Here is a 144,179-nt window from a genome sequence, read left to right as displayed (position 1 = left end):
TCCAGTCTGATGCCCTAACCTGTCCTCTGTCCAGTCTGATGCCCTAACCTTTACTCTATCCAGTCTGATGCCCTACCCTGCCCTCTGTCCAGTCTGATGCCCTACCCTGCCCTCTGTCCAGTCTGATGCCCTACCTTGTCCTCTGTCTGGTCTGATGCCCTACCCTGTCCTCTGTCTGGTCTGATGCCCAACCCTGCCCTCTGTCCAGTCTGATGCCCTACCCTGTCCTCTGTCTGGTCTGATGCCCTAACCTGTACTCTGTCCAGTCTGATGCCCTACCCTGCCCTCTGTCCAGTCTGATGCCCTACCCTGCCCTCTGTCCAGTCTGATGCCCTACCTTGTCCTCTGTCTGGTCTGATGCCCTACCCTGTCCTCTGTCTGGTCTGATGCCCTACCCTGCACTCTGTCCAGTCTGATGCCCTACCCTGCCCTCTGTCCAGTCTGATGCCCTAACCTGTCCTCTGTCTGGTCTGATGCCCTACCCTGTCCTCTGTCCAGTCTGATGCCCTACCCTGTCCTCTGTCTGGTCTGATGCCCTACCCTGCACTCTGTCCAGTCTGATGCCCTACGCTGCCCTCTGTCCAGTCTGATGCCCTAACCTGTCCTCTGTCTGGTCTGATGCCCTACCCTGCACTCTGTCCAGTCTGATGCCCTACCGTGTCCTCTGTCTGGTCTGATGCCCTACCCTGCACTCTGTCCAGTCTGATGCCCTACCCTGCCCTCTGTCTGGTCTGATGCCCTACCCTGCACTCTGTCCAGTCTGATGTCCTACCGTGTCCTCTGTCTGGTCTGATGCCCTACCCTGTCCTCTGTCTGGTCTGATGCCCTACCCTGCCCTCTGTCCAGTCTGATGCCCTAACCTGTCCTCTGTCTGGTCTGATGCCCTACCCTGCACTCTGTCCAGTCTGATGCCCTACCCTGTCCTCTATCTGGTCTGATGCCCTACCCTGCCTTCTGTCCAGTCTGATGCCCTAACCTGTTCTCTGTCTGGTCTGATGCCCTACCCTACTCTCTCTCCAGTCTGATGCCCTACCCTGTCCTCTGTCTGGTCTGATGCCCTACCCTGCCCTCTGTCCGGTCTGATGCCCTACCCTGCCCTCTATCCAGTCTGATGCCCTACCCTGTCCTCTGTCTGGGCTGATGCCCTACCCTGCCCTCTGTCCAGTCTGATGCCCTACCCTGCCCTCTGTCCAGTGTGATGCCCTACCCTGCCCTCTGTCCAGTCTGATGCTCTACCTTGTCCTCTGTCCAGTCTGATGCCCTACCCTGTCCTCTGTCCAGTCTGATGCCCTAACCTGTCCTCTGTCTGGTCTGATGCCCTACCCTGCCCTCTGTCCAGTCTGATGCCCTACCCTTTCCTCTGTCCAGTCTGATGCCCTAACCTGTCCTCTGTCTGGTCTGATGCCCTACCCTGCCCTCTGTCCAGTCTGATGCCCTACCCTGTCCTCTGTCCAGTCTGATGCCCTAACCTGTCCTCTGTCCGGTCTGATGCCCTCACCTGCCCTCTGTCCAGTCTGATGCCCTACCCTGCCCTCTGTCCAGTCTGATGCCCTACCCTGCCCTCTGTCTGGTCTGATGCCCGACCCTGCCCTCTGTCCAGTCTGATGCCCTACCCTCCCCTCTGTCCAGTCTGATGCCCTACCCTGTCCTCTGTCTGGTCTGATGCCCTACCTTGTCCTCTGTCCAGTCTGATGCCCTACCCTGCCCTCTGTCCAGTCTGATGCCCTACCCTCCCCTCTGTCCAGTCTGATGCCCTACCCTGTCCTCTGTCTGGTCTGATGCCCTACCCTGCCCTCTGTCCAGTGTGATGCCCTACCCTGTCCTCTGTCTTGTCTGATGCCCTACCCTGCACTCTGTCCAGTCTGATGCCCTACCCTGTCCTCAGTCTGGTCTGATGCCCTACCCTGCACTCTGTCCAGTCTGATGCCCTACCCTGCCCTCTGTCTGGTCTGATGCCCTACCCTGCGCTCTGTCCAGTCTGATGCCCTACCCTGCCCTCTGTCTGGTCTGATGCCCTACCCTGCCCTCTGTCCAGTCTGATTCCCTATGCTGCACTCTGTCCAATTCACTGCCCTATCCTGCGGTATGTCCAGTTCACTACCCTGTCCTGCCCTCTGTCCAGGATGATGCCCAATTCCTGCCCTCTGTCCAGTTCACTGCCATATTCTGCCCCCTGTCCAGTTCAGTGCTGTATCCTGTCCTCTGTCCGGTCTAATGCCCTATCCTGCTCTCTGTCCAGTAAGATGCCCGATCCTGCCCTCTGTCCATTTTGATAACCTACCCTACCCTCTGAACAATTCACTGCCCTATTCTGCCCTCTGTCCAGTTCGCTGCCCTATCCTGCTTCTGTCCATTTTGATAACCTACCCTACCCTCTGAACAGTTCACTGCCCTATTCTGCCCTCTGTCCAGTTCGCTGCCCTATCCAGCACTATGTCCAGTTCACTGACCTATATTGCCATTGTGCCAGTCTGGTACTGCTGGGACTGCTGGGTAAGTAAAAACTATATATTTGGGTGGTGGCTGTACCCGAGACACTACCCACCCACCCTCCTCCTCTAACCAAAAAAAAGGACTCTGGTGTGTTGATAAGGTAAGCTTTTTATTTAAAAGGTTCTGTCCGTCGGATTGCTAAGCTAACAAGTTTTGACTTTTTTTTTGGTTTTTCAGTAGATTTGTTGGGAATTTAGAATAGTGGGAATGGAGGTTAAGGCAGTTGTATGTTCCTCCTGCAGAATGTGGCAGGTAAGGGTCGCCAAGAGTGTCCCTGCTGACTGCATCTGCGGGAAGTGCACCCAACTCCAGCTCCTCGCAGACCGCGTTAGGGAACTGGAGCTGGAGCTGGATGAACTTCGGATCATTCGGGAGGCGGAGGGGGTTATTGAGAGGAGTTTTGGGGAGGTAGTCACACCTCAGGTAAAAGAAGTAGGTAGATGGGTTACCGTCAGGGGAAGGAGAGGGAACCAGCAGGCAGTGCAGGGATCCCCTGTGGCCGTTTCCCTCAACAACAGGTATACCGTTTTGGATACTGTTGCAGGGGACGACTTACCAGGGGTAAGCAATGGGGTACAGGTATCTGGCACAGAGTCTGTCCCTGTCGCTCAGAAGGGAAGGGGGAAGAGGAGCAGAACATTAGTCATTGGGGACTCCATAGTTAGGGGAACAGATAGGAGGTTCTGTGGGAACGAGAGAGACTCACGCTTGGCGTGTTGCCTCCCAGGTGCCAGGGTTCGTGATGTCTCGGATCGTGTTTTTGGGATCCTTAAGGGAGAGGGGGAGCAGCCCCAAGTCGTGGTCCACATAGGCACCAACGACATAGGTAGGAAGACAGATGGGGATTTAAGGCAGAAATTCAGGGAGCTAGGGTGGAAGCTCAGAGCGAGAACAAACAGAGTTGTTATCTCTGGGTTGTTGCCCGTGCCATGTGATAGCGAAGAAAGGAATAGGGAGAGAGAGGAGTTGAACACGTGGCTGCAGGGATGGTGTAGGAGGGAGGGTTTTGGTTTCCTGGATAATTGGGGCTCTTTCTGGGGTAGGTGGGACCTCTACAAACAGGATGGTCTTCACCTGAACCAGAGGGGTACCAATATCCTGGGGGGGAGATTTGCTAGTGCTCTTCGGGGGGGTTTAAACTAATTCAGCAGGGGAATGGGAAGCTAAATTGTAGTTCCAGTGTACAGGATGTTGAGAGTAGTGAGGTCAGGGATAAGGTTACAAGGACGCAAGAGAGCACTGGCAAGCAAGAACTTGGTTTAAAGTGTGTCTACTTCAACGCCAGGAGCATCCGGAATAAGGTGGGTGAGCTTGCAGCATGGGTTGGTACCTGGGATCTCGATGTAGTGGCCATTTCGAAGACATGGGTAGAGCAGGGGCAGGAATGGATGTTGCAGGTTCCGGGATTTAGATGTTTCAGTAAGAACAGAGAAGATGGTAAAAGAGGGGGGGGTGTGGCATTGTTAATCAAGGAGAATATTACAGCGGCAGAAAGGACGTCTGAGGACTCGTCTACTGAGGTAGTATGGGCCGAGGTTAGAAACAGGAGAGGAGAGGTCACCCTGTTGGGAGTCTTCTATAAACCTCCGAATAGTTCCAGAGATGTAGAGGAAAGGATAGCGAAGATGATTCTCGACAGGGGCGAGAGTAACAGGGTAATTGTTATGGGGGACTTTAACTTTCCAAATATTGACTGGAAATACTATAGTTCGAGTACTTTAGATGGGTCAGTTTTTGTCCAGTGTGTGCAGGAGGGTTTTCTGACACAGTATGTAGACAGGCCAACCAGGGGCGATGCCACATTGGATTTGATACTGGGTAATAAACCCGGCCAGGTGTTAGATTTAGATGTCGGTGAGCACTTTGGTGATAGTGATCACAATTCGGTTAGGTTTACCTTAGCGATGGGCAGGGACAGGTATATACCGCAGGGCAAGAATTATAGCTGGGGGAAAGGAAATTATGATGCGATTAGGCAAGATTTAGGATGCGTAGGAAGGGGAAGGAAACTGCAGGTGATGGGCACAATCGAAATGTGGAGCTTATTCAAGGAGCAGCTACTGCGTGTCCTTGATAAGTATGTACCTGTCAGGCAGGGAGGAAGTTGTCGAGCGAGGGAGCCGTGGTTTACTAAAGAAGTTGAAGCGCTTGTCAAGAGGAAGAAGAAGGCTTATGTTAGGATGAGACGTGAAGGCTCAGTTCGGGCGCTTGAGAGTTACAAGCTAGCCAGGAAGGATCTAAAGGGAGAGCTAAGAAGGACAAGGAGAGAACACGAGAAGTCATTGGCGGATAGGATCAAGGAAAACCCTAAGGCTTTCTATAGGTATATCAGGAATAAAAGAATGACTAGAGTTAGATTAGGGCCAATCAAGGATAGTAGTGGGAAGTTGTGTGTGGAATCAGAGGAGATAGGGGAAGTGTTAAATGAATATTTTTCGTCAGTATTTACAGTAGAGAAAGAAAATGTTTTCGAGGAGAATACTGAGATCCAGACTACTAGGCGAGATGGGATTGAGGTTCACAAGGAGGAGGTGTTAGCAATTTTGGAAAGTGTGAAAATAGATAAGTCCCCTGGGCCAGATGGGATTTATCCTAGGATTCTCTGGGAAGCCAGGGAGGAGATTGCAGAGCCTTTGTCCTTGATCTTTATGTCGTCATTGTCGACAGGAATAGTGCCGGAAGACTGGAGGATAGCAAATATTGTCCCCTTGTTCAAGAAGGGGAGTAGAGACAGCCCTGGCAATTATAGACCTGTGAGCCTTACTTTGGTTGTGGGTAAAATGTTGGAAAAGGTTATAAGAGATAGGATTTATAATCATCTTAAAAAGAATATGTTCATTAGCGATAGTCAGCACGGTTTTGTGAAGGGTAGGTCGTGCCTCACAAACCTTATTGAGTTTTTTGAGAAGGTGACCAAACAGGTGGATGAGGGTAAAGCCGTGGATGTGGTGTATATGGATTTCAGTAAGGCGCTTGATAAGGCTCCCCACGGTAGGCTATTGCAGAAAATACGGAAGTGTGGGGTTGAGGGTGATTTAGTGCTTTGGATCAGAAATTGGCTAGCTGAAAGAAGACAGAGGGTGGTGGTTGATGGCAAATGTTCATCCTGGAGTTTAGTTACTAGTGGTGTACCGCAAGGATCTGTTTTGGGGCCACTGCTGTTTGTCATTTTTATAAATGACCTGGATGAGGGTGTAGAAGGATGGGTTAGTAAATTTGCTGATGACACGAAGGTCGGTGGAGTTGTGGATAGTGCCGAAGGATGTTGTAGGTTACAGAGGGACATAGATAGGCTGCAGAGCTGGGCTGAGAGATGGCAAATAGAGTTTAATGCGGAAAAGTGTGAGGTGATTCACTTTGGAAGGAGTAACAGGAATGCAGAGTACTGGGCTAATGGGAAGATTCTTGGTAGTGTAGATGAACAGAGAGATCTTGGTGTCCAGGTACATAAATCCCTGAAAGTTGCTACCCAGTTAATAGGGCTGTTAAGAAGGCATATGGTGTGTTAGCTTTTATTAGTAGGGGGATCGAGTTTCGGAGCCACGAGGTCATGCTGCAGCTGTACAAAACTCTGGTGAGACCGCACCTGGAGTATTGCGTGCAGTTCTGGTCACCGCATTATCGGAAGGATGTGGAAGCTTTGGAAAGGGTGCAGAGGAGATTTACTAGGATGTTGCCTGGTATGGAGGGAAGGTCTTACGAAGAAAGGCTGAGGGACTTGAGGTTGTTTTCGTTGGAGAGAAGGAGGAGGAGAGGTGACTTAATAGAGACATATAAGATAATCAGAGGGCTCGATAGGGTGGATAGTGAGAGTCTTTTTCCTCGGATGTTGATGGCAAACACGAGGGGACATAGCTTTAGGTTGAGGGGTGATAGATATAGGACAGATGTCAGAGGTGGTTTCTTTACTCAGAGAGTAGTAGGGGCGTGGAACGCCCTGCCTGCAACAATAGTAGACTTGCCAACTTTAAGGGCATTTAAGTGGTCATTGGATAGACGTATGGATGAAAATGGAATAGTGTAGGTCAGATGGTTTCACAGGTCGGCACAACAGCAAGGGCCGAAGGGCCTGTACTGCGCTGTAATGTTCTAATGATGGTGCCCTATCCTGTGCTCTGTCCATTTCAAAACCCGATCCTTCTCTCTGTCAAGTTCAATGCCCTATACTGCACTTGTGCTAGTCTGGTGCCCTTTTCTGCCCTCTGTCCATTTCGATAACCAGCCTACCCTCTGTCCAGTTCACTGCCCTATTCTTCACTCAGTCCAGTTCAATGTCCGATCCTGTCCTCTGTTCAGTCTGATGCCCTACCCTGTCCTCTGTCTGGTCTGATGCCCTACCCTGCCCTCTGTCCAGTCTGATGCCCTACCCTCCCCTCTGTCCAGTCTGATGCCCTACCCTGTCCTCTGTCTGGTCTGATGCCCTACCCTGCCCTCTGTCCAGTGTGATGCCCTACCCTGTCCTCTGTCTTGTCTGATGCCCTACCCTGCACTCTGTCCAGTCTGATGCCCTAACCTGTCCTCTGTCTGGTCTGATGCCCTACCCTGCACTCTGTCCAGTCTGATGCCCTACCCTGTCCTCTATCTGGTCTGATGCCCTACCCTGCCTTCTGTCCAGTCTGATGCCCTAACCTGTTCTCTGTCTGGTCTGATGCCCTACCCTACTCTCTGTCCAGTCTGATGCCCTACCCTGTCCTCTGTCTGGTCTGATGCCCTACCCTGCCCTCTGTCCGGTCTGATGCCCTACCCTGCCCTCTATCCAGTCTGATGCCCTACCCTGTCCTCTGTCTGGGCTGATGCCCTACCCTGCCCTCTGTCCAGTCTGATGCCCTACCCTGCCCTCTGTCCAGTGTGATGCCCTACCCTGCCCTCTGTCCAGTCTGATGCTCTACCCTGTCCTCTGTCCAGTCTGATGCCCTACCCTGTCCTCTGTCCAGTCTGATGCCCTAACCTGTCCTCTGTCTGGTCTGATGCCCTACCCTGCCCTCTGTCCAGTCTGATGCCCTACCCTTTCCTCTGTCCAGTCTGATGCCCTAACCTGTCCTCTGTCTGGTCTGATGCCCTACCCTGCCCTCTGTCCAGTCTGATGCCCTACCCTGTCCTCTGTCCAGTCTGATGCCCTAACCTGTCCTCTGTCCGGTCTGATGCCCTCACCTGCCCTCTGTCCAGTCTGATGCCCTACCCTGCCCTCTGTCCAGTCTGATGCCCTACCCTGCCCTCTGTCTGGTCTGATGCCCTACCCTGCCCTCTGTCCAGTCTGATGCCCTACCCTCCCCTCTGTCCAGTCTGATGCCCTACCCTGTCCTCTGTCTGGTCTGATGCCCTACCTTGTCCTCTGTCCAGTCTGATGCCCTACCCTGCCCTCTGTCCAGTCTGATGCCCTACCCTCCCCTCTGTCCAGTCTGATGCCCTACCCTGTCCTCTGTCTGGTCTGATGCCCTACCCTGCCCTCTGTCCAGTGTGATGCCCTACCCTGTCCTCTGTCTTGTCTGATGCCCTACCCTGCACTCTGTCCAGTCTGATGCCCTACCCTGTCCTCAGTCTGGTCTGATGCCCTACCCTGCACTCTGTCCAGTCTGATGCCCTACCCTGCCCTCTGTCTGGTCTGATGCCCTACCCTGCGCTCTGTCCAGTCTGATGCCCTACCCTGCCCTCTGTCTGGTCTGATGCCCTACCCTGCCCTCTGTCCAGTCTGATTCCCTATGCTGCACTCTGTCCAATTCACTGCCCTATCCTGCGGTATGTCCAGTTCACTACCCTGTCCTGCCCTCTGTCCAGGATGATGCCCAATTCCTGCCCTCTGTCCAGTTCACTGCCATATTCTGCCCCCTGTCCAGTTCAGTGCTGTATCCTGTCCTCTGTCCGGTCTAATGCCCTATCCTGCTCTCTGTCCAGTAAGATGCCCGATCCTGCCCTCTGTCCATTTTGATAACCTACCCTACCCTCTGAACAATTCACAGCCCTGTTCTGCCCTCTGTCCAGTTCAATGCCCTATCCTGCTCTCTGTCCATTTTGATAACCTACCCTACCCTCTGAACAGTTCACTGCCCTATTCTGCCCTCTGTCCAGTTCGCTGCCCTATCCAGCACTATGTCCAGTTCACTGACCTATATTGCCATTGTGCCAGTCTGGTACTGCTGGGACTGCTGGGTAAGTAAAAACTATATATTTGGGTGGTGGCTGTACCCGAGACACTACCCACCCACCCTCCTCCTCTAACCAAAAAAAAGGACTCTGGTGTGTTGATAAGGTAAGCTTTTTATTTAAAAGGTTCTGTCCGTCGGATTGCTAAGCTAACAAGTTTTGACTTTTTTTTTGGTTTTTCAGTAGATTTGTTGGGAATTTAGAATAGTGGGAATGGAGGTTAAGGCAGTTGTATGTTCCTCCTGCAGAATGTGGCAGGTAAGGGTCGCCAAGAGTGTCCCTGCTGACTGCATCTGCGGGAAGTGCACCCAACTCCAGCTCCTCGAGAACCGCGCTAGGGAACTGGAGCTGGAGCTGGATGAACTTCGGATCATTCGGGAGGCGGAGGGGGTTATTGAGAGGAGTTTTGGGGAGGTAGTCACACCTCAGGTAAAAGAAGTAGGTAGATGGGTTACCGTCAGGGGAAGGAGAGGGAACCAGCAGGCAGTGCAGGGATCCCCTGTGGCCGTTTCCCTCAACAACAGGTATACCGTTTTGGATACTGTTGCGGGGGACGACTTACCAGGGGTAAGCAATGGGGTACAGGTATCTGGCACAGAGTCTGTCCCTGTCGCTCAGAAGGGAAGGGGGAAGAGGAGCAGAGCATTAGTCATTGGGGACTCCATAGTTAGGGGAACAGATAGGAGGTTCTGTGGGAACGAGAGAGACTCACGCTTGGCGTGTTGCCTCCCAGGTGCCAGGGTTCGTGATGTCTCGGATCGTGTTTTTGGGATCCTTAAGGGAGAGGGGGAGCAGCCCCAAGTCGTGGTCCACATAGGCACCAACGACATAGGTAGGAAGACAGATGGGGATTTAAGGCAGAAATTCAGGGAGCTAGGGTGGAAGCTCAGAGCGAGAACAAACAGAGTTGTTATCTCTGGGTTGTTGCCCGTGCCACGTGATAGCGAAGCGAGGAATAGGGAGAGAGAGGAGTTGAACACGTGGCTGCAGGGATGGTGTAGGAGGGAGGGTTTTGGTTTCCTGGATAATTGGGGCTCTTTCTGGGGTAGGTGGGACCTCTACAAACAGGATGGTCTTCACCTGAACCAGAGGGGTACCAATATCCTGGGGGGGAGATTTGCTAGTGCTCTTCGGGGGGGTTTAAACTAATTCAGCAGGGGAATGGGAAGCTAAATTGTAGTTCCAGTGTACAGGATGTTGAGAGTAGTGAGGTCAGGGATAAGGTTACAAGGACGCAAGAGAGCACTGGCAAGCAAGAACTTGGTTTAAAGTGTGTCTACTTCAACGCCAGGAGCATCCGGAATAAGGTGGGTGAGCTTGCAGCATGGGTTGGTACCTGGGATCTCGATGTAGTGGCCATTTCGAAGACATGGGTAGAGCAGGGGCAGGAATGGATGTTGCAGGTTCCGGGATTTAGATGTTTCAGTAAGAACAGAGAAGATGGTAAAAGAGGGGGGGGTGTGGCATTGTTAATCAAGGAGAATATTACAGCGGCAGAAAGGACGTCTGAGGACTCGTCTACTGAGGTAGTATGGGCCGAGGTTAGAAACAGGAGAGGAGAGGTCACCCTGTTGGGAGTCTTCTATAAACCTCCGAATAGTTCCAGAGATGTAGAGGAAAGGATAGCGAAGATGATTCTCGACAGGGGCGAGAGTAACAGGGTAATTGTTATGGGGGACTTTAACTTTCCAAATATTGACTGGAAATACTATAGTTCGAGTACTTTAGATGGGTCAGTTTTTGTCCAGTGTGTGCAGGAGGGTTTTCTGACACAGTATGTAGACAGGCCAACCAGGGGCGATGCCACATTGGATTTGATACTGGGTAATAAACCCGGCCAGGTGTTAGATTTAGATGTCGGTGAGCACTTTGGTGATAGTGATCACAATTCGGTTAGGTTTACCTTAGCGATGGGCAGGGACAGGTATATACCGCAGGGCAAGAATTATAGCTGGGGGAAAGGAAATTATGATGCGATTAGGCAAGATTTAGGATGCGTAGGAAGGGGAAGGAAACTGCAGGGGATGGGCACAATCGAAATGTGGAGCTTATTCAAGGAGCAGCTACTGCGTGTCCTTGATAAGTATGTACCTGTCAGGCAGGGAGGAAGTTGTCGAGCGAGGGAGCCGTGGTTTACTAAAGAAGTTGAAGCGCTTGTCAAGAGGAAGAAGAAGGCTTATGTTAGGATGAGACGTGAAGGCTCAGTTCGGGCGCTTGAGAGTTACAAGCTAGCCAGGAAGGATCTAAAGGGAGAGCTAAGAAGGACAAGGAGAGAACACGAGAAGTCATTGGCGGATAGGATCAAGGAAAACCCTAAGGCTTTCTATAGGTATATCAGGAATAAAAGAATGACTAGAGTTAGATTAGGGCCAATCAAGGATAGTAGTGGGAAGTTGTGTGTGGAATCAGAGGAGATAGGGGAAGTGTTAAATGAATATTTTTCGTCAGTATTTACAGTAGAGAAAGAAAATGTTTTCGAGGAGAATACTGAGATCCAGACTACTAGGCTAGATGGGATTGAGGTTCACAAGGAGGAGGTGTTAGCAATTTTGGAAAGTGTGAAAATAGATAAGTCCCCTGGGCCAGATGGGATTTATCCTAGGATTCTCTGGGAAGCCAGGGAGGAGATTGCAGAGCCTTTGTCCTTGATCTTTATGTCGTCATTGTCGACAGGAATAGTGCCGGAAGACTGGAGGATAGCAAATATTGTCCCCTTGTTCAAGAAGGGGAGTAGAGACAGCCCTGGCAATTATAGACCTGTGAGCCTTACTTTGGTTGTGGGTAAAATGTTGGAAAAGGTTATAAGAGATAGGATTTATAATCATCTTAAAAAGAATATGTTCATTAGCGATAGTCAGCACGGTTTTGTGAAGGGTAGGTCGTGCCTCACAAACCTTATTGAGTTTTTTGAGAAGGTGACCAAACAGGTGGATGAGGGTAAAGCCGTGGATGTGGTGTATATGGATTTCAGTAAGGCGCTTGATAAGGCTCCCCACGGTAGGCTATTGCAGAAAATACGGAAGTGTGGGGTTGAGGGTGATTTAGTGCTTTGGATCAGAAATTGGCTAGCTGAAAGAAGACAGAGGGTGGTGGTTGATGGCAAATGTTCATCCTGGAGTTTAGTTACTAGTGGTGTACCGCAAGGATCTGTTTTGGGGCCACTGCTGTTTGTCATTTTTATAAATGACCTGGATGAGGGTGTAGAAGGGTGGGTTAGTAAATTTGCTGATGACACGAAGGTCGGTGGAGTTGTGGATAGTGCCGAAGGATGTTGTAGGTTACAGAGGGACATAGATAGGCTGCAGAGCTGGGCTGAGAGATGGCAAATAGAGTTTAATGCGGAAAAGTGTGAGGTGATTCACTTTGGAAGGAGTAACAGGAATGCAGAGTACTGGGCTAATGGGAAGATTCTTGGTAGTGTAGATGAACAGAGAGATCTTGGTGTCCAGGTACATAAATCCCTGAAAGTTGCTACCCAGTTAATAGGGCTGTTAAGAAGGCATATGGTGTGTTAGCTTTTATTAGTAGGGGGATCGAGTTTCGGAGCCACGAGGTCATGCTGCAGCTGTACAAAACTCTGGTGAGACCGCACCTGGAGTATTGCGTGCAGTTCTGGTCACCGCATTATAGGAAGGATGTGGAAGCTTTGGAAAGGGTGCAGAGGAGATTTACTAGGATGTTGCCTGGTATGGAGGGAAGGTCTTACGAAGAAAGGCTGAGGGACTTGAGGTTGTTTTCGTTGGAGAGAAGGAGGAGGAGAGGTGACTTAATAGAGACATATAAGATAATCAGAGGGCTCGATAGGGTGGATAGTGAGAGTCTTTTTCCTCGGATGTTGATGGCAAACACGAGGGGACATAGCTTTAAGTTGAGGGGTGATAGATATAGGACAGATGTCAGAGGTGGTTTCTTTACTCAGAGAGTAGTAGGGGCGTGGAACGCCCTGCCTGCAACAATAGTAGACTCGCCAACTTTAAGGGCATTTAAGTGGTCATTGGATAGACGTATGGATGAAAATGGAATAGTGTAGGTCAGATGGTTTCACAGGTCGGCACAACAGCAAGGGCCGAAGGGCCTGTACTGCGCTGTAATGTTCTAATGATGGTGCCCTATCCTGTGCTCTGTCCATTTCAAAACCCGATCCTTCTCTCTGTCAAGTTCAATGCCCTATACTGCACTTGTGCTAGTCTGGTGCCCTTTTCTGCCCTCTGTCCATTTCGATAACCAGCCTACCCTCTGTCCAGTTCACTGCCCTATTCTTCACTCAGTCCAGTTCAATGTCCGATCCTGTCCTCTGTTCAGTCTGATGCTGTTTCCTGCCATCTGTCCAGTTCACTGCCCTATCATGTCCTCTGTCCAGTTCACTGCCCTATCTTGTCCTCTGTCCAGTTCAGTGCCCTATCGTGGCCTCTGTCCAGTAGGATGTCCTGCCCTGCCCTCTGTCCAGTTCACAGCCCTATTCTGTCCTTTGTCCAGCCCAATGCCATATCTTGTCCTCTTTTCGGTTCAATGCCCTATGCTGTCCTCGTCCCAGTCTGATGCTCTACCCGGTCGTCCTTCCAGTCAAATGCGCTTTCCTGCCCTCTGTCCAGATCACTGCCAGATCATCCCCCTGTCCACTTCAATGCTCAAACCAGTCCTCTGTCCAGTCTAATGCCCTATCCAGCCTTCAGTCCAGTCCAAAGCCCTATCCTGCCATCAGTCCAGTCTGATGCCCTATTCTGCCCTCTGTCCAGTTCAGTGCCCTATCTTGCGCTATGTCCAGTTCACTGCCCTATTCTGCCCTTTGGCCAGTTGACTGCCCTATCCTGCCCTCTGTCCAGGACGATGACCAAATCCTGCCGTCTGTCCAATCTGATGCCCTACCCTGCCCTCTGTCCAGTTCACTGCCCTATTCTGCCCTCTGTCCAGTCGACTGCCCTATCCTTCCCTCAGACCAGGACGATGCCCAAATCCTGCCGTCTGTCCAATCTGATGCCCTACCCTGCCCGCTGTCCAGTCTAATGCCCTATCTTGCCCTCTGTCCAGTCCGATGCCCTATGCTGCCCTCTGACCAGATCACTGCCAGATAGGCCTGCTGTCCACTTCAATGCCCGAGACTGTCCTTTGACCATTTCAGTGCCCTACCCTGCCCTCTGTCCTGTTCAATGCTCTATCTTGTCCTCTGTCCAGTTCAGTGCCCTATTCGGCCCTCTGTCCAGTTGACTGCCCTATCCTGCCCTCTGTCCAATTCAATGCCCTATCCTGTCCTCGTGCCAGTCTGATGCTCTATCCGGTTGTCTGTCCAGTCTGATGTCCTCTCCTGTCCAGTTCAATGCCCTATCCCGTAACCGGTCCAGTCTGATGCTCGACTTTGCCTCTGACCAGTCTAATGCCCTATCCTGCCACCTGTCCAGTCTGATACCCTATCCTGCCCTCTGTCTAGTTGTACGCCCTATCCAGACCTCGATCGTGGCTGATGTCCTATCCTGCCCTCTGTCCAGTTCAATGCCATATTCTGCCGCCTGTCCAGTTCTGTGTTCTATCCTGTCCTCTGTCCAGTCTAATGCCCTTTCCTGCCCTCTGGCCAGTCCGGTGCCCTATGCTGCCCTCTGTCCAGATCACTGCCTGATCAGCACTCTGTCCACTTCGATGCCTCAGACTGTCCTCCATCCATTTCAGTGTCCTATTCTGCCCTCTGTCATGTTCAATGTGCCAGTGTGCCCTTGTGCCAGTCTGGTGCCCTATCCTGCACTCTGTCCAATTCGGAAACCTACCCAGCCGTCTTTGCAGTTCAATGTCCTATTTTTCCCTCTGTCCTGTCTGATGCCCTATCCTGCCCTCTGTCCAGATCAATGCCATATCAGCCTTGGTTCCACTTTGATGCACTAACCTGTCCTCTCTCCACTTCAATGCGCTCTCCTGCCCACTGTCCAGTCTGATACCCTACCCTGCCCTTTATCCAGTTCACTGCCCTATTTTGCTGCCTGTCCAGTACAATGCTCAATCCTGTCCTCTGTCCAGTCCGATGCCCTATCCTGTCCTCTGTCTAGTCTCATGCCCTACCCTGCCCTCTGTCCAGATCACTGCTCTATCCTGCCCTCTGTCCAGTTGACTGCCCTATCGTGTCCTCTGTCCAGTCTGATGCCCTATCCTGCCCTCTGTCCGATTCAATGCCCTATCCTGTCCTCGTGCCAGTCTGATGCGCTATCTGTTTGTCTGTCCAGTCTGATGTCCATCCCTGCCCTCTGTCCAGTCTGAAGCTCAATCCTGTCCTCTGTCCAGTCGAATGCCCTATCCTACCCTCTGTCCAGTCTGATGCCCTATCCAGCCTTCTACCCAGTCTAAAGCGCTATTCTGTCCTCTGTCCAGTCTGATGCCCTTTCCTGCCCTCTATCCAGTTCAATGCCCTATCATGTCCTCTCTCCAGTTCAGTGCCGTATCCTGCCCTCTGTCCAGTATGATGCCCAATACTTCCCTCTGCCCAGTCTGATGCCCTATCATGTCCTCTCTCCAGTTTAGTGCCGTATCCTGCCCTCTGTCCAGTATGATGCCCAATACTTCCCTCTGCCCAGTCTGATGCCCTATCATGTCCTCTCTCCAGTTCAGTGCCGTATCCTGCCCTCTGCCCAGTCTGATGCCCTATCCTGCCCTCTGTCCGATTCACTGCCCTATCCTGTCCTCCTGCCAGTCTGATGCTCTATCTGGTTGTCTGTCCAGTCTGATGTCCACTCCTGCCATCTGTCCAGTTCAATGCCCCATCCTGCCCTCGGTCCGGTCTGATGCACGAATTAGCCTCTGTCCTGTCTGATATCCTATCTTGTCCTCTCTCCAATTCAATGCGTTATCCTGCCCACTGTCCAGTCTGATGCCCTACCCTGCCCTCTATCCAGTTCACTGCCCTATTCTGCTGCCTGTCCAGTACAATGCTCAATCCTGTCCTCTGTCCAGTCCGATGCCCTATTCTGCCCTCTGTCCAGTTGACTGCCCTATCATGGCCTCTGTCCAGTCCGATGCCCTGTTCTGCCCTCTGTTGTGTCTGATGCCCTACCCTGCCATCTTTCCAGTTCACTGCCCTATTCTGCTGCCTGTCCAGTACAATGCTCAATCCTGCCCTCTGTCCAGATCAATGCCATATAAGCCTTCGTTCCACTTTGATGCACTAACCTGTCCTCTCTCCACTTCAATGCGCTCTCCTGCCCACTGTCCAGTCTGATACCCTACCCTGCCCTTTATCCTGTTCACTACCCTATTTTACTGCCTGTCCAGTACAATGCTCAATCCTGTCCGGTGTCCAGTCTAATGCCCTACCCTGCCCTCTGTCCAGTTCACTGCCCTATCCTGCCCTCTGTCCAGTCCGATGCCCTATGTCCAGCTCAGTGCTCTATCCTGGCCTCTGTCCAGTGTAATGCCCTATCCTGCCCTCTGTCCAGTCCGATGCCCTATGCGGCCCTCTGACCAGATCACTGCCAGATAGGCTCTCTGTCCACTTCAGTGCCCGGGACTGTTCTCTGTCCATTTCAGTGCCCTATCCTGCCCTCTCGCAAGTTCAATGCCCTACACTGCCCTTGTGCCAGTCTGGTGCCCTATCCACCTCTGTCCATTTTGATAACCTACCCTACCCTCTGTCCCATTCAATGCCCGATCCTGCCCTCTGTCCAGTCTGATGCCCTATCATGTCCTCTGTCCAGTTCAGTGCCATATCCTGCCCTCTCTCCCATTGCCTGTCCTATTCTGCCCTTGCTCCAGTTCACTGCCCTATTCTGCTGCCTGTCCAGTACAATGCTCAATCCTGCCTTCTGTCAAGTTCAATGCCCTATACTGCCCTGCTGCCAGTCTGGTGCTTTATTCTGCCCTCTGTCCATTTTGATAACCTATCCTTCCCTGCTGCCAGTCTGATGCTCTATCTGCCCTCTGTCCAATTCAATGCCCGATCTTTTCCTCTGTCCAGTTCAGTGCCCTATTCTGCCCTCTGTCTAGTTGACTGCCCTTTCGTGCCCTCGGTCCAGTATGATGCCCCACCCTGCCATCTTTCCAGTTCACTGCCCGACTCTGCCCTCTGTCCAGATCAATGCCAGATCAGCCTTCGTTCCACTTCAATGCACTCTCCTGCCCTCTGTCCAGTCTGATACCCTACTCTGCCCATTATCCAGTTCACTACCCTATTTTGCTGCCTGTCCAATATAGTGCGCAATCCTGTCCGGTGTCCAGTCTCATGCCCTACCCTGCCCTCTGTCCAGTCTGATGCCCTACCCTGCCCTCTGTCTGGTCTGATGCCCTACCCTGCCCTCTGTCCAGTCTGATGCCCTACCCTGCCCTCTGTCCGGTCTGATGCCCTACCCTGCCCTCTGTCTGGTCTGATGCCCTACCCTGCCCTCTGTCCAGTCTGATGCCCTACCCTGCCCTCTGTCCAGTATGATGCCCTACCCTGCCCTCTGTCCAGTTCACTGCCCTATTCCGCCCTCTGTCCAGTTCAATGCTCTATCCTGTCCACTATCCAGTCGAATGCCCTATCCTGCCCTCTGTCCGGTCTGATGCCCTCTGCTGCCCTCTGTCCAGATCACTGCCAGATCAGCCTTCTGTCCACAACAATGCCCAAAACTGTCCGCTGTCCATTTCAGTGCCCTATCCTACCCTCTGTCAAGTTCAGTGCCCGATCCTGCCCTCATCCCAGTCTGATGCCCTATCCTGCCATCAATCCATTATGATAAGCTACTTTGCCCTCTGTCCAGTTCAATGCCCTCCCCTGCCCTCTGTCTGGTCTGATGCCCTACCCTGCCCTCTGTCTGGTCTGATGCCCTACCCTGCCCTCTGTTCTGTGTGATGCCCTACCCTGCCCTCTGTCCAGTCTGATGCCCTACCCTGTCCTCTGTCTGGTCTGATGCCCTACACTGTCCTCTGTCCAGTCTGATGCCCTACCCTATCCTCATTCTGGTCTGATGCCCTACCCTGTCCTCTGTCTGGTCTGATGCCCTACCCTGCCCTCTGTCTGGTCTGATGCCCTACCCTGTCCTTTGACTGGTCTGATGCCCTACCCTGTCCTCTGTCCAGTCTGATGCCCTAACCTGTCCTCAGTCTGGACTGATGCCCTACCCTGCCCTCTGTTCTGTCTGATGCCCTACCCTGTCCTCTGTCCAGTCTGATGCCCTAACCTGTCCTCTGTCTGGTCTGATGCCCTACCCTGCCCTCTGTCCGGTCTGATGCCCTACCCTGTCCTCTGTCCAGTCTGATGCCCTACCCTGCCCTCTGTCCAGTCTGATGCCCTACCTTGTCCTCTGTCTGGTCTGATGCCCTACCCTGTCCTCTGTCTGGTCTGATGCCCTACCCTGCCCTCTGTCCAGTCTGATGCCCTAACCTGTCCTCTGTCCAGTCTGATGCCCTACCCTGTCCTCTGTCCAGTCTGATGCCCTACCCTGTCCTCTGTCTGGTCTGATGCCCGACCCTGCCCTCTGTCCAGTGTGATGCCCTACCCTGCCCTCTGTCCAGTCTGATGCCCTAACCTGTCCTCTGTCCAGTCTGATGCCCTACCCTGTCCTCTGTCTGGTCTGATGCCCTACCCTGTCCTCTGTCCAGTCTGATGCCCTACCTTGTCCTCTGTCTGGTCTGATGCCCTACCCTGTCCTCTGTCTGGTCTGATGCCCTACCCTGTCCTCTGTCCAGTCTGATGCCCTAACCTGTCCTCTGTCTGGTCTGATGCCCTACCCTGCCCTCTGTTCTGTCTGATGCCCTACCCTGCCCTCTGTCCAATCTGATGCCCTACCCTGTCCTCTGTCCAGTCTGATGCCCTAACCTGTCCTCTGTCCAGTCTGATGCCCTACCCTGTCCTCTGTCCAGTCTGATGCCCTACCCTGTCCTCTGTCCAGTCTGATGCCCTAACCTGTACTCTGTCCAGTCTGATGCCCTACCCTGCCCTCTGTCCAGTCTGATGCCCTACCCTGTCCTCTGTCCAGTCTGATGCCCTAACCTGTCCTCTGTCTGGTCTGATGCCCTACCCTGCCCTCTGTCCAGTCTGATGCCATACCCTGTCCTCTGTCCAGTCTGATGCCCTAACCTGTCCTCTGTCTGGTCTGATGCCCTACCCTGCCCTCTGTTCTGTCTGATGCCCTACCCTGCCCTCTGTCCAGTCTGATGCCCTCCCCTGTCCTCTGCCCAGTCTGATGCCCTAACCTGTCCTCTGTCTGGTCTGATGCCCTACCCTGCTCTCTGTTCTGTCTGGTCTGATGCCCTACCCTGTCCTCTGTCCAGTCTGATGCCCTAACCTGTCCTCTGTCCAGTCTGATGCCCTAACCTGTACTCTGTCCAGTCTGATGCCCTACCCTGCCCTCTGTCTGGTCTGATGCCCTACCCTGCCCTCTGTCCAGTCTGATGCCCTACCCTGCCCTCTGTCCAGTCTGATGCCCTACCCTGCCCTCTGTCCGGTCTGATGCCCTACCCTGCCCTCTGTCTGGTCTGATGCCCTACCCTGCCCTCTGTCCGGTCTGATGCCCTACCCTGCCCTCTGTCCAGTATGATGCCCTACCCTGCCCTCTGTCCAGTTCACTGCCCTATTCCGCCCTCTGTCCAGTTCAATGCTCTATCCTGTCCACTATCCAGTCGAATGCCCTATCCTGCCCTCTGTCCGGTCTGATGCCCTCTGCTGCCCTCTGTCCAGATCACTGCCAGATCAGCCTTCTGTCCACAACAATGCCCAAAACTGTCCGCTGTCCATTTCAGTGCCCTATCCTACCCTCTGTCAAGTTCAGTGCCCGATCCTGCCCTCATCCCAGTCTGATGCCCTATCCTGCCATCAATCCATTATGATAAGCTACTTTGCCCTCTGTCCAGTTCAATGCCCTCCCCTGCCCTCTGTCTGGTCTGATGCCCTACCCTGCCCTCTGTCTGGTCTGATGCCCTACCCTGCCCTCTGTTCTGTGTGATGCCCTAGCCTGCCCTCTGTCCAGTCTGATGCCCTACCCTGTCCTCTGTCTGGTCTGATGCCCTACACTGTCCTCTGTCCAGTCTGATGCCCTACCCTATCCTCATTCTGGTCTGATGCCCTACCCTGTCCTCTGTCTGGTCTGATGCCCTACCCTGCCCTCTGTCTGGTCTGATGCCCTACCCTGTCCTTTGACTGGTCTGATGCCCTACCCTGTCCTCTGTCCAGTCTGATGCCCTAACCTGTCCTCGGTCTGGACTGATGCCCTACCCTGCCCTCTGTTCTGTCTGATGCCCTACCCTGTCCTCTGTCCAGTCTGATGCCCTAACCTGTCCTCTGTCTGGTCTGATGCCCTACCCTGCCCTCTGTCCGGTCTGATGCCCTACCCTGTCCTCTGTCCAGTCTGATGCCCTACCCTGCCCTCTGTCCAGTCTGATGCCCTACCTTGTCCTCTGTCTGGTCTGATGCCCTACCCTGCCCTCTGTCCGGTCTGATGCCCTACCCTGTCCTCTGTCCAGTCTGATGCCCTACCCTGCCCTCTGTCCAGTCTGATGCCCTACCTTGTCCTCTGTCTGGTCTGATGCCCTACCCTGTCCTCTGTCTGGTCTGATGCCCTACCCTGCCCTCTGTCCAGTCTGATGCCCTACCCTGTCCTCTGTCCAGTCTGATGCCCTACCCTGTCCTCTGTCTGGTCTGATGCCCTACCCTGCCCTCTGTCCAGTGTGATGCCCTACCCTGCCCTCTGTCCAGTCTGATGCCCTAACCTGTCCTCTGTCCAGTCTGATGCCCTACCCTGTCCTCTGTCCAGTCTGATGCCCTACCCTGTCCTCTGTCTGGTCTGATGCCCTACCCTGTCCTCTGTCCAGTCTGATGCCCTACCTTGTCCTCTGTCGGGTCTGATGCCCTACCCTGCCCTCTGTCCAGTCTGATGCCCTACCCTGTCCTCTGTCCAGTCTGATGCCCTACCCTGTCCTCTGTCTGGTCTGATGCCCTACCCTGTCCTCTGTCTGGTCTGATGCCCTACCCTGTCCTCTGTCCAGTCTGATGCCCTAACCTGTCCTCTGTCTGGTCTGATGCCCTACCCTGCCCTCTGTTCTGTCTGATGCCCTACCCTGCCCTCTGTCCAGTCTGATGCCCTACCCTGCCCTCTGTCCAGTCTGATGCCCTACCCTGCCCTCTGTCCAGTCTGATGCCCTACCCTGTCCTCTGTCCAGTCTGATGCCCTAACCTGTCCTCTGTCCAGTCTGATGCCCTCCCCTGTCCTCTGTCCAGTCTGATGCCCTAACCTGTCCTCTGTCTGGTCTGATGCCCTACCCTGCTCTCTGTTCTGTCTGATGCCCTACCCTGTCCTCTGTCCAGTCTGATGCCCTAACCTGTCCTCTGTCCAGTGTGATGCCCTACCCTGCCCTCTGTCCAGTCTGATGCTCTACCCTGTCCTCTGTCCAGTCTGATGCCCTACCCTGTCCTCTGTCCAGTCTGATGCCCTACCCTGCCCTCTGTCCAGTCTGATGCCCTACCCTGTCCTCTGTCTGCTCTGATGCCCTACCCTGTCCTCTGTCCAGTCTGATGCCCTAACCTGTCCTCTGTCTGGTCTGATGCCCTACCCTGCCCTCTGTTCTGTCTGATGCCCTACCCTGCCCTCTGTCCAGTCTGATGCCCTCCCCTGTCCTCTGTCCAGTCTGATGCCCTAACCTGTCCTCTTTCTGGTCTGATGCCCTACCCTGCTCTCTGTTCTGTCTGATGCCCTACCCTGTCCTCTGTCCAGTCTGATGCCCTACCCTGCCCTCTGTCCAGTCTGATGCCCTACCCTGCCCTCTGTCCAGTCTGATGCCCTAACCTGTCCTCTGTCTGGTCTGATGCCCTACCCTGTCCTCTGTCCAGTCTGATGCCCTAACCTGTCCTCTGTCTGGTCTGATGCCCTACCCTGTCCTCTGTCCAGTCTGATGCCCTACCCTGCCATCTGTCCAGTCTGATGCCCTACCCTGCCCTCTGTCCAGTCTGATGCCCTACCCTGTCCTCTGTCTGGTCTGATGCCCTACCCTGCCCTCTGTCCAGTCTGATGCCCTACCCTGTCCTCTGTCTGGTCTGATGCCCTACCCTGTCCTCTGTCCAGTCTGATGCCCTAACCTGTCCTCTGTCTGGTCTGATGCCCTACCCTGCCCTCTGTTCTGTCTGATGCCCTACCCTGCCCTCTGTCCAGTCTGATGCCCTACCCTGTCCTCTGTCCAGTCTGATGCCCTACCCTGCCCTCTGTCCAGTCTGATGCCCTACCCTGTCCTCTGTCCAGTCTGATGCCCTAACCTGTCCTCTGTCTGGTATGATGCCCTACCCTGCTCTCTGTTCTGTCTGATGCCCTACCCTGTCCTCTGTCCAGTCTGATGCCCTAACCTGTCCTCTGTCCAGTCTGATGCCCTAACCTGTCCTCTGTCTGGTCTGATGCCCTACCCTGTCCTCTGTCCAGTCTGATGCCCTACCCTGCGCTCGGTCCAGTCTGATGCCCTAACCTGTCCTCTGTCTGGTCTGATGCCCTAACCTGTCCTCTGTCTGGTCTGATGCCCTACCCTGCCCTCTGTCCAGTCTGATGCCCTACCCTGTCCTCTGTCTGGTCTGATGCCCTACCCTGTCCTCTGTCCAGTCTGATGCCCTAACCTGTCCTCTGTCTGGTCTGATGCCCTACCCTGCCCTCTGTTCTGTCTGATGCCCTACCCTGCCCTCTGTCCAGTCTGATGCCCTCCCCTGTCCTCTGTCCAGTCTGATGCCCTAACCTGTACTCTGTCCAGTCTGATGCCCTACCCTGCCCTCTGTCCAGTCTGCTGCCCTAACCTGTCCTCTGTCTGGTCTGATGCCCTACGCTGCTCTCTGTTCTGTCTGATGCCCTACCCTGTCCTCTGTCCAGTCTGATGCCCTACCCTGCCCTCTGTCCAGTCTGCTGCCCTAACCTGTCCTCTGTCTGGTCTGATGCCCTAACCTGTCCTCTGTCCAGTCTGATGCCCTAACCTGTACTCTGTCCAGTCTGATGCCCTACCCTGCCCTCTGTCCAGTCTGCTGCCCTAACCTGTCCTCTGTCTGGTCTGATGCCCTAACCTGTACTCTATCCGGTCTGATGCCCTACCCTGCCCTCTGTCTGGTCTGATGCCCTACCCTGCCCTCTGTCCAGTCTGATGCCCTACCCTGTCCTCTGTCCAGTCTGATGCCCTAACCTGTACTCTGTCCAGTCTGATGCCCTACCCTGCCGTCTGTCCAGTCTGCTGCCCTAACCTGTCCTCTGTCTGGTCTGATGCCCTAACCTGTACTCTATCCGGTCTGATGCCCTACCCTGCCCTCTGTCCGGTCTGATGCCCTACCCTGCCATCTGTCTGGTCTGATGCCCTACCCTGCCCTCTGTCCAGTCTGATGCCCTACCCTGCCCTCTGTCCAGTTCACTGCCCTATTCCGCCCTCTGTCCAGTTCAATGCTCTATCCTGTCCTCTATCCAGTCGAATGCCCTATCCTGCCCTCTGTCCGGTCTGATGCCCTCTGCTGCCCTCTGTCCAGATCACTGCCTGATCAGCCTTCTGTCCACAACAATGCCCAAAACTGTCCGCTGTCCATTTCAGTGCCCTATCCTACCCTCTGTCAAGTTCAGTGCCCGATCCTGCCCTCATCCCAGTCTGATGCCCTATCCTGCCATCAATCCATTACGATAACCTACTTTGCCCTCTGTCCAGTTCAATGCCCTACCCTGCCCTCTGTCTGGTCTGATGCCCTACCCTGCCCTCTGTCTGGTCTGATGCCCTACAGTGCCCTCTGTCTGGTCTGATGCCCTACCCTGCCCTCTGTCCAGTCTGATGCCCTACCCTGCCCTCTGTCTGGTCTGATGCCCTACCCTGCCCTCTGTCCGGTCTGATGCCCTACCCTGCCCTCTGTCCAGTCTGATGCCCTACCCTGCCCTCTGTCCGGTCTGATGCCCTACACTGCCCTCTGTCTGGTCTGATGCCCTACCCTGCCCTCTGTCCAGTCTGATGCCCTACCCTGCCCTCTGTCCAGTCTGATGCCCTACCCTGCCCTCTGTCCGGTCTGATGCCATACCCTGCCCTCTGTCTGGTCTGATGCCCTACCCTGCCCTCTGTCTGGTCTGATGCCCTACCCTGCCCTCTGTCCAGTCTGATGCCCTACCCTGCCCTCTGTCCGGTCTGATGCCCTACCCTGCCCTCTGTCTGGTCTGATGCCCTACCCTGCCCTCTGTCCAGTCTGATGCCCTACCCTGCCCTCTGTCCGGTCTGATGCCCTACCCTGCCCTCTGTCTGGTCTGATGCTCTACCCTGCCCTCTGTCCAGTCTGATGCCCTACCCTGTCCTCTGTCCAGTCTGATGCCCTACCCTGTCCTTTGTCTGGTCTGATGCCCTACCCTGTCCTCTGTCTGGTCTGATGCCCTACCCTGCCCTCTGTCCAGTCTGATGCCCTACCCTGTCCTCTGTCCAGTCTGATGCCCTACCCTGTCCTCTGTCTGGTCTGATGCCCTACCCTGCCCTCTGTTCTGTCTGATGCCCTACCCTGCCCTCTGTCCAGTCTGATGCCCTACCCTGTCCTCTGTCCAGTCTGATGCCCTACCCTGTCCTCTGTCCAGTCTGATGCCCTAACCTGTCCTCTGTCTGGTCTGATGCCCTACCCTGCCCTCTGTCTGGTCTGATGCCCTACCCTGTCCTCTGTCCATTCTGATGCCCTAACCTGTCCTCTGTCTGGTCTGATGCCCTACCCTGTCCTCTGTCTGGTCTGATGCCCTACCCTGTCCTCTGTCCAGTCTGATGCCCTAACCTGTCCTCTGTCTGGTCTGATGCCCTACCCTGTCCTCTGTCTGGTCTGATGCCCTACCCTGCCCTCTGTCTGGTCTGATGCCCTACCCTGTCCTTTGTCTGGTCTGATGCCCTACCCTGTCCTCTGTCCAGTCTGATGCCCTAACCTGTCCTCTGTCTGGTCTGATGCCCTACACTGCCCTCTGTTCTGTCTGATGCCCTACCCTGTCCTCTGTCCAGTCTGATGCCCTAACCTGTCCTCTGTCTGTTCTGATGCCCTACCCTGCCCTCTGTCTGGTCTGATGCCCTACCCTGCCCTCTGTCCAGTCTGATGCCCTACCCTGTCCTCTGTCCAGTCTGATGCCCTACCCTGCCCTCTGTCCAGTCTGATGCCCTACCTTGTCCTCTGTCTGGTCTGATGCCCTACCCTGTCCTCTGTCTGGTCTGATGCCCTACCCTGCACTCTGTCCAGTCTGATGCCCTACCCTGTCCTCTGTCCAGTCTGATGCCCTACCCTGTCCTCTGTCCAGTCTGATGCCCTACCCTGTCCTCAGTCTGGTCTGATGCCCTACCCTGCCCTCTGTCCAGTGTGATGCCCTAACCTGCCCTCTGTCCAGTCTGATGCCCTAACCTGTCCTCTGTCCAGTCTGATGCCCTACCCTGTCCTCTGTCCAGTCTGATGCCCTACCCTGTCCTCTGTCTGGTCTGATGCCCTACCCTGTCCTCTGTCCAGTCTGATGCCCTACCTTGTCCTATGTCTGGTCTGATGCCCTACCCTGCCCTCTGTCCAGTCTGATGCCCTACCCTGTCCTCTGTCCAGTCTGATGCCCTACCCTGTCCTCTGTCTGGTCTGATGCCCTACCCTGCCCTCTGTCCGGTCTGATGCCCTAACCTGCCCTCTGTCCAGTCTGATGCCCTACCCTGTCCTCTGTCTGGTCTGATGCCCTACCCTGTCCTCTGTCCAGTCTGATGCCCTAACCTGTCCTCTGTCTGGTCTGATGCCCTACCCTGCCCTCTGTTCTGTCTGATGCCCTACCCTGCCCTCTGTCCAGTCTGATGCCCTACCCTGTCCTCTGTCCAGTCTGATGCCCTAACCTGTCCTCTGTCCAGTCTGATGCCCTAACCTGTACTCTGTCCAGTCTGATGCCCTACCCTGCCCTCTGTCCAGTCTGATGCCCTAACCTGTCCTCTGTCCGGTCTGATGCCCTACCCTGTCCTCTGTCCAGTCTGATGCCCTACCCTGCCCTCTGTCCAGTCTGATGCCCTCCCCTGTCCTCTGTCTGGTCTGATGCCCTACCCTGTCCTCTGTCTGGTCTGATGCTCTAACCTGTCCTCTGTCTGGTCTGATGCCCTACCCTGTCCTCTGTCCAGTCTGATGCCCTACCCTGCCCTCTGTCCAGTCTGATGCCCTAACCTGTCCTCTGTCTGGTCTGATGCCCTACCCTGTCCTCTGTCCAGTCTGATGCCCTACCCTGCCCTCTGTCCAGTCTGATGCCCTCCCCTGTCCTCTGTCTGGTCTGATGCCCTACCCTGTCCTCTGTCCAGTCTGATGCCCTACCCTGCCCTCTGTCAAGTCTGATGCCCTACCTTGTCCTCTGTCTGGTCTGATGCCCTACCCTGCCCTCTGTCCAGTCTGATGCCCTACGCTGTCCTCTGTCTGGTCTGATGCCCTACCCTGCCCTCTGTCCAGTCTGATGCCCTACCTTGTCCTCTGTCTGGTCTGATGCCCTACCCTGCCCTCTGTCCAGTCTGATGCCCTACCCTGTCCTCTGTCCAGTCTGATGCCCTACCCTGTCCTCTGTCTGGTCTGATGCCCTACCCTGCCCTCTGTCCGGTCTGATGCCCTAACCTGCCCTCTGTCCAGTCTGATGCCCTACCCTGTCCTCTGTCTGGTCTGATGCCCTACCCTGTCCTCTGTCCAGTCTGATGCCCTAACCTGTCCTCTGTCTGGTCTGATGCCCTACCCTGCCCTCTGTTCTGTCTGATGCCCTACCCTGCCCTCTGTCCAGTCTGATGCCCTCCCCTGTCCTCTGTCCAGTCTGATGCCCTAACCTGTACTCTGTCCAGTCTGATGCCCTACCCTGCCCTCTGTCCAGTCTGCTGCCCTAACCTGTCCTCTGTCTGGTCTGATGCCCTACGCTGCTCTCTGTTCTGTCTGATGCCCTACCCTCTCCTCTGTCCAGTCTGATGCCCTACCCTGCCCTCTGTCCAGTCTGCTGCCCTAACCTGTCCTCTGTCTGGTCTGATGCCCTAACCTGTCCTCTGTCCAGTCTGATGCCCTAACCTGTACTCTGTCCAGTCTGATGCCCTACCCTGCCCTCTGTCCAGTCTGCTGCCCTAACCTGTCCTCTGTCTGGTCTGATGCCCTAACCTGTACTCTATCCGGTCTGATGCCCTACCCTGCCCTCTGTCTGGTCTGATGCCCTACCCTGCCCTCTGTCCAGTCTGATGCCCTACCCTGTCCTCTGTCCAGTCTGATGCCCTAACCTGTACTCTGTCCAGTCTGATGCCCTACCCTGCCGTCTGTCCAGTCTGCTGCCCTAACCTGTCCTCTGTCTGGTCTGATGCCCTAACCTGTACTCTATCCGGTCTGATGCCCTACCCTGCCCTCTGTCCGGTCTGATGCCCTACCCTGCCATCTGTCTGGTCTGATGCCCTACCCTGCCCTCTGTCCAGTCTGATGCCCTACCCTGCCCTCTGTCCAGTTCACTGCCCTATTCCGCCCTCTGTCCAGTTCAATGCTCTATCCTGTCCTCTATCCAGTCGAATGCCCTATCCTGCCCTCTGTCCGGTCTGATGCCCTCTGCTGCCCTCTGTCCAGATCACTGCCTGATCAGCCTTCTGTCCACAACAATGCCCAAAACTGTCCGCTGTCCATTTCAGTGCCCTATCCTACCCTCTGTCAAGTTCAGTGCCCGATCCTGCCCTCATCCCAGTCTGATGCCCTATCCTGCCATCAATCCATTACGATAACCTACTTTGCCCTCTGTCCAGTTCAATGCCCTACCCTGCCCTCTGTCTGGTCTGATGCCCTACCCTGCCCTCTGTCTGGTCTGATGCCCTACAGTGCCCTCTGTCTGGTCTGATGCCCTACCCTGCCCTCTGTCCAGTCTGATGCCCTACCCTGCCCTCTGTCTGGTCTGATGCCCTACCCTGCCCTCTGTCTGGTCTGATGCCCTACCCTGCCCTCTGTCCGGTCTGATGCCCTACCCTGCCCTCTGTCCAGTCTGATGCCCTACCCTGCCCTCTGTCCGGTCTGATGCCCTACACTGCCCTCTGTCTGGTCTGATGCCCTACCCTGCCCTCTGTCCAGTCTGATGCCCTACCCTGCCCTCTGTCCAGTCTGATGCCCTACCCTGCCCTCTGTCCGGTCTGATGCCATACCCTGCCCTCTGTCTGGTCTGATGCCCTACCCTGCCCTCTGTCTGGTCTGATGCCCTACCCTGCCCTCTGTCCAGTCTGATGCCCTACCCTGCCCTCTGTCCGGTCTGATGCCCTACCCTGCCCTCTGTCTGGTCTGATGCCCTACCCTGCCCTCTGTCCAGTCTGATGCCCTACCCTGCCCTCTGTCCAGTCTGATGCCCTACCCTGCCCTCTGTCCGGTCTGATGCCCTACCCTGCCCTCTGTCTGGTCTGATGCTCTACCCTGCCCTCTGTCCAGTCTGATGCCCTACCCTGTCCTCTGTCCAGTCTGATGCCCTACCCTGTCCTTTGTCTGGTCTGATGCCCTACCCTGTCCTCTGTCTGGTCTGATGCCCTACCCTGCCCTCTGTCCAGTCTGATGCCCTACCCTGTCCTCTGTCCAGTCTGATGCCCTACCCTGTCCTCTGTCTGGTCTGATGCCCTACCCTGCCCTCTGTTCTGTCTGATGCCCTACCCTGCCCTCTGTCCACTCTGATGCCCTACCCTGTCCTCTGTCCAGTCTGATGCCCTACCCTGTCCTCTGTCCAGTCTGATGCCCTAACCTGTCCTCTGTCTGGTCTGATGCCCTACCCTGCCCTCTGTCTGGTCTGATGCCCTACCCTGTCCACTGTCCATTCTGATGCCCTAACCTGTCCTCTGTCTGGTCTGATGCCCTACCCTGTCCTCTGTCTGGTCTGATGCCCTACCCTGTCCTCTGTCCAGTCTGATGCCCTAACCTGTCCTCTGTCTGGTCTGATGCCCTACCCTGTCCTCTGTCTGGTCTGATGCCCTACCCTGCCCTCTGTCTGGTCTGATGCCCTACCCTGTCCTTTGTCTGGTCTGATGCCCTACCCTGTCCTCTGTCCAGTCTGATGCCCTAACCTGTCCTCTGTCTGGTCTGATGCCCTACACTGCCCTCTGTTCTGTCTGATGCCCTACCCTGTCCTCTGTCCAGTCTGATGCCCTAACCTGTCCTCTGTCTGTTCTGATGCCCTACCCTGCCCTCTGTCTGGTCTGATGCCCTACCCTGCCCTCTGTCCAGTCTGATGCCCTACCCTGTCCTCTGTCCAGTCTGATGCCCTACCCTGCCCTCTGTCCAGTCTGATGCCCTACCTTGTCCTCTGTCTGGTCTGATGCCCTACCCTGTCCTCTGTCTGGTCTGATGCCCTACCCTGCACTCTGTCCAGTCTGATGCCCTACCCTGTCCTCTGTCCAGTCTGATGCCCTACCCTGTCCTCTGTCCAGTCTGATGCCCTACCCTGTCCTCTGTCTGGTCTGATGCCCTACCCTGCCCTCTGTCCAGTGTGATGCCCTAACCTGCCCTCTGTCCAGTCTGATGCCCTAACCTGTCCTCTGTCCAGTCTGATGCCCTACCCTGTCCTCTGTCCAGTCTGATGCCCTACCCTGTCCTCTGTCTGGTCTGATGCCCTATCCTGTCCTCTGTCCAGTCTGATGCCCTACCTTGTCCTATGTCTGGTCTGATGCCCTACCCTGCCCTCTGTCCAGTCTGATGCCCTACCCTGTCCTCTGTCCAGTCTGATGCCCTACCCTGTCCTCTGTCTGGTCTGATGCCCTACCCTGCCCTCTGTCCGGTCTGATGCCCTAACCTGCCCTCTGTCCAGTCTGATGCCCTACCCTGTCCTCTGTCTGGTCTGATGCCCTACCCTGTCCTCTGTCCAGTCTGATGCCCTAACCTGTCCTCTGTCTGGTCTGATGCCCTACCCTGCCCTCTGTTCTGTCTGATGCCCTACCCTGCCCTCTGTCCAGTCTGATGCCCTACCCTGTCCTCTGTCCAGTCTGATGCCCTAACCTGTCCTCTGTCCAGTCTGATGCCCTAACCTGTACTCTGTCCAGTCTGATGCCCTACCCTGCCCTCTGTCCAGTCTGATGCCCTAACCTGTCCTCTGTCCGGTCTGATGCCCTACCCTGTCCTCTGTCCAGTCTGATGCCCTACCCTGCCCTCTGTCCAGTCTGATGCCCTCCCCTGTCCTCTGTCTGGTCTGATGCCCTACCCTGTCCTCTGTCTGGTCTGATGCTCTAACCTGTCCTCTGTCTGGTCTGATGCCCTACCCTGTCCTCTGTCCAGTCTGATGCCCTACCCTGCCCTCTGTCCAGTCTGATGCCCTAACCTGTCCTCTGTCTGGTCTGATGCCCTACCCTGTCCTCTGTCCAGTCTGATGCCCTACCCTGCCCTCTGTCCAGTCTGATGCCCTCCCCTGTCCTCTGTCTGGTCTGATGCCCTACCCTGTCCTCTGTCCAGTCTGATGCCCTACCCTGCCCTCTGTCAAGTCAGATGCCCTACCTTGTCCTCTGTCTGGTCTGATGCCCTACCCTGCCCTCTGTCCAGTCTGATGCCCTACCCTGTCCTCTGTCTGGTCTGATGCCCTACCCTGCCCTCTGTCCAGTCTGATGCCCTACCTTGTCCTCTGTCTGGTCTGATGCCCTACCCTGCCCTCTGTCCAGTCTGATGCCCTACCCTGTCCTCTGTCCAGTCTGATGCCCTACCCTGTCCTCTGTCTGGTCTGATGCCCTACCCTGCCCTCTGTCCGGTCTGATGCCCTAACCTGCCCTCTGTCCAGTCTGATGCCCTACCCTGTCCTCTGTCTGGTCTGATGCCCTACCCTGTCCTCTGTCCAGTCTGATGCCCTAACCTGTCCTCTGTCTGGTCTGATGCCCTACCCTGCCCTCTGTTCTGTCTGATGCCCTACCCTGCCCTCTGTCCAGTCTGATGCCCTACCCTGTCCTCTGTCCAGTCTGATGCCCTAACCTGTCCTCTGTCCAGTCTGATGCCCTACCCTGCCCTCTGTCCAGTCTGATGCCCTAACCTGTCCTCTGTCTGGTCTGATGCCCTACCCTGTCCTCTGTCCAGTCTGATGCCCTACCCTGCCCTCTGTCCAGTCTGATGCCCTCCCCTGTCCTCTGTCTGGTCTGATGCCCTACCCTGTCCTCTGTCTGGTCTGATGCCCTAACCTGTCCTCTGTCTGGTCTGATGCCCTACTCTGTCCACTGTCCAGTCTGATGCCCTACCCTGCCCTCTGTCCAGTCTGATGCCCTAACCTGTCCTCTGTCTGGTCTGATGCCCTACCCTGTCCTCTGTCCAGTCTGATGCCCTACCCTGCCCTCTGTCCAGTCTGATGCCCTCCCCTGTCCTCTGTCCAGTCTGATGCCCTAACCTGTCCTCTGTCTGGTCTGATGCCCTACCCTGCCCTCTGTTCTGTCTGATGCCCTACCCTGCCCTCTGTCCAGTCTGATGCCCTCCCCTGTCCTCTGTCCAGTCTGATGCCCTAACCTGTCCTCTGTCTGGTCTGATGCCCTACCCTGCTCTCTGTTCTGTCTGATGCCCTGCCCTGTCCTCTGTCCAGTCTGATGCCCTAACCTGTCCTCTGTCCAGTCTGATGCCCTAACCTGTACTCTGTCCAGTCTGATGCCCTAACCTGTCCTCTGTCTGGTCTGATGCCCTACCCTGTCCTCTGTCCAGTCTGATGCCCTATCCTGCCCTCTGTTCTGTCTGATGCCCTACCCTGTCCTCTGTCCAGTCTGATGCCCTATCCTGCCCTCTGTTCTGTCTGATGCCTTACCCTGTCCTCTGTCAAGTCTGATGCCCTATCCTGCCCTCTGTTCTGTCTGATGCCCTACCCTGTCCTCTGTCCAGTCTGATGCCCTATCCTGCCCTCTGTTCTGTCTGATGCCCTACCCTGTCCTCTGTCCAGTCTGATGCCCTATCCTGCCCTCTGTTCTGTCTGATGCCCTACCCTGTCCTCTGTCTGGTCTGATGCCCTACCCTGCCCTCTGTCTGGTCTGATGCCCTACCCTGTCCTCTATCCAGTCTGATGCCCTACCCTGCCCTCTGTCCAGTCTGATGCCCTACCTTGTCCTCTGTCTGGTCTGATGCCCTACCCTGTCCTCTGTCTGGTCTGATGCCCTACCCTGCACTCTGTCCGGTCTGATGCCCTAACCTGTCCTCTGTCTGGTCTGATGCCCTTCCCTGCCCTCTGTCCAGTCTGATGCCCTAACCTGTCCTCTGTCCAGTCTGATGCCCTACCCTGTCCTCTGTCCAGTCTGATGCCCTACCCTATCCTCTGTCTGATCTGATGCCCTACCCTGCCCTCTGTCCAGTGTGATGCCCTACCCTGCACTCTGTCCAGTCTGATGCCCTAACCTGTCCTCTGTCTGGTCTGATGCCCTTCCCTGCCCTCTGTCCAGTCTGATGCCCTAACCTGTCCTCTGTCCAGTCTGATGCCCTACCCTGTCCTCTGTCCAGTCTGATGCCCTACCCTGTCCTCTGTCTGGTCTGATGCCCTACCCTGCACTCTGTCCAGTCTGATGCCCTACCCTGTCCTCTGTCCAGTCTGATGCCCTACCCTGTCCTCTGTCCAGTCTGATGCCCTACCCTGTCCTCTGTCTGGTCTGATGCCCTACCCTGCCCTCTGTCCAGTGTGATGCCCTAACCTGCCCTCTGTCCAGTCTGATGCCCTAACCTGTCCTCTGTCCAGTCTGATGCCCTACCCTGTCCTCTGTCCAGTCTGAAGCCCTAACCTGTCCTCTGTCTGGTCTGATGCCCTACCCTGTCCTCTGTCCAGTCTGATGCCCTATCCTGCCCTCTGTTCTGTCTGATGCCCTACCCTGTCCTCTGTCCAGTCTGATGCCCTATCCTGCCCTCTGTTCTGTCTGATGCCTTACCCTGTCCTCTGTCAAGTCTGATGCCCTATCCTGCCCTCTGTTCTGTCTGATGCCCTACCCTGTCCTCTGTCCAGTCTGATGCCCTATCCTGCCCTCTGTTCTGTCTGATGCCCTACCCTGTCCTCTGTCCAGTCTGATGCCCTATCCTGCCCTCTGTTCTGTCTGATGCCCTACCCTGTCCTCTGTCTGGTCTGATGCCCTACCCTGCCCTCTGTCTGGTCTGATGCCCTACCCTGTCCTCTATCCAGTCTGATGCCCTACCCTGCCCTCTGTCCAGTCTGATGCCCTACCTTGTCCTCTGTCTGGTCTGATGCCCTACCCTGTCCTCTGTCTGGTCTGATGCCCTACCCTGCACTCTGTCCGGTCTGATGCCCTAACCTGTCCTCTGTCTGGTCTGATGCCCTTCCCTGCCCTCTGTCCAGTCTGATGCCCTAACCTGTCCTCTGTCCAGTCTGATGCCCTACCCTGTCCTCTGTCCAGTCTGATGCCCTACCCTATCCTCTGTCTGATCTGATGCCCTACCCTGCCCTCTGTCCAGTGTGATGCCCTACCCTGCACTCTGTCCAGTCTGATGCCCTAACCTGTCCTCTGTCTGGTCTGATGCCCTTCCCTGCCCTCTGTCCAGTCTGATGCCCTAACCTGTCCTCTGTCCAGTCTGATGCCCTACCCTGTCCTCTGTCCAGTCTGATGCCCTACCCTGTCCTCTGTCTGGTCTGATGCCCTACCCTGCACTCTGTCCAGTCTGATGCCCTACCCTGTCCTCTGTCCAGTCTGATGCCCTACCCTGTCCTCTGTCCAGTCTGATGCCCTACCCTGTCCTCTGTCTGGTCTGATGCCCTACCCTGCCCTCTGTCCAGTGTGATGCCCTAACCTGCCCTCTGTCCAGTCTGATGCCCTAACCTGTCCTCTGTCCAGTCTGATGCCCTACCCTGTCCTCTGTCCAGTCTGAAGCCCTAACCTGTCCTCTGTCTGGTCTGATGCCCTACCCTGTCCTCTGTCCAGTCTGATGCCCTACCTTGTCCTATGTCTGGTCTGATGCCCTACCCTGCCCTCTGTCCAGTCTGATGCCCTACCCTGTCCTCTGTCCAGTCTGATGCCCTACCCTGTCCTCTGTCTGGTCTGATGCCCTACCCTGCCCTCTGTCCGGTCTGATGCCCTAACCTGCCCTCTGTCCAGTCTGATGCCCTACCCTGTCCTCTGTCTGGTCTGATGCCCTACCCTGTCCTCTGTCCAGTCTGATGCCCTAACCTGTCCTCTGTCTGGTCTGATGCCCTACCCTGCCCTCTGTTCTGTCTGATGCCCTACCCTGCCCTCTGTCCTGTCTGATGCCCTACCCTGTCCTCTGTCCAGTCTGATGCCCTAACCTGTCCTCTGTCCAGTCTGATGCCCTAACCTGTACTCTGTCCAGTCTGATGCCCTACCCTGCCCTCTGTCCAGTCTGATGCCCTAACCTGTCCTCTGTCCGGTCTGATGCCCTACCCTGTCCTCTGTCCAGTCTGATGCCCTACCCTGCCCTCTGTCCAGTCTGATGCCCTCCCCTGTCCTCTGTCTGGTCTGATGCCCTACCCTGTCCTCTGTCTGGTCTGATGCCCTAACCTGTCCTCTGTCTGGTCTGATGCCCTACCCTGTCCTCTGTCCAGTCTGATGCCCTACCCTGCCCTCTGTCCAGTCTGATGCCCTAACCTGTCCTCTGTCTGGTCTGATGCCCTACCCTGTCCTCTGTCCAGTCTGATGCCCTACCCTGCCCTCTGTCCAGTCTGATGCCCTCCCCTGTCCTCTGTCTGGTCTGATGCCCTACCCTGTCCTCTGTCCAGTCTGATCCCCTACCCTGCCCTCTGTCAAGTCTGATGCCCTACCTTGTCCTCTGTCTGGTCTGATGCCCTACCCTGCCCTCTGTCCAGTCTGATGCCCTACCCTGTCCTCTGTCTGGTCTGATGCCCTACCCTGCCCTCTGTCCAGTCTGATGCCCTACCCTGTCCTCTGTCTGGTCTGATGCCCTACCCTGCCCTCTGTCCAGTCTGATGCCCTACCCTGTCCTCTGTCCAGTCTGATGCCCTACCCTGTCCTCTGTCTGGTCTGATGCCCTACCCTGCCCTCTGTCCGGTCTGATGCCCTAACCTGCCCTCTGTCCAGTCTGATGCCCTACCCTGTCCTCTGTCTGGTCTGATGCCCTACCCTGTCCTCTGTCCAGTCTGATGCCCTAACCTGTCCTCTGTCTGGTCTGATGCCCTACCCTGCCCTCTGTTCTGTCTGATGCCCTACCCTGCCCTCTGTCCAGTCTGATGCCCTACCCTGTCCTCTGTCCAGTCTGATGCCCTAACCTGTCCTCTGTCCAGTCTGATGCCCTAACCTGTCCTCTGTCTGGTCTGATGCCCTACCCTGTCCTCTGTCCAGTCTGATGCCCTACCCTGCCCTCTGTCCAGTCTGATGCCCTCCCCTGTCCTCTGTCTGGTCTGATGCCCTACCCTGTCCTCTGTCTGGTCTGATGCCCTAACCTGTCCTCTGTCTGGTCTGATGCCCTACTCTGTCCTCTGTCCAGTCTGATGCCCTACCCTGCCCTCTGTCCAGTCTGATGCCCTAACCTGTCCTCTGTCTGGTCTGATGCCCTACCCTGTCCTCTGTCCAGTCTGATGCCCTACCCTGCCCTCTGTCCAGTCTGATGCCCTCCCCTGTCCTCTGTCCAGTCTGATGCCCTAACCTGTCCTCTGTCTGGTCTGATGCCCTACCCTGCCCTCTGTTCTGTCTGATGCCCTACCCTGCCCTCTGTCCAGTCTGATGCCCTCCCCTGTCCTCTGTCCAGTCTGATGCCCTAACCTGTCCTCTGTCTGGTCTGATGCCCTACCCTGCTCTCTGTTCTGTCTGATGCCCTGCCCTGTCCTCTGTCCAGTCTGATGCCCTAACCTGTCCTCTGTCCAGTCTGATGCCCTAACCTGTACTCTGTCCAGTCTGATGCCCTAACCTGTCCTCTGTCTGGTCTGATGCCCTACCCTGTCCTCTGTCCAGTCTGATGCCCTATCCTGCCCTCTGTTCTGTCTGATGCCCTACCCTGTCCTCTGTCCAGTCTGATGCCCTATCCTGCCCTCTGTTCTGTCTGATGCCCTACCCTGTCCTCTGTCCAGTCTGATGCCCTATCCTGCCCTCTGTTCTGTCTGATGCCCTACCCTGTCCTCTGTCCAGTCTGATGCCCTACCCTGCCCTCTGTCCAGTCTGATGCCCTCCCCTGTCCTCTGTCCAGTCTGATGCCCTAACCTGTCCTCTGTCTGGTCTGATGCCCTACCCTGCCCTCTGTTCTGTCTGATGCCCTACCCTGCCCTCTGTCCAGTCTGATGCCCTCCCCTGTCCTCTGTCCAGTCTGATGCCCTAACCTGTCCTCTGTCTGGTCTGATGCCCTACCCTGCTCTCTGTTCTGTCTGATGCCCTGCCCTGTCCTCTATCCAGTCTGATGCCCTAACCTGTCCTCTGTCCAGTCTGATGCCCTAACCTGTACTCTGTCCAGTCTGATGCCCTAACCTGTCCTCTGTCTGGTCTGATGCCCTACCCTGTCCTCTGTCCAGTCTGATGCCCTATCCTGCCCTCTGTTCTGTCTGATGCCCTACCCTGTCCTCTGTCCAGTCTGATGCCCTATCCTGCCCTCTGTTCTGTCTGATGCCCTACCCTGTCCTCTGTCCAGTCTGATGCCCTATCCTGCCCTCTGTTCTGTCTGATGCCCTACCCTGTCCTCTGTCCAGTCTGATGCCCTATCCTGCCCTCTGTTCTGTCTGATGCCCTACCCTGTCCTCTGTCCAGTCTGATGCCCTATCCTGCCCTCTGTTCTGTCTGATGCCCTACCCTGTCCTCTGTCTGGTCTGATGCCCTACCCTGCCCTCTGTCTGGTCTGATGCCCTACCCTGTCCTCTATCCAGTCTGATGCCCTACCCTGCCCTCTGTCCAGTCTGATGCCCTACCTTGTCCTCTGTCTGGTCTGATGCCCTACCCTGTCCTCTGTCTGGTCTGATGCCCTACCCTGCACTCTGTCCGGTCTGATGCCCTAACCTGTCCTCTGTCTGGTCTGATGCCCTTCCCTGCCCTCTGTCCAGTCTGATGCCCTAACCTGTCCTCTGTCCAGTCTGATGCCCTACCCTGTCCTCTGTCCAGTCTGATGCCCTACCCTATCCTCTGTCTGGTCTGATGCCCTACCCTGCCCTCTGTCCAGTGTGATGCCCTACCCTGCCCTCTGTCCAGTCTGATGCCCTAACCTGTCCTCTGTCTGGTCTGATGCCCTTCCCTGCCCTCTGTCCAGTCTGATGCCCTAACCTGTCCTCTGTCCAGTCTGATGCCCTACCCTGTCCTCTGTCCAGTCTGATGCCCTACCCTGTCCTCTGTCTGGTCTGATGCCCTACCCTGTCCTCTGTCCAGTCTGATGCCCTACCTTGTCCTCTGTCTGGTCTGATGCCCTACCCTGCCCTCTGTCCAGTCTGATGCCCTACCCTGTCCTCTGTCCAGTCTGATGCCCTACCCTGCCCTCTGTCCAGTCTGATGCCCTCCCCTGTCCTCTGTCCAGTCTGATGCCCTAACCTGTCCTCTGTCTGGTCTGATGCCCTACCCTGTCCTCTGTCCAGTCTGATGCCCTAACCTGTCCTCTGTCCAGTCTGATGCCCTAACCTGTACTCTATCCAGTCTGATGCCCTACCCTGCCCTCTGTCCAGTCTGATGCCCTAACCTGTCCTCTGTCCAGTCTGATGCCCTAACCTGTCCTCTGTCCAGTCTGATGCCCTACCCTGTCCTCTGTCCAGTCTGATGCCCTACCCTGCCCTCTGTCCGGTCTGATGCCCTACCCTGCCCTCTGTCCAGTCTGATGCCCTAACCTGTCCTCTGTCCAGTCTGATGCCCTACCCTGCCCTCTGTCCAGTCTGATGCCCTAACCTGTCCTCTGTCTGGTCTGATGCCCTACCCTGTCCTCTGTCCAGTCTGATGCCCTACCCTGCCCTCTGTCCAGTCTGATGCCCTCCCCTGTCCTCTGTCTGGTCTGATGCCCTAACCTGTCCTCTGTCTGGTCTGATGCCCTACTCTGTCCTCTGTCCAGTCTGATGCCCTACCCTGCCCTCTGTCCAGTCTGATGCCCTAACCTGTCCTCTGTCTGGTCTGATGCCCTACCCTGTCCTCTGTCCAGTCTGATGCCCTACCCTGCCCTCTGTCCAGTCTGATGCCCTCCCCTGTCCTCTGTCCAGTCTGATGCCCTAACCTGTCCTCTGTCTGGTCTGATGCCCTACCCTGCCCTCTGTTCTGTCTGATGCCCTACCCTGCCCTCTGTCCAGTCTGATGCCCTCCCCTGTCCTCTGTCCTGTCTGATGCCCCAACCTGTCCTCTGTCTGGTCTGATGCCCTACCCTGCTCTCTGTTCTGTCTGATGCCCTGCCCTGTCCTCTGTCCAGTCTGATGCCCTAACCTGTCCTCTGTCCAGTCTGATGCCCTAACCTGTACTCTGTCCAGTCTGATGCCCTAACCTGTCCTCTGTCTGGTCTGATGCCCTACCCTGTCCTCTGTCCAGTCTGATGCCCTATCCTGCCCTCTGTTCTGTCTGATGCCCTACCCTGTCCTCTGTCCAGTCTGATGCCCTATCCTGCCCTCTGTTCTGTCTGATGCCCTACCCTCTCCTCTGTCCAGTCTGATGCCCTATCCTGCCCTCTGTTCTGTCTGATGCCCTACCCTGTCCTCTGTCCAGTCTGATGCCCTATCCTGCCCTCAGTTCTGTCTGATGCCCTACCCTGTCCTCTGTCCAGTCTGATGCCCTATCCTGCCCTCTGTTCTGTCTGATGCCCTACCCTGTCCTCTGTCTGGTCTGATGCCCTACCCTGCCCTCTGTCTGGTCTGATGCCCTACCCTGTCCTCTATCCAGTCTGATGCCCTACCCTGCCCTCTGTCCAGTCTGATGCCCTACCTTGTCCTCTGTCTGGTCTGATGCCCTACCCTGTCCTCTGTCTGGTCTGATGCCCTACCCTGCACTCTGTCCAGTCTGATGCCCTAACCTGTCCTCTGTCTGGTCTGATGCCCTTCCCTGCCCTCTGTCCAGTCTGATGCCCTAACCTGTCCTCTGTCCATTCTGATGCCCTACCCTGTCCTCTGTCCAGTCTGATGCCCTACCCTATCCTCTGTCTGGTCTGATGCCCTACCCTGCCCTCTGTCCAGTGTGATGCCCTACCCTGCACTCTGTCCAGTCTGATGCCCTAACCTGTCCTCTGTCTGGTCTGATGCCCTTCCCTGCCCTCTGTCCAGTCTGATGCCCTAACCTGTCCTCTGTCCAGTCTGATGCCCTACCCTGTCCTCTGTCCAGTCTGATGCCCTACCCTGTCCTCTGTCTGGTCTGATGCCCTACCCTGTCCTCTGTCCAGTCTGATGCCCTACCTTGTCCTCTGTCTGGTCTGATGCCCTACCCTGCCCTCTGTCCAGTCTGATGCCCTACCCTGTCCTCTGTCCAGTCTTATGCCCTACCCTGCCCTCTGTCCAGTCTGATGCCCTCCCCTGTCCTCTGTCCAGTCTGATGCCCTAACCTGTCCTCTGTCTGGTCTGATGCCCTACCCTGTCCTCTGTCCAGTCTGATGCCCTAACCTGTCCTCTGTCCAGTCTGATGCCCTAACCTGTACTCTATCCAGTCTGATGCCCTACCCTGCCCTCTGTCCAGTCTGATGCCCTAACCTGTCCTCTGTCCAGTCTGATGCCCTAACCTGTCCTCTGTCCAGTCTGATGCCCTACCCTGTCCTCTGTCCAGTCTGATGCCCTACCCTGCCCTCTGTCCGGTCTGATGCCCTACCCTGCCCTCTGTCCAGTCTGATGCCCTAACCTGTCCTCTGTCCAGTCTGATGCCCTACCCTGCCCTCTGTTCTGTCTGATGCCCTACCCTGTCCTCTGTCCAGTCTGATGCCCTAACCTGTCCTCTGTCTGGTCTGATGCCCTACCCTGTCCTCTGTCCAGTCTGATGCCCTACCCTGCCCTCTGTCCAGTCTGATGCCCTACCTTGTCCTCTGTCTGGTCTGATGCCCTACCCTGCCCTCTGTCTGGTCTGATGCCCTACCCTGTCCTCTGTCCAGTCTGATGCCCTACCCTGCCCTCTGTCCAGTCTGATGCCCTACCTTGTCCTCTGTCTGGTCTGATGCCCTACCCTGTCCTCTGTCTGGTCTGATCCCCTACCCTGCACTCTGTCCAGTCTGATGCCCTAACCTGTCCTCTGTCTGGTCTGATGCCCGTCCCTGCCCTCTGTCCAGTCTGATGCCCTAACCTGTCCTCTGTCCAGTCTGATGCCCTACCCTGTCCTCTGTCCAGTGTGATGCCCTACCCTGCCCTCTGTCCAGTCTGATGCCCTAAACTGCCCTCTGTCCAGTCAGATGCCCTACCCTGTCCTCTGTCCAGTCTGATGCCCTACCCTGTCCTCTGTCTGGTCTGATGCCCTACCCTGTCCTCTGTCCAGTCTGATGCCCTACCTTGTCCTCTGTCTGGTCTGATGCCCTACCCTGCCCTCTGTCCAGTCTGATGCCCTACCCTGTCCTCTGTCCAGTCTCATGCCCTACCCTGCCCTCTGTCCGGTCTGATGCCCTAAACTGCCCTCTGTCCAGTCTGATGCCCTACCCTGTCCTCTGTCTGGTCTGATGCCCTACCCTGTCCTCTGTCCAGTCTGATGCCCTAACCTGTCCTCTGTCTGGTCTGATGCCCTACCCTGCCCTCTGTTCTGTCTGATGCCCTACCCTGCCCTCTGTCCAGTCTGATGCCCTACACTGTCCTCTGTCCAGTCTGATGCCCTAACCTGTCCTCTGTCTGGTCTGATGCCCTACCCTGCCCTCTGTTCTGTCTGATGCCCTACCCTGCCCTCTGTCCAGTCTGATGCCCTACACTGTCCTCTGTCCAGTCTGATGCCCTACCCTGTCCTCTGTCCAGTCTGATGCCCTACCCTGTCCTCTGTCCAGTCTGATGCCCTACCCTGCCCTCTGTCCAGTCTGATGCCCTACCCTGTCCTCTGTCCAGTCTGATGCCCTACCCAGTCCTCTGTCCAGTCTGATGCCCTACCCTGTCCTCTGTCCAGTCTGATGCCCTAACCTGTCCTCTGTCTAGTCTGATGCCCTACCCTGTCCTCTGTCCAGTCTGATGCCCTACCCTGCCCTCTGTCCAGTCTGATGCCCTCCCCTGTCCTCTGTCTGGTCTGATGCCCTACCCTGTCCTCTGACCAGTCTGATGCCCTAAACTGTCCTCTGTCTGGTCTGATGCCCTACCCTGCCCTCTGTTCTGTCTGATGCCCTACCCTGCCCTCTGTCCAGTCTGATGCCCTCCCCTGTCCTCTGTCCAGTCTGATGCCCTAACCTGTCCTCTGTCTGGTCTGATGCCCTACCCTGCTCTCTGTTCTGTCTGATGCCCTACCCTGTCCTCTGTCCAGTCTGATGCCCTAACCTGTCCTCTGTCCAGTCTGATGCCCTAACCTTTACTCTATCCAGTCTGATGCCCTACCCTGCCCTCTGTCCAGTCTGATGCCCTACCCTGCCCTCTGTCCAGTCTGATGCCCTACCTTGTCCTCTGTCTGGTCTGATGCCCTACCCTGTCCTCTGTCTGGTCTGATGCCCAACCCTGCCCTCTGTCCAGTCTGATGCCCTACCCTGTCCTCTGTCTGGTCTGATGCCCTAACCTGTACTCTGTCCAGTCTGATGCCCTACCCTGCCCTCTGTCCAGTCTGATGCCCTACCCTGCCCTCTGTCCAGTCTGATGCCCTACCTTGTCCTCTGTCTGGTCTGATGCCCTACCCTGTCCTCTGTCTGGTCTGATGCCCTACCCTGCACTCTGTCCAGTCTGATGCCCTACCCTGCCCTCTGTCCAGTCTGATGCCCTAACCTGTCCTCTGTCTGGTCTGATGCCCTACCCTGTCCTCTGTCCAGTCTGATGCCCTACCCTGTCCTCTGTCTGGTCTGATGCCCTACCCTGCACTCTGTCCAGTCTGATGCCCTACGCTGCCCTCTGTCCAGTCTGATGCCCTAACCTGTCCTCTGTCTGGTCTGATGCCCTACCCTGCACTCTGTCCAGTCTGATGCCCTACCGTGTCCTCTGTCTGGTCTGATGCCCTACCCTGCACTCTGTCCAGTCTGATGCCCTACCCTGCCCTCTGTCTGGTCTGATGCCCTACCCTGCACTCTGTCCAGTCTGATGTCCTACCGTGTCCTCTGTCTGGTCTGATGCCCTACCCTGTCCTCTGTCTGGTCTGATGCCCTACCCTGCCCTCTGTCCAGTCTGATGCCCTAACCTGTCCTCTGTCTGGTCTGATGCCCTACCCTGCACTCTGTCCAGTCTGATGCCCTACCCTGTCCTCTATCTGGTCTGATGCCCTACCCTGCCTTCTGTCCAGTCTGATGCCCTAACCTGTTCTCTGTCTGGTCTGATGCCCTACCCTACTCTCTGTCCAGTCTGATGCCCTACCCTGTCCTCTGTCTGGTCTGATGCCCTACCCTGCCCTCTGTCCGGTCTGATGCCCTACCCTGCCCTCTATCCAGTCTGATGCCCTACCCTGTCCTCTGTCTGGGCTGATGCCCTACCCTGCCCTCTGTCCAGTCTGATGCCCTACCCTGCCCTCTGTCCAGTGTGATGCCCTACCCTGCCCTCTGTCCAGTCTGATGCTCTACCTTGTCCTCTGTCCAGTCTGATGCCCTACCCTGTCCTCTGTCCAGTCTGATGCCCTAACCTGTCCTCTGTCTGGTCTGATGCCCTACCCTGCCCTCTGTCCAGTCTGATGCCCTACCCTTTCCTCTGTCCAGTCTGATGCCCTAACCTGTCCTCTGTCTGGTCTGATGCCCTACCCTGCCCTCTGTCCAGTCTGATGCCCTACCCTGTCCTCTGTCCAGTCTGATGCCCTAACCTGTCCTCTGTCCGGTCTGATGCCCTCACCTGCCCTCTGTCCAGTCTGATGCCCTACCCTGCCCTCTGTCCAGTCTGATGCCCTACCCTGCCCTCTGTCTGGTCTGATGCCCGACCCTGCCCTCTGTCCAGTCTGATGCCCTACCCTCCCCTCTGTCCAGTCTGATGCCCTACCCTGTCCTCTGTCTGGTCTGATGCCCTACCTTGTCCTCTGTCCAGTCTGATGCCCTACCCTGCCCTCTGTCCAGTCTGATGCCCTACCCTCCCCTCTGTCCAGTCTGATGCCCTACCCTGTCCTCTGTCTGGTCTGATGCCCTACCCTGCCCTCTGTCCAGTGTGATGCCCTACCCTGTCCTCTGTCTTGTCTGATGCCCTACCCTGCACTCTGTCCAGTCTGATGCCCTACCCTGTCCTCAGTCTGGTCTGATGCCCTACCCTGCACTCTGTCCAGTCTGATGCCCTACCCTGCCCTCTGTCTGGTCTGATGCCCTACCCTGCGCTCTGTCCAGTCTGATGCCCTACCCTGCCCTCTGTCTGGTCTGATGCCCTACCCTGCCCTCTGTCCAGTCTGATTCCCTATGCTGCACTCTGTCCAATTCACTGCCCTATCCTGCGGTATGTCCAGTTCACTACCCTGTCCTGCCCTCTGTCCAGGATGATGCCCAATTCCTGCCCTCTGTCCAGTTCACTGCCATATTCTGCCCCCTGTCCAGTTCAGTGCTGTATCCTGTCCTCTGTCCGGTCTAATGCCCTATCCTGCTCTCTGTCCAGTAAGATGCCCGATCCTGCCCTCTGTCCATTTTGATAACCTACCCTACCCTCTGAACAATTCACTGCCCTATTCTGCCCTCTGTCCAGTTCGCTGCCCTATCCTGCTTCTGTCCATTTTGATAACCTACCCTACCCTCTGAACAGTTCACTGCCCTATTCTGCCCTCTGTCCAGTTCGCTGCCCTATCCAGCACTATGTCCAGTTCACTGACCTATATTGCCATTGTGCCAGTCTGGTACTGCTGGGACTGCTGGGTAAGTAAAAACTATATATTTGGGTGGTGGCTGTACCCGAGACACTACCCACCCACCCTCCTCCTCTAACCAAAAAAAAGGACTCTGGTGTGTTGATAAGGTAAGCTTTTTATTTAAAAGGTTCTGTCCGTCGGATTGCTAAGCTAACAAGTTTTGACTTTTTTTTTGGTTTTTCAGTAGATTTGTTGGGAATTTAGAATAGTGGGAATGGAGGTTAAGGCAGTTGTATGTTCCTCCTGCAGAATGTGGCAGGTAAGGGTCGCCAAGAGTGTCCCTGCTGACTGCATCTGCGGGAAGTGCACCCAACTCCAGCTCCTCGCAGACCGCGTTAGGGAACTGGAGCTGGAGCTGGATGAACTTCGGATCATTCGGGAGGCGGAGGGGGTTATTGAGAGGAGTTTTGGGGAGGTAGTCACACCTCAGGTAAAAGAAGTAGGTAGATGGGTTACCGTCAGGGGAAGGAGAGGGAACCAGCAGGCAGTGCAGGGATCCCCTGTGGCCGTTTCCCTCAACAACAGGTATACCGTTTTGGATACTGTTGCAGGGGACGACTTACCAGGGGTAAGCAATGGGGTACAGGTATCTGGCACAGAGTCTGTCCCTGTCGCTCAGAAGGGAAGGGGGAAGAGGAGCAGAACATTAGTCATTGGGGACTCCATAGTTAGGGGAACAGATAGGAGGTTCTGTGGGAACGAGAGAGACTCACGCTTGGCGTGTTGCCTCCCAGGTGCCAGGGTTCGTGATGTCTCGGATCGTGTTTTTGGGATCCTTAAGGGAGAGGGGGAGCAGCCCCAAGTCGTGGTCCACATAGGCACCAACGACATAGGTAGGAAGACAGATGGGGATTTAAGACAGAAATTCAGGGAGCTAGGGTGGAAGCTCAGAGCGAGAACAAACAGAGTTGTTATCTCTGGGTTGTTGCCCGTGCCATGTGATAGCGAAGAAAGGAATAGGGAGAGAGAGGAGTTGAACACGTGGCTGCAGGGATGGTGTAGGAGGGAGGGTTTTGGTTTCCTGGATAATTGGGGCTCTTTCTGGGGTAGGTGGGACCTCTACAAACAGGATGGTCTTCACCTGAACCAGAGGGGTACCAATATCCTGGGGGGGAGATTTGCTAGTGCTCTTCGGGGGGGTTTAAACTAATTCAGCAGGGGAATGGGAAGCTAAATTGTAGTTCCAGTGTACAGGATGTTGAGAGTAGTGAGGTCAGGGATAAGGTTACAAGGACGCAAGAGAGCACTGGCAAGCAAGAACTTGGTTTAAAGTGTGTCTACTTCAACGCCAGGAGCATCCGGAATAAGGTGGGTGAGCTTGCAGCATGGGTTGGTACCTGGGATCTCGATGTAGTGGCCATTTCGAAGACATGGGTAGAGCAGGGGCAGGAATGGATGTTGCAGGTTCCGGGATTTAGATGTTTCAGTAAGAACAGAGAAGATGGTAAAAGAGGGGGGGGTGTGGCATTGTTAATCAAGGAGAATATTACAGCGGCAGAAAGGACGTCTGAGGACTCGTCTACTGAGGTAGTATGGGCCGAGGTTAGAAACAGGAGAGGAGAGGTCACCCTGTTGGGAGTCTTCTATAAACCTCCGAATAGTTCCAGAGATGTAGAGGAAAGGATAGCGAAGATGATTCTCGACAGGGGCGAGAGTAACAGGGTAATTGTTATGGGGGACTTTAACTTTCCAAATATTGACTGGAAATACTATAGTTCGAGTACTTTAGATGGGTCAGTTTTTGTCCAGTGTGTGCAGGAGGGTTTTCTGACACAGTATGTAGACAGGCCAACCAGGGGCGATGCCACATTGGATTTGATACTGGGTAATAAACCCGGCCAGGTGTTAGATTTAGATGTCGGTGAGCACTTTGGTGATAGTGATCACAATTCGGTTAGGTTTACCTTAGCGATGGGCAGGGACAGGTATATACCGCAGGGCAAGAATTATAGCTGGGGGAAAGGAAATTATGATGCGATTAGGCAAGATTTAGGATGCGTAGGAAGGGGAAGGAAACTGCAGGGGATGGGCACAATCGAAATGTGGAGCTTATTCAAGGAGCAGCTACTGCGTGTCCTTGATAAGTATGTACCTGTCAGGCAGGGAGGAAGTTGTCGAGCGAGGGAGCCGTGGTTTACTAAAGAAGTTGAAGCGCTTGTCAAGAGGAAGAAGAAGGCTTATGTTAGGATGAGACGTGAAGGCTCAGTTCGGGCGCTTGAGAGTTACAAGCTAGCCAGGAAGGATCTAAAGGGAGAGCTAAGAAGGACAAGGAGAGAACACGAGAAGTCATTGGCGGATAGGATCAAGGAAAACCCTAAGGCTTTCTATAGGTATATCAGGAATAAAAGAATGACTAGAGTTAGATTAGGGCCAATCAAGGATAGTAGTGGGAAGTTGTGTGTGGAATCAGAGGAGATAGGGGAAGTGTTAAATGAATATTTTTCGTCAGTATTTACAGTAGAGAAAGAAAATGTTTTCGAGGAGAATACTGAGATCCAGACTACTAGGCGAGATGGGATTGAGGTTCACAAGGAGGAGGTGTTAGCAATTTTGGAAAGTGTGAAAATAGATAAGTCCCCTGGGCCAGATGGGATTTATCCTAGGATTCTCTGGGAAGCCAGGGAGGAGATTGCAGAGCCTTTGTCCTTGATCTTTATGTCGTCATTGTCGACAGGAATAGTGCCGGAAGACTGGAGGATAGCAAATATTGTCCCCTTGTTCAAGAAGGGGAGTAGAGACAGCCCTGGCAATTATAGACCTGTGAGCCTTACTTTGGTTGTGGGTAAAATGTTGGAAAAGGTTATAAGAGATAGGATTTATAATCATCTTAAAAAGAATATGTTCATTAGCGATAGTCAGCACGGTTTTGTGAAGGGTAGGTCGTGCCTCACAAACCTTATTGAGTTTTTTGAGAAGGTGACCAAACAGGTGGATGAGGGTAAAGCCGTGGATGTGGTGTATATGGATTTCAGTAAGGCGCTTGATAAGGCTCCCCACGGTAGGCTATTGCAGAAAATACGGAAGTGTGGGGTTGAGGGTGATTTAGTGCTTTGGATCAGAAATTGGCTAGCTGAAAGAAGACAGAGGGTGGTGGTTGATGGCAAATGTTCATCCTGGAGTTTAGTTACTAGTGGTGTACCGCAAGGATCTGTTTTGGGGCCACTGCTGTTTGTCATTTTTATAAATGACCTGGATGAGGGTGTAGAAGGATGGGTTAGTAAATTTGCTGATGACACGAAGGTCGGTGGAGTTGTGGATAGTGCCGAAGGATGTTGTAGGTTACAGAGGGACATAGATAGGCTGCAGAGCTGGGCTGAGAGATGGCAAATAGAGTTTAATGCGGAAAAGTGTGAGGTGATTCACTTTGGAAGGAGTAACAGGAATGCAGAGTACTGGGCTAATGGGAAGATTCTTGGTAGTGTAGATGAACAGAGAGATCTTGGTGTCCAGGTACATAAATCCCTGAAAGTTGCTACCCAGTTAATAGGGCTGTTAAGAAGGCATATGGTGTGTTAGCTTTTATTAGTAGGGGGATCGAGTTTCGGAGCCACGAGGTCATGCTGCAGCTGTACAAAACTCTGGTGAGACCGCACCTGGAGTATTGCGTGCAGTTCTGGTCACCGCATTATCGGAAGGATGTGGAAGCTTTGGAAAGGGTGCAGAGGAGATTTACTAGGATGTTGCCTGGTATGGAGGGAAGGTCTTACGAAGAAAGGCTGAGGGACTTGAGGTTGTTTTCGTTGGAGAGAAGGAGGAGGAGAGGTGACTTAATAGAGACATATAAGATAATCAGAGGGCTCGATAGGGTGGATAGTGAGAGTCTTTTTCCTCGGATGTTGATGGCAAACACGAGGGGACATAGCTTTAGGTTGAGGGGTGATAGATATAGGACAGATGTCAGAGGTGGTTTCTTTACTCAGAGAGTAGTAGGGGCGTGGAACGCCCTGCCTGCAACAATAGTAGACTTGCCAACTTTAAGGGCATTTAAGTGGTCATTGGATAGACGTATGGATGAAAATGGAATAGTGTAGGTCAGATGGTTTCACAGGTCGGCACAACAGCAAGGGCCGAAGGGCCTGTACTGCGCTGTAATGTTCTAATGATGGTGCCCTATCCTGTGCTCTGTCCATTTCAAAACCCGATCCTTCTCTCTGTCAAGTTCAATGCCCTATACTGCACTTGTGCTAGTCTGGTGCCCTTTTCTGCCCTCTGTCCATTTCGATAACCAGCCTACCCTCTGTCCAGTTCACTGCCCTATTCTTCACTCAGTCCAGTTCAATGTCCGATCCTGTCCTCTGTTCAGTCTGATGCCCTACCCTGTCCTCTGTCTGGTCTGATGCCCTACCCTGCCCTCTGTCCAGTCTGATGCCCTACCCTCCCCTCTGTCCAGTCTGATGCCCTACCCTGTCCTCTGTCTGGTCTGATGCCCTACCCTGCCCTCTGTCCAGTGTGATGCCCTACCCTGTCCTCTGTCTTGTCTGATGCCCTACCCTGCACTCTGTCCAGTCTGATGCCCTAACCTGTCCTCTGTCTGGTCTGATGCCCTACCCTGCACTCTGTCCAGTCTGATGCCCTACCCTGTCCTCTATCTGGTCTGATGCCCTACCCTGCCTTCTGTCCAGTCTGATGCCCTAACCTGTTCTCTGTCTGGTCTGATGCCCTACCCTACTCTCTGTCCAGTCTGATGCCCTACCCTGTCCTCTGTCTGGTCTGATGCCCTACCCTGCCCTCTGTCCGGTCTGATGCCCTACCCTGCCCTCTATCCAGTCTGATGCCCTACCCTGTCCTCTGTCTGGGCTGATGCCCTACCCTGCCCTCTGTCCAGTCTGATGCCCTACCCTGCCCTCTGTCCAGTGTGATGCCCTACCCTGCCCTCTGTCCAGTCTGATGCTCTACCCTGTCCTCTGTCCAGTCTGATGCCCTACCCTGTCCTCTGTCCAGTCTGATGCCCTAACCTGTCCTCTGTCTGGTCTGATGCCCTACCCTGCCCTCTGTCCAGTCTGATGCCCTACCCTTTCCTCTGTCCAGTCTGATGCCCTAACCTGTCCTCTGTCTGGTCTGATGCCCTACCCTGCCCTCTGTCCAGTCTGATGCCCTACCCTGTCCTCTGTCCAGTCTGATGCCCTAACCTGTCCTCTGTCCGGTCTGATGCCCTCACCTGCCCTCTGTCCAGTCTGATGCCCTACCCTGCCCTCTGTCCAGTCTGATGCCCTACCCTGCCCTCTGTCTGGTCTGATGCCCTACCCTGCCCTCTGTCCAGTCTGATGCCCTACCCTCCCCTCTGTCCAGTCTGATGCCCTACCCTGTCCTCTGTCTGGTCTGATGCCCTACCTTGTCCTCTGTCCAGTCTGATGCCCTACCCTGCCCTCTGTCCAGTCTGATGCCCTACCCTCCCCTCTGTCCAGTCTGATGCCCTACCCTGTCCTCTGTCTGGTCTGATGCCCTACCCTGCCCTCTGTCCAGTGTGATGCCCTACCCTGTCCTCTGTCTTGTCTGATGCCCTACCCTGCACTCTGTCCAGTCTGATGCCCTACCCTGTCCTCAGTCTGGTCTGATGCCCTACCCTGCACTCTGTCCAGTCTGATGCCCTACCCTGCCCTCTGTCTGGTCTGATGCCCTACCCTGCGCTCTGTCCAGTCTGATGCCCTACCCTGCCCTCTGTCTGGTCTGATGCCCTACCCTGCCCTCTGTCCAGTCTGATTCCCTATGCTGCACTCTGTCCAATTCACTGCCCTATCCTGCGGTATGTCCAGTTCACTACCCTGTCCTGCCCTCTGTCCAGGATGATGCCCAATTCCTGCCCTCTGTCCAGTTCACTGCCATATTCTGCCCCCTGTCCAGTTCAGTGCTGTATCCTGTCCTCTGTCCGGTCTAATGCCCTATCCTGCTCTCTGTCCAGTAAGATGCCCGATCCTGCCCTCTGTCCATTTTGATAACCTACCCTACCCTCTGAACAATTCACAGCCCTGTTCTGCCCTCTGTCCAGTTCAATGCCCTATCCTGCTCTCTGTCCATTTTGATAACCTACCCTACCCTCTGAACAGTTCACTGCCCTATTCTGCCCTCTGTCCAGTTCGCTGCCCTATCCTGCTTCTGTCCATTTTGATAACCTACCCTACCCTCTGAACAGTTCACTGCCCTATTCTGCCCTCTGTCCAGTTCGCTGCCCTATCCAGCACTATGTCCAGTTCACTGACCTATATTGCCATTGTGCCAGTCTGGTACTGCTGGGACTGCTGGGTAAGTAAAAACTATATATTTGGGTGGTGGCTGTACCCGAGACACTACCCACCCACCCTCCTCCTCTAACCAAAAAAAAGGACTCTGGTGTGTTGATAAGGTAAGCTTTTTATTTAAAAGGTTCTGTCCGTCGGATTGCTAAGCTAACAAGTTTTGACTTTTTTTTTGGTTTTTCAGTAGATTTGTTGGGAATTTAGAATAGTGGGAATGGAGGTTAAGGCAGTTGTATGTTCCTCCTGCAGAATGTGGCAGGTAAGGGTCGCCAAGAGTGTCCCTGCTGACTGCATCTGCGGGAAGTGCACCCAACTCCAGCTCCTCGAGAACCGCGCTAGGGAACTGGAGCTGGAGCTGGATGAACTTCGGATCATTCGGGAGGCGGAGGGGGTTATTGAGAGGAGTTTTGGGGAGGTAGTCACACCTCAGGTAAAAGAAGTAGGTAGATGGGTTACCGTCAGGGGAAGGAGAGGGAACCAGCAGGCAGTGCAGGGATCCCCTGTGGCCGTTTCCCTCAACAACAGGTATACCGTTTTGGATACTGTTGCGGGGGACGACTTACCAGGGGTAAGCAATGGGGTACAGGTATCTGGCACAGAGTCTGTCCCTGTCGCTCAGAAGGGAAGGGGGAAGAGGAGCAGAGCATTAGTCATTGGGGACTCCATAGTTAGGGGAACAGATAGGAGGTTCTGTGGGAACGAGAGAGACTCACGCTTGGCGTGTTGCCTCCCAGGTGCCAGGGTTCGTGATGTCTCGGATCGTGTTTTTGGGATCCTTAAGGGAGAGGGGGAGCAGCCCCAAGTCGTGGTCCACATAGGCACCAACGACATAGGTAGGAAGACAGATGGGGATTTAAGGCAGAAATTCAGGGAGCTAGGGTGGAAGCTCAGAGCGAGAACAAACAGAGTTGTTATCTCTGGGTTGTTGCCCGTGCCACGTGATAGCGAAGCGAGGAATAGGGAGAGAGAGGAGTTGAACACGTGGCTGCAGGGATGGTGTAGGAGGGAGGGTTTTGGTTTCCTGGATAATTGGGGCTCTTTCTGGGGTAGGTGGGACCTCTACAAACAGGATGGTCTTCACCTGAACCAGAGGGGTACCAATATCCTGGGGGGGAGATTTGCTAGTGCTCTTCGGGGGGGTTTAAACTAATTCAGCAGGGGAATGGGAAGCTAAATTGTAGTTCCAGTGTACAGGATGTTGAGAGTAGTGAGGTCAGGGATAAGGTTACAAGGACGCAAGAGAGCACTGGCAAGCAAGAACTTGGTTTAAAGTGTGTCTACTTCAACGCCAGGAGCATCCGGAATAAGGTGGGTGAGCTTGCAGCATGGGTTGGTACCTGGGATCTCGATGTAGTGGCCATTTCGAAGACATGGGTAGAGCAGGGGCAGGAATGGATGTTGCAGGTTCCGGGATTTAGATGTTTCAGTAAGAACAGAGAAGATGGTAAAAGAGGGGGGGGTGTGGCATTGTTAATCAAGGAGAATATTACAGCGGCAGAAAGGACGTCTGAGGACTCGTCTACTGAGGTAGTATGGGCCGAGGTTAGAAACAGGAGAGGAGAGGTCACCCTGTTGGGAGTCTTCTATAAACCTCCGAATAGTTCCAGAGATGTAGAGGAAAGGATAGCGAAGATGATTCTCGACAGGGGCGAGAGTAACAGGGTAATTGTTATGGGGGACTTTAACTTTCCAAATATTGACTGGAAATACTATAGTTCGAGTACTTTAGATGGGTCAGTTTTTGTCCAGTGTGTGCAGGAGGGTTTTCTGACACAGTATGTAGACAGGCCAACCAGGGGCGATGCCACATTGGATTTGATACTGGGTAATAAACCCGGCCAGGTGTTAGATTTAGATGTCGGTGAGCACTTTGGTGATAGTGATCACAATTCGGTTAGGTTTACCTTAGCGATGGGCAGGGACAGGTATATACCGCAGGGCAAGAATTATAGCTGGGGGAAAGGAAATTATGATGCGATTAGGCAAGATTTAGGATGCGTAGGAAGGGGAAGGAAACTGCAGGGGATGGGCACAATCGAAATGTGGAGCTTATTCAAGGAGCAGCTACTGCGTGTCCTTGATAAGTATGTACCTGTCAGGCAGGGAGGAAGTTGTCGAGCGAGGGAGCCGTGGTTTACTAAAGAAGTTGAAGCGCTTGTCAAGAGGAAGAAGAAGGCTTATGTTAGGATGAGACGTGAAGGCTCAGTTCGGGCGCTTGAGAGTTACAAGCTAGCCAGGAAGGATCTAAAGGGAGAGCTAAGAAGGACAAGGAGAGAACACGAGAAGTCATTGGCGGATAGGATCAAGGAAAACCCTAAGGCTTTCTATAGGTATATCAGGAATAAAAGAATGACTAGAGTTAGATTAGGGCCAATCAAGGATAGTAGTGGGAAGTTGTGTGTGGAATCAGAGGAGATAGGGGAAGTGTTAAATGAATATTTTTCGTCAGTATTTACAGTAGAGAAAGAAAATGTTTTCGAGGAGAATACTGAGATCCAGACTACTAGGCTAGATGGGATTGAGGTTCACAAGGAGGAGGTGTTAGCAATTTTGGAAAGTGTGAAAATAGATAAGTCCCCTGGGCCAGATGGGATTTATCCTAGGATTCTCTGGGAAGCCAGGGAGGAGATTGCAGAGCCTTTGTCCTTGATCTTTATGTCGTCATTGTCGACAGGAATAGTGCCGGAAGACTGGAGGATAGCAAATATTGTCCCCTTGTTCAAGAAGGGGAGTAGAGACAGCCCTGGCAATTATAGACCTGTGAGCCTTACTTTGGTTGTGGGTAAAATGTTGGAAAAGGTTATAAGAGATAGGATTTATAATCATCTTAAAAAGAATATGTTCATTAGCGATAGTCAGCACGGTTTTGTGAAGGGTAGGTCGTGCCTCACAAACCTTATTGAGTTTTTTGAGAAGGTGACCAAACAGGTGGATGAGGGTAAAGCCGTGGATGTGGTGTATATGGATTTCAGTAAGGCGCTTGATAAGGCTCCCCACGGTAGGCTATTGCAGAAAATACGGAAGTGTGGGGTTGAGGGTGATTTAGTGCTTTGGATCAGAAATTGGCTAGCTGAAAGAAGACAGAGGGTGGTGGTTGATGGCAAATGTTCATCCTGGAGTTTAGTTACTAGTGGTGTACCGCAAGGATCTGTTTTGGGGCCACTGCTGTTTGTCATTTTTATAAATGACCTGGATGAGGGTGTAGAAGGGTGGGTTAGTAAATTTGCTGATGACACGAAGGTCGGTGGAGTTGTGGATAGTGCCGAAGGATGTTGTAGGTTACAGAGGGACATAGATAGGCTGCAGAGCTGGGCTGAGAGATGGCAAATAGAGTTTAATGCGGAAAAGTGTGAGGTGATTCACTTTGGAAGGAGTAACAGGAATGCAGAGTACTGGGCTAATGGGAAGATTCTTGGTAGTGTAGATGAACAGAGAGATCTTGGTGTCCAGGTACATAAATCCCTGAAAGTTGCTACCCAGTTAATAGGGCTGTTAAGAAGGCATATGGTGTGTTAGCTTTTATTAGTAGGGGGATCGAGTTTCGGAGCCACGAGGTCATGCTGCAGCTGTACAAAACTCTGGTGAGACCGCACCTGGAGTATTGCGTGCAGTTCTGGTCACCGCATTATAGGAAGGATGTGGAAGCTTTGGAAAGGGTGCAGAGGAGATTTACTAGGATGTTGCCTGGTATGGAGGGAAGGTCTTACGAAGAAAGGCTGAGGGACTTGAGGTTGTTTTCGTTGGAGAGAAGGAGGAGGAGAGGTGACTTAATAGAGACATATAAGATAATCAGAGGGCTCGATAGGGTGGATAGTGAGAGTCTTTTTCCTCGGATGTTGATGGCAAACACGAGGGGACATAGCTTTAAGTTGAGGGGTGATAGATATAGGACAGATGTCAGAGGTGGTTTCTTTACTCAGAGAGTAGTAGGGGCGTGGAACGCCCTGCCTGCAACAATAGTAGACTCGCCAACTTTAAGGGCATTTAAGTGGTCATTGGATAGACGTATGGATGAAAATGGAATAGTGTAGGTCAGATGGTTTCACAGGTCGGCACAACAGCAAGGGCCGAAGGGCCTGTACTGCGCTGTAATGTTCTAATGATGGTGCCCTATCCTGTGCTCTGTCCATTTCAAAACCCGATCCTTCTCTCTGTCAAGTTCAATGCCCTATACTGCACTTGTGCTAGTCTGGTGCCCTTTTCTGCCCTCTGTCCATTTCGATAACCAGCCTACCCTCTGTCCAGTTCACTGCCCTATTCTTCACTCAGTCCAGTTCAATGTCCGATCCTGTCCTCTGTTCAGTCTGATGCTGTTTCCTGCCATCTGTCCAGTTCACTGCCCTATCATGTCCTCTGTCCAGTTCACTGCCCTATCTTGTCCTCTGTCCAGTTCAGTGCCCTATCGTGGCCTCTGTCCAGTAGGATGTCCTGCCCTGCCCTCTGTCCAGTTCACAGCCCTATTCTGTCCTTTGTCCAGCCCAATGCCATATCTTGTCCTCTTTTCGGTTCAATGCCCTATGCTGTCCTCGTCCCAGTCTGATGCTCTACCCGGTCGTCCTTCCAGTCAAATGCGCTTTCCTGCCCTCTGTCCAGATCACTGCCAGATCATCCCCCTGTCCACTTCAATGCTCAAACCAGTCCTCTGTCCAGTCTAATGCCCTATCCAGCCTTCAGTCCAGTCCAAAGCCCTATCCTGCCATCAGTCCAGTCTGATGCCCTATTCTGCCCTCTGTCCAGTTCAGTGCCCTATCTTGCGCTATGTCCAGTTCACTGCCCTATTCTGCCCTTTGGCCAGTTGACTGCCCTATCCTGCCCTCTGTCCAGGACGATGACCAAATCCTGCCGTCTGTCCAATCTGATGCCCTACCCTGCCCTCTGTCCAGTTCACTGCCCTATTCTGCCCTCTGTCCAGTCGACTGCCCTATCCTTCCCTCAGACCAGGACGATGCCCAAATCCTGCCGTCTGTCCAATCTGATGCCCTACCCTGCCCGCTGTCCAGTCTAATGCCCTATCTTGCCCTCTGTCCAGTCCGATGCCCTATGCTGCCCTCTGACCAGATCACTGCCAGATAGGCCTGCTGTCCACTTCAATGCCCGAGACTGTCCTTTGACCATTTCAGTGCCCTACCCTGCCCTCTGTCCTGTTCAATGCTCTATCTTGTCCTCTGTCCAGTTCAGTGCCCTATTCGGCCCTCTGTCCAGTTGACTGCCCTATCCTGCCCTCTGTCCAATTCAATGCCCTATCCTGTCCTCGTGCCAGTCTGATGCTCTATCCGGTTGTCTGTCCAGTCTGATGTCCTCTCCTGTCCAGTTCAATGCCCTATCCCGTAACCGGTCCAGTCTGATGCTCGACTTTGCCTCTGACCAGTCTAATGCCCTATCCTGCCACCTGTCCAGTCTGATACCCTATCCTGCCCTCTGTCTAGTTGTACGCCCTATCCAGACCTCGATCGTGGCTGATGTCCTATCCTGCCCTCTGTCCAGTTCAATGCCATATTCTGCCGCCTGTCCAGTTCTGTGTTCTATCCTGTCCTCTGTCCAGTCTAATGCCCTTTCCTGCCCTCTGGCCAGTCCGGTGCCCTATGCTGCCCTCTGTCCAGATCACTGCCTGATCAGCACTCTGTCCACTTCGATGCCTCAGACTGTCCTCCATCCATTTCAGTGTCCTATTCTGCCCTCTGTCATGTTCAATGTGCCAGTGTGCCCTTGTGCCAGTCTGGTGCCCTATCCTGCACTCTGTCCAATTCGGAAACCTACCCAGCCGTCTTTGCAGTTCAATGTCCTATTTTTCCCTCTGTCCTGTCTGATGCCCTATCCTGCCCTCTGTCCAGATCAATGCCATATCAGCCTTGGTTCCACTTTGATGCACTAACCTGTCCTCTCTCCACTTCAATGCGCTCTCCTGCCCACTGTCCAGTCTGATACCCTACCCTGCCCTTTATCCAGTTCACTGCCCTATTTTGCTGCCTGTCCAGTACAATGCTCAATCCTGTCCTCTGTCCAGTCCGATGCCCTATCCTGTCCTCTGTCTAGTCTCATGCCCTACCCTGCCCTCTGTCCAGATCACTGCTCTATCCTGCCCTCTGTCCAGTTGACTGCCCTATCGTGTCCTCTGTCCAGTCTGATGCCCTATCCTGCCCTCTGTCCGATTCAATGCCCTATCCTGTCCTCGTGCCAGTCTGATGCGCTATCTGTTTGTCTGTCCAGTCTGATGTCCATCCCTGCCCTCTGTCCAGTCTGAAGCTCAATCCTGTCCTCTGTCCAGTCGAATGCCCTATCCTACCCTCTGTCCAGTCTGATGCCCTATCCAGCCTTCTACCCAGTCTAAAGCGCTATTCTGTCCTCTGTCCAGTCTGATGCCCTTTCCTGCCCTCTATCCAGTTCAATGCCCTATCATGTCCTCTCTCCAGTTCAGTGCCGTATCCTGCCCTCTGTCCAGTATGATGCCCAATACTTCCCTCTGCCCAGTCTGATGCCCTATCATGTCCTCTCTCCAGTTTAGTGCCGTATCCTGCCCTCTGTCCAGTATGATGCCCAATACTTCCCTCTGCCCAGTCTGATGCCCTATCATGTCCTCTCTCCAGTTCAGTGCCGTATCCTGCCCTCTGCCCAGTCTGATGCCCTATCCTGCCCTCTGTCCGATTCACTGCCCTATCCTGTCCTCCTGCCAGTCTGATGCTCTATCTGGTTGTCTGTCCAGTCTGATGTCCACTCCTGCCATCTGTCCAGTTCAATGCCCCATCCTGCCCTCGGTCCGGTCTGATGCACGAATTAGCCTCTGTCCTGTCTGATATCCTATCTTGTCCTCTCTCCAATTCAATGCGTTATCCTGCCCACTGTCCAGTCTGATGCCCTACCCTGCCCTCTATCCAGTTCACTGCCCTATTCTGCTGCCTGTCCAGTACAATGCTCAATCCTGTCCTCTGTCCAGTCCGATGCCCTATTCTGCCCTCTGTCCAGTTGACTGCCCTATCATGGCCTCTGTCCAGTCCGATGCCCTGTTCTGCCCTCTGTTGTGTCTGATGCCCTACCCTGCCATCTTTCCAGTTCACTGCCCTATTCTGCTGCCTGTCCAGTACAATGCTCAATCCTGCCCTCTGTCCAGATCAATGCCATATAAGCCTTCGTTCCACTTTGATGCACTAACCTGTCCTCTCTCCACTTCAATGCGCTCTCCTGCCCACTGTCCAGTCTGATACCCTACCCTGCCCTTTATCCTGTTCACTACCCTATTTTACTGCCTGTCCAGTACAATGCTCAATCCTGTCCGGTGTCCAGTCTAATGCCCTACCCTGCCCTCTGTCCAGTTCACTGCCCTATCCTGCCCTCTGTCCAGTCCGATGCCCTATGTCCAGCTCAGTGCTCTATCCTGGCCTCTGTCCAGTGTAATGCCCTATCCTGCCCTCTGTCCAGTCCGATGCCCTATGCGGCCCTCTGACCAGATCACTGCCAGATAGGCTCTCTGTCCACTTCAGTGCCCGGGACTGTTCTCTGTCCATTTCAGTGCCCTATCCTGCCCTCTCGCAAGTTCAATGCCCTACACTGCCCTTGTGCCAGTCTGGTGCCCTATCCACCTCTGTCCATTTTGATAACCTACCCTACCCTCTGTCCCATTCAATGCCCGATCCTGCCCTCTGTCCAGTCTGATGCCCTATCATGTCCTCTGTCCAGTTCAGTGCCATATCCTGCCCTCTCTCCCATTGCCTGTCCTATTCTGCCCTTGCTCCAGTTCACTGCCCTATTCTGCTGCCTGTCCAGTACAATGCTCAATCCTGCCTTCTGTCAAGTTCAATGCCCTATACTGCCCTGCTGCCAGTCTGGTGCTTTATTCTGCCCTCTGTCCATTTTGATAACCTATCCTTCCCTGCTGCCAGTCTGATGCTCTATCTGCCCTCTGTCCAATTCAATGCCCGATCTTTTCCTCTGTCCAGTTCAGTGCCCTATTCTGCCCTCTGTCTAGTTGACTGCCCTTTCGTGCCCTCGGTCCAGTATGATGCCCCACCCTGCCATCTTTCCAGTTCACTGCCCGACTCTGCCCTCTGTCCAGATCAATGCCAGATCAGCCTTCGTTCCACTTCAATGCACTCTCCTGCCCTCTGTCCAGTCTGATACCCTACTCTGCCCATTATCCAGTTCACTACCCTATTTTGCTGCCTGTCCAATATAGTGCGCAATCCTGTCCGGTGTCCAGTCTCATGCCCTAACCTGTCCTCTGTCCAGTCTGATGCCCTATCCTTCCCTCTGTCCAGTCTGATGCCCTATCCTTCCCTCTGTCCAGTCTGATGCCCTATCCTTCCCTCTGTCCAGTCTGATGCCCTATCCTGTCCTCATGGCAGTCTGATGCTCTATCTGGTCATCTGTCCAGTCTGATGTCCTCTCCTGCCCTCTGTGCAGTTCAATGCCCTCTCCTGTCCTTTGACCAGTCTGATGCTCCATTTTGCCTCTGTCCAGTCTGATGCCCTATCCTCTCCTCACTATAGTCTGATGCCCGAACCTGCCCTCTGTCTACTCTGATGCCCTATCATGTCCTCTGTCCAGTCTGATGCCCTACCCTGCCCTCTGTCCAGTTCACTGCCCTATTCTGCCCTTTGTCCAGGATGATGCCCTACTCTTCCCTCTGTCCAATACAGTGCCCTATTCTGTCCTCTGTCAAGTTCAATGCCTATTACTGCCCTGGTGCCAGCCTGGTGCCCTGTCCTGCCCCCTGTCCATTTCGATAACCTGCCCTGCTCTCTGTCCAGTTCAGCACCCAATCCTTCCCTCTATCCAGTTCAATGCCGTATCCTGCCCTCTGTCCAGTATGATGCCCAATACTTCCCTCTGTCCAGGCTGATGCCCTATCCTGTCCTCTTGTCCAGTATGATGCCCTACCCTGCCCTCTGTCCGGATCACTGCCCTATTATGCCCTCTGTCCAGCTCAATGCCCTATCCTGCCCTCTGTCCAGTCCGATGCCCTATCCTGCCCTCTGTCCAGTCCGATGCCCTATCCTGCCCTCTGTCCAGTCCGATGCCCTATCCTGTCCTCTGTCCAGATCACTGCCCTATTCTGCCCTCTGTCCAGTTGACTGCCCTATCCTGTCCTCTTGTCCAGTATGATGCCCTACCCTGCCCTCTGTCCGGATCACTGCCCTATTATGCCCTCTGTCCAGCTCAATGCCCTATCGTGTCCTCTGTCCAGTATGATGCCCAATCCTTCCCTCTATCCATTTCAATGCCTTATCCTGTCCTCGTGCCAGTCTGATGCTCTATCTGGTTGTCTGTCCAGTCTGATGTCCACTCCTGCCCTCTGTCCAGTTCAATGCGTTATCCTGCCCACTGTCCAGTCGGATGCTCTCCCCTGCCCTCTGTCCAGACTGATGCCCTATTCTGTCCTCTGTCCAGTTCAATGCCCTATCCTGCCCTCTGTCCAGTTGACTGCCCTATCCTGCCCTCTGTCCACTTCAATGCCCGAGATGGTCCTCTGTCCATTTCAGTGCCCTATTCTGCCCTCTGTCCAGTTCAATGCCCCATCCTGTCCTCTGTCCAGTGCGATGCCCTATGCTGCCCTCTCACCAGATCACTGCCAGAGAAGCCCTCTGTCCACTTCAATGCCCGAGATGGTCCTCTGTCCATTTCAATGCTATTTCCTGTCCTCTGTCCAGTCAAATGCCCTATCCTGTCCTCGTGCCTGTCTGATGCTCTATCCGGTCATCTGTCCAGTCTGATGTCCTCTTCTGTCCAGTTCAATGCCCTATCCTGCCATCCGTCCAGTGTAATGCCCTATCCTGCCCTCTGTCCAGTCCGATGCCCTATGCTGCCCTGTGACCAGATCACTGCCAGATAGGCTCTCTGTCCACTTCAATGCCCGGGACTGTTATCTGTCCATTTCAGTGCCCTATCCTGCCCTCTCGCAAATTCAATGCCCTACACTGCCCTTGTGCCAGTCTGGTGCCCTATCCACCTCTGTCCATTTTGATAACCTACACTGCCCTCTGTCCCATTCAATTCCCTATCCTGCCCTCTGTCCAGTCTGATGCCCTATCATGTCCTCTGTCCAGTTCAGTGCCATATCCTGCCCTCTGTCCAGTTCACTGCCCTATTCTGCCCTCTCTCCCGTTGCCTGTCCTATCGTGCCCTCTGTCCAGTCTGATGCCCAATCCTTCCCTCTGTCCAATTCAATGCCCATCCGGTCCTCGTCCCAGTCTGATGCCCTATCCTGCCTCTGTTCCTCTGATGCCCTATCCAGTCCTCTGTCTAGTCTAATGGCCTTTCCTGCCCTCTGTCCAGTCCGATGCCATATGCTGTCCTCTGTCCACTTCAATGCCCTAACCTGTCCTCTGTCCATTTCGATAACTTACTCTACCCTCTGTCCAGTTCAATGCCCTAGCCTGCCTCGGTTTAGTCTGATGCACTATCCTGTCCACTCTCCAGTTCAATGCGTTATCCTGCCCACTGTCCAGTTGGATGCCCTACCCTGCCCTCTGTCCAGTCCGATGCCCTATACTGCCCTCTGTCCAGCTCAGTGCTCTATCCTGCCCTCTGTCAAGTTCAATGCCCTATCCTTCCCTGCTGCCAGTCTGATGCTCTATCTGCCCTCTATCCAATTCTATGCCCAATCTTTTCCTCTGTCCAGTTCAATGCCGTATCCTGCCCTCTGTCCAGTATGATGCCCAATACTTCCCTCTGTCCAGGCTGATGCCCTATCCTGTCCTCTTGTCCAGTATGATGCCCTACCCTGCCCTCTGTCCGGATCACTGCCCTATTATGCCCTCTGTCCAGCTCAATGCCCTATCCTGCCCTCTGTCCAGTCCGATGCCCTATCCTGCCCTCTGTCCAGTCCGATGCCCTATCCTGCCCTCTGTCCAGTCCGATGCCCTATCCTGCCCTCTGTCCAGTCCGATGCCCTACCCTGCCCTCTGTCCAGATCACTGCCCTATCCTGCCCACTGTCCAGTTGGATGCCCTACCCTGCCCTCTGTCCAGTCCGATGCCCTATACTGCCCTCTGTCCAGCTCAGTGCTCTATCCTGCCCTCTGTCAAGTTCAATGCCCTATCCTTCCCTGCTGCCAGTCTGATGCTCTATCTGCCCTCTATCCAATTCTATGCCCAATCTTTTCCTCTGTCCAGTTCAGTGCCCTATTCTGCCCTCTGTCTAGTTGACTGCCCTTTTGTGCCCTCGGTCCAGTATGATGCCCTACCCTGCCATCTTTCCAGTTCACTGCCCTATGCTGCCCTCTGTCCAGATCAATGCCAGATCAGCCTTCGCTCCACTTCAATGCACTCTCCTGCCCTCTGTCCAGTCTGATACCCTACTCTGCCCTTTATCCAGTTCACTACCCTATTTTGCTGCCTGTCCAGTATAGTGCACAATCCTGTCCGGTGTCCAGTCTAATGCCCTATCCTGCCATCTGTCCAGTCCGATGCCCTATCCTGTCCTCGTGCCTGTCTGATGCTCTATCCGGTCATCTGTCCAGTCTCATGCCTTATCCTTCTCTCTGTCCAGTTCAATGCCCTATCCTGCGCTCTGTCCAGTTCACTGCCCTATCGTGCCCTCTGTCCAGTATGATGCCCTATCCTTCCCTCTGTCCAGTCTGATGCCCTATCCTTCCCTCTGTCCAGTCTGATGCCCTATCCTTCCCTCTGTCCAGTCTGATGCCCTATCCTGTCCTCATGGCAGTCTGATGCTCTATCTGGTCATCTGTCCAGTCTGATGTCCTCTCCTGCCCTCTGTGCAGTTCAATGCCCTCTCCTGTCCTTTGACCAGTCTGATGCTCCATTTTGCCTCTGTCCAGTCTGATGCCCTATCCTCTCCTCACTATAGTCTGATGCCCAAACTGCCCTCTGTCTACTCTGATGCCCTATCATGTCCTCTGTCCAGTCTGATGCCCTATCCTGCCCTCTGTCCAGTCTGATGCCCTATCCTGCCCTCTGTCCAGTTCACTGCCCTATTCTGCCCTCTGTCAGGCTCAGTGCTCTATCCTGCCTTCTGTCCAGTCTAATGCCCTATGCTGCCCTCTGTCCAGATCACTGCCAGATAGGCCCTCTACCCACTTCAATGCCCGAGACTGTCCTTTGTCCATTTCAGTACCCTATCCTACCCTCTGTCAAGTTCAAAGCCCTATACTGCCCTGGTGCCAGTCTGATGCCCTATCCTGCCCTCTGTCCAATTCAATGCCCTATTTTTTCCTCTGTCCAGTTCAGTGCCCTATTCTGCCCTCTGTCCAGTTGACTGCCCTATCCTGTCTTCTGTCCAGTTCAGTGCCCTTTCCTGCCCTCTGTCCAGTCTCATGCCCTATCCTTCTCTCTGTCCAGTTCAATGCCCCATCTTGCCCTCTGTCCAGTCTGATGCCTTATCCTGTGCTCTGTTCGTCTGCTGCCCTATCCTGCCCTCTGGCCAGTTCAATGCCCTATTCTGCCCTCTGGCCAGTCTGTGCCCTTTCCTGTGTTCTGCCCATCTGATGCCCTCTCCTGCCTTCTGTCCGATTCAATGCACTATCCTGTCCTCGTGCCAGTCTGATGCTCTATCCGGTCGTCTGTCCAGTCTGATGCCTTATCCTGTGCTCTGTTCCGTCTGCTGCCCTATCCTGCCCTCTGTCCAGTTCTCTGCCCTATTCTACCCTCTGTTCAGTTTATTGCTGTAACCTGCCCTCTCTCCAATCAGATGTCCTATTCTGGAAGAGGGCCAGTGAGACCCTTGATGGAGGAAATTTCATCAAAAGGTGGAGGAGATGATCCTTGAATTAACCCACAGCGTGTACAGCCTGCAAACCAAGACTCAACCCATACAGAGCAAGCCAATGGGAGAGCAATGTTCTGGCAGTAGTTGTTTGGTAAAGGTGGTTGTTGGGATGGTGATGATGGTATTAATGGTGATGGTTGCGGGGATGGGGATGATGGTATTAATGGTGATGGTTGTGGGGATGGGGATGATGGTATTAATGGTGATAGTTGTGGGGATGGGGATGATGGTATTAATGGTGATGGTTGTGGGGATGGGGATGATGGTATTAATGGTGATGGTTGTGGGGATGGTGATGATGGTATTAATGGTGATGGTTGTGGGGATGGGGATGATGGTATTAATGGTGATGGTTGTGGGGATGGTGATGATGGTATTAATGGTGATGGTTGTGGGGATGGGGATGATGGTATTAATGGTGATGGTTGTGGGGATGGGGATGATGGTATTAATGGTGATAGTTGTGGGGATGGGGATGATGGTATTAATGGTGATGGTTGTGGGGATGGGGATGATGTGTTGCACTGGTACCTCTATCCTGTGCAACTGCAATGGAGTTTGGAATATTCCGGTTCAGGCAACATACGGAAGGTGGGAATGAGTGGGTGGAATGGTGAATTGCTGACCACGTGATCCAGGACACACTGAGAAATGAATGAGTTGATAAATGACTCCTCACTCCTGCGTAATGTAGCGCAGTAAACACTCAGCAAGGGAGTTTAAAGAGGATTAAAGATTGACCAGCTTTCTCTGCTCTGCTCTTCCCCCAATAGGCTGTTATAAGTTACGAGAGAGGAAAAGAAATCGCCTCATTCCCACAAGATACAACTTCTTTTGATAATAACCAGAGAATTATGCATTTATGGATATAATTACATGAGTTAAGAAGGCTCAGAGAAGCAGATTTAAGTGTTGAATTTGTTTAAGTACATCTATTATTCACCCACTTTTATTAATCTTTTCCTCAATTTCTCCTGTCAGGTTCTGACTCGAAGGGGAAGTGGGTGGGGGAGTGGGTTCCACAAGTACTGCTCACAGATACCTTGACCATTTGGTGCCAATTTTGGTTCAGTGGGTAGAATGCTTGCATCTGAGTCTGAAGATAGTGGGTTTGAGCCCCACTCTAGAGACTTGAGCCCATAATCTAGGCTCACACTCCAGTGTCGTACTGACGGGGGGTTCTGTCTTTCAGATGGGACATTAAATCAAGGTCCCGTCTGCCACGTCACAATTTCAAAGAAAAGAAGGGAAAAAATTATTGTAATGATATTGAATTCACTATCTGAAAGGGCAGTGAAAGCAGATTCAGTCATAACTTTCAAAAAAGAATTGGATAAATACTTGAAGGGAAAACAATTGCAGAGCAGCATCAGTCAACTTCCAGCCTCTATGTGGCCAGTTACCCTCACTCCCCGCAACCCATCATCTCTAATTGCCCCTATATGACGACACATGGTATGACAGTAAACCCTACTCCTGTCCTCATCCAGTATTCAAGCTCTGGCACACTCCTGCTGGGGTAGGTCACTGGCAAGTTACAGGAGCAGGGACGCTGAACGACTTTTTCCTCCGCAAGCCAGGTGTACTAAGAAAGAAGTTATGCTAAACCTCCATAAGGAGCAACGATTACAAGTCACTCAGCATTGGGGCTAGGACATCATTTACATGAAATGCAGAGAGACGGTGTTTGTTAACAACAGGAGTAAGGGAAAGAGAGAGTGAGATTGAAGATAAAATGACAGATCTGAATTTTCCTCTGAGAGCATCACACAACAGTTCAGGGAATGAAATGTTCGATTGTGCTCTGTCAAACTGTCGCCTAGGCTACATACTGTTTTGATACTTGCTAAGAAATGTCTGTTAGTCTCACCCTCTTGCCTCATTAAGTGTTAACATTTTTCTAATCAGGTTAATGTTTTGTAAACTCTTTAACTCATTTACATTGCATACAGTCAGTTATCCCTCTCCTGTCCATGTATGTGTCAATAACACTGAACAGATGAAAAGGCACCGATTTCACTTCATTGATCATAATGAGTTATGGCAATGAGGGGCATTGCCCCATGTAATTCATGAGCCACATCTTCTAGACCCAGATTTGTGAACTTGAAATGGAATTGCTCATTTGCGGAACAGAGAATCACACACTGTCCTCTCACACTCTACAATTGTGGGTCATACACTGTCGTTTCCCACTCTGGGACAGTGGGTCACATACTGTCCTTTCACACGCTAGGACAGTGGGTCATACACTGTCGTTTCCCACTCTGGGACAGTGGGTCACATACTGTCCTTTCACACGCTAGGACAGTGGGTCATACACTGTCGTTTCCCACTCTGGGACAGTGGGTCACATACTGTCCTTTCACACGCTAGGACAGTGGGTCATACACTGTCGTTTCCCACTCTGGGACAGTGGGTCACATACTGTCCTTTCACACGCTAGGACAGTGGGTCATACACTGTCGTTTCCCACTCTGGGACAGTGGGTCACACACTGTCCTTTCACATGCTAGGACAGTGGGTCACATACTGTCCTTTCACATGCTAGGACAGTGGGTCATACACTGTCGTTTCCCACTCTGGGACAGTGGGTCACATACTGTCCTTTCACATGCTAGGACAGTGGGTCACATACTGTCATTTCACACTCTGGGACAGTGGGTCACACACTGTCCTCTCACATTCTAGGACAGTGGGTCATACATTGTCATGGAATCATAGAAAGTTTAAGGCACAGAAAGCGGCCTCTTGGCCCATTGTGTCTGTGCCAGACAAAAAACGATCCACCTATTCTAATCGCAACTTCCAGCATTTGCTCCATAGCCTGAAGCTTATGGCACTTGAGGTACATATCCAGACTCATTTTGAATGGGTTGAGGGTCTCTGCCTCAACTACCCTTTCAGGCAGCGAATTCCAGACTATCAACAACCTCTGGGTGAAAAAGTTTTTCCTCACCTCCCCTCTAATTTTTCAACCAGTTACTTCAAATCTATGCCCCCTCATCACTGACCTTTCTGCTAAGGTGAATAGACCCTTCACCTCCACTCTGTCCAGGCCCCTCAAAATTTTGTACATTTCAATCAGATCTCCCCTCAGCCTTCTCTGTTCCAAGGAGAACAACCCCAGCCTATCCAATCTTTCCTCATAGCTGCATTTTCCCAGTCCCGGCAACATCCTCGTAAATCTCCTCTGGAGCCTCTCTAGTGCAATTACATCCTTTCTGTAGTGAGGTGACCAGAACTGCACACAGTACTCAAGTTGTGGCCTAACCAATGAGTTATATAGTTCCAGCATAACCTCCCTGCTCTTGTATTCTAGACATCAGCTAATAAAGGAAAGGATTCCATATGTCTTCTTAACCACCTTATCGACCTGTCCTGCTAACTTCAGGGATCTGTGGACATTCACTCCAAGGTCCCTCACTTCCTCTACACCTCTCAGTATTTTCCCATTAATTGTGTATTCCTTTGCCTTGTTTGACCTCCTCAAATGCATCACCTCACACTTCTCCAAGTTGAGTTCCATTTGCCACTTTTCTGCCCATCGAACATTGAACATTTCTGCGCAGTACAGGCCCTTCAGCCCTCGATGTTGCGCCGACCTGTGAAACCATCTGACCTACACTATTCCATTTTCATCCATATGTCTATCCAATGACCACTTAAATGCCCTTAAAGTTGGCGAGTCTACTACTGTTGCAGGCAGGGCGTTCCACGCCCCTACTACTCTCTGAGTGAAGAAACTACCTCTGACATCTGTCCTATATCTATCACCCCTCAACTTAAAGCTATGTCCCCTCGTGTTTGCCATCACCATCCGAGGAAAAAGACTCTCACTATCCACCCTATCTAACCCTCTGATTATCTTATATGTCTCTATTAAGTCACCTCTCCTCCTCCTTCTCTCTAACGAAAACAACCTCAAGTCCCTCAGCCTTTCCTCGTGAGACCTTCCCTCCATACCAGGCAACATTCTAGTAAATCTCCTCTGCACCCTTTCCAAAGCTTCCACATCCTTCCTATAATGCGGTGACCAGAACTGCACGCAATACTCCAGGTGCGGCCTCACCAGAGTTTTGTACAGCTGCAGCATGACCTCGTGGCTCCGAAACTCGATCCCCCTACTAAAAAAGCTAACACACCATATGCCTTCTTAACAGCTCTATTAACCTGGGTAGCAACTTTCAGGGATTTATGTACCTGGACACCAAGATCTCTCTGTTCATCTACACTACCAAGAATCTTCCCATTAGCCCAGTACTCTGCATTCCTGTTACTCCTTCCAAAGTGAATCACCTCACACTTTTCCGCATTAAACTCCATTTGCCATCTCTCAGCCCAGCTCTGCATCCTATCTATGTCCCTCTGTAACCTACAACATCCTTCGGCACTATCCACAACTCCACCGACCTTCGTGTCATCCGCAAATTTACTAACCCACCCTTCTACACCCTCATCCAGGTCATTTATAAAAATGACAAACAGCAGTGGCCCCAAAACAGATCCTTGCGGTACACCACGAGTAACTAAACTCCAGGATGAACATTTGCCATCAACCGCCACCCTCTGTCTTCTTTCAGCTAGCCAATTTCTGATCCAAAGCACTAAATCACCTTCAATCCCATACTTCCGTATTTTCTGCAATAGCCTACTGTGGGGAACCTTATCAAACGCCTTACTGAAATCCATATACACCACATCCACGGCTTTACCCTCATCCACCTGTTTGGTCACCTTCTCAAAAAACTCAATAAGGTTTGTGAGGCACGACCTACCCTTCACAAAACCGTGCTGACTATCGTTAATGAACTTATTCTTTTCAAGATGATTATAAATCCTATCTCTTATAACCTTTTCCAACATTTTACCCACAACCGAAGTAAGGCCCACAGGTCTATAATTACCAGGGCTGTCTCTACTCCCCTTCTTGAACAAGGGGACAACATTTGCTATCCTCCAGTCTTCCGGCACTATTCCTGTCGACAATGACGACATAAAGATCGAGGACAAAGGCTCTGCAATCTCCTCCCTGGCTTCCCAGAGAATCCTAGGATAAATCCCATCTGGCCCAGGGGACTTATCTATTTTCACACTTTCCAAAATTGCTAACACCTCCTCCTTGTGAACCTCAATCCCATCTGACCAAACCATCAATATCTTCCTGCTGCTTACAGCTATCCTCCTCGCTATCTACCAAACAGCCAATCTTTGTGTCATCCGCAAACTCCGTGATCATGCCCCCTATATTTACGTCCAAATTGTTAATATACATCACAAAAAGGAGACCCACAGGAAACAGCCCTCCAGTCACTAAAACACCAGTCAACAATTACCCTTTATTTCCTGCCACTGAGCCAGTTTTGTATCCACCTTGCTGCATTTTCCTGGATCCCATGGGATTTTATTTGTTTAACCAGTCTGCTATGAGGGACCTTGTCAAAAGCCTTGCTAAAATCCATGTAGACCGCATCAACTTCACTACCCTCATCTATCTTCCTTGTTGCCTCAAAAAATTCAATCAAGTTGTCAAACAAGATTTTCCCTTAACAAATCCATGCTGACTATCCCTGATTAACCTGTGCCTTTCTAAGTGACAGTTTATCCTGTTTCTTTGAATAGATTCCAATAATTTGCCCACTGCTGAGGTTAGACTGACTGGCCTGTAATTATTCTGCCTATTCTTCGCTCCCTTTTTCAACCGAGGAACAACATTAGCAATTCTCCAATCCTCCAGCACCACACCTGTATCCAGTGAGGACTGGAAAATGATGGTCAGACCTTCTACTATTTCCTCTCTTGCTTCTTTTAACAGACTAGGATACATTTCATCTGGCCCTGGTGATTTATCAAATTTCAAGGATGCTAATCCCATTAATACTTCCTCCTCCCTATGTTTATCACATCAAATACTTCACATCCACTCTTCCTCCTTACCTACAATATTTGCATCGTTCCCCCTCTTTTGTGAAGACAAACGCAAAGTATTGATTAATAACCATACCAATATCTTCCGCTCCTACACATAGGCTACCTTTTTACTCTTTGATGGGCCCTATTCCACTCTCTCCTTAGTTATCCTTTCACACTCTGGGACAGTGGGTCACACACTGTCCTTTCACACTCTGGGACAGTGGGTCACACACTGACCTCTCACTCTGGGACAATGGGTCACACACTGCCCTTTCCACACTCTGTAACAGTGGGTCACGCACTGTCCTCTCACACTCTGGGACAGTGGGTCACACACTGCCCTTTGCACACTCTGCAACAGTGGGTCACACACTGTCCTCTCACACTCTGGGACAGTGGGTCACACACTGACCTCTCACTCTGGGACAATGGGTCACACACTGCCCTTTCCACACTCTGTAACAGTGGGTCACACACTGTCCTTTCACACTCTGGGACAGTGGGTCACACACTGTTCTCTCACACTCTGGGACAATGGGTCACATACTGCCCTTTACACACTCTGTAACAGTGGGTCACACACTGTCCTCTCACACTCTGGGACAATGGGTCACACACTGCCCTTTACACACTCTGTAACAGTGGGTCACACACTGTCCTCTCACACTCTGGGACAATGGGTCACACACTGCCCTCTCACACTCTGGGACAGTGGGTCACGCACTGTCCTCTCACACTCTGGGACAGTGGGTCACGCACTGTCCTCTCACACTCTGGGACAGTGGGTCAGACACTGTCCTCTCACACTCTGGGACAGTGGGTCACGCACTGTCCTCTCACACTCTGGGACAGTGGGTCACACACTGCCCTTTACACACTCTGTAACAGTGGGTCACCCACTGTCCTCTCACACTCTGGGACAATGGGTCACACACTGCCCTTTACACACTCTGTAACAGTGGGTCACGCACTGTCCTCTCACACTCTGGGACAATGGGTCACACACTGCCTTTTACACACTCTGTAACAGTGGGTCACACACTGTCCTCTCACACTCTTGGACAGTGGGTCAGACACTGTCCTCTCACACTCTGGGACAGTGGGTCACGCACTGTCCTCTCACACTCTGGGACAGTGGGTCACGCACTGTCCTCTCACACTCTTGGACAGTGGGTCACACACTGTCCTTTCACACTCTGGGACAGTGGGTCACACACTGTCCTCTCACACTCTGGGACAGTGGGTCACACACTGTCCTTTCATACTCTGGGACAGTGAGTTACACACTGTCCTCTCACACTTTGGGACAGTGAGTTACACACTGTCCTCTCACACTCTGGGACAGTAGGTCAAAGTTTGGAAGAAGTTTCTAAATATTTTGCTCTTCTGTGCTGTCGGAGCTAACTCACAGGTTTTGGGTTTGGTCGTGTAATGATTATGCTACTGCATTAATAAACTAGGGAAAATGACAGTGAAATTCCAGTGTCGGAAGTTTGAGAATTTAAAATTAGAAATAAAAAACTGGTCTCAGTAAAAGTGACCATTAAGTGTTGGATTGTCGTAAAAACCAGCTCTTGTCCTTCGAGGAAGGGAACCTGCTGTCCTTATCCAATCTGGGCCGATCAGTGACCACTCACAAACCAGCTTGGTTGACTCTTAACTGCTTTCTTAAGACAGTTAGCAAAATACTCAGTCATACCAAAACCCTGACCTTCAAGGAGAAGCTCCAACAAGGGGATGCCAGCATTACCAGTGCTGCTCACATCCTAAGAGGTGAGAAAAGGGACAAAAAGATTGCAGGCTCAATTCTTAGCCTATGCGGAACTTGGAGAAACCAGCCGATATTCCCACTTCTGGTTGCTTTTGCTTGACAGCAGCTGCAAACTGTGAGAAGGGTGGAGGTTTTGCTGAGAGCATGATCGGTTCTCGGCAGAGTCGGATTAAAATTCACATATCTATAAGTTCCACCTCCGAGGTAGCCATCGCAATTATGGGGGCCCCCTTCAGGGCTGTCGGATTGAGTTCAAATACAGCCTCTTATAACCCAAGGGTCTCACGCTCTCCACCTCACCCTCAATCCTATTGGAAAAAGGAGCTGACCATCAATGCCTTTGAGTCCCAGCACCGGAGGGCTGACGTCTGGTATTCTCCACTCTACAAGTTTGAATGTGGGAAGATTGGGAGGGGGGCACGGTTGTGTGGTTCTCTGAATGTTCTTCTTGCCCTTAGCTTGTTGGCTTTGATGATCAGCAACATTGCCAATGCTGACTTCACCCGTGAAGAACAGGAGGTGAAGGGAAGCCCCTCCCTAACCCTGTAAACTCCTCCAACCCTACAACCCTCCACGATATCTACACTCCTCTAACTCTGGCCTCTTTTGCATCTCCTACTCCCCTTGCCCCATCACTGGCAGCTGTGCCTTCAGCTGCCTGGGCCCTAAGCTCTGGAATTGCGTCCCTAAACTTCGCCGCCTCAACCTCCCTCGCCCCCTTTAAGACATTCCTTAAAACCTACCTCTTTGACCAAGCTTTTATTCACTTGTCCTAATATCTCTTTATGTAACTCAGCGTCAAATTTTGTCTGATTGCACTCCTGCGAAGTGTCTTGGGAGGTTTCGCTATGTTAAAGGCACTATCTAAATGCAAGTTGTTGTTTTTGTTATACTGGAAATCAGCCACTGCCTACGGAGCCAATGCAAGGAGTCAAGAGAGGAGGCGAGAACAGGCAGAAGCAAATATCTTAAGGCAACAACAAATCACGCAACACCAGCTTAGGAAATATCACAAGCCTTTATTCATGTACTGAGGCAGAGAATGCAGGGGGAAGCAAAATAATGATATTTAGCTTTCAGAAGCACACATCAATTCTTAATCATTAAACTACATCACAGATATTTACAGTCTGCTGATTGAGAGGTGGGTAAGTGCCCATGCACAGACAGAAAGACCTACTTCTTAACCAGTCTCACCAGAGCTGCATTGGGCCTTCACATTTTCATGAGGAGTTGAGCCTATGAGAAGAGATCTCTCTACCAGGGCCAGACTGAAGAGAAACAGGATGCAGAAAATCTTCTCTATGTCTATTCCCTCCCCAACCATAGCCAATGTTCCCCACTCCCGATCACTGGCCCCTCGTTAGAAAGTGTACTTGTGAGCTTTGGTGTGTGTGTTTGCGTGAGTGTCTATGAGTGTGCATTTCAGAGTATGTCTGTATTAACTGTGTGTGGGCGGTGGTGTATGTGTTTGAACATGCATCAGATTGTGTCTATGTGAATGTGTGTCAGAATATGCCTGTGAGTGTGTGTCTCTGTGAGTGTGTCTTAGTGTGTCTGCATGAGTGTGTGTCTGTGTGACTGTGTGTCTCTTGGACTGTGCCTGAGCATGTTTGGGCGACAGTGTATGTGCTTGAGTGTGTATCAGATTTTGTCTGTGAGTGTGCACGCGTATGTGTGTGTTTGTGTGTGTGTGTGTTTGTGTGCCTTTGTGTGTCAGAGTGTGTCTGTGAGTGTGTGTATCTATGTGAGTGTGTGTCTGTATCAGAGTATGTCTCTGAGTGCTTGTGTATCCGTGTGTGTGTCTGTGTCAGAGTGTGTGAGCGTGTGTGTCTATGTGTGCCAGATTGTGTCTGAGTGTGTGTACGTCTGTCTGTATGTGCGTGTGTGTGGTGTCTGTCTTTGTGACTGTGTGTCTGTATGTGTGAACTGAGGACAGAATATGCTGTCTTTCCCTGTCAAAGCTCATACAGCTAGAATGGCCATGCAGATGAGTTGTTGGAAGTGGGGTAGGACCTGTGGAACTGAGTCCCAATGAGAGTCAGCATCTTCAGGAAAGGAGGGGGAAATTGAGAAAACCAGCAACAGCTTCTTGTATATTGACCTTTGATGTGACACCGTCATATTGCACTGATGATGTTGCTAAATTCATTTGTATCGGGCCATCAGTAGACAAGTCTCCAAATATTTCTTGTACAACAAGTACAGTGGGAAACAACAAGCTCCCTGAAAATGGCAATAACCTCCCAAATCATTTCCTTGTAAATTGATTCATTTGAATGCTCGCACGCCAACAAAAGCTATTCAACTCCTGAGGGGATAAACCATTTGAATCTTCGCAGCCTCCGTCCCCCCATGACAAGTTGAAGAGTCACCATTGTAAAAAGGAACGTCCAATAAATAAAAAAAAAAGTTTATTCTTTCAGATAATTTTTAATATAATATATATTTATATATATACAGCGGATGGTTAAATGTCACTGGAGAAGTGTCACCATCTTCCAACAACATCCTGAAGTGCATATTCTTTTTGGATTCAGAATCCACAAAGTCTTGTACAAGGCTTCCGATGATTGTCGATGAGTTGTTGTCATTTGGTTCTCCAAACTGTTTCGAAGGTTACCCCATCCTCCTCGCACCGGTTGAAAATACCTGTGCTTTTGTGTAGTCCCTTTAGTTTTCACTCCCTCCTTCCCTTCCTCCCCCTGTTCTCTCTCATTAGTCTTCTGAGGTGACATCTATGTCCTCAGGGCTGGATTGTTTGGTCGCCAACCTCCACCGGTTGACATGATGTGAGCCTTTCTTTTTCTGCTGGGATTCAGGCCCCTCTTCCTCCAACTTCTGACGCTTGTATTTCGTTCTCCTGTTCTGGAACCACACCTTCACCTGCAATAAAGAACATGCCCAGCTCAAAATTGAGATATAAGGTTTAATTTTTAAAAAGGACGCAAGAAAATTGGGCTTGGGCTGATAAATGGCAACTAACATTTGCAATACACAAATGCCAGTCAATGACAATCTTCAACAAGAGAGAATTAATCATCTCCCCTTGACATTAAACAGTATTACCACCACTAAATTCCCCACGATTAACATCCTGGGGGGTCATCATTGACCAGAAACTTAACTGGACCAGCCATATAAATACTGTGGTGACAAGAGCAAAATCAGTGGCTGATAATTCTGTGGTGAGCAACTCACCTCCTGACTCCCCAAAGCCTGTCCACCATCTACAAGGCACAAGTCAGGAGTGTGATGGAATACTCTCCACTTGCCTGGATGGGTGCAGCTCCAACAACACTCAAGAAGCTCGACACCGTCCAGGACAAAGCAGCTGGCTTAATCAGCACCCCATCCACCATCTTCAACATTCACTCCCTCCACTGCCAGCACACCATAGCTGCACTTGCAGCACCTCACCAAGGCTCCTTCGATAGCACCACCACCTGCATGTCCCCTCCAAAATCCTGGAACTTCCTCCCTAACAGCATGTACCTTCACCTCACAGACTGCAGCAGTTCAAGATAGCGGCTCACTCCCACCATCTCAAGGGCAATTAGGAATATATAATAAATGCTGTCCTTGCCAGCATTACCCACATCCTGTGAATAAATAAAAAGAAGCAATACATTGCACCTTCACTGGAGAAGGTGGGGTAATGGTTATGTTACTGGATCCAATAGCCTGGTCCAATAACCCAGACAGCATGTGCTCAAATCCCATCAGCTGGTTGAGAATTTGAGCTCAGTTTTTTAGAAATAAAATCTGGATTAAAAAGCTGGTCTCAGTAAAAGTGACTATTAAGTTGTCAGATTGTCGTTAAAAACCCAATTGGCTCTCTAATGCCTTTCAAGGAAGAAAACCTGCTGTCCTTACCCAGTCTGGGCCTATATATGACTCCAGTCCCACAGATACGTCTTAATGCCCAACCCCCTCAATATACGTGGCCTTGGCTTGTGACTCATATTCGGATAAAGAAAACATGACTGCGCCTCTCTATCTCTGTAAACTCTTCAGCCCTACAACCCTCCGAGATATTTCTGAGCTTTCGTGTAGTCCCTTCAATTGTCACTCCTAGCTAGGGGTAGAGTAGCAGAGAGGATTAGAGAGGGAATTCCAGATGACTGAAGTCACAGCCACTAAGGGTGGAGCCATTACTCACATACAAATTAGGAGCAGTCGTAGGCCACTCGGTCCCTCGAGCCTGCTCCGCCATTCAATAAGATCATGGCTGACCTGATTGTAACCTCAGCTTCACATTCCCGCCTACCCCCAGTTAGCTTCCCCACCCCCCGCACCCCCTGCCCATTTATCAAGAATCTATCTACCTCTGCCTTAAAAATATTCAAAGACTCTGCTTCCACCACCTTTTGAGGAAGACAGTTCCAAAGACTCACAACCTTCTGACAGAAAAAAATTTCTCCTCATCTGTCTTAAATGGGCTACCCCTTATTTTTAAACAATGACCCCTAGTTCTACATTCTTCCACAAGAGGAAACATCCTTTCCACATCCACCCTGTCAAGTCCCCTCAGAATCTTATATGTTTCAATCAAGTCGCCTCTTACTCTTGTAAACTCCAGCGGATACAAGCCTAGCCTTTCCAACCTTTCCTCATAAAACAACCCGCCCATTCCAGGTACTAGTCTAGTAAACCTTCTCTGAACTGCTTCCAACGCATTTACATCCTTTCTTAAATAAGGAGACCAATACTGTACACAATACTCCAGATGTGGTCTCACCAATGCCCTGTATGGTTGAAGCATAACTTCCCTACTTTTGTATTCAGTTCCCCTCGCAATAAATTATAACATTTTATTAGCTTTCCTAATTACTTACTGTACCTGCATACTAACTTTTAGCGATTCATGCACTAGAACACCCAGATTCCTCTGCATCTCAGAGCTCTGCAATCTCTCACCATTTAGATAATATGCTTCTTTTTTATTCTTCTCGCCAAAATGGACAATTTCACATTTTCCCACATTATACTCCATTTGCCAGATCTTTGTCCACTCACTTAACCTATCTATATCCCTTTGTAGCCTCCTTAATCCTCTTTCCAACTTACTTTCCTACCTATCTTTGTGTCATCAGCACATTTCGCAATCACACCTACATCCAAGTCATTTATATAAATTGTAAAAAGTTGAGGTCCCAGCACTGACCCCTGTGGCACACCACTCATTACATCTTGCCAACCAGAAAATGACCCATTTATGCCTACTCTCTGTTTCTTGTTAGCTAGCCAATCTTCTACCCATGCCAATATGTTTACCCCCTATACCATGAGCTTTTATTTTCCGCAATAACCTTTGCGAGGTATTTTATCAAATGCCTTCTGAAAATCTAAGTACAGTACATCTACTGGTTCCCCTTTATCCACAGCATATGTAACTTCATCAAAGAACTCCAATAAATTGGTTAAATATGATTTCCTTTTCGCAAAACTATGTTGACTGCCTGATTACCTTGAATTTTTCTAAATGCTCTGCTATACCGTCTTTAATAGTAGCTTCTAACATTTTCCCTATGACAGATGTTAAGCTAATTGGCCTGTAGTTTCCTGCTTTCTGTCTCCCTCCCTTTTTGAATAAAGGAGTTACATTCGCTATTTTCCAATCTAATGAAACCTCCCCTGAACCTAGGGTATTTTGGAAAATAAAAACCAATGCATTAACTATCTCACTAGCCACTTCTTTTACGACCCTAGGATGAAGTCCATCAGGACCCAGGGACTTGTCAGCCCACAGCTCCAACAATTTGCTCAGTACCACTTCTCTGATGATTGCCATTTTCTTGAGTTCCTCCCTCCCTTCCATTTACTGATTTATAATCAAAAATGCGCAAGAGGCAAGAATTGGAGGAGTGCAGAGATATTGGAGGGTTGTAGGGCTGGAGGAGGCTACAAAGATAGAGGGGAGAGTGCATGGAGGGATTTTGAAACAAGGGTGAGAATTTCAAAATCATGCGATTGCCAAAATGCGAGACAATGCAGGTTAGAGAGCACAGGGGTGATGAATGAACAAGTGATCCCAATATCTCTCTCATTCCCTGTATCCCTGCAATGTTATTTCCTTCAAATGACCATCCAACTTCCTCTCAAAGTCATTGATTGTCTCCGCTTCCACCGCCCTTGTGGACAGAGAGTTCCAGGTCATTATCACCTGCTGCGTAAAAAAGTTCTTACTCATATTCACCCTGTATCTTTTGCCCAAAACATTCAATCTGTGTCCCCTAGTCCTTGTACCATTAGTTAATGGGAACAGCTTTTCCGTGTCTAACTTATCTAAGCCATCATAATCTTGAACACTTCTATTAAATCTCTCCTTAAACTCCTTTGTTCCAAGGAGAACAAACCCAGCTTTTCCAACCTAACCTTGTAACTAAAATCCTCCATCCCTGGAACCATTCTGGTAAATCTCCTCTGCACCCTCTCAGGAACCCTCACATCCTTCCTGAAGTGTGGTGACCAGAACTGGATGCAATACTCCAGTTATGGCCTAACCAGAGCTTTATAAAGGTTCAGCATAACGTCCCTGCTTTTGTACTCAATGCCTCTATTTATGAAGCCCAAGATCCCTTATGCTTTACTAACTACTCTCTCAATATGTCCTGCCACCTTTAAAGATTAATTCACATGCACCCCCAGGTCCCTCTGTTCCTGCACACTCTTTCGAACCGTGCCATTAAGTATATATTGCCTCTCCCTATTCCTTCTGCCAAGATGCATCACCTCACACTTGTCTGTATTAAATTCCATCTGCTGTCTCTCTTCCCACTCCCCTAGTCTATCTATGCCCTGTTCCAGGCGTTTAATATCATCCTCATTGTTTGATGGCACGTTCAAGTTTGGTATCATCGGCAAATTTTGAGATTCTACTCTGTATTCCAAGATCCAAGTCATTTATATATACCAAAAAAGCAGTGGTCCCAGCACTGACCCTTGGGGAACATCACTGTCTACCATCCTTCAATCTGAAAAGCAACCATTTACCATGACTCACAGTTTTCTGCCATTTTTTTTATCCAATTGGACACTGACCCTCGTATTCCATGAGCCTGAATTTTGTTAACCAGCCTTTTATGTGGTACTTTATCAAATGCTTTCTTAAAATCCATATAAACAACATCCACCACATTCCCTTCATCAATCTTCTCTGTTACTTCATCAAAAAACTCAATTAGATTAGTCAAGTATGATCTGCCTTTTACAAATCCATGCTGGCTCTCCTTAATTAACTCAAACCTCTCGAAATGTCTATTTATATTTTCCATGATTATTGTTTCGAAAACCTTACCAACCACTGATGTTGAACTAACTGACCTGTCGTTGCTAGGACTGTCCTTATACCCTTTCTTGAATAAGGTTGTCATATCTGCCACTCTCCAATACTCTGGTACCTCCCCCCATATCCAGGGAAGATTGGAAGATTATGGCACGTTCTTCCTCTATCTCCATCCCCACTTCCTTTAGCAACCTGGGATGCAAACCATCATGACCTATCTACCCTAAGCATAGCCTTTCCAGTACCTCCTCACTCTCAATTTTTATCCTATCCATTGCCTCGACTCTCCCTGCTTAGGACTAAGATTGCGAACAGTCTAATTCAGCCTCAGATCATGGCCAGAGAGAGTGATGGAGTTGGCAGTTAGGAAAAGAGTTTGTGGTGAGGACTGAATCTAATGGTTTTGATCTTTCAAGTATTTGTTTGGAGAAGATTTCTGTTCATCCAATACTGATGTTGATACTGGTGTTGGTGCTGGTGTTGATGGTGGTGTTGGTGCTGGTGTTGATGGTGGTGTTGGTGCTGGTGTTGATGGTGTTGTTGATGGTGGTGTTGATGGTGGTGTTGATGGTGGTGTTGATGGTGATGTTGATGGTGGTGGTGGTGCCAGTGTTGATGGTGGCGTTAGTGCTTGTGTTGGTGTTGATGGTGGTGTTGATTCTAGTGTTGGTGCTGATGTTGGTTTTGGTATTGACGCTGGTGTTGGTGCTGGTGTTGATGGTGGTGTTGGCACTAGTGCTGATGCTGGTGTTGATGGTGGTGATGGTGCTGGTGTTGAACAAACAAAGAACAAAGAACAGTACAGCACAGGAACAGGCTATTCGTCCCTCCAAGCCTGCACCGATCTTGAAGCCTGCCGAAACTAAAACTTTCTGCACTTCCGGGGTCCATATCCCTCTATTCCCTTCCTATTCATGTATTTGTCAAGATGTCTCTTAAACGTCGCTATCGTATCTGCTTCCACCACCTCCCCCGGCAGCAAGTTCCAGGCACTCACCACCCTCTGTGTGAAAAACGTGCCTCGCACATCCCCTCTAAACTTTGCCCCTCTCACCTTTAACCTATGTCCCCTAGTAACTGGCTCTTCCACCCTGGGAAAAAGCTTCTGACTATCCACTCTGTCCATGCCGCTCATAACTTTGTAAACCTCTATTATGTCGCCCCTCCACCTCCGTCGTTCCAGTGAAAACAATCCGAGTTTATCCAACCTCTCCTCATAGCTAATGCCCTCCAGACCAGGCAACAACCTGGTAAACCTCCTCTGTACCCTTTCCAAAGCCTCCACGTCCTTCTGGTAGTGTGGCGACCAGAATTGCACGCAATATTCTAAGTGTGGCCTAACTAAGGTTCTGTACAGCTGTAACATGACATGCCAATTTTTATACTCTATGCCCCGACCGATGAAGGCAAGCATGCCGTATGCCTTCTTGACTACCTTATCCACCTGCGTTGCCACTTTCAGTGACCTGTGGACCTGTACCAATTCTCTCTGCCTGTCAATACTCCTAAGGGTTCTGCCATTTACTGTATACCTCCCACCTGCATTAGACCTTCCAAAATGCATTACCTCACATTTGTCCGGATTAAATTCCATCTGCCATTTCTCCGCCCAAGTCTCCAACTGATCTATATCCTGCTGTATCCTCTGACAATCCTCATCGTTATCCGCAACTCCACCAACCTTTGTGTCATCCGCAAACCTACTAATCTTACTAAACTTGGTGTTGATGGTGGTGTTGGCACTAGTGCTGATGGTGGTGTTGATGGTGGTGATGGTGCTGGTGTTGGTGTTGATGGTGGTGTTGATGGTGGTGTTGGTGCTGGTGTTGGTGTTGATGGTGGTGTTGGTGCTGGTGTTGGTGTTGATGGTGGTGTTGGTGCTGGTGTTGATGGTGGTGTTGATGCTGGTGTTGGTGCTGGTGTTGGTGTTGATGGTGGTGTTGGTGCTGGTGTTGGTGTTGATGGTGGTGTTGGTGCTGGTGTTGGTATTAATGGTGGTTCTGCCTCTGCACAGATCAGATGGAAAGATGTGGAAAATCTAAGCAGGAACATATTGTACTCTGACAGGGACTGTATGTATGTGTGACCTTGCAGCTCTCCAGGAGGTTTGATCAGTAATGATATGTGAAAGAACACAGTGTGCAGCGTGGGGTTACTACAGGATGATCACATGATCAACATGGAACCTCCCCCAGGCCAGGAGTGCAAGTTTACAATCACAGGATCATAAAGTATAGAAGGATCCCATTATTACCATTGAGCCTGTGCTGGCTATTTGGTCAACCCATCCAATTAATCCCTCTCATCTTTCTTTCCCCAATGCCCTAAAGAGTTTTCCTTTTCAAGGACTTATCCAATTCCTTTTTGCAAGTTAGAATTGAATTTATTTCCACCACCTTTTCAGGTAGTGCATTCCAGATCACAACAACTCACTGAGTGAAAAAAATTCATTGAAATTAGCCCTCCTCCAGTTAACTCTTTTCACCTTTGATTGTTCCTTGTCTTTTTATGTAACCACTCTAATCCTAATTAGTACTCTTTCCCAAATGATCTCCCACTGAGCTACAAGCACAAATAGCAGTATGGGACTATGATATAGTGGCAATAATGGAAATGTAGCTTAAAAATGAAGAGGTCTGGATGCTTAATATACAAGGATATGAAGTGAGTATAATTACTACTAGAGTACTGCATCCAATTCTAGTCACCGCACTTTAGGAAGGATGTAAGGGTCCCTGAGAGGGTGCAGAGGAGATTTACCAGAATGGTTCCAGGGATGGAGGATTTTAGTTACAAGGTTAGGTTGGAAAATCTGGCGTTGTTCTCCTCGAAGCAAAGGAGATTGAGGGGAGATTCGATAGAGGTGTACAAGATTCTGACAGGTTTAGATAAGTTAGACAAGGGAAAAATGTTCCCATTAACTGATGGTACAAGGTCTAGGGGATACAGATTGAATGTTTTGGGCAAGAGATGCAGGAGGATTATGAGGAAGGACTCTTTTACACAAGTCGTAATGACCTGGAACTCACTGCCCACAAGGATAGTGGAAGCAGATATAATCAATGATTTCGGTCGGAAATTGGGTGGGAACTTGAAGGAAATAAAGTAGCAGGACTATGGGGATCAAGTGGGGGAGTAGAACTGACTGGACGGCTCCGTGGAGAGCTGGCATTGATTCGATGGGCTGAATAGCCTCCTTCTCGGTTCTGGGTATAAACTTTCATTCTAGTAAATCTTTTTTGCACCTTCTCCAATGCCTTCGTAATCCTTTTAATAATATGAAGACCAGAATTGTACACAATACTGTAACTGCGGTCTAACCAAGGGTCTATATCAGTTGAACATAACTTGTCCACTTTGAATTCTAGCACTCTAGAAATGAATCACTTTATTAACTATATCCAGTGATCCGTGTATCTGGACTCCCAGATCCCTCTGTTCCTGCACCCCATTTAGATACTAATTTTCCAAGGAGTATGTGGCCTCATTATTCACATATAAATAAATTATAAATATTATAAATATAATTATATTATAATTATATTACATTTGCCAATTGCACACCCATTCTGCAAGTTTATTAATATCTTCCTGTATTTTGCCGCAGTCCTCCTCTGTATTAATTACACCCACAATTTGGTATCATCGGCAGATTTTGAAATAGATTTGGTCTTTGCACCCTCAAGAACATCATCCGTTTCCAGGGTGATGACTTTATTTTTGATCAATCGCCCCCCCCCCCCTCCACCCCAGCCACAGCACCCCCTATATTTTCTGAACATGTTGTAGCCAATAATATTAAGTTCCCATTCCTCACATTGTTTGAGCCATTACATCACAATCCCATGTGGCAACATTCCTGCAGCTCACCAGCCATATCTGTTACTTTTATTTTATCTCAATTTCTTTAGTCATCCAGGAAAATTCTGCTTTGGTTACCCTTTCTTTCCTCCTCATAGATTTGTGTTTAGGCTATGCCTCAACTAGATCCTCCCTGAAGGCTCATTTACTGTTTAACCTGCCAATCCTTGTTTGTGATCCAACTGGGACAGATATGTTTTCAACTCCATCAGCAGTGGGATTGATACAGGGCTATGGGGAGAGAGTGGGTCAGTGGGATTAGTTTGGGATTGATACAGGGCTCGGGGGAGAGAGTGGGCCAGTGGGATTAGTTTGGGATTGATACAGGGCTAGGGGGAGAGAGTGGGCCAGTGGGATTAGTTTGGGATTGATACAGGGCTAGGGGGAGAGAGTGGGCCAGTGGGATTAGTTTGGGATTGATACAGGGCTAGGGGGAGAGAGTGGGTCAGTGGGATTAGTTTGGCATTGATACAGGGCTATGGGGAGAGAGTGGGATAGTGGGATTAGTTTGGGATTGATACAGGGCTATGGGGAGAGAGTGGGCCAGTGGGATTAGTTTGGGATTGATACAGGGCTAGGGGGAGAGAGTGGGATAGTGGGATTAGTTTGGCATTGATACAGAGCTATGGGGAGAGAGTGGGATAGTGGGATTAGTTTGGGATTGATACAGGGCTAGGGGGAGAGAGTGGGTCAGTGGGATTAGTTTGGGATTGATACAGGGCTAGGGGGAGAGAGTGGGATAGTGGGATTAGTTTGGCATTGATACAGGGCTATGGGGAGAGAGTGGGATAGTGGGATTAGTTTGGCATTGATACAGGGCTATGGGGAGAAAGCAAGGTAGTGGGATTAGTTTGAGATTGATACAGGGCTATGGGGAGAAAGCAAGGCGGTAGTTTTGGATTGATACAGGGCAATAAGGAGAGAGTGGGACAGTGGGATTAGTTTGTGATTGATACAGGACTATGGGGAGAAAGTGGGGCAGTGGGATTAGTTTGGGATTGATGCAGGGCTATGGGGAGAGAGCAAGGCAGTGGGATTAGTTTGGGATTGATACAGGGCTATGGGGAGAGAGCAGGCCAGTGGCATTAGTTTGACATTGCTCGAGCAAAGAGCATCACAACAGCTCACCCTTGATATAACGCACGGGAAAGCATGGTCAAGAAGTGGAATCAACCCCTTGTATGTCATCCTGTGATGGCATTAAACTGCAGGGTATGGGAACATAGGAACAGGAGGAGCCTATTTAGCCCCTTGAGCCTGTTCCGCCTTTCAATGGGATAATGGCTGATCTGTGACCTAACTCATGTACCTCCCTTTGTCCCATATCCCTTCATACCTTTGATTAGCAAAAATCTATCAATCTCCAATTTAAAGTTACCAATTGACCCAGCATCAATTACCGTTTGTGGAAGAGAGTTGCAAACTTCTCTCGCTCTTTGTGTATAGAAGTGTTTCCTAATTTCACTTCTGAAAGGTCTGGCTCTAATCTTTACACTGTGCCCCTTGGTCCTAGACTCCCCAACCAGCAGAAGTCGTTTCTCTCTTTCCACCCTATCTCTTCCCCTTAACATCTTGAAAACTTCAATCAAATCACCTCTTTAACCTTCTAAATTTCAGGGAGTACAACCCTAGTTTGTGTAAACTCACCTCATAATCTAACTCTCTGAGGCTAGATATCATTCTGGTAAATCTACATTGCACACAACTCCACGGCCAATATATCCTTCCTCAGGTGTAGTGCCCAGAACTGTGCACAGCACTAGGGCATTGTCCGATCGCGTCATCTTCAGAGATAATTCCCCATGGCCACTGACCTCAGAAATAAAGTGTTCAGTTAAACATGAAATGTTCTAACTTGATAAGGGGTTAGCCTTAGGACTGAGATGAGGAGAAATTTCTTCTCTCAGAGGTTGTGAATCTTTGGAATTCTCTATTGCAGACGGCTGTGTAGGCTCAGTTGTTGAACATATTCAAAAACGTGATTGAGAGATTTCTGGGCACGAAGCGATTCAAAGGAAAAGGGAATAGGGCGGGAAAGTGGAGTTGACACGTAAGTTCAGCCATTATTTTATTGAATGGCAAAGGAGGCTTGATGTGTGGTATGGCCTATTTCTGGTCTTATTTCTTATCGTCTTAGATTCTTGTCTTTTCAGATTCAAAATGTTTACAGACTCTGTTTGCCATGCTGTGTTTTTCTATCATTCATAGATTCACAGAATCATAGTAAGTTTAAGGTGCAGAAAGAGGCCACTTGGCCCATCGTGTCTGTGCCAGCCGAAAAACGATCCACCCATTCTAATCCCACCTTCCAGCATTTGATCTGTAGCCCAGTAGATTACAGCACTTTAGGTGCATATCCAGACTCCTTTTGAATGAGTTGAGGGTCTCTGCCTCAACTACCCTTTCAGGCAGTGAGTTTCAGACCTCCAGCTGGGTGAAAAGTTTTTCCTCGGCTCCGCACTAATTTTTCAACCAATCACTTTAAATCTATGCCCCCTAGTCACTGACCTCTCTGCTAAGGTGAATAGACCCTTCACCTCCACTCTATCCAGGCCCCTCAAAATTTTATATATTTCAATCAGATCTCCCCTCAGCCTTCTCTGTTCCAAGGAGAACAACCCCAGCCTATCCAATCTTTCCTCTTAGCTGCATTTTCCCAGTCCAGGCAACATCCTCATAAATCTCCTCTGTAGCCTCTCTAGTGCAATTACATCCTTTCTGTAATGAGGTGACCAGAACTGCACACAGTACTCAAGTTGTGGCCTAACCAATGAGTTATACAGTTCCAGCATAACCTCCCTGCTCTTGTATTCTATACCTCAGCTAATGAAGGAAAGGATTCCGTATGCCTTCTTAACCACCTTATTGACCTGTCCTGCTACCTTCAGGGATCTGTGAACATTCACTCCAAGGTCCCTCACTTCCTCTACACCTCTCAGTATTTTCCCATTAATCGTGTATTCCTTTGCCTTGTTTGACCTCCTCAAATGCATTACCTCACACTTCTCCAAGTTGAATTCCATTTGCCACTTTTCTGCCCTTCTGACCAGACCATCAATATCGTGCTGTACCCTACAGTTATCCTTCTCGCTATCTATCACACGGCCAATCTTTGTGTCGCCTTCGTGATCATGCCCCCCTACATTTACGTCCAAATCATTAATATACACCACAAAAGGCAGGGAACCCAGTACTGAGCCCTACGGAACACCACAGGAAACAGCCCTCTAGTTGCTAAAACAGTTGTCAACAATTACCCTTTGTTTCCTGCCACTGAGCCAATTTTGTATCCACCTTGCCGCATTGCCCTGGATCCCATGGGATTTTATTTGTTTAACCAGTCTGCCATGTAGGACCTTGTCAAAAGCCTTGCTAAAAACCATGTAGACCACATCAACTGCACTACCCTCATCTACCTTCCTTGTGACTTCTTCAAAAAATTCAATCAAGTTGGTCAAACAAGATCTTCCCGTAACAAATCTATGCTGACTATCCCTGATTAACCTGTGCCTTTCGAAGTGACAGTTTATCCTGTTTCTCTGAATAGATTCCAATAATTTGCCCACTACTGAGGTTAGACTGACTGGCCTGTAATTTTTGGTCTATCCTTTGCTCCCTTTTTAAACAGAGGAACAATGTTAGCAGTTCTCCAATCCTCCAGCACCACGCCTGTATTCAGTAAGGACTGGAAAATGATGGACAGACCTTCTGCTATTTCCTCCCTTGCTTCTTTTCACAGCCTAGGGTACATTTCATCTGGCCCTGGTGATTTATCAACCTTCAAGGATGCTAATCCATTAATACTTCCTCTTTCCTTATGTTTATCACATCCAATACTTCACACTCCTCCTCCTTAACTACAATATCTACATTGTCCCCCTCTTTTGTGAAGACAGATGCAAAGTATTCATGAAGAACATCTTCTGCCCCTACACATAGGTTACTTTTTTTGTCTTTTATGGGCCCTACTCTCTCCTTAGTTATCCTCTTACTTTTAATGTATTAATAAAACATATTTGGGTTCACCTTGATTTTGCTTGCCAATATTCTTTGATGCCCTCTCTTTGCTTTCCTAATTTCCTTTTTGATTTCACCCCTTCACTTTCTATACTCCTCTTGGCTTTCTGCAGTGTTAAGTTCTCGGTGTCGGACATAAGCTTTCCTTTTCTGCCTTATCTTATCCTGTAAACTCCTTGACATCCATGGGGCTCTAGATTTGGCCGTCTCACCCTTTTTCTTAGTGGGAACATGTTTACTCTGAACTCCTTGAATCTCCCCTCTGAATGCCTCCCACTGTTCTGACACTGATTTACCTTCAAGTAGCTGTTTCCAGTCTGCTTTCGCTAAATCACTCCTCAGTTTAGTAAAATTGGCCTTGCCCCAATTGAGAACTCTAACTCCTGTTCAATCTCTGTCCTTTTCCATAATTATGTTAAAACTGACTGAATTATGATCACTACCACCAAAATGTTCTCCCACTGCCACTCCTTCCACCTGCCCACCTTCATTTCCTAAAACTAAGTCTAAAACTGCACCCTCTCTTGTTGGACTTGCTACATACTGGGCAAAAAAGTTCTCCTGAATGCACCTCAAGAATTCCGTTGCCTCAATTCCATTCACACTAAAGCTATCCCAGTTAATAATGGGGTAGTTAAAATCCCCTACTATTACTGCCCTATTGTTCTTGCACTTCTCAGAGATTTGCCTACATATCTGTTCTATCTCCCTCTGACTGTTTGGGGGTCTATAGTACACTCCCAGCAGTGTGATTGCCCCTTTTTTGTTCCTTACCTCAATCCATACGGCCTCATTTGATGAACCTTCCAACATATCATCCCTCCTCACAGCTGTAATAGTTTTCTTGACCAAAATTGCCACTCCCGCTCTTTTCTTATCCCCGTCCCTATCGCGTCTGAAAACCCTGTAAGCAGGAACGTTGAGCTGCCATTCCTGTCCCTCTTTAAACCATGTTTCTGTAATAGCTATGATATCATACTGCCACATGTCTATCTGCGCCCTCAGTTCATCTGTTTTATTTGCTATACACCTTGCATTGAAATAGATACCCTTGAGCACTGCCAAACTTTTTTTTCTATCCTTTGTTTCCTGTTTTTCAGATTTATCCATTAATTTTCTGCCTTCCTTTTTCATTTCTGATTTTGTCCCAACTGAGTGTTCCCTCAGGTCCTCATCCCCTTGCCAAACTAGTGTAAACCTTCTCCAACAGCACTAGCAAAACGTCCTGCAAGGAACTCAGTCCCAGCTCTGTTCATTCTCTGATTTGGTTTCTGCTCTCCTCACTTTGATTGCCCCAATCAATGTTTTATGATGCAGCCTACTGCCTTTTCTTTAATTAAGCTGTCCTGATCTTTGCTAATTGTTACTGCTATTGTTTTCTCTGTTAGCCGTGGCTTATTATGTAGCGCTCTCGCCTCTGAATCAGAAACCTGCGGGTCCAATTTCCACTCCGGAGACGTGCACATAACATAAAAACAAAATACGGCACATGCTGGAAATCTCAAATGAGGAGCTCACTGGAACTGACCTGCTGACCTCAAAAATAAAAACAGACATGCAGTTCTGATGGAAAGTCATCAGCCAGAAACCTCAACTCTGTTTCTATCTCCACAGATGCTGCCTGGCCTGTTGCGTATTTCCAGTAGTTTTGTTTTTATTACATGAGCATAAAAGCCAGGCTGACACTCCTAGTGCAGTACTGAGGGAGTGCTGCACTGTCAGAGGTGCTATCTTCCGGAAGAGGCATTAAATTGCAGTCCTGTCTGCCCTCTCACTTGGAATTAAAAGATCCCATGGCACTATGTTGAAGAACAGAGGAACTCTCCCCCGTATCCTGGCCAATATTTGTCCCTCAACCGACATTAATAAAAAAGATTATCTGATCATTATCACATTGGTATTTATGGGATCTTGCTGTGTGCAAATTGGCCACTCCGTTTCCTACATTACAGCAGTGACAACACTTCAAGATGATTTAATTGGCAGTAAAGTACTTTGGTATGTCCTGAGGTTGAGAATGGCTCTGTAGAAATACAAGTTATTCCTTCATTTTCAGTAGAGGACATCATGGAGAGGGAGGGTATGTTCTGCAGGGGGAAGGGAGTGAGTCAGAAGTCGTGGTGCATGTCAGTACCAATGACATAGGGAGGGCAGCTATTGAGGTCCTACAACTAGACTTTAAGGAGCTGGAAAGGAAGTTAAAAAGTAGGACCTTGGATTACTCCCAGTGTGAGAGTAGGAATAGGAAGATAGGAATGCTTTGCTTGAGGCATGGTGCAGGAGCGAGGGCTTCAGATTCTTGGGGCATTGGGACCAGTTCTAGGCAGAAGGCACCTATTCAAAAGGGATGGGTTGCACCTCAACAGGATTGGGAACAATGTCCTCGCAGGGAGGGTCACTAATGTGGTTGGGGAGGGTTTAAACTATATTGGCAGGGGGCTGGGTGGCAGCATATAGAAGCAGAAAAGAGGAATAAGGTGTAGAAAGGAACAAGGAACAAAGAACAAAGAACAAAGAACGGTACAGCATAGGAACAGGCCATTCGGCCCTCCAAGCCTGCGCCGATCTTGATGCCTGTCTGAACTAAAACCTTCTGCGCTTCCGGGGACCGTATCCCTCTATTCCCATCCTATTCATGTATTTGTCAAGATGTCTCTTAAACGTCACTATCGTACCGGCTACCACCACCTCCCCCGGCAGCAAGGTCCAGGCACTCACCACCCTCTGTGTAAAGAACCTGCCTCGCACATCCCCTCCAAACTTTGCCCCTCTAAAAAAAAAGTGCTCTCTGATAGAAAGTTGGTCCACTTGGCCCAGCTCATTTCCCAGCACCACATCCAGCAATGCCTCCTTTCTAGTTGAGCTGAGAACACATTGATCAAGGAAGTTCTCCTAAACGCATTTCAGAAATTCCTCCCCCTCTTTACCCTTTACTCTAACATTATCCCAATCAATATGTGGGTAATTATTCCCAACTTAATCCCCCAAGATCATCACTCTATAGTTCTTACACATCTCCGTGGTTTGCCTGCAGATTTGCACCTGTATTTGCTCCCCACGATTTGGAGGCCTATAGAATACTGCCAGTAGTGTGATCAAACCCTTTTTGCTTCTCAACTCGAATGAAATGGATTCTGTCCTTGCCCCCTCAAGGACATCCTCTCTTTCCAACACAACATTGTCTTCCCATTCAGTCGTGCCATCTCACCTTCCTTTTTTACTTCCCTATCTTTTCTGAACACTTTGTATCCTTGCATATTGAGCATCCAGTCCTCACCATTTTTAAGCCCCTGGTTCTATTATTGCCACATGGCTATTTATGCTGTAGTTCACCAATCATATTTACCACTCTGTGTGTTTACGTAAATGCATTCTAAGCCTGTCTTTGTACCCCTCATAGTCTTTCTTAGTCTGTTCCCTCTCTAGCACTATCTAATACTCTCACTCAAGAAGGCATACAGCATGCTTGCCTTCATCGGTCGGGGCATAGAGTATAAAAATTGGCAAGTCATGCTGCAGCTGTACAGAACTTTAGTTAGGCCACACTTAGAATATTGCGTGCAATTCTGGTCGCCACCCTACCAGAAGGATGTGGAGGCTTTGGAGAGGGTACAGAAGAGGTTTATCAGGATGTTGCCTGGTCTGGAGGGCATTAGCTATGAGGAGAGGTTGGATAAATTCGGATTGTTTTCACTGGAATGACGGAGGTGGAGGGGCGACATGATCGAGGTTTACAAAGTTATGAGCAGCATGACCACTGCGCCGCCCCTTGGTAAGAGAGATCATCGTATCATAAAGTGCAGATTCGTAATGCAGAAAAGCAAGGAACAATCTAAAGTAGAACTTCTAAATTGGAAGTGGGTTAACTTCAATGGGATGAAAGGGGATCTGGCCAGGGTAAAATGGAACTGAAGGTTGACAGGAAGACTGTAACAGAACACTGAGTGATCTTTAAGAAAGAGATGCTTCAGGTACAGGGTAGGAATGTTCTAACAAGAGGAAAAGGCAGGGGAATCCAAACCAGGAGAACCAAAGCCAAGGCTCCTTGGATGACGAGGGAGATAGAGATGATGAGGAAACAAAAAAAGAGGGCGTATGATGCATGCCAGGTGAATTTTTCAAGCGAAAACCAGGCCAAATACAATAAGTCGAGAGAGGAAGTGAAGAGCAAAATAAGACTGGCAAAAAGAGAATATGAGAAGAGAATGGCAGTCAACATAAAAGGGAACCCAAAAATCTTCTACTGGCATGTAAACAGTAAGCAGATAGTAAGAGGTGGAGCGGGGCCAATTAGAGACAAAGAGGGTAGTATATGCTTAGAGACACAGAGATAGGCGTTTTTGTGGCCGCAAATGAGACTCCAGGATGGTATGTTGCCTCCCTGGTGCTCGGGTCAAGGATGTCACGGAGCGGCTGCAGGACATTCTGAAGGGGGAGGGTGAACAGTCAGAGGTCGTGTTTCACATTGGTACCAACGACATAGGTAGAAAGAGGGATGAGGTCCTGCAACAAGAATTTAGGGAGCTAGGTAGAAGATTAAAAAGCAGGACCTCAAAGGTTGTAATCTCTGGATTACTCCCAGTGCCACGTGCTAGTGAGTATAGGGAGGATAGAGCAGATGAATGCGTGGCTGAGGAAATGGTGCAGGAGGGAGGACTTTAGTTTCCTGGATCACTGGGTCTGTTTCTGGCAAAGGTGGAACCTGTACAAGTTGGACAGGTTGCACCTGAACTGGAACGGGACCAACATCCTTTCTGGGAGGTTTGCTAGTGCTGTTGTGGTGGGGGGGTGAGGGGGGGGTTTAACTAATTTGGCAGGGGGATGGGATACAGAGTGGAGTTACAGTAGGGGGTGAGGCACAGTCAAATATAGAAGAGAAACTGAGTCAGTCAGGAAGACAGAGCAAATATAGACCTGTTAAGGCACAAGTAAAAAATGCAAGGCTGGATTGCATATACTAAGAAGTCTTACTAATAAGGCAGATGAATTGAGGGCGATGATTAGCACATGGGATTATGATATTATTGCTATCACAGAGACATGGCTGAGGGAGGGGCAGGAATGGCAACTCAATATTCCAGGGTATAGAATCTTCAGGCATGATAGGGGAGGGGATAAAAGAGGAGGTGGCATTGCACTGTTGATCAAGGAGTCAATTACTGCAGTAAGGAGGGATGATTTTTTTAAATTTTTATTTAGAAATACAGCACTGAAAGAGGCCCTTCAGCCCACCAAGTCTGTGCCAACCAACAACCACCCATTTATACTATCATACATTAACCTCATATTCCCTATCACATCCCCACCATTCTCCTACCACCTACCTGCACTACAATTTATAATGGCCAATTTACCTTTCAACCTGCAAGTCTTTGGCTGTGGGAGGAAACCAGAGCACCCAGCAGAAACCCACACAGTCACAGGGAGAACTTGCAAACTCTGTAATGGCAGTACCCAGAACGGAACCTGGGTTGCTGGAGTTGTAAGGCTGTGGTGCTAACCACTGCGCCACTGTGCGCCGAAGTAGAATGTCCCTCAAATGAGGCCATATGGGTAGCATTTAAGAACAAAAGGGTGAGCAGTCACTTGGCTGGGCGTGTACTACAGGCCTCCAAACAGTCAGGGAGAGATAGAGGAGCAGATATGTATGCAAATCTCAGAGAGGTGTAAAAATAATAGGGTAATAATAGTAAGGGATTTCAACTTACCCAATATCAACTGGGATAGTCTTAGTGCAAAAGGCTCAAAGGGGGAGGAATTCTTAAAATGCATCCAGGAGAGCTTTTTGAGCCAGTACATAGAAAGTCCTACAAGAGAAGGGGTAGTACTGGACCTAATCCTAGGGAATGAAGCTGGACAAGTGGTAGAAGTGCCAGTGGGGGAGCATTTCGGGGAGAGTGACAATTACTCTGTAAGATTTAAAGTAGTAATGGAAAAGGACAAAGATGGACCGGAAATAAAGGTACTGAATTGGGGGAAGGGCGATTTCAATTTGATAAAACAGGATCTGGCCAAAGTGGACTGGGAGCAGCTACTTGTAGGAAAGTCTACATCAGGCCAGTGGGAGGCATTCAAAGAGGAAATAGTGAGAGTTCAGAGCCAACATGTACCCGTTAAGGTGAAGGGTAGTACCAACAAATCCTGGGAACCATGACTGTCAAGGGATATAGAGGATTGGATCAGAAAAAAAAAGGAGGCTTATGGCACATTCGGAGTGGTGAAAACAGCGGAGGCATTAGAGGAGTATAGAAAGTGTAGGGGGGTACTTAAAAAAGTAGTTAGGAGAGTGAAGAGGGGACATGAAAAACATTGCCGGTCAATATAAAGGAAAATCCTAAGGTGTTTTATAAGTATATTAAGGGCAAGAGGTTAACCAGGGAAAGAGTAGGGCCCTTTAGGGACAAAAGTGGCAATCTGTGTGTGGAGCCAGAGAACATTGGTAAGGTTTTAAAAGATTACTTTTCATCTGTTTTCACTGGAGAACGATGATGTAAGTGTAGGGATCAGGGAGGGGGATTGTGATATACTTGAACATATCAGCATTGAAAGGGAGGAAGTATTAGATGCTTTAGTAGGCTTAAAAGTGGATAAATCCCCAGGCGCAGATGAGCTGTATCCCAGGCTGTTGTGTGAGGCAAGGGGCACTGACAAATTTTCAGACCCTCTCTGGCCAAGGGAGAGGTACCAGAGGACTGGAGGACAGCAAATGTGGTACCATCATTCAAGAAGGGTAGCAAGGATAAACCAGGTAATTACAGGCCAGTGAGTCTAACATCAGTGGTTGGGAAACTTTTGGAAAACATTCTGAGGGACGGGATTAATCTCCACTTGGAAAGGCAGGGAATAATCAGGGATAATCAGCATGGATTTGTCAGGGGAAGATCATGTCGAACTAACTTGATTGAATTTTTCAAGGAGGTGACTAGATGTGTAGATGAGGGTAAAGCAGTTGATGTAGTCTACATGGACTTCAGTAAGGCTTTTGATAAAGTCCAGTATGGGAGATTGGTTAAGAAGGTAAGAGCCCATGGGATCCAGGGCAATATGGTAAATTGGATCCAAAATTGGCTTGGTGGCAGGAAACAGAGGGTAATGGTCAAGGGTTGTTTTTGCGAGTGGAAGCCTGTGACCAGTGGTGTACCACAGGGATCAGTGCTGGGACCCTTGCTGTTTGTAGTGTACATTAATGATTTAATCATGAATATAGGGGGTATGATAAGTAAGTTCGCAGATGACACGAAAATTGGTGGTGTCGTAAATAGTGAGGAGGAAAGCCTTAGATTACAAGATGATATAGATGGGCTGGTAAGATGGGCGGAGCAGTGGCAAATGTAATTTAACCCTGAGAAGTGTGAGGTGATTCATTTTGGAGGACTAACAAGGCAAGGGAATATACAATGAATGGTAGGACCCGAGGATGTACAGAGTGTCAGAAGGACCTTGGTGTACTTGCCCATAGATCACTGAAGGCAGCAGCACAGGTAGATAAGGTGGTTAGGAAGGCATATGGAATACTTGCCTTTATTAGGAGGTTATGATTGAGCTATATAAAATGCTAGTTAGGCCACAGCTGGAGTAGTGTACTGTTCTGGGCACCACACTACAGGAAGGATGTGATTGCACTGGAGAGGGTGCAGAGGAGATTCACCAGGATATTGCCTGGGCTGGAGCATTTCAGCTATGAAGACAGACTGGATAGGCTGGGGTTGTTTTCCTTGCAGCAGAGAAGGCTGAGGGGAGACCCGATTGAGGTATGCAAAATTATGATGGACATTGATAGAATAGATAGGAAGAAATTTTTTCCCTTAGTGAAGGGATCAATGAACAGGGGCATAGATTTAAGGTAAGGGGCAGGAGGTTTAGAGGGGATTTGAGGAAATATTTTTTCACCCAGAGGGTGGTTGGAATCTGGAACACACTGACTGAAGATGTGGTAGAGGCAGGAGCCCTCACAACATTTAAGAAGTATTTAGATGAGCACTTGAAATGCGATAGCATACAAGGCTATTGTCCAAGTGCTGGAAAATGGGACTAGAATAGTTAGGTGCTCGATGGCCAGCACAGACACGATGGGCCAAAGGGCCTGTTTCTGTGCTGTACGACTCTATGACTCTATGACAAGACAAGACTAGAATACTTGGTTTCAGTATTTACTATGAAAGAGGATGCTGACAAAATATAGGTAGAAGTGGAGGCAGTAAAGGTAATGGATGGAGTGAAAATTGACAGGCAGGAGGTACAAAAAAGGCTGGATATGTTTAGAGTTGATAATTCACCTGGTCTGGATGGCTTGCATCCCAGGTTGCTAAAAGAAGTGGGGATGGAAAAAGCAGAATCTTCCAGTTTTCCCTGGATACGGGGGATGTACCAGAGGATTGGAGAGTGGCAAATGTGACACCCTTATTCATAGAGGGTGTATGGACAGTCCTTGTAATTACAGGATGGTCAGTTTAACATCAGTGGTGAGTAAGATTTTAGAAACCATAATCAGTGAAAAAAAAATCGACAGGCATTTGGAGAGGTTTGAGTTAATTAAGAAGAACTACCACAGATTTGTAAAAGGCAGATCATGCTTGACTAATCTAATTGAATTTTTTGATAAAGTAGAGAAGGTTGATGAATGGTTGCTGTCAAAATGGATTTTAAGAAAGCTCTTGACAAGAAACCACATAAAAGGCTAGTTAACAAAATAGAAGCTCATGGAATAGAAGGGTCAGTGTCCAATTGGATAAGAAATTGGCTGAAAGACAGAAAACAGCAAGTCGAAGTAAATGGTTGCTTATCAGACTGGAGAATTGTAGACAGTGGTGTTCCCCAAGGGTCAGTGCTGGGATCACTGCTATATATAAATGACTTGGCTACGAACATACATACGAACATACGAATTAGGAGCAGGAGTAGGCCACTCGGCCCTTCGTGGCTGCTCCGCCAGTCAGTAAGTTCATGGCTGAACTGATTACTCCACATTTCCACCACCTCCGATAACCTTTCACCCTCTTGCTTATCAAGTATCTATCTACCTCTGCCTTCAAAATATTCAAAGACTCTGCTTTGAGGAAGAAAATTCCAGAGACTCACGACCCTCTGAGAGAAAAGATTTCTCTTCATCTCTGTCTTAAATGGGCCACCCCCTATTTTTAAACAGTGAACCCTAGTTCTAGATTCTCCCAAAAGGGGAAACATCCTTTCCACATCCACCCTGTCAAGACCCCACACGATCTTATATGTTACAATCAAGTCACCTCTTACTCTTGTAAACTCCAGCCTAGCCTGTGTAATCTTTCCTTGTAAGACAGCCCGCCCATTCCAGGTATTAGTCCAGTAAACCTTCTCTGTACTGCCTCCAATGCATTTACATCCTTGATTAAATAAGGAGACCAGAACTGTACACAGTACTCCAGATGTGGTCTCACCAATGCCCTTTATAGCTAAAGCATAACCTCCCTACTTTTGTATTCAATTCCCGTAATAAACAATAACATTCTATTAGCTTTTCTAATTACGTGCTGTACCTGCATACTAACCTTTTGTGATTCATGCACTCGGACACCCCGATCCCTCTGCATCTCAGAGCTCTGCAATCTCTCACCATTTAGATAATATGCTTCTTTTTCATTCTTCCTGCCAAAGTGGACAATTTCACACTTTCCCACATTATACTCCATTTTCCAGGTCTTTTCCCATCCACTTAATCTATCTCTATCCCTTTGTAGCCTCCTCGTGACCTCTTCACAACTTACTTTCCTACCTATCTTTGTGTCATCAGCACATTTAGCAACCATACATTCAGTCCCTTCATCTAAGTCATTTATATAAATTGTAAAAAGTTGAGGCCCCAGCACAGATCCCTAAGGCACACCACTCATTACATCTTGCCAACCAGAAAGTGACACATTTATGCCTGCTCTCTGTTTCCTGTTAGCTAGCCAATCTTCTATCCATGCCAATATGTTACCCCTACACCAAGAGCTTTTATTTCTGCAATAACCTTTGATGTGGCACTTATCAAATGCCTTCTGGAAATCTAAGTACAATACATTCACCGGTTCCCCTTTATCCACAGCACATGTAACTCCCTCAGTGGTGAGCTCCACAGACTCACAGCTCCAGGAACCCGGGTTCGATTCTGGGTACTGCCTGTGCAGAGTTTGCAAGTTCTCCCTGTGACTCCGTGGGTTTTCTCCGGGTGCTCCGGTTTCCTCCCACAGCCAAAGACTTGCAGGTTGATAGGTAAATTGGCCATTACGAATTGCCCCTAGTATCGGTAGGGGAATATAGGTGACGTGGCAGGAATATGGGATTAGTGTAGGATTAGTATAAATGTGTGGTTGATGGTCGGCCCGCAGCTCCAACAATTTGTTCATACCGAGTATGGCATCAAGGAGCCCTAGCAAAACTGAGGTCAATGGGAATCGGGGGAAAACTCTCCGCTGGCTGAGGTCATACCTAACACAAAGGAAGATGGTTGTGGTTGTTGGAGGTCAATCATCTCAGCTCCTTATCAATCAAACATCACTGCAGGAGTTCCTCAGGGTAGTGTCCTAGGCCCAACCATCTTCAGCTGCTTCATCAATGACCTTCCTTCAATCATAAGGTCTGAAGTGGGGATGTCGCTGATGATTGCACAATGTTCAGCACCATTCATGAATCCTCAGATACTGAAGCAGTCTGTGTAGAAATACAGCAATACCTGGACAATATCCAGGCTTGGGCTAATAAGTGGCAAGTAACATTCGCGCCACACAAGTGCCAGGCAATGATCATCTCCGACAAAAGAGAATCTAACCATCTCCCCTTGACATTCAACGGCATTACCATCGCTGAATCCCCCACTATCAACATCCTAGGGGCTACCATTGACCAGAAACTGAACTGGAGTAGCCAAATAAATACCGTGGCTACAAGAGCAGGTCAGAGGCTAGGAGTCCTGAGGCGAGTAACTCAACTCCTGAGTCCCCAAAGCCTGTCCACCATCTACAAGGCACAAGTCAGGAGTGTGATGGAATACTCTCCACTTGCCTGGATGAATGCAGCTCCAACAACACTCAAGAAGCTCGACATCATCCAGGACAAAGCAGCCGCTTGATTGGCACCCCATCTACAAACATTCACTCCCTCCACCACCGACGCACAGTGGCAGCAGTGTGTACCATCTACAAGATGCACTGCAGCAACTCACCAAGGCTCCTTAGACAGCACCTTCCAAACCCGCGACCTCTACCAACTAGAAGAACAAGGGCAGCAAATACATGGGAACACCACCACATGCAAGTTCCCCTCCAAGTCACACACCATCTTGACTTGGAACTCTATAGCCGTTCCTTCACTGTCACTGGGTCAAAATCCTGGAACTCCCTTCCTAACAGCATTGTGGGTGTACCTACCCCACATGGACTGCAGCGGTTCAAGAAGGCAGCTCACCACCACCTTCTCGAGGGCAATTAGGGATGGGCAATAAATGCTGGCCTGGCCAGCGACACCCACATCCCATGAATGAATTTTTAAAAAACACTTCCCCGGTGATTGTAATATTCTTGAGTTCCTCCCTCCCTTCCATTTTCTGACTTACAGCTAATACTGGGATGTTATTTGTATCCTCAATAGTGAAGACCGATGCAAAGTATCTGCTTTATTCATCTGCTATCTCCTTATTATCCATTATTAATTCCCCAGACTCACTTTCTAAAGGACCAACGCTCACTTTGTTAACTCTTTTCTTTTTTAAATATCTATAAAAACTCTTACTATCTGTCTTTATATTTATAGCTAGCTTTCTTTGATACTCTAATTTTACCTTCCTTATCAATCTTTTAGTCATTCTTTGCTGTTTTTTTATATACTGTCCAATCTTCTGACCTGCCTCTCATCTTTGTGCAATTACAGGCTTTTTCTTTAAGTTTGATACTACCTTTAACTGTTTCACTTAACCACAGATGGCGGGTCCCACTCTTGGAATTTTTCTTTCTCGTTGAAATGTATCTATTCTGTGTACTTTGAAATATCCCCTTAAATGTCTGCCACTGCATCCCTACTGACCTATCCCTTAACCTGATTTGCCAGTTTACTTTAGCTAGCTCTGCTTTCATGCCCTCATAATTGCTCTTATTTAAGTTTAAAATACTAGTCTTGGAACCACTCTTCTCTCCCTCAAACTGAATGTAACATTCAATCATATTATGATCGCTGCTACTAAGGGGCACCTTAACTATGAGGTCAGTAATTAATCCTATCTCATTGCACAAGACCAGATCTAGTATAGCCGGCTCTCTGTTTGGCTCCAGAACATATTGTTCCAAGAAATTATCCCAAAACATTCCATGTACTCCTCATCTAGGCTACCTCTGCCCATGTGATTTTTCCAGTCTATATGTAGAATAAAATCCCCCATAATTATCGCTGTACCTTTCTGACAAGCTGCCATTATTTCTTCCTTTATACCCCGTCCTACAGTGTGGTTAATGTTAGGTGGCCTGTGCACCACTCCCACTTTATGATTTCTCATCTCTACCCAAACTGATTCTGCATCCTGGTCTCCTGAACTTAGGTCATCCCCTCTATTGCGCAAATACCATCATTAATTAACAGAGCTACCCCTCCACCTTTTCTTAACTTCCTGTCCTTCCTAAATGTCATGTACCCTTCAATATTCAGTTCCCAATCTATGTCATCCTGCAGCCATGTCTCTGTAATGGCTATCAGATCGTACTTATTTATTTCTATTTGCACTCTCAGTTCATCTGTTTTGTTTCGAATGCTACGTGCATTCAGATACACAGCCTTTAGTTTTATCCTTTTATTATTTTTGTAACCTCTAGCCTTATCTGTTGATTTACTCTTAGATTTGTATGCTCTGTCCCTTCCTGTCACAGTCTGTTTATCATTTCCCATATTAATACCTTTATTACAGGATCTTGGAATACAGTGAAAAATTTCAAAATTTTGCTGATGACATCAAATTTGGAGGTGTGACAGACACAGAGGATGATTCTAATCAACAGCAACAGGACATAGATGGGCTTGCAGAATGGGAAGACAAGTGGTAAATGGAATTTACAGTCTGTGTGTGGAATCTGTTCCCAGGTGTGTGGAATCTATGTCACAGTGTGTAGAGTCTGTACCCGGGTATGTGGATAGGGTGCTCAGGTGTGTGAAGAGTGTACCCGGGTGTGTGAAGATGTACCCAGGTGTGAGCAGACTGTACCCGGGTGTGTGGAGTCTGTACCCGGCTGTGGGAGTACAGACTGGGTTGTGGAGTTTGTACCTAGGTGTGTGGAGAGTGCACCAGGGCGTGAGGAGAGTGTATCTGGGGTTAGGATTGTGTACCCAGGTGTGAATCCGCAAGCAGGACCCTGAGCTTCCGGTTGCTTGCCATTTCAACACTCCCCCCTGCTCTCATGCTCACATATCTGTCCTGGGATTGCTGCAGTGTTCCAGTGAACATCAACGCAAGCTCGAGGAACAGCATCTCATCTACCGATTAGGCACACTACAGCCTGCCGGACTGAACATTGAGTTCAATAATTTCAGAGCATGACAGCCCCCCATTTTACTTTCATTTTTAGTTATTTTTTCTTCCTTTTTTTTTTAGATTCCTTTTTACATTTTTTACAATCTTTTTTTGCATTTATTTCATTTCATCTTAGTTTGTTCACCCACTGTTTTTTTCAGGTTGTTTTTCTTCAGGTTTGCACTTGCTGCTGTTCAATATTCAGTGTATTCACACCTAATCTGTACTAATGCTTTGTCTTTCAACACACCATTAACATATTGTTTGCCTTTGCTCCGTGACGTTTTGGTCAGCTATGTGGCCTGGTCCAATCTGCACCTTCTCCTTTGTTATCTCTTGCCCAACCCCCACCTCACTTGTTTATAATCTGTGACTTTTCTAATATTTGTCAGTTCCGAAGAAGGGTCACTGACCCGAAACGTTAACTCTGCTTTTCTTTCCACAGATGCTGCCAGACCTGCTGAGTGACTCCAGCATTTCTTGTTTTTGTTTCAGATTTCCAGCATCCACAGTATTTTGCTTTTATTTTAGTGAATAGAGTATATACAGGTGTGTGGAGAGTATACATGGGTGTGTGGAGAGTATTCCCGGGTGTGAGGAGAGTATACTTGGGTGTGTGGAGTGTATACCTGGGTGTGTGGAGCGTATACCCGGGTGTGAGGAGAGTATGCACAGGCGTGGGAAGAGAATACCCTGGTGTATGGAGGGTATACTCGGAGGCGAGGAGAGTATGCCTAGGTGTGAGAGACCTTACCCAGCTATGAGAAGAGTATACCCAGGTCTATCGAGGTATACTCGGGTGTGAGGAGACTATAGTTGGGTGTGAGGACAGTATTCCCAGGTGTGAGGACAGTATTCCCACTTATACTCTCCACACACCCGAATATACACTCATCACACCTGAGTTTACACTCCACACACCCGGGTATATCCTCCATACACTCCATACTCTCCTCACGCCCACGTATACTCCCCTCACACCCTGGGTATACACTCCTTACACCTGGGTATACCTGGGTGTGAGGAATGTATACCCGGGTGTAAGGAGAGTATACCCAAGGTGCGAGGGGAGTATACCTGGGCGTGAGGAGAGTATACCCGGGAGTTTGGAGAGTATATCGGGTGTATGGAGGTTATACCCAGGTGTGCAGAGAGTATACCTGGGTGTGAGGAGGGCATACCCCAGGTGTGAGGAGAGTGTATCTGGGTGTGAGGAGAGTATACCCAGGTGTGAGGAGAGTATAACCAGGTGTGTAGAGAGTATACCCGGGTGTGAGGAGAAAATACCCAGGAGTGAGGAGAGTATACCAGGTGTGAGCAGACTGTACCCAGGTGTGAGGAGAGTGTACCCAAATGTGTGGAGTGTGTACCCGGTTGTGAGGAGAGTATACCCGTTGTATGGAGAGTATACCTGGATGTGTAGACTGTATACCTGGGTGTGAGGAGAATATACCCAAATGTGTGCAGAGTATACCCGGGTAAGAGGAAAATATCCCTGGGTGTGAAGAGAATATAGCCGGGTGTGAGGAGAGTATACCTGAGTGTGGGGAGAGTCTACTTGGTGTGTGGAGAATATACATGGTGTGCGGAGAGTATATCCAAGTGTGTGAAGAGTATGTCTGGGTGTTAGGAGAGTGTACCCGGGTGTGAGAAGAATATACTTGGGTGTGTGGGGGGTATACTCGGTTATGAGGAAAGTATACCCAGGTGTGTGGAGTGTATACCCAGGTGTGAGGAGAGTATACACAGGTGTGTGGAGGGTATACATGGGAGTGTGGAGTGTATACCCGGGTGTGTGGAGAGTACACCCAGGTGTGAGGAGAGTATACCCGGGTGTGTGGAGTGTATACCCGGCAGGTGGAGTGTATACCCAGGTGTGAGAAGTGTATACCCCAGTGTGTGGTGAGTATACAAGGGTGTGAGGAGAATATGCCCAGGTGTGAGGAGAGTATACCCAGGTGTGAGGAGAGTATACCGGGTGTGCAGAGAGTATACCTGGGTGTGTGGAGAGTATGCATGGGAGTATGGAGTGTATACCAGGGTGTGTGAAGTGTATACCCAGGTGTGAGGAATGTATACCCCAGTGTGTGGTGAGTATACATGGGTGTGAGGAGAATATACCTGGGATTGAGGACAGTAGACCCAAGTGTGAGGAGAGTATACTGGGTGTGCAGAGAGTATACCCAGGTGTGAGGAGAGTATACCCGAGTGTGCGAAGAGTATACCTGCGTGTGTGGAGAGTATACCCGCATATGTGGAGGGTATACCCAGGTGTGTGGAGTTAATACCTGAGTGTGAGGAGAGTATAACTGGGTGTGAGGAGACTGTACCCAGGTGTGAGGAGAGTGTACCCAGGTGTGTGGAGAGTGTACCTTGTTGTGAGGAAAGTATATCCTGTTGTGAGGAAAGTATACCCGGGCGTGTGGAGAATATACCCGCATATGTGGTGGGTATACCCAGGTGTGTGGAGTTAATACCTGGGTGTGAGGAGAGTACACCTGAGTGTGTGGAGAGCATACCAGGGTTTGAGAAGAGTATAACTGGGTGTGAGGAGACTGTACCCAGGTGTGAGGAGAGTGTACCCAGGTGTGTGGAGAGTGTACCTTGTTGTGAGGAAAGTATACCCTGTTGTGAGGAAAGTATACCCGGGCGTGTGGAGAATATACTCGCATATGTGGTGGGTATACCCAGATATGTGGAGTTTATACCTGGGTGTGAGGAGAGTACACCCAGTTGTGAGGAGAGTATGCCTGGGTGTGTGGAGTGTATACCGGGTATGAAGAGAGTATACCCGGGTATGAGGAGAGTGTACCCAAGTATGAGAAGAGTATACCCGGTGTGTGGAGAGTAAACCCGGGTGTGTGGAGAGTACACCCGGGTATGAAGAGAGTATACCCGGGTATGAGGAGAGTGTACCCGGTGTGTGGAGAGTATACCCGGGTGTATGAAAGGCATATCTGGGTGTAAGGAGAGTACACCCGGATGTGAGGAGAGTATACCTGGGCATGTGGAGGTATACCCAGGTGTGAAGAGAGGATACTCAATTGTGTGGAGGTTATACTCCAGTGTGAGGAGAATACATCATGTGTATGGAGGGTATACTCAGACGTGAGGAGATTACACCTGGGTGTATGGAGGGTATACTTGGATATGAGAAGATATACCTGGGTGTGAGAGACCTTATCCAGGTGTGAGGAGAGTTTACTTGGGTGTGTAGATGGTATACTTGGATAGGAGAAGAGTATACCCAGGTGTGTAGAGGCATACCCAGGTGTGAGGAGACTATAGCTGGGAGTGTGGACAGTATTCCTGGGTGTGTGGAGGATATACTTGGGTGTGAGGAGTGTGTTCTCGAGTGTGAGAGACTATACCCAGGTGTGTGGAGTGTATACCCGGGTGTGTGGAGAGTATACCCAGGTGTGAGGTGACTTTACACAGGTGTATGGAGAGTATTCCCAGGTGTGAGGAGAGTATACTTGGGTGTGTGAAGGGTATACCCTGTTGTGAGCACAGTATGCCCATGTGTGTGGAGTATAATTGCAGGTGTATGGGGAGTGTATCTGGGTGTGAGGAGAGTATACCCGGGTGTGAAGAGAGTATACCTGGGTGTGTGGATTGTAAACTCAGGTGTATGGGGGGGGGGGGGTATACCCGAGTGTGAGGAGAGTATACCTGGGTGTGTGGAGTGATTACTTGGGCTTGTGGAGAGTATACTCAGGTGTGTGAAGCTTCTGTCTGGGTGTGGGAAGAGTATACCCAGGTGTGAGAAGAGTATACCCGGGTGTGAGGAGGGTGTATCTTGGTGCGAGGAGAGTATTCCTGGTGTATGGAGAGTATTCACGGTGTGTGGAGAGTATACTCGGGTGTGTGAAGCGTCGATCTGGGTGTGAGGAAAGTATACCCGGGTCTGAGGAGGGTTTACTCGGGTGTGAGTGCGATTCGTGCTGTTCTCGGCGTGTACCTGGGTTTCTGACAGGCTCAGGCTGCTCGCTAGCTGCTTCCTCTCGGCTCCGACCACATAGTGATTCTTCTCAAAGGCTCTCTCCAGTCGGAGCAGCTGGGACGGGGAGAAGGCGGTGCGGATGCGTTTGGGTTTCCTGGCGAAGGGGCCGTGCAATAACATGGTCTCATGGGCAGTGTCAGTCCCTGTGAGGAGACAGAAGGGCAGGACAGCTCATGTCAGTCCGGGCTGCTCTGAAACGCTCTGGCTTGCCGGGCACTCCCAGAGAATTCATTCCCCTTTGGAAAAAGACAAATACTCCCCGAAATAGTCCCAAACTCCGCTCACTGCAGCTTCTTTCACTTTGTATGTTTCATTCTTGGTTTTTTACTCTCTCTTCCATTCCTGTATTTTTTTTATTTTTTTTTGATCTCTGAATTTCTTTATTTCTTATATTTTTTCTGTCACTCTTTTTCTTCCTTTTCACTCTCTCGTCCTTTCTCTTTGATTTTATTCTTCGTTTTGTATCTTTATTTTCCCTCCCAATCTATTTCTCCCTTTCATTCATTTCCTCTATCTCTCCTCCTCTTCGCTCATTCGTTTCTTTTATTATTCTGGAGTTTATTTTAACATTTCAGGAGATCGCTTTACATCCCGCAAAACTGGCCGGGGAAATAAAACTATCACAGCTTCCTTTAAGCGCTGTTTAAGCTTTAACTTTGCCGCATCTCAGCTGAAAAACTCCGTGGTCTCCTTTTGCCCCCGCTCAGAGCCTCACATCGAACCGGTTAGTGTTGCTTTTAAAAAGCCTCTCCCGACAGGTTTAGAGTTCTGCTGTTTATCTGGGAGATTCGCGGCGGTAACTAAGCCACAGAACCACTGGCGGAAAATGGGAGAATCTCCATGTTTTTGAAATGGTAATTCAGTTTAAAAATATTAATTGAAACGCACAATATTTACACACTATTTTTGTCTGCCTGCATCCACCTGTATATCTGTCTCACTTTACTTCAACTCTTATATACAAAGGGATTGGCGTTTAAGGTAAAACATCTCTTAGCACAATTATACAGGGTGTTGGTGAGAGCACACCAAGAGTGCTCAGTTTGGCTCTTGATATCTAAGGATGGATATACTTCCTTCGAGGACGTGTAAGATAGGTTCAGTAGACAGATCCCCAGGATGAAAGAGAGAGCTATCCTTTGAAGACAGCCGGAGTAGAATGGACTGTACTCTCTGGAGTTTACAAGAGTGAGAGATGAACCTCATTGAAACTTATCAAATGTTTAAGGGTTTTGACAGGGTCACACTGCGAGGCTGTTACCCCTGTCTGGAGAATCTCGAACACGGAGAGTTTCAGAATAAGGGGAAGAATTAAGGAAGAGATGGGGGGGAAATTTCTTCACCAGAATTTCTTTGGGATTCTCTACCCCAGTGAGTTCACAGAATCATAGAATGGTTACAGCACAGAAGGAGGCCATTCAGCCGATTGTGTCTGTGATAGCTCTCCGAAGGAGCAATTAACCTTGTGCCACTCCTACGCCTTCTCACTGTTGTATTAGGGGCGGGTTAACAGGAATAGGAGAATTACCTCCACTGAACTTTCGAAATGGAAATTTGAACAGGGGGTGAGCCGGTAAACTGCCCCCAGAATCGGCGCCCTCTCCCCCCCCCCCCCCCCCCCCACTGAACCCAATTTGATGCGGTGATAAGACAAGGCCCTTGGGAAGTCAAGACCTTTCTCAGATAACAATCCACTTCCCTCTTGAATGTCTCAATTGAACCTGCCTCCTCCAAACTCTCACCATCTGCTACGTGAAAAAGTTCTTCCTCATCGCTTCTTTTGCCAATTACCTTAGTTTGAATTGTGGATGCTCAGTCCCTGAATATATTCAAGACAGACAGCGATAGATTTTTGGGTACTAAGAGAATGAGGGGATATGGAGATAATGCAGGAAGGTGGATTTGAGGTAGAGACTCAGACAAGATTTTATTGAATACTGGATCAAGTTGAAGGGACTGAATGGCCTACTCCAGCTCCTATTTCCTATGTTCTTGTTTATTTCTGTATCTAGGTAGATAGATTAGATAGATGATAAATGGAGAAAATATTGTGTGCATTTGATGAAATATTAACCTCTCAGTGAAACGATCTGAGCCAGGCTGTTCTGCTGCGTTTTAAAAGCCCTATCACCGGCTCACTAATGGGAACGCTTTCTACACCGGAGCCTTTACTGTATCCCGTAAAGCAGTAAGATCTCGACTTCCCAAGGGCCTTGTCTTATTACCACATCAAATTGGGTTCAGTGTGGGGGGAGAGGGCGCCGATTCTGGGGACAGTTTACCGGCTCAGCCCCTGTTCAAACTTCCATTTCGAAAGAAAGTTCAGTGGAGGTAATTCTCCTATTCCTGTTAACCCGCCCCTAATACAACAATGTCAGCAACCTAACTGCCGATGTTCCCTGTCCCTCAAATACATAATAGCCCAGAGCCAAAACAGAGAATTTAATCTGTGTTTTTCTCTCTAAGAATGAGAAGCTTTGAAGGTGCCGGACATTTCGCCTCTGCCTGTCTTTCATATTTCCAACTATTTCAACCAGAAACATCCTTCAATAACCGGGGAGACAGCTCACACGCTGTATTCTCTCTTCACTGGAACGAATTTTAGTGAAATGCTTATTTCAAATGAGATTCACTTGCAGGTCTGCCAACGGAACAAACCGCTTTCTCCTCTCACAAACACGCACAGAATGAGTCCTTACTTTCTCTCTCGCTTTATCTCCCTGTCTTCCTTCCTTCTTGTCTTCTGTTTACAGTCTTTTTTCGCTTTCGTTCTTGTCATTTTCTCACTCTCGCCATTATTCCGTCGCTCTCTCTCATTTGCTCTTTCTCACTCCCGCTCTCTCCCAAACCCCTCTCCCTCATTATCACACCCTCGCTCACCCACTCCCTTTCGCTCTCTCGTTCATTCACTCACACTTTCTCACTCCCTCTCTCATTCACTCCCTCTCACATACTCTCTCTCTCTCCGTCGTTTTCTCTTCTTTGCTCCCTTCCCCCTCTATCACTCATTCCCTGTCATTCTATTACCTTTCTTTGTTTCTCCCCTTTTATCCTTCACCCTATCAATCTATCACTCTATCCCTCACTTTCTCTTCCTCACTTCCTTTCTTCCTCTGTATCACTCTCTCCATCACTCTCCATCGCATTCTCACTTTATCCCTCACTCTCTCTCTTTCTCTACAACACTTGCACTCTATCATATCCTCATTTTCCCCTCACTTCCTTTCTCCTGCTTTCACGAACGCGAAACATCTTATACTCACCCGTTTTTAATCGAAATGACTTGTAAACCTTTGGGAGCAGAATTGAAACATCCCAGAGGTTAAAAAGGTCTATTATTTTCTCAGTTCACAATTATTTTTTGTTAAATATTTTTCTCCCATTGAAATAATCTGACCCATCCTGGATTTACAGCACTCTCTCCGGATCTCCCGCAATGCCTGCCCTCCCAATCATTCTTCTGAAGTATGTTTTATAGGTGGTAATGTTAAAAGTTAGGACCGAGCCTCGGCTAACTTCGACCTAACAAAGAGTAACTTTAAAACATGGATTAAATGATGATTTGTTTAATTTATTTGACTTCTTTTTGAGGTTTACAAATAAAGCAGTCAGTTTGATCAATGGCGCTCAGTGGATTAATCATTGTTCCCCACCTCGCTGAGGAGTTGGTGTCCGTCAGCAAATGAAAAGTTAGCCCACAAAACTGACCGTGAAAAATCGAAATTAAGGTGAGAAACTGAGTGATTCGAAATTAAACGGGACTGAAATCGACTTTTTAAATTAATATGTTGTACTGTTTTATTTTAAAATAAAATCTTCGTGTTACAAAAATGCGATGTGAGTGATAATGCAGCAAGATTGGATTTAAGCAAGATTGTTTGCGTTGCTGTGATAATGTTAGATGTTGCTTGAGTCAGAAAAACCATCCCTGTACCCTTGCCTCTTCTACATCTTCAATCCGCCCATATTGTCAGGGCCCATTTCAGTGACTAATAATATCTTGAGATAACATGTAACATATATTCCTCATCCCCTTAGAGTGTGAATTTTTAATTCATTCAGAAACAAAACAAAAATCATTCTTAATTGTTCAAAAGCAAGTCACTTTGGCCCACTGTAAAATATCACGACAGGACGATGCCATTCAGCCCTGTTGAGTCTCTTTTACCATTCAATTATATCTTGACTGTTCCACACCTCAACTCTTATTGAGCCGTCTTCATGCCTCACCCAACAAAACGCTATCAATCTCACTCCTGAAAATTTGAATTGACCCCCCCACCCCCAGCATCTACAGCCTTTTGGGGGAAGAGAGTTAAATGCCTCAGTTTGAACCCTCCCTCCGTCAGATTGATATTGCAACCAGTTCCATAAATATGATGTTTTACAACATCACAAATTAAACTGCAGCACAATCAACGGCGTAAGCAATAATGTGACAGGTAAGATATGACGGCGTGTCTTTTCGTTTGTCTGACAATGCCCTGGAACGCATTCTCAGCCCGTTGTATTTGCTTTAGAATTTCTTTTGCTGGAGTTGTTTTTTTTTTTGTTTGAGTATCTGGTTCGGAGCTGTTTTGAACCCTTGAGGCGAGGAGGTTGTGTTACTCTTTAAACTTTCTTTTTCTCCCCCTGCGCCTTTAAAGGATGTTTATAGGAATGTGTATTTGGTCTAAAGGTATTCCATGTAGAATTATTGTATATAAACCCCACACAGCGAAGCCTTGAAATGGAAATAGGTTACAAGGCGTTCTGTACACTAAGAACAGCTTATTCTAAATGAATGTAATTCGTTTTATTCGCCCTTTCGTGTTAGTTGTCTCCGACTACTTGAAATTAAATTAAAACTTGTTCATTCTACGGTGACAAATAAGGATAGATAAAACTTCTTCCGTTCTTTCAGGCTTGAATTATGTCGGTGCGTAGAAGGGGACTTCTTTGGGAAAAAAAGGTAAAATTAATCTTTGCTCGGATATTGAAACAGTTTAAATAAAGGGGTTTTAAAAGCCTTTAGTCCGAAATGTCAGTTCACCATTTGCTGCCAATTCAATTCCCACACTTTATAGCACAAGATTCAAAAACATCATTAGACAAGGAGCTTCGCAAAGATACTCAACCATATAAATTCATCTATAGTCAAATATATATTCATATTTCTTATACATCTGCATACACATACCTGTACGGAAGCAAATGCACACCCAGATATACAAACACACGCCTTTTATATATAAACTAATGTCGAAGTTACAATTATTTATATTAACAAAATCATATACATGATATAATTATTTACATTTATTACATATTTATAGATACACAATAACATCATTATATCACCATTACATATCAATACAATTATAAATAGAGGTTACAATTTATATTAGCAACCTTATATAAGCTTTGCAATATTTATAGTTATCAATGATGTGAAATATATAAGCCGTATTTTGAAACTATCTCTATATCGATTATGTATATATCATAGTTCAGATATTCATTACCGTCTCTGTACAGCACATCTACATATATATCCTTATAGTGAATAGTTTTGTAGTAATGTTTCTATATATTATCGTTTCTACTTTAGTTTCTATATACTATCGTTCCTATATTAATTTCTATATATTAGAGTCTCTATTGTGTTTGGGATGAACTCATCTTTACCTGAACATTCCGCTTACCTTGAAATCTGTGGCCAAAGAATCGATTCCTCAGGACCCAGGGGTAGAAGTTGAGCGGGTCTCTGTGCTGAGGCGCGAAGAATGGGTGAGGGGTTTGCAGGTGGTGAGTGCCGAGCTGCTGAGGGTGAACGGGCAGCGAGGGATGAGTGACCGCCTCCTGGAACATCAGGTCCGGCCCGGAGTACAGAGAACGACCCGCTGTCTGGAAGCTATTGGCGAAAGCATCGGCGGAGGGCGGGTAGCTGACGGCGGTGGGACGGAGCGGCTCCTCCGGGGACAGCGGGTTGTTATCCTTCGCTACCAGGGACTCGATGGTAAAACAGCGCTTGGTGGCTGAGTGGAACATGTTTTTGTTGAAAAAAAATATATAGAAATAAAGTCTGCAGCTTATATTCTCATGCAGGTTTGACAGGAGAGGCACAGTGTGCGGCTTGATAAGTGGGATAGACGTATCAGAAGTGCACCCAGAACAGAGACATTCGTATAGTCTGTTCAAATCCCAGATGAAGTGTTGAGCAGCCACATCCTCATTAGAGCCAGTGTTTCTGTTGTGTGTGGTTTTTTTTGAGACTGGGAGGAGGTGGAGGAGGGAGGAGACAAAGGGGCGGGAGGCTGGTGGAATATGTTGATACCTGGCTGTGGGATTGGCCGGCAGGTCTTCACCTGCCCAAGTGGAAGTTTGGAGAGGACACCTGGAAGTTGCAGTCTGCTGGAAAACCTGGTGCGAATTTCGACCAGCGGCTGGAGCGAGGTTTCAGCCGGGATTAGGAAGGGAGGTTTGCAGTCCAGCGGTCGGGATGAAGGCGGACTCCATCTACCTCACCTCCTGCTAGGTTTCTGACCTGTGCTGAATGAAGAGAAATCTGCGGCGAGCCCACAGATTACAGAAATAAAAACAGAAAGGTCTGGCAGTATCTGTGGAGAGAGGAACACAGTTAATGTTTCAGGTCTCTGACCTTTCATCAGAACTGGCCATCCTCTGAAACGTTAACTCTGTTTCTCTCTCCACTGATACTGTGAGACCTGCTGAGTATCTCCAGCACTTTCTATTTTTATTTCAGATTTCCAGCATCTGCAATATTTTGCTCTTGAAACTAATTACAGAGTCCGATATACATTAAATCAGAATTCGCCTGGGAGTAGGGATAGTTATTCTGATGTGTGTGATATTTATAAAGTTTTATAGTTCATGCTAAATATTTCATATTTTAATCTGTGCTTTGTGTTACTCTGTGACTGTGAAATATGTTTATTGCACATTATGTAGATGCTAATCACAAATTCCGTTGTTATTCATTTCTCAAAACCCTCTGGAGAAAGGTCCCATGGCGTAGGACATCACCAGGATTGAAAGGAGGTAAATAAGCATTGGTTGATAAATTGACACCAGGATTGAGTTTAAAAGGTTGTATTAGGCAGAACTAGTGGGAGGTAATGAGTTCCACAGGTTTGAGATCCTGCGACTGAATTCAAGGATGAGATGTTGAGGATTGGTATCCTGAGGAGGTGTTGGTTTGAAGAGGGTTGTTTGGAGTTCAGTATGGACAAGAGAGGAAAATTGAATGTGTGTATATGTGTGCAAATACTATTATATCTGTGTGTGTCTAAAGATTGCTTCATATGTGTGTGTGAAGATTGTTATTGATGTATGTGGGAAGATTGTTATATATGTGTATGTGAAGATTGTTCACATGTGCATGAGGTTTGTTATAGGCGTGTGCATGAAGATTAACTATGTGTATGTAAAGATTGTTTTATGTGTGTGAAGATTGTTATATATGTGTGTTTAAACATTGTTTTGTGTGTGTGAAGATTGTTTTTGTGTGTGTGTGAGGATTGTTATTTATGTGCGTGTGTAGATTGTTTTTGTGTGTGTGTGAGGATTGTTATTTATGTGTGTGTGTAGATTGTTATATATGTGTGTTTGAAGATTGTTATGTGTGTGTGTGAGGATTGTTATTTATGTGTGTTTGAAGATTGTTATGTGTGTGTGTGAGGATTGTTATTTATGTGTGTGTGTAGATTGTTTTTGTGTGTGTGTGAGGATTGTTATTTATGTGTGTGTGTAGATTGCTTTATATGTGTGTGTGAAGATTGTTTTGTGTGTGTGTGTGAAGATTGTTATTTATGTGTGTGTGTAGATTGTTATTTATGTGTGTTTGAAGATTGTTATGTGTGTGTGTGAGGATTGTTATTTATGTGTGTTTGAAGATTGTTATGTGTGTGTGTGAGGATTGTTATTTATGTGTGTGTGTAGATTGTTTGTGTGTGTGTGTGAGGATTGTTATTTATGTGTGTGTGTAGATTGCGTTATATGTGTGTGTGAAGATTGTTATTTATGTGTGTTTGAAGATTGTTATGTGTGTGTGTGAGGATTGTTATTTATGTGTGTGTGTAGATTGTTATATATGTGTGTGTGAAGATTGTTTTGTGTGTGTGTGTGAAGATTGTTATTTATGTGTGTGTGTAGATTGTTATTTATGTGTGTTTGAAGATTGTTATGTGTGTGTGTGAGGATTGTTATTAATGTGTGTGTGTAGATTGTTATATATGTGTGTGTGAAGATTGTTTTGTGTGTGTGTGTGTGAAGATTGTTATTTATGTGTGTTTGAAGATTATTATGTGTGTGTGTGAAGATTGTTATTTATGTGTCTGTGTAGATTGTTATATATGTGTGTGTGAAGATTGTTTTGTGTGTGTGTGTGAAGATTGTTATTTATGTGTGTGTGTGAAGATTGTTTTTGTGTGTGTGTGTGTGAGGATTGCTATTTATGTGTGTGTGTGAAGATTGTTTTTGTGTGTGTGTGAAGATTGTTATTCATGTCTGTGTGAAGATTGTTATATATGTATGTGTGAAGATTGTTTTGTGTGTGTGTGAGGATTGTTATATATGTGTGTGTGAAGATTGTCTTGTGTGTGTGTGTGTGTGTGTGTGAAGGTTGTTATTTATGTGTGTGTGAAGATTGTTTTGTATGTGTGTGTGTGAGGATTGTTATTTATGCGTGTGTGTGAAGATTGTTTGTGTGTGTGTGTGTGTGAAGATTGTTATTTATGTGTGTGTGAAGATTGTTTTGTATGTGTGTGTGTGAGGATTGCTATTTATGTGTGTGTGTGAAGATTGTTTTGTGTGTGTGTGAAGATTGTTATTCATGTCTGTGTGAAGATTGTTATATATGTATGTGTGAAGATTGTTTTGTGTGTGTGTGAGGATTGTTATATATGTGTGTGTGAAGATTGTCTTGTGTGTGTGTGTGTGTGTGAAGGTTGTTATTTATGTGTGTGTGAAGATTGTTTTGTATGTGTGTGTGTGAGGATTGTTATTTATGCGTGTGTGTGAAGATTGTTATATATGTGTGTGTGAAGATTGTTATCTGTGTGTGTGAAGATTGTTTTATATGTGTGTGTAGATTGTTTTATATGTGTGTAGATTGTTATATGTATGTGAAGATTGTTATATATATGTGTGTAGATTATTATATTGTGTGTAAAGACTGTTATATATGTGTGTGAAGATTGTTACTTATGTATGTGTGAGGATTGTTATATATGTGTTTGAGAAGATTGTTAATATGTGTGTTTAGATTGTTATATACATCTGTGAAGACTGTAATATATGTGTGTGAAGATTGTTATATATGTACGTGTGTGAATACTGTTATCTGTGTGTGTGAAGATTGTTTTATATGTGTGTGTAGATTGTTACATATGTGTGTGTAGATTATTACATATGTGTGTGAAGATTGTTATGTATGTGTGCGAAGATTGTTATATATGTGTGTAAAGATTGTTATTTATTTGTGTGTGAAGATTGTTATATATGTGTGTGTAGATTGTTACATATGTGTGTGTAGATTATTACATATGTGTGTGAATATTGTTATGTATGTGTGTGAAGATTGTTATGTATGTGTGTAAAGATTGTTTTGTATGTGTGTGTGTGAGCATTGTTATTTATGTGTGTGTGTAAAGATTGTTTTTGTCTGTGTGTGAGGATTGTTATTTATGTGTGTGTGTGTGTGAAGATTGTTTTTTGTGTGTGTGTGAAGATTGTTATTCATGTGTGTGTGAAGATTGTAATATATGTGTGTGTGAAGATTATTTTGTGTGTGTGTGTGAAGATTGTAATATATGTGTGTGTGAAGGTTGTTGTGTGTGTGTGTGTGTGTGAAGATTGTTTTGTGTGTGTGTGTGAAGATTGTTTTGTGTGTGTGAAGATTGTTATTTATGTGTGTGTGAAGATTGTTTTGTGTGTGTGTGAAGATTGTTATTTATGTGTGTGTGTGAAGATTGTTTTGTGTGTGTGAAGATTGTTATTTATGTGTGTGTGTGAAGATTGTTTTGTGTGTGTGTGTGAAGATTGCTATTTACATGTGTGTAAAGACTGTTATTTATATGTGTGTGAAGATTGTTATATATGTGTATGTGAAGATTGTTATCTGTGTGTGTGAAGACTGTTTTATATGTGTGTGTGGATTGTTATATGTATGTGAAGACTGTTTTATATGTGTGTGTAGATTGTTATATGTATGTGAAGATTGTTTTATATGTGTGTGTAGATTGTTATATGTATGTGAAGATTGTTTTATATGTGTGTAGATTGTTATATGTATGTGAAGATTGTTATATATATATATGTGTGTAGATTATTATATTGTGTGTAAAGACTGTTATATGTGTGTGTGAAGATTGTTACTTATGTATGTGTGAAGATTGTTATATATGCGTTTGAGAAGATTGTTAATATGTGTGTTTAGATTGTTATATACATCTGTGAAGATTGTTATATATGTGTGTCTAGATTGTTACATATGTGTGTCATTATTACATATGTGTGTGAAGATTATTATGTATGTGTGTGAAGATTGTTATGTATGTGTGTAAAGATTGTTATGTATGTGTGTAAAGATTGTTATTTATTTGTGTGTGAAGATTGTTATATATATGTGTGTAGATTGTTACATATGTGTGTGTAGATTATTACATATGTGTGTGAAGATTGTTATGTATGTGTGTGAAGATTGTTATGTGTGTGTGTGAAGATTGTTATTTATATGTGTGTAGATTGTTACATATGTGTGTGTAGATTATTACGTATGTGTGTGAAGATTGTTATGTATGTGTGTAAAGATTGTTATATATGTGTGTAAAGATTGTTATTTATTTGTGTGTGAAGATTGTTATATATATATGTGTGTAGATTGTTACATATGTGTGTGTAGATTATTACATATGTGTGTGAAGATTGTTATGTATGTGTGTAAAGATTGTTATTTATTTGTGTGTGAAGATTGTTATATATGTGCGTGTGTGAATACTGTTATCTGTGTGTGTGTAGATTGTTACATATGTGTATGTAGATTGTTAGATATGTGTGTGTAGATTATTACATATGTGTGTGAAGATTGTTATGTATGTGTGTGAAGATTGTTATGTATGTGTGTGAAGATTGTTATGTATGTGTGTAAAGATTGTTATTTATTTGTGTGTGAAGATTGTTATTTATTTGTGTGTGAAGATTGTTATTTATATGTGTGTGAAGATTGTTATATATATGTGTGTAGATTGTTACATATGTGTGTGTAGATTATTACATATGTGTGTGAAGAATGTTATGTATGTGTGTGAAGATTGTTATGTATGTGTGTAAAGATTGTTATTTATTTGTGTGTGAAGATTGTTATTTATTTGTGTGTGAAGATTGTTATTTATATGTGTGTGAAGATTGTTATATATGTGTGTAAAGATTGTTATTTATTTGTGTGTGAAGATTGTTATATATGTGCGTGTGTGAATACTGTTATCTGTGTGTGTGTAGATTGTTACATATGTGTATGTAGATTGTTAGATATGTGTGTGAAGATTGTTATGTACGTGTGCATGAAGATTGTTTTATATGTGTGAAAATTATTTTATTTGTGTATGTAAAGATTGCTATATATGTGTGTAAAGATTGTTATAGTAACATTCGCACCACACAAGTACCAGGCAATGATCATCTCCAATCTTACCATCTCCCCTTGACATTCAACAGCAATACTATCGCATAATCCCTCACCATCAACATCCTGGGGTTGCCATTGTGCAAAAACTGAACAGGGCCAGCCATATAAATACTGTGGCTACAAGAGCAGTTCAGAGGATGGGAATTCTGCGGTGAGTAACCTACCTCCTGACTCCCCAAAGCTTTTCACCAGGAGTGTGATGGAATGCTCTCCACTTTCCTGGATGAGTGAGGCTCCAAGAACTCAGGAAGCTTGGCATTATGCAAGACAAAGTAGCCCACTTGATCGGCACCCCATCCACTATCTGAAACATTCACTCCTTCCATCACCAAAAAACACAGTGGGATCAGTGTGTACCATGTACAAATTCACTGCAACAACTCGCCAAAGCTCCTTCGACAGCACCTTCCAAACCCATGACCTCTTCCACCTAGAAGGGTAAGGACAGCAGAGGTATGGAAACATCACCAAATACAAATTCCCCTCCAAGCCACACACAGTCCTGACTTGGAACTACATCGCTGTTCCTTCACTGTCGCTGGACCAAAAACCTGGAATTCATTCCCGAACAGCACTGTGGGTGTACTTACATGAGATGGACTACAACAGTTCAAGGAGGCGGCTCACCACCACTTTCTCAAGGGCAATTAGGGATGGGTAATAGATGCTGACCAAACCAGTGACACCCACATCCCATGAAATAATAAAAAAAATGTATGTGGAATGTGGATTTTCTTTAGAAATATGCATGTGTATGAAGATGGTTATATATGTTTGTGTGTGAAGATGGTTATATATGTTTGTGTGTGAAGATTGTTATATCTGTATGGGTAAAGATTGTTATCGATGTGTGTGTGGATTGTTTTAGAAATATATACAGTATACAGTAAATGGAAAAGTCCTGGGGAAAATTGATGTACAGAGAGATTTGGGTGTTCAGGTCCATTGTTCCCTGAAGGTGGCAACGCAGGTCAATAGAGTGGTCAATAAGGCATACGGCATGCTTTCCTTCATCGGACGGGGTATTGAGTAAAAGAGTTGGCAGGTCATGTTACAGTTGTATAGGACTTTGGTTCGGCCACATTTGGAATACTGCGTGCAGTTCTGGTTGCCACATTAGCAAAAGGATGTGTTTGCTTTGGAGAGGGTGCAGAGGAGGTTCACCAGGATGTTGCCTGGTATGGAGGGCGCTAGCTATGAAGAGAGGTTGAGTAGATTAGGATTATTTTCATTAGAAAGACGGAGGTTGAGGGGGGACCTGATTGAGGTGTACAAAATCATGAGAGGTATAGACAGGGTGGATAGCAAGAAGCTTTTTCCCAGAGTGGGGGATTCAATTACAAGGGGACACGAGTTCAAAGTGAAAGGGGAAATGTTTAGGGGGGATATGCGTGGAAAGTTCTTTACGCAGAGACTGGTGGGTGCCTGGAACGCATTGCCAGCGGAGGTGGTAGACGCGGGCACGATAGCGTCTTTTAAGATGTATCTAGACAGATACATGAATGGGCAGGAAGTAAAGAGATACAGACCCTTAGAAAATAGGCGACAGGTTTAGATAGAGGATTTGGATCGGCGCAGGCTTGGAGGGCCGAAGGGCCTGTTCCTGTGCTGTAATTTTTTCTTTGCTCTTTATATGTGTATATGAAGATTGTGCGTGTAACGATTGTGATATATGTTCTGTAGATTTCAGTGTTTTAACAGTTGCCTTTGAGAGACAGAAAGAAAAAAATGACATTTCCGATATGCATTAAACACGTCTGTTTTTTGAAAATCCATCAATAATTAAATGTGTGGCCTGTAGAAAGTGTATGATAAAACTGCCTTCTTCCGTTCTGTTTATACACAAGTCACATTGTTCCTGCTGTGCAATCTACATTTGCAATCAAATATATTAAACTAAAACAGTGGTATATTTGTGAAGTTAAAAACAGCTCTACTTAACTACCGTTAGAAAACCGCCAGTTTACTAAATTAACCTTCAGTTCAAACGAAAACATGTTCCCTAATTTATTAAGTAGTGTTATTAAATGGACACGTGTGGGTGGAGATAGCATGTCTGCGGGGGAGTTCTCTCCAGTGTCCTGGCCAACACTTATCCCTCAATCAATATCAGTAGAAATCAGATAAACTGGTCAATATCACAATCCTGTTGATGGGAGCTTGTATGAAGCGGTGTATGAAGAAAGTCTTTCTTTTGGGTTTCGGATCGCTTGTTTGTGTGGCCGGTATGAAGATTTACCGACTCTGATCCTGTTAATCGGGATTTAACAATGGGGAATATTCGACCATATTCCATAATTGCACTCTCCTCCCTGTGCAGTCAGATCCCAACTCCCCAGCACCGGTGCTCCCAATAGATCAGCCCAGAGGCGGATTCCGACACAAGATGTGTTTCCCATGTGGTAACCGATTGGGAATTTTCTCCACACAACCACTTCTGCAGCAGTCTCACTGACCGCACTGAGCCGGCGAGACCCAGGCATTTTATCCTGCAGCTCACTTTCAAAATGATACTCCGGTAATACATTCAGAGTCCCAAATCCTGCTCCCTGTAACTGGGATCTCTGCCCCGCATCAGTCCGGGCAAGATTTAGTACAGGTACACCGTCCAGCATGGCGAATAAGAATGGATTAACTCTCTCTCGACATACACACAACACACACAGGTGTGTGTGTATACATACATTGAAAATTATATATGTGTGCAGGGTTTATATTCGAGATGAAAGAAGATTAATCCCAATTCAGAAGGGATTTTCCGGGTCTCTTCCCTACAGGCTATTGCAAACCTAGACTGAGACAGTGATCAGACTGTTCTTCCAGTTTATAATGGGATGGGAAAATCCTGGTAAAGCCGAACTATTTTAAAATCATTTGCTATCTTAAATGAGCCAGTGGTTCTCTGTGGTTTCCAAGCAGTTCCGGTTTCTCTGGCGGGGCTGTCTGTTGTCACAGGCGGTACAGACTGCGATCTGTAACCCGCAGTCACACTGATTCATGCATGCAATCGAAATCATTCGTTTCACACACTGCCCACACACACACACAATCCACGCCCCCCCCCCCCTTCCCCTCCCCGCCCCACACACAAACAATCACACACACAATCTCCCCACCCCCACCAACCCCCCCCCCCCCCTCGCCCCCCACACACACAATTTTCACACTGCCCGCACACACACAATTTCCCCCCCCCCCCAACACACACACACAATCTCTCCCCCCACCCCACACAATCTCACACACACACGCACAATCTTCACACTGCCCACACACATACACATCTCACACCCACACACAATCTTCACACTGCCAGCACACACACACACACACAATCTCTCTCCCCCCCCTCCCCCCCACACACGTTCTCCCACACACACAAACAATCTCACATACGCACACAATCTTCATACTGCCCGCACCCTCACACACACACATACACACACTGTGGTTAGAAAGGCATGTGGGATACTTGCCTTTATTAGCCGAGGCATAGAATATAAGAGCAGGGAGGTTATGATGGAGCTGTATAAAATGCTAGTTAGGCCACAGCTGGAGTACTGTGTACAGTTCTGGTCACCACACTATAGGAAGGATGTGATTGCACTGGGGAGGGTGCAAAGGAGATTCACCAGGATGTTGCCTGGGCTGGAGCATTTCAGCTATGAAGAGAGACTGAAAAGGCTGGGGTTGTTTTCCTTGGAGCAGAGAAGGCTGAGGGGGGACCTGATTGAGATATACAAAATTATGAGGGGAATTGATAGGTTGGATAGGAAGAAACTTTTTCCCTTAGTGGAGGGATCAATAACCAGGGCCATAGATTTAAGGTAAGGGGCAGGAGTTTTAGAGGGGATTTGAGGAAAATAAAATTTCACCCAGAGGGTGGTTGGACTCTGGAACACACTACCTGAAGGGGTGGTAGAGGCAGGAACCCTCCCAACATTTAAGAAGGTCTTTTTCTGAATGACAGGCAGTGACTCATGGGGTACTGAAGGGATCGGTGCTAGGACCCAAGCTATTCACAATATATATTAATGATTTAGATGAGGGAACTAAATGTAATATCTCCAAATTTGCAGATGACACAAAACTGGGTGGGAGGGTGAGTTGTGAGGAGGATGCAGAGAGGTTTCAGGGTGATTTGGACAAGTTGAGTGAGTGGGCAAATGCATGGCAGATACAGTATAATGTGGATAAATGTGAGGTTATCCATTTTGGTAGCAAAAACAGAAAGGCAGATTATTATCAGAACAGCTATAAACTGAGAGATGGCAATATATAGCGAGACCTGGGTGTTCTCGTACACCAGTCACTTAAGGTAAGCATGCAGGTGCAACAGGTGGTAAAAAAGGGCAAATGGTATCTTGGCCTTCATTGTGAAAGGATTGGAGTACAGCAGCAGGGATGTCTTGCTGCAATTATACAGGGCCTTGGCGAGGGCACACCTGAAATATTGTGTGCAGTTTTGGTCTCCTTATCTGAGGAAGGATGTTCTTATTATAGAGGGAGTGCAGCGAAGGTTTACCAGACTGATTCCTGGGATGGCGGGACTGACGTATGAGGAGAGATTGAGTCGGTTAGGATTATATTCACTGGAGTTCAGAAGAGTGAGGGGGGAATCTCATAGAAACCTAGAAAATTCTAGCAGGACTTGACAGGGTAGATTCAGGAAAGATGTTCCCGATGGTGGGGGAGTCCAGAACCAGGGGTCATAGCCTAAGGATATGGGGTAAACCTTTCAGGACTGAGATGAAGAGAAATTTCTTCACCCAGAGAGTGGTGAGCCTGTGGAATTCGCTACCACAGAAAGCAGTTGAGGCCAAAACATTGTATGTTTTCAAGAAGGAGTTAGATATGGCTCTTGGGTCTAAAGGGATCAAAGGGTATGGGGCGAAAGCTGGAACAGATTACTGAGTTGGATGATCAGCCATGATCATAATGAATAGCAGAGCAGGCTCAAAGGGCCGAATGGCCTACTCCTGCTCCTATTTTCTATGTTTCTATGTATTTAGATGAGCACTTGAAATGCCACAGCATACAAGGCTAAGAACCAAGTGCTAGAAAATGGGATTAGAATAGATAGGTAGGTGTTTGATGGCTAGTACAGACACGGTGGGCCAAAGGGTCTTTTTTGTGCTGTGTAACTCTATGACTGTCCACAGTTACACACACACAATCTCCACACACACATACAAACACACACACACACACACACACAAACACACAATGTCCACACTGCCCGCACAGACACAATCTCCACCCACACACACACACACACAAAATCTCCACCCACACACACACACAAAATCTCCACCCACACACACACACACACACACACACAAAATCTCCACCCACACACGCACACAATCTCCACACACACACACTGTCCACACTGTCCGCACACACACAATCTCCACACACACACACACACACACAATCTCCACACACACACACACACACAAAATCTCCACACACACACAATGTCCACACTGCCCGCACACACACAAACAATCTCCACACACACACACACACACACACAATCTCCACACACACACACACACACTGTCCACACTGCCCGCAGACACACACACAATCTCCACACACAATCTCCACACTGCCCGCACACACACACACTCTCACACACACAGATACTCTTTCGCACGTGCACATTCTTTCTCACACACTGACATGCACACAGAATCCCACACATGAACACATTCATACAAACATAGACAGACATACATACAGAAATATTCATACATTTACACACACATTTATCTCCTCCACAATCTACCAGTTGATTTTGACAATTGTTCTTTTCTATCTGTGCGAGTGTGGGTGCCTGTGCGCCTGTAATTGTGAGTGTGAATGTTGTTGAGTTCACCTTTTGTACATCTTGTATATTTGTCTTGTGTATCTGTACTTATGTGCTTGGACACATCTGTCAATGTGTGTGTGTTTTTCAATGTGTGTTTGTATGTATGTGTATCTGAGTGATCGTATTCAAATGGTGTACATGTATACCTGTGCGGTGTATATGTGGTACTGTGTAAATGAGAGTATGCTGTATATCTGATACTCTCTGTGTGAGTGTACTTTGTGTCTGACGGTTTGTGTGTGCATAGAAATGTGTGATGGAATGAGCTTTCAACCACATATCTGCGTCATCACTCAGACGGCCTCTTTCCACCTCCATAACATCGGGTTATGACCCCTGCATCAGCTCATCTGCTGCTGAAACCCTCATCAATGCCTTTGCTACCTTCAGACTTGACTATTCTAACAAACTCCTGGCCGGCCTCCCATATTCTACCTTCTGTAAACTTAAGATCATCCAAAACTCTGTTACCCATGTCCGAACTCGCACCAAATCCTGTTCACTCCTTCTCTCCTGTGCTCACTGACCCACATTGGCTCTCAGTTAAGCAATGCTTCGATATTAAAATTCTCATCCTTGTTTTCAAATCCCTCCATGGCCTTGCCCTCTCCCTATCTCTGTAATCTCCTCCAGCTCCACAACCCGCCGAGATATCTGCGCTCCTCTAATTCTGACCTCTTGAGCATCCCTGATTTCAATCACTCCACCATTGGTGGCTGTGCCTTCAGCTGCCTAGGCCCTAAGCTCTGCAATTCCCTCCCTAACCCTCTCTACCTCACTTTCCTCCTTTGAAGGCACTCCTTAAAATCTACTTTTGACCAAGCCTTTGTCATTTTTAGAATTAAAACATTACAGCGCAGTACAGGCCCTTCGGCCCTCGATGTTGTGCCGACCTGTGAAACCATCTGACCTACACTATTCCATTTTCATCCATATGTCTATCCATGACCACTTAAATGCCCTTAAAGTTGACGAGTCTACTACTGTTGCAGGCAGGGCGTTCCACGCCCCTACTGCTCTCTGAGTAAAGAAACTACCTCCACCATCTGTCCTATATCTATCACCCCTCAACTTAAAGCTATGTCCCCTCGTGTTTGCCATCACCATCCGAGGAAAAAGACTCTCACTATCCACCCTATCTAACCCTCTGATTATCTTATATGTCTCTATTAAGTCACCTCTCCAACGAAAACAACCTCAAGTCCCTCAGCCTTTCCTCGTAAGACCTTCCCTCCATACCAGGCAACATCCTAGTAAATCTCCTCTGCACCCTTTCCAAAGCTTCCACATCCTTCCGATAATGCGGTGACCAGAACTGCACGCAATACTCCAGGTGCAGTCTCACCAGAGTTTTGTACAGCTGCAGCATGACCTCGTGGCTCCGAAACTCGATCCCCCTACTAATAAAAGCTATCACACCATATGCCTTCCTAACAGCCCTATTAACCTGGGTAGCAACTTTCAGGGATTTATGTACCTGGACACCAAGATCTCTCTGTTCATCTACACTACCAAGAATCTTCCCATTAGCCCAGTACTCTGCATTCCTGTTACTCCTTCCAAAGTGAATCACCTCACACTTTTCCGCATTAAACTCCATTTGCCATCTCTCAGCCCAGCTCTGCAGCCTATCTATGTTCCTCTGTACCCTACAACATCCTTCGGCACTATCCACAACTCCACCGACCTTAGTGTCATCCGCAAATTTACTAACCCACCCTTCTACACCCTCTTCCAGGTCATTTATAAAAATGACAAACAGCAGTGGCCCCAAAACAGAACCTTGCGGTACACCACTAGTAACTAAACTCCAGGATGAACATTTGCCATCAACCTCCACCCTCTGTCTTCTTTCAGCTAGCCAATTTCTGATCCAAAGCACTAAATCACCTTCAACCCCATACTTCCGTATTTTCTGCAATAGCCTACCGTGGGGAACCTTATCAAACGCCTTACTGAAATCCATATACACCACATCCACGGCTTTACCCTCATCCACCTGTTTGGTCACCTTCTCGAAAAAGTCAATAAGGTTTGTGAGGCACGACCTACCCTTCACAAAACCGTGCTGACTATCGCTAATGAACTTATTCTTTTCAAGATGATTATAAATCCTGTCTCTTATAACCTTTTCCAACATTTTACCCACAACCGAAGTAAGGCTCACAGGTCTATAATTACCAGGGCTGTCTCTACTCCCCTTCTTGAACAAGGGGACAACATTTGCTATCCTCCAGTCTTCCGGCACTATTCTTGTCGACAATGACGACATAAAGATCAAGGACAAAGGCTCTGCAATCTCCTCCCCGGCTTCCCAGAGAATCCTAGGATAAATCCCATCTGGCCCAGGGGACTTATCTATTTTCACACTTTCCAAAATTGCTAACACCTCCTCCTTGTGAACCTCAATCCCATCTAGCCTAGTAGTCTGAATCTCAGTATTCTCCTAGACAACATTTTCTTTCTCTACTGTAAATACTGACGAAAAATATTCATTTAACGCTTCCGCTATCTCCTCTGATTCTACACACAACTTCCCACTACTATCCTTGATTGGCCCTAATCTAACTCTAGTCATTCTTTTATTCCTGATATACCTATAGAAAGCCTTAGGGTTTTCCTTGATCCTATCCGCCAATGACTTCTCGTGTCCTCTCCTTGCTCTTCTTAGCTCTCCCTTTAGATCCTTCCTGGCTAGCTTGTAACTCTCAAGCGCCCTAACTGAGCCTTCACGTCTCATCCTAACATAAGCCTTCTTCTTCCTCTTGACAAGCGCTTCAACTTCTTTAGTAAACCATGGCTCCCTCGCTCGACAACTTCCTCCCTGCCTGACAGGTACATACTTATCAAGGACACGCAGTAGCTGCTCCTTGAATAAGCTCCACATTTCGATTGTGCCCATCCCCTGCAGTTTCCTTCCCCATCCTACGCATCCTAAATCTTGCCTAATCGCATCATAATTTCCTTTCCCCCAGCTATAATTCTTGCCCTGCGGTATATACCTGTCCCTGCCCATCGCTAAGGTAAACCTAACCGAATTGTGATCACTATCACCAAAGTGCTCACCTACATCTAAATCTAACACCTGGCCGGGTTCATTACCCAGTACCAAATCCAATGTGGCATCGCCCCTGGTTGGCCTGTCTACATGCTGTGTCAGAAAACCCTCCTGCACACACTGGACAAAAACTGACCTATCTAAAGTACTCGAACTATAGTATTTCCAGTCAATATTTGGAAAGTTAAAGTCCCCCATAACAACTACCCTGTCACTCTCGCCCCGGTCGAGAATCATCTTCGCTATCCTTTCCTCTACATCTCTGGAACTATTCGGAGGTTTATAGAAGACTCCCAACAGGGTGACCTCTCCTCTCCTGTTTCTAACCTCGGCCCATACTACCTCAGTAGACGAGTCCTCAGACGTCCTTTCTGCCGCTGTAATACTCTCCTTGATTAACAATGCCACACCCCCCACTCTTTTACCATCTTCTCTGTTCTTACTGAAACATCTAAATCCCGGAACCTGCAACATCCATTCCTGCCCCTGCTCTACCCATGTCTCTGAAATGGCCACAACATCGAGATCCCAGGTACCAACCCATGCTGCAAGCTAACCCACCTTATTCCGGATGCTCCTGGCGTTGAAGTAGACACACTTTAAACCAAGTTCTTGCTTGCCAGTGCCCTCTTGCGTCCTTGTAACCTTATCCCTGACCTCACTACTCTCAACATCCTGTACACTGGAACTACAATTTAGGTTCCCATTCCCCTGCTGAATTAGTTTAAACCCCCCGAAGAGCACTACAAATCTCCCCCCCAGGATATTGGTACCCCTCTGGTTCAGGTGAAGACCATCCTGTTTGTAGAGGTCCCACCTACCCCAGAAAGAGCCCCAATTATCCAGGAAACCAAAACCCTCCCTCCTACACCATCCCTGCAGCCACGTGTTCAACTCCTCTCTCTCCCTATTCCTTGCTTCACTATCACGTGGCACGGGCAACAACCCAGAGATAACAACTCTGTTTGTTCTCGCTCTGAGCTTCCACCCTAGCTCCCTGAATTTCTGCCTTAAATCCCCATCTCTTCCTACCTATGTCATTGGTGCCTATGTGGACCATGACTTGGGGCTGCTCCCCCTCCCCCTTAAGGATCCCAAAAACACGATCAGAGACATCACGAACCCTGGCACCTGGGAGGCCCAGGCTCAGCACTGTATTTTGTTTTATAATGCTCCTGTGTAGCACCTTAGGACAGTTTATTTTGTTAAAGGTGCTGTATAAATATAAGTTATTGTTGGTGTGTATATGGGTGTGTGCTGTTTACATGAGTGTATACTGTGTATATGGGCATGTGCTGTGTGTATGGGCGTGTGCTGTGTATGAGTGTATGCTGTGTACAAGGGTGTATGCTGTTTATAAGGGTGTAGTTGTGTATATGAGTGTGTGCTGTTTATATGGATGTGTGCTGTGTATATGGGTGTGTGCTGTGTATAAGGGTGTATCCTGTGTATATGAGTGCGTGCTGTTTATATGGGTGTATACTGTTTATGAGTGTATACTGTATTTGCTGTTTATCTTACATTCTTTGTGTGCTGTGTAGCTGAGTTTCCTTAAGGCCACAAGTACTGATTATCTCTCTGAGTCTGTGTGTTTTGAATTTTACAAGTGATAAATTTGGAAAAAAGAGAAAACAACTCAGACAAAAGCAGTGAATGAGCTAAGCAATGTTCTATTTGCTGAGGGCAACAAACCCTTGTCCCAGTCTGTTCCTTCGGGGAACCAAACATCATTAAACCTGGATTATTACCTCAGCAGTTCTGATGTGTTCCCAGGTGATGGTCTCAGCCTGTCTGAACCCTTGGAAACTTGTCAGTTAAAACAGTCTTGTCAATAAAAAGGGACCTTACATAACTGGTAAACAGGGAGGGTAAGGGAACATCACAGAGAGGCAAATAAATGTTTAACCAGGTAGAAAAGAGATAATTAATTCTTCTTTAAGTATTTAATGATTAATCTACAATAAATCAGATCCATCTTGGGCCCTGATTGTTTTCTGTGTTCCTTCCCACTTCAAACTCCATCTCATGGTTTCCCCTTTACTCTGAACAAGCCCCTTGGACTCCCACTGGAGCTGGGAGGCTGAGTCTGGGCTGGGCTGAGCCTCCAAAACGGTGCAGTTTAAAGTCTATTTTCCACTCCACTGGACCGTGGAGCTGAATGTGTTCAATCTATGATCTCTTCTCAGTTCCAGGACACGGAATGGGGGCGTGTAGACAGAGCAGGAACTCTTAAAACTTAAAAGGAAGGTGCAGCTGGGTGTTAATGTATAACAATGTTTATTCTGGATGCACCATGTGTGTCTCTACATCTCACTGTTCCCTTTCTTGGAATACTGCTCAGGTCAAAATCCTCTGACTCACACACAATCCCAGTTTCACACTAAACTGACTCTTACTCACCACCTTCCCTCTATTTGTGTCAGTGCTGGCTTAGTTAGCAGTACACTGGTCTCTGAGTTGCAAAGGTCATGGGTTCAAGTCCCACTCCAGAGACTTGAGCACAAACTCTAGTCTGACACTCCAGTGCAGTACTGAGGGAGAGCTGCACTGTTGAAAGTTCCATCATTTGGCTCGAATGTTCTTGTTTTGCCCTCTCAGATGGGCATAAAAGATCCCATGGCATTATTTCAAAGAACAGGGGAGTTCCTGCTGGTGTCCTGGTCAATATTTAACCCTCTATCAACATCACTGAAACAGATTATCTGGTCATTCTCACTTTGCTGTTTGTGGGATCTTGCTGTGTGCAAATTGGCTTCTGTGTTTCCTGCATTACAACAGGCACTTCTAAAGTACTTCATTGGCTGTAAAGCACTTTGAGATATCCTAAGATCCTGAGTGGAACTTTACAGATGCAAGTCTTTCTTTTTTACGGCTTAAAGACTCCTACCCTGGTGTCTATACAATACTCTCCATTTCCTTGGCTTAAGGACACTGTCAGTCATGGTCACTGTTGAAACTCCTTACATGTAGAGAGGTCTGTGGTGCTGGGGGAGGGGAACAGCAATTGTTAAAACAAATATGTAAAGATTTCATCAAAACAGTTCTGATGAAGGGTCACTGACCTGAAACGTTAACTCTGTTTCTCTCTCCACAGATGCTGCCAGACCTGCTGAGTATTTCCAGCATTTCTTGTTTTTAGAATTTAGAACTCGCTGAGAATTTGAGTTGGGCCGTCTCAGCGAGTACTTTCCCGTTTTAGTTTAAGCCCACAACTTGCCTACAGCATCCTCATGGTGGAAAGACATCTGTAGCTGTGGTCATAGTTGTGAGAGCAATGTTCTAGTCTCTCTCTCTCTTTCTATCTCTCCCTCTCTCTCAGCCCCTCTCTGTGTACCTGAGGTTGGGGCTGCTTCGCTGGATCTGTTCTGCATCCACCCTATATTATCTGCCGAGACTCTCTCCCCTCTTTATTCTGAGCCTCTACCGCACTCCCTAATTCTCTCTCTTTTCTGCTTTCCTTTCATTTTTGCTTTCTTTAATTCTTTCTAGGTTGCATTGTTCTGTGTTGTTTTCCTTTTTTTTTGTCCCTTTCTCCCCCCCTTTCTTTTCCTTGTTATCTTTTGTGTTTTATTTTCTAGCGTTATTTTCCATTTATTCTGCCCCCCCCCCCCCCCCCCCCCTCTCCCCACTCTCACAGATATGTTCCATTCACTCTGCCTTGATCCTATTGTAGCCGATACTGGTGTCAATTCTATCAGGAGCCTTTGAATTTGAGCCTACAATCCGATGGGGACATTGCTGATATCTTCAGCTCGATTTCGCCGAGCGCTATAAATATAGCGAATTCCGAACCTTTCTTTTGGGATTTGATAGCATGACAATACAGCCTCCTGCACAGCTCTGAGCCCTTGCCCTGGTGTCCTGACCTCCCGCAACAAGACTCAGAATGTGCGCTGGACTCCCGTGAAACTCTTGCACCGTATATTCAAACCATCGGGAATCAGATGTCGTTTCAACAGATCCTCAAACATTCCCACCTTCATGTTTTTCGCATCGGAATATGTGAAAAGAACTTGTTTTGGAGAAGAAAAAAAAGCCCAAAGGAAAGTCTAGAGAGTGATTTAATGAGAAACGACAATTAAGGCTAATAGTAATCATTTAGTATTTATTAACGAAGACTATTAGTTAAAAATTAACGAACAAATAACTTCACACCAATACGAAATAGTTACTATTAACTTTTCGATTTTTAACCTATTTAATTCATTCTGCAGATTTTTTTTAATGAAACATTGCAGAAGTTACACAGAGCAGGACAGGGGTGTGTGAGTGCTCTGCACACAAACTCTTTCCCACACATCATCGCTTCTACTCTCTCCCCTCTTGGGGAGTCCCGACATGTCGGGGTTTTATTTCAGGTTTTCAGTACACCGGGGCGTTTTAAACTCACTGTAAACTGAGGCAGTTTGGAAATTCATTCCCTTCCCGTTTGAAAGATAGAAAAGCGCAGACAGGCTTTCCATTAATATCGCGTCTTTCATCCTTAATCCAGTTGATTATCCCACGCTGAAACCGGCATCGCGGCAAATCCAATACTATTGTCCTATTCTGACTTGTTCATTTTTACACGGTAGCTATCAAGAATATAAAGTACTTACCAACAAATAATGAAAGGATACAGTAACATCTTCCATTTATATAGCGTCTTTAACACAGTAAATTGTCCCAAGGCTTTTTACAGGAGCGTTATCAAGCAAAATTTGACACCGAGCAACATCATTTAGCAATTTGGCAGAGCTTGGTCAGAAGGTAGGTTTGAAGGAACATCTTAAAGGAGGAAAGGGAGGTAGAGAGGCGCAGATGGGTAGGGAGGGAATTCCAGAGTGCAAGACCTTATATATCTACACCATATTAAATCACATCCACATTAATAAAATTAATATATTATACCAGACAACTAAAATCAGTTATATATTGGTTTTATGATAACAATTACAGTTAAGTAGATTAATTAAAGAAAATGCATACAATTCTTTTTCTTCGACTTGCTCTCCCCATATCTTTATCACTCGCTCTCTCTCTCTCCCTATCTATCCTCGATTTTCTTTCCTCTCTGTATCAGAGGTTAAGGGGGGACCGAACACATTTTTTTTCAAAATTCTGAAATGCTTTGAGAGGATAAATAGTAAGATTTGTAAACTTAGTTTTAGAATCATACACCACAGAAAGAGGCCATTCTGCCCATCATACCTATGGTGTCCCTTTGAAAGAGCAATCCAACCTTTCCTCAGAGCCCTGTAATGTTTTCCCTTCAAGCATTTATCCAATTCCCTTTTGAAAGTCATTATTGAATCTGCTGCCAGCACCCTGTCAGGCAGCGCGTTCCAGATCACAACAACTCAGAGCAAAAATATTTCCTCATGACACCTCTGTTTGTTTGCCAATCACCTTAAACATTAGTTGGAAATATAAGGTTTTGAAATGGATAAGTCCCAGCTTTTGTTGTGCATGTGTGTGTACGTGACTCCCTCCTTCTCTCTCCCTAAAATGAATTGTCATCATATGGAATCACAACAGAGCAGTAAAATAGTTGCTTTCCAGACCAGCTTACTGCTCTCACAGACTGGTGAGTCGGGGGGAATAGACTGAGGAATCCCACCAGGAAAACGATGGGGGAAGTTAGAAAAAACGCTCTGTGTGACACTTGGATTGCTTCTCTCCAAGGGACTACTGAGGCAGACACTGCAACATCATTCAAATGAGGATCAGAGGAAGATTTTAAAAAGAACTGGAGAAGTATTTGCAAAGGAAGAATATAAAAGAAGTGAGGAAAGAGCAAGGGGGAAAGGATTAGAGTGGGTAGGTTTAGTTGAAGAGCTCGCACTGTTATGTTGAACACATTCTGTTTTATAATTTCTACGATTCAATGTAGGTATAAAGATACACTGTAGATATAAACATACCTGTAAGGGAATGTAGAGCAGTATAGTCTTTCCTACTGAAACAGTATTTAATCATTCCTTGTCCTAATCTCTTCCTTAATTGAATTGTCCAGTGTTACTGACTTTATATCAAGTCCCTTTGCCTCTTGAATTGGACAATTCTGAAATGCTCTTTGTTCATGTGCTTAGTTACTGGGTGTTTTAGTACCATAGTCCTGAGGTCTGTCTGGACTACTCCCTCTGGACAGATGCTAGAGTTCAAGATCCATCAGTCTACATCAATCTCCCTTATCATTAATGTATAGCCCAGGTCTGTATGGAGAGTTGAGTGTGGAGAAAGGGAGAGAAAATAATTACGTTTAACACAGCGAGCAAGTTACAATGAGTGTGCATGAAAAAAAAGGAAAGAGAGAAAGGGAAAAATGAAAGAACGAAAGAATTTGCATTTATTCAGCACCTTTCATAGCTCAAGGATGTCCCACAGCACATTACAGTCAATGTAGTGAAGTGTAGTCACTGTTGCAATGGAGGAAATGTGTATATCAGATCCTATGGTACAAAGCAAATACAGGCTACAGGACTAGAGTTACCTGCACAAACTTTGTTTTTATACTAAATTTACAATGTGTTTTGTTGTTACATAATTATTTTAAGAACTACTGTCACTGTTGCAGTTTCCCCACCTCCTGACCCTAGGGAAATCTCCAACATTAATGAATTGTCACACCTTGGCATGTTACTTTCTGCCTTGTATTTTCTCCGTGCAGTTATGGTGTTGGCTGGAATGATGCTGGTTGCCCCAGGGTGGAGTTACTGCTTGCCATCAAAAAACAGGAAAATGAAATGTTTTAACTTTCTTAATTTAAAAATATATAATATTTGCTTAACTGTTGATAGCAGTTTGTTTTGAATTAGCTGAGGGATTTGATTTCCTTTATAATAACCTCAGCGTGCTGCCCAGTGATAGTTTTGGTGTCAGCAGTGGCTCACTCTGAGGAATTCAGACATTGTTGGTTCATAGTTCCTACTCCAGAATCTTGGGCACATATTCCAGGCTGTTTTTGCCAGTGCAGTACTGAAAGTGTTGCACTGCTGGAGGTGCAGTGTACTATTTTTAGTCATTTTCAGTGATTTAAAATGGGGTCACTCACAGGTGTTTGTTGGGGATGCTTGTTTTGGGGGATACACCCATTTTCAGCTAAATTAATCAAACTTCCCCAGGTTACTATTCTTAAACATATCAAAGAATATTTTTAATGCAAATTTTCTTTTAAAATAATTTACTTCCAAAAACGCTGCCTGATTGTGTAGGTGCATGGCTTGATTTTATGTTCGGCAATACGAGTCTGAACAGAAAATTGAGAAAAAGCTTCTCAAAACTAGAGCAATTTTGAGCGCTAAAATAGAAGCAAAATACTCCAGATGCTGGAAATCTGAAACAAAAACAGAAAGTGCTGGAAATACTCAGCAGGTCTGGCAGCATCTGTGGAGAGAGAAGCAGAGTTAACGTTTCAGGTCAGTGACCTTTCATCAGAATTTTGAGCACAATGTGTGCCCAATACTCACTGCACCCAAAGCATGATCTGGGCATTGTCACATTTCTTTTTGTGGGAGCTTGCTGTGTGCAAGTTTCCTGCTGCATTTCTGATATTATATCAGTTACTACACTTCACTGGCTGTAAAGTCTAAGCTCTTGAAAGGTGCTATATAAATGCAAGTCTTCCTTTCTTTTAAAATGCCCATTTTATTGATGGGATTTACATTGTTTACGATAAAAAGGTCACTTTATCAGCTTGACCAGATGAACAATATAGCATTTGCAAGTTACCCCATAGTGTAATTTCAGAGTCAATGACATTCGAGGGCACGTATGAATTAAACTCTTTAACTCCTCATTTTCCCATACCGATCAGCCTTAGCCAAGTGGGTAGCACTCTCACCTTTGAGTCTAAAAGGTTGTGGATTCCAGCCCCAGTTTCGAGACTTGCGCCCATAATCTAACTGGACACTAACCAGAAATTTGCATTGATGTAATGCCCCATGGTGCAATCCAAAGAGATTGACACTGAGCTAAGGCAGGAGATATTTGAAGGGGTGACTAACAGTTTCAACTTTAAATGAGTTTATCCAGACAGTGACACAAGTTATGGAATGTTTTAGAAATGATTGTTTAAACCACCATAGACTGCGATGCAAAGCCAGTGCAGTTGTATTGGAAACAAAGGTGCTCACAGACCTCCCTTGCAGCTCGTTTTCAGTACTGACCCTCTCTATTTTATGATTCCTGTTAATCATTCCTCATCCAACGTCCTTTGCACCAAAATCTACATTTAATTTCCTTAAATTTTGTTAGGGATTGTAATGTTACTGTTCAAGAAATGTTGACAGCTGATTCTCGCTCAGTGATATATGCTGCCCTTCATGTGACCCTGTATAGGGGTTAGAGCTGGAACCTGGGCAAATCCCAAGGGTATATCCTCTGATTGGTGATGTTTAGGGACCAAAGAGCTCATGGTGCAGTCTTCTGTGAGCTGTTTCTAAACAACACATTTATATTAAATGTTGTGACTGGAAGAGCAGGTCAGAGGCTAGGAATCCTGAGGTGAGTAACTCACCGCCTGACTCCCCAAAGCCTGTCCAGCATCTACAAGTCATGAATGTGATGGAATACTCTCCACTTGCCTGGATGGGTGCAGCTCCAACAACACTCAAGAAGCTCGACACCATCCAGGGCAAAGCAACCCGCTTGATTGACACCCCATCTACAAACATTCACTCCCTCCATCACCGACGCACAGTGGCAGCAGTGTGTACCATCTACAAGATGCACTGCAGCAATGCACCAAGGCTCCTTAGACAGCACCTTCCAAGTCCGCGACCTCTACCTAGAAGGATAAGGACAGCAGTTGCATGGGAATGTCACCACCTATATCACCGTTCTTTCACTGTCGCTGGGTCAAAATCCAGGAACTCCCTTCCTAACAACACTGTGGGTGTACCTACCCCACATGGACTGCAGCGGTTCAAGAAGGCAGCTCACCACCACCTTCTCAAGGACAATTAGGGATGGGCAATAAATACTGGCCTGGCCAGCAACAGTCACCCCCTGGGAATAAATTTAAGAAAAATTTAATTTAGGATAGAATCAGAAAGCAGCAGGGTTCTGCTCTGAGGACAGGTTCAGGCTCTATGATACCCTGACAGTCAAATAGGCTGCTCACATTCACTGTCTGCGTTAATGCACGGTTATTAGAGCTCGAAGTTAGAGTTTCTGATTCCTCTGTATCTGCAGTATTAGACTGCACTTTCAGCAGAAAACTGTTCATAGATATGAAGGGGTAGAGATTTCTGTGTACTCATTGCTTTCTCTCTCTCATTCATTCTCTCTTTTGGTCTCTTTCTCTCACTCTGTCTCTCTTGCTATGCATCTATTGCTGTCTGTCTCTCTAGCTCATTGTCTCTATCACTCTGTCACTCTGTCTGATCCTCCCATGCCCTCTTTATCTCTCACTCTCTCTTTCTCTCTATCCATCTCCCTCTTGCTCTCTCCTCTCTTTAGCTCTCTCTATCTCTTTGTCTCCTTTCTCACTCTCACACTCTCTCTCTCACTGCAGCCTGTAAAATGGGGGAGGTGTTTTTCTGTATTAGTTCTTCTCAGTCACCTGCCCAGCCACTTCTCCCAACTCATAATTAAATGCTGAAGGCAAAAGTAATGAATGTTAATTGGCCATCTGCAGAAAGACTAATTAAAATCTACCCTGCTGGGTATAAAGAATACCTGAGAACCAGGACTGGGAGACAGACCAGGGGACAGAGAGAGAGAGAGACAGAGAGAGGGGGAGAGAGAGAGCGAGAGAGAGGGAGGGAGTGGGAGAGGGACAGAGAGAAAGAGACAGAGAGGGAGGGGGAGGGAGAAGGAGAGAGGGAAAGAGAGAGGGAGCAGGAGAGGGAGAGAGAGAGAGACAGAGACAGAGGGGGAGGGAGAGGGAGAGAGAGAGGAAAAAATGGAGAGACAGAGAGGGAGACAGAGAGAGCAGGAGTGAGAGAGTGAGAGACAGAGAGGGAGAGAGAGAGAGGGAGAGAGAGAGAGAGGGAGACAGAGAGAGAGGGAGAGACAGAGAGAGAGGGAGAGACAGAGAGAGAGGGAGAGACAGAGAGAGAGGGAGAGACAGAGAGAGGGGAGAGAGAGAGGGGAGAGAGGGGAGAGAGGGGAAGAGAGGGAGAGAGGGAGGGAGGGAGAGAGGAACGGGGATTGAGAGGGAGTCACAGATAGAGAGAGAGGGCATCACAGATGGAGAGAGAGAGAGAGACACACACACAGAGATATAAACAGACAGGGGAGGAAGAGAGAGAGAGACAGAGAGAGAGAGGGAGAGACACAGAAAGATAGAGGGAGAGGCAAAGAGAGAAAGACAGACAGATAGAGGTAGAGACAGAGATAGAGAAGGGGAGAGACACAGAAACAGATAGAGAGAGAGACAGAGAGAGAAAAACGGAATGGGAGAAGTGAGATGGACAGAGGGAGGGAGGAGAGAGACAACATAGTCAGGGTCAGACAGAGACTGGGTATCTTTTCGGACGGTTTCTGTTTTGTACCGAGTTCTCAAAGTGCCTGTACTAAGTTCCTGCTTTCCAACACAGGTGTTAATCCAGTGAAAATCCAGTGTGTAAAGTGTTTCTATGGGAACAGCAGTGATCAGAAAACATATCATACAGACAGAACGAGTGAGGGAGAGAGATACACACACACGGACACACAAACTCACAGAAAGAGTAAGAGACTGAGGCAGAGATACACACAAAGGCATGCATACACCCACACACACTCAATCACAGACATACCCACACAAAGACACACACACACAGATACCCTCACACAGAGACACACACACTCATACACAGAGACTCACACACCCTCACACATACACACAGACACATACATACAGGGACATACAGACAGACACACACCCATGCACAGACATAGAGACATACACACATATCCACTCAGACATGGAGAGACACACTCATAGAATGAATAAGAGACTGAGACAAAGAGATAAGCATCCAGACATACACATAGACACATATGCGCAGTCACAGAGACACACAGACGTAAACACTCACCGCATGAGTAAGTGAGTCAGAGGCAGATAGATACACACTCACACAGACATACGCACATAGACACACAGACCACGGGGTTAGAACAAGTGAGAAACTGAAGGTGTGAGTGACAGACCTGTTCTGTACTCAAGGTCAGGTTAAGCTGCTGATGGGAGATCATTGACCTGAAACATTAACTCTGTCCCTCTCTCTCTCTCCACAGATGCTGCCCGACGTGTTGAATACTCACAGCATTTTCTGCTTTTATTTCAAGTTAAGCTGCTGTCTGCTTGTCATGTCATATCAAGGTTTCAGTTTATTGGCCTATCCAGGTCCATTGGGCTTTCATTAACTCTGACACTGCAAACCCAACCCCCTTAGACAGGACCCTGAATTAATCTCAGTGACCAGACACTTTCTTACGTCGCCTACTCTCTCACTGATTTCCCTCCCCTCCTCTGTGTAGTCAATTTAGTTCTGCCAGAGGCTGCCCTATATCTTACCCAATTGGCCATTCAATAGGAGCATAGGAACAGGAGCAGGCCATTCAGCCCATCGAGCCTGTTACACAGGAACAGGAGGAGGCCACTCAGCCCCTTGTGCTTGTTCCAGCATTCAATTCAATCATGGTTCATCTCTACATTAGCTCCCTTTACCAGCCTGTGCTCCATATCTGTTACTATTTCTATCCAACAATAAGGGAGAGGGTGTGGGGATGGATTCGATCATTTGCTACTCAGCCACGTTAAGCTAGTTAATCTGTTACTCAATTTGTTTGCACTGTAACCCAGCAGGTTAAACATTACAGCAGTTGAACGAGCAAGATCACAGCCTGAGAGCCCAATGGATCTGTCCCGCCAACTGGGAGAAAGTGTAAGGATTACTCACAAAATCAAACCTCTCTCCCTCCACTGTTTACACCTTGACTGTCACTGGACTGTTAGCTGCAGCACACCCTAGTGTCAGCATCCCATTCTGCGCTCGGTTACTGATGTTGACCTACACATCCGCTCAGCAATCGCCCTGTTGTGAACAGAGGTCTGTAGACATGTCAGGATTGGGTTCAGGATAAGGGTCATGCTCAGATTCAGGATTAGGATCACTATCAGGGGATTATGGGAATTAGGATCAGAATTGGGATCCATTTTGGGATTGGGTTCAGGTTCAGGATCAGACGCAGGCTCGGGACCAGGAATAGGATCAGAATTTGTTTGGGACCCTGTATTGGCGGAATGTAAGCACATTGGCGAGCAAATATAACCCAGCTTTAATTATAATTCCTAAAATATATAAATAATATATCTCAGTTTCAGTCATGCCTCTGTTTGACACATGGCTAATACTTTTCTCGATATACAGATATTGAAAAAAGACTTGTATTTCTATAGTAATAGAAACAAGAAATGCTGGAAATACTCAGCAGATCTGACAGCATCTGTGGAGCGAGAAGCAGAGTTAATGTTTCAGGTCAGTGACCTTTCATCAGAACTAGCAGGTATTAGAAATGTGAAAGGTTTTAAGCAAGTAAAGCGGGGGTGGGGCAAGAGATAACAAAAGGAGGTGTAGATAGGACAAGGTCACAGAATAGCTGACCAGAAGGTCATGGAGCAAAGGCAAACAATATGTTAATGGTGTGTTGAAAGACAAAGCATGAGTACAGATAGGGTGTTAACCGACTGAAAACTGAACAAGCACAAACACAAACATGAAAAAAAACAGTGGGTAGTCAAACTGAACAAACTAAGACAAAATAAAATAAAATAAACACAAAAAATATTTTTTTTAAAAATATAAAATAAAAAAATAACTAAAAATAAAAGTAAAATGGGCAGCCCTTCATGCTCTGAAATTATTGGACTCAATGTTCAGTCCGGCAGGCTGTAGTGTGCCTAATCGGTAAATGAGATCTGTTCCTCGAGCTTGCGTTGATGTTCACTGGAACACTGCAGCAATCCCAGGACAGAGATGTGAGCATGAGATCAGAGGGGGTGTGTTGAAATGGCAAGCACCGGAAGCTTGGGGTCATGCTTTCAGATTGAGCGGAGGTGTTCCGCAAAATGGTCACCCAGTCTGTGTTTGGTCTCCCCAATGTAGAGGAGACCACATTGTGAGCAGCGAATACAGTATACTCTATTGAAAGAAGTACAAGTAAATCGCTACTTCACCTGAAAGGAGTGTTTGGGGCCTTGGCTAGTGAGGAGAGAAGAGGTAAATAGGAAGGTATTACACCTCCTGCAATTGCAGGGGAAGGTGCAGTGGGAAGGGGACGAGGTGGTGGGGGTAATGGAAGAGTGGACCAGGGTGTCTTCCCCTGCATCTTCCCCTCCCTTCCCCTGTCAGCATTCCAAAGGGATCGGTCCCCCCGCGACACCCTGGGGAGACCAAACGCAGATTGGGTGACCGCTTTGGGAACAGCTCCGCTCAGTCTGAAAGCATGACCCCAAGCTTCCGGTTGCTGGCCATTTCAACACACACACCCCCTGCTCTCATGCTCACATCTCTGTCCTGGGATTGCTGCAGTGTTCCAGTGAACATCAACGCAAGCTCAAGGAACAGCATCTCATCTACCGATTAGGCACACTACAGCCTGCCGGACTGAACATTGAGTTCAATAATTTCAGAGCATGACAGCCCCCCATTTTGCTTTTATTTTTAGTTATTTTTTTACTTTTTTCTTTTTAAAATTTTTTTGTGTTAATTTTATTTTATTTTATCTTAGTTTGTTCAGTTTGACTACCCACTGTTTTTTCATGTTTGTGCTTGTGGCTGTTCAGTTTTCAGTCCATTAACACCCTATCTGTACTAATGCTTTGTCTTTCAACACACGATTAACATATTGTTTGCCTTTGCTCCATGACCTTCTGGTCGGTTATTCTCTGTGACCTTGTCCTATCAACACCTTCTCCTTTGTTATCTCTTGCCTCACCCCCGCTTTACTTGCTTAAAACCTTTCATATTTCTAATACCTGCCAGTTCTGGAGAAGGGTCACTGACCTGAAACGTTAACTCTGCTTCTCTCCACAGATGCTGTCAGACCTGCTGAGTATTTCCAGCATTTCTTGTTTTTATTTCGGATTTCCAGCATTCACAGTATTTTGCTTTTATTATTGCATTTCTATAGCACCTTTCACAATCTCAGGACGTCCCAATTTGTTTTATAGCTAACAAAGTGCTTTTAAGCGCAGTCACTGTTGTAATGTGGGAAACAAAGGCCCTGTCTGTCCTCTCAGGTGGACGTAAAAGTTTCCATGATGGTCTTGGAACTAAAGGTAGGGGAGTTCTCCCCAGTGTTGTGGCCAATATTTAGCCCTCAGCCAAAATCACTAAAATGGATTATCTGTTCATTATTGTTGTTTGTGGGATCTTGCTGTGTGTAAAGTAGCTGCTGTGTCTCCTACATTACAACAGTGACTACACTTCAGAAGTACTTCATTGGCTGTAAAGCACTTTAGGACATCCTTAGGTTGTGAAAGGTGCTATATAAATGAAACTTCTTTCTTTCTGACACGAATCCTAACACACCCTACCCCAACCCTTAGCAAATGTTAACTAATCTTACTCCGCCCCAATGCTGGATATAAATAGAGAGAGTACTGACTGACACCTGTTTATAAAGATAGATCGCTGTCCTATGACTATACCCAGTGATGCTGGTGAATACTGCTGGGTGTTGTTTAGCTCGCTGGGTTATTTCTGTTATTTCCATGTTTCATAGTAATGATTAAGGAACATGTATTCAGCTATTTTTTACAAATTTATCCACATTTCGGAAATGTTGGAAGGGAGGAGTGCGTTGAGCGATGATTCTGCAAGTATTGGATTTCAGTTACACTGTCGTCTTCATGGACTGATTGTTGTCCAAGACACGTGGGAGCAAATCATCCCTCGGACAGGTTGCAATCAACCGCTTCCGTTCTATGTCAACTGCTTCCAACCTTTCCTTCAGCACCATTTCTCAACGTCCCCAACTCCCTGAGCCCATTCACTGTCTGGTGTTCAGGGGCCTCGTCTTCCGTAAGCTCCATTCAGCCCCCCCCCTCTTCTCCCATCCCCTCAAGGCCCCAGCACTCCATCACTCAAAGTCTCAGGCAACTCCACAGAGTTTTGAGTTTACATTTCTAACGCGCTGCTTTGTCCCATTTGAATTGGAGAGGGTGCAGAGGAGATTTACCTGAATGGTACCAGGGTTAACTTCAGAGAGAGAGTGGAGAAGCTGGGCTTGTTCTCCTTAAAGCAGAGAAGGTTAAGGGGAGATTTCTCAGAGGTGTTCAAAATCATGCAGGTTTTTGACAGAGTAAATAAGCAGAAACTGTTTCCACTGGCAGGAGGGTCAGTAACCAGAGGACACAGATTTAAGGTAACTGACAAAAGAACCAGGGGATAGATGAGGTGTTCCAGTCCAGAATGAACTGCAGGAAAGGGTGCTGGAAACACATTCAACAGTAACTTTCAAAAGGGAATTAGATAAATCCTAGAAATGGAGGAAAACTTTACAGGGCTATGGAGAAAGAGCAGGGGAGTGGGACTAATTGGATAGCTTTACCAAAGAGCTGGCACAGACATGATGGGCTGAATGGCCTCCTTCTTTTGTGTCTAATTACGTGATTCTGCCATTTTCTGCTGATCGGGAGAGGGATTGTACTCCCATCGCCCTCCCTGGCTAGGACTCCAAGTGCTGGAAACTTTGGTGGGAACCTTCACTTCCTCCCCACCCCAGGTCAGAGATCAAGGGAGGGGCAAGTTGCAAAGACTGAATAAAACGTAGCCAGCGCCCACTGACCTTTGGTTGCTGGTTTCTGGGGGCAGCCATGACTAGACACCCTGTTCTCCAGCTTTATTCCGGCTAGGTCACCAAGTCACAGGTTGAAGGTTGGCCGATCAGGGCGATCCCCTCCGAACATGGTTCTTGACTCCTGTCGGGAATCTGAGGACAGCCTGGCCAACACCGAGAGTCAGAAACATGGCTGAACAACCAATTAACATCCTCAAGCAACATTTCCACTGCTGGGACCAATCGGGTGTAGCTTTGCAGGATGACCCAGTGTTGATATCCAGATTCATGGTCGTACGCTGCATGTTCCATAACTTCACCATCGTGACTGACTTGAACACCTCATCCAAGTGTGGTTCACCAAAACCAGCCCTCCCATCCGCAATACACCAATAGTCACACAGTCCTACCACCATCGTCCTCACTACCACCATCCTTCCTTCAATCCACCCTCCTGGGTCTTGCCAGCATTTCATTACAAATATCAACACCAGATTTATTAAACTACTACATTCTGCCTGTGTCTAGCAGTGAACAGAAATAATTAAGATTCACCCATGTGCAACCCTTATGCATTAAATTCACAAGTTATTATTGGGAAAGTACCACATAATAGGCTTGTTAGCAAAATTAAAGCCCATGTGGATAAAAGGAGTAGTGTTAGCATGGATACACATTGACTAAGGGGCAGAAAATGCAGAATTGTGGTAAATGACTGTTTTGCAGACTGGAGCGAAGTATTCAGTGGAGTTCCCCAACGTTCTGTTCTAGGACCACTGCTGTTTTTGATATCTACTGATGACTTGGGCTTGGGAGTACAGGGCACAATGTTGAAATTTGAAGATGACACGAAACTTGAAAGTGTAGTAAATATTGAGATAGCTAGTGATAGACCTCGAGGGCAGAGGCAGGTGGGTGGAATGAGCAGACACATATCAGATGAAATTCACTGCAGAAAAATGTGTGAGAGGAGATATAGGAATGTAGGACTTAGGAACAGGAGCAGGCCATTCGGCCCTTCAAGCCTTCTCTGCCATTCCAATAAGATCATGGCTAATCTGGTTGTGGTCTCAACTCCACTTTCCTGTCTGTCCCCCATAACCCTTGACTCCCTTGTCCATCAAAAATCTACCTAACCCAGTCTTGAATAAATTCAGTGACCCAGCCTCCACTGCTTTCTGGGGAACAGAATTCCACAGACTAACAACTCTGAGAGAAAACAACTTCTCCTCATCTCCATCTTAAAAGGGAGACTCTTATTCTTAAACTATGTCCCCTAGTTCTAGTCTCTCCCACAAGAGGAAACATCCTCCCAGTATCCACTCTATCGAGGCCCCTCAGGATCTTGTATGTTTCAATAAGATCACCTCTCATTCTTCTAAACTCCAGTGGGTAAAGGCCCAGCCTGTTCACCCTTACTTCATAAGATCAGACCTTCATCCTCAGAATTAGACAAGTGAACCTTCTCTGAACTGCTTCTATCGCAATTATATCCTTGTCCAAATAAAGAAACCAAAAAGGCGATGTGGCCTCATCAAGGCCCGGTACAGCTGCAGAAAAATTCCCTACTTATGATAAAAGCATTTAAAATCATGATAAAATAAAGGGAAACTGGCTCTGATGGCTGAAGGATTGAGAACCAAAGGATACAGATTTCAGGTGATTGGCAAAAGAGTCAGAGGCAACATGAGGAAAACCTTTTTAACTCAACGAGTGGTTAGGATTTGGAATGTGCTGCTTAATAGGGGTTGGATATAGATTCAATAGTAGCCTTAAAGGAGGATATGGAAAAAGAGTAGGCTGTGCGGGACTAACTGCATTGCACTTTAGAAGGAGCTGGCATGGACTTGATCAGCTGAATGCTCTCTCCCGCCGCTCCACTCCCCCACCCCCCTCGCTGCTCTCCCCCGCCGCTCCCCTCCCCCCTCGCTGCTCTCCCCCGCCGCTCCGCTCTTTCATCCGCTCCCCCACCCCCCTCACTGCTCTCTCCAGCCGCTCCGCTCCCCACCTTGCTGCTCTCCCCCGCCGCTCCCCCACCCCCCTCACTGCTCTCTCCGGCCGCTCCGCTCCCCCTCTTGCTGCTCTCCCCCGCCGCTCCGCTCCCCCCCTTGCTGCTCTCCCCCGCCGCTCCGCTCCCCCCCTTGCTGCTCTCCCCCGCCGCTCCGCTCCCCCCCTTGCTGCTCTCCCCCGCCGCTCCGCTCCCCCCCCTTGCTGCTCTCCCCCGCCGCTCTGCTCTCCCCCCTCGCTGCTCTCACCGGCCGCTCTGCTCCCACCCCCATGCCAGTCCCCGGTCCACTCTGCTCCCCCCCCACCCCGGCCCGCTCCGCTCCCCTCCCATCCCCGGCCCACTCGCTCTCTCCCTCCCGCTATTGTGTGCTGCCATGTCTTTAGGTTAGGTTGCCTTTGTGTGATTATTTGAGCAGCGCCATCTTTAGTCCTGGCAACTGCCTGAAGTCGCGGACTGTGACGTTCTAGTGGCACAGGCTGCATTTGCACATGTGCCACTGCAGCGCCACCTAGTGGTAGCGTTGTCAGCAAACACAGCCTAAATTCAATAGGTAACACAAAGAACAAAGAACAGTACAGCACAGGAACAGGCCATTCGGCCTTCCAAGCATGCACCGATCTTGATGCCTGTCTAAACTAAAACCTTCTGCACTTCCGGGGACCATATCCCTCGATTCCCATCCTGTTCATGTATTTGTCAAGATGTCTTAAACGTTGCTATCGTACCTGCTTCCACCACCTCCCCTGGCAACAAGTTCCAGGCACTCACCACCCTCTGTGTAAAGAACTTGCCTCGCACATCCCCTCTAAACTTTGCCCCTCGCACCTTAAACCTATGTCCCCTAGTAACTGACTCTTCCACCCTGGGAAAAAGTTTCTGACTATCCACTCTGTCCATGCCGCTCATAACTTTGTAAACCTCTATCATGTCGCCCCTCCACCTCCGTCGTTCCAGTGAAAACAATCCGAATTTATCCAATCTCTCCTCATAGTTAATGTCCTCCAGACCAGGCACCATCCTGGTAAACCTCCTCTGTCCCCTCTCCAAAGCCTCCACATCCTTCTGGTAGTGTGGCGACCAGAATTGTACGCGATATTTTTGTGTGGCCTAACTAAAGTTCTGTACAGCTGCAACATGACTTGCCAATTTTTATACTCTATGCCCCGACCGATGAAGGCAAGCATGCCGTATGCCTTCTTGGCTACCTTATCCACCTGCGTTGCCACTTAGTGACCTGTGGACCTGTACGCCCAGATCTCTCTGCCTGTCAATACTCGTAAGGGTTCTGCCATTTACTGTATACCTCCCACCTGCATTAGACCTTACAAAATGCATCACCTCACATTTGTCCGGATTAAACTCCATCTGCCATTTCTCCGCCCAAGTCTCCAACCGATCTATATCCTGCTGTATCCTCTGACAATCCTCATCACTATCCGTAACTCTATAAACCTTTGTGTTGTCCGCAAACGTACTAATCAGACCAGCTACATTTTCCTCCAGATCATTTATATATACTACAAACAGCAAAGTTCCCTGCACTGATCCCTGCGGAACACCACCAGTCACAGCCCTCCATTCAGAAAAGCACCCTTCCACTGCTACCCTCAGGCTTCTATGACCGAGCCAGTTCTGTATCCATCTTGCCAGCTCACCTCTGATCCCGTGTGACTTCACCTTTTGTACCAGTCTGCCATGAACAAAGAACAGTACAGCACAGGAACAGGCCATTCGACCCTCCAAGCCTGCGCCGATCTTGATGCCTGCCTAAACTAAAACCTTCTGCACTTCCGGGGACCATATCCCTCTATTCCCATCCTATTCATGTATTTGTCAAGATTCCTCTTAAACATCACTATCGTATCTGCTTCCACCACCTCCCCCGGCAGCAAGTTCCAGGCACTCACCACCCTCTGTGTAAAGAACTTGCCTCTCACATACCCTCTAAACTTTGCCCCTCGCACCGTAAACTTATGTCCCCTAGTAACTGACTCTTCCACCCTAGGAAAAAGCTTCTCACTATCCACTCTGTCCGTGCCGCTTATAACTTTGTAAACCTCCTTTGGGACCTTATCAAAGGCTTTAATGAAGTCCATATAGACAACATCCACTGCCCTTCCTTCATCAATCATCTTTGTCACTTCCTCAAAAAACTCAATCAAATTAGTGAGACACGACCTCCCCTTCACAAAATCATGCTGCCTCTCGCTCATAAGTTCATTTGTTTCCAAATGGGAGTAAATCCTGTCCCGAAGAATCCTCTCTAATAATTTCCCTGCCACTGACGTAAGGCTCACCGGCCTATAATTTCCTGGATTATCCTTGCTACCCTTCTTAAACAAAGGAACAACATTGGCTATTCTCCAGTCCTCTGGGACCTCACCTGTAATGCAGGAGGAACTTTAACAGAGAGTGGTTAGGATGTGGAACTCGTACCACAAGGAGTGGTTCAGCAGAATAGAATAGCATAGATGCATTTAAGGGGAAGCTAGATAAAAACATGAGGGAGAAAGGAATAGAAGGATATGCTGATCGAGTGAGATGAAAAGAGGTGGAAGGAGGCTCATGTGCAGCAAAAATAACAGCAAGTACCAGTCAGGCCAAATGGCCTGTTTCTGGGCTGTAGATTCTATGGGCTGGATTTTCTGGCGCCAGCAGAGCTCCCGGCATTGGGCTGAAAAGACAGGGGGATCCCCAAACTTTGAGTTCCCCTGGCACCATTTTCTGTTGTTCAGGCAGTTAAATACCTGATACTGGAATCCCTGTCATGTCAAAGACAGAGATCTCGGCTGGAATTTTACCCTCGGATGGGAGCTGTCCACTGACCAAAAAGTCGGTGGCGATCCTGCCTACACCTGGCCTGGGGATCCAGTCTGGATTTTACGATCCCCAGGCCCTGAATTGGGCTTAGGCGGGACTTCCACCTCATTGAGGCAGGAAATCCTGCCTAATAGAGCTGCCAGCCAATCACAGGGCCAGAAGCTCAGCAGTATCGGCAGCGCCATCAGAAGTGGCCACTGCCAGAATTGTACCAGGCTTTGGATCCAGGCCCAGCGCTAAAGATCTGGACCTCAGGTAAGTGAGGCGGGGTCGCTGGGGCCAGTCCAGGGAGGTGGAGTTTTTTTTCCCAGCTGGGGCTGTCCATGGGACACAGATTTCCCCCAGAGGAGGGACCACCTCACCCCCCACCCCACCCCACCTCCAACAAGGCCGCAGGGAGGGC

General features: G+C 48.6%; 1 protein-coding gene and 1 long non-coding RNA gene across 2 annotated transcripts; one reads left to right on the top strand and one right to left on the bottom strand.

The window, feature by feature from the left end:
• Positions 1-70,893: 70,893 nt before the first annotated feature.
• On the bottom strand, positions 70,894-108,818 carry emx1 (empty spiracles homeobox 1). The gene is made up of 3 exons (XM_068028666.1): positions 108,255-108,818; positions 102,529-102,713; positions 70,894-72,780 (listed from the first exon to the last, which is right to left on the bottom strand). Exons 1-3 carry the CDS (start codon positions 108,598-108,600, stop codon positions 72,613-72,615), a joined length of 699 nt encoding a protein of 232 aa, XP_067884767.1. The 5' UTR covers positions 108,601-108,818; the 3' UTR covers positions 70,894-72,612.
• Positions 106,928-115,457, top strand: LOC137367701 (uncharacterized). Its single transcript, XR_010974189.1, has 4 exons — positions 106,928-107,012; positions 107,474-107,521; positions 109,575-109,611; positions 114,286-115,457. It is a non-coding gene; the product is annotated as an uncharacterized lncRNA (long non-coding RNA).
• The last annotated feature ends 28,722 nt before the right edge of the window (positions 115,458-144,179 follow it).

Source organism: Heterodontus francisci, chromosome 1 (genome assembly GCF_036365525.1).
Source record: "Heterodontus francisci isolate sHetFra1 chromosome 1, sHetFra1.hap1, whole genome shotgun sequence".
Taxonomy (NCBI): Eukaryota; Metazoa; Chordata; class Chondrichthyes; order Heterodontiformes; family Heterodontidae; genus Heterodontus; species Heterodontus francisci.
The sequence above is the reverse complement of the archived record's forward strand: the minus strand, read 5'-3'. Positions and strand labels throughout refer to the sequence as shown.

Bases quoted from the DNA above. Each gene is read 5' to 3' on its own strand.
- emx1 (XM_068028666.1), bottom strand. From the start codon at position 108,600: ATGTTCCACTCAGCCACCAAGCGCTGTTTTACCATCGAGTCCCTGGTA. The intron at 102,714-108,254 runs GTAAGCGGAATG...GTCTCCTCACAG, and splicing joins CTTTGGCCACAGATTTCAAG to GGACTGACACTGCCCATGAG. The intron at 72,781-102,528 runs GTACACGCCGAG...TCTTTATTGCAG, and splicing joins TGAGCCTGTCAGAAACCCAG to GTGAAGGTGTGGTTCCAGAA.